Below are 142,323 nucleotides of genomic sequence, written 5' to 3' on the forward strand. Positions count from 1 at the left end.
AGTTTTTCGGGGAAAGGCGTCTGGGGAGAGCCCGGCCTGTCCGAGGGGTCTTCAACCCAGCTTGTATGGGGTGGAGGCCGTGCCAGGAGCCAGGAGAAGGTGAAGGGTCTTCTTCATGTGCTGGTGGGTCTAGAGGTCAGAGGAAGAAAACCACTGAGCCCCAGCCACTAAGAGAAAGCCAGGCTTCATCTCAAGCAAAGGGCTGTGTTTGTACATGTGTGGATATAGCAAATGATGGCTTAGAGGCACAGATAGGTGGCAAAGAAGCTCTCCCGCTAGCAAGGAGCAGTTGAGTGCCAGTGGGCTCCGCTTTAAGAGCTATTCATAGTCTAAAATGGTTTCAGTGATTTCCAGGAGGTCTGGGTGCATTAAATGCTCATTCCTCAAAACTGTAAGTCCTAATCAAAACAGGAGCACAAATTCTCTATGGTTTTGAGGTCAGAGGCAGTAGCCCTCAAGTTTAACTTGGTATTGCTTTCTGAAAAACAGAGAGTTTGAGCTGCAGCAAAGAGCGGTACCTGCAAACTGTCCCGGCTCCCACAGCCCTAATTCAGGGGCTGGAGAAGTTTTGCTTATAAAGAGAGGCAGAGCAGGAGGCAGGACAGCCCCGCTGCTCTCCTCTGCTTTGCTCTCCCTTTTGAGCTATGGAGGGAGCCCTTCGTGTGAGTGCCACTGAGCAGTGCCCGGTGCCATCAGCTGGGTGGGCAGGAGATGCGAGTCTCTGCGTGAAGGGCAAGGGGAAACCCCACCATGGGATGCAAACCAGAAGTAGGGGTGCTGTTAAATACTCCATGTCACCTGTGCAGCTCATGGCTGGGTTTATGGGAAGGGATTGCTGCAGTAGCTTGGCCAGGGACTGCTCCAGGCCAAAGGTCCTTTCCAGCCTGAGGTCTCCCTTTTTCAGCTGATAGAAACCCCCCTCCATGGTGTCAGTGGGAAGGACCGGCACGTAAATGAGGGCGGGATGTTTTCGATTGCAAGATGAACTGTGAGATTGAGTACGAGGACAATAACTTCCCCTTCCAGCCCTGGAGCCTGTGATCACCGCAGCTGAGCATGGCGCAGACTTTCCTGCAAGCCCTTCCTGCAAAAGCCTCATGCATGGGGCAGAGATTAAGGCCAAGGCCAGCAGCAGGAAGGACTCACAGTAAGATTTGTGCCAATGCTGTTTTGAGTCAGGCGATGATCACAGGATCAAAGAGTTGGCAGGAGAGCTCTCATTCCCATGCCTTTGCTCCAAGGTAGGATCACGCCGCCTAAACTCATCCTGGCAGGTATTTCTCTGGGCTACTTTAAAAAATGGATGGAGATTAAAGAATTTCCCTTCTTGAATGAGCCCTTTGGTAAGAAACCCTTTCCCAATCTCTAATCCTGCTGCAAGGGACTTGTCATTTCAACAGGACTTGCCTCCCAGGGAGATGCAAGAGGTCAAAGGGAAGCATGGAGAGGAACTGGCTCATCGACAGGGAGGAGGCGAGTTGCCTTCAACTCCAGAAAGTCTTGGGCACTCACTTCCCGGGCCACAGCATGGTGACAGGGGGTCTGCCTCGGAGAAAAGCTGGTGCTGGGATCAACCTGGGCACGGGTGTGGTGAGGACCGCTCTTGTCTGCAGCAGCACATCCTCCGTTCCCCTTGGCTTCATGGGGACTTCAGCACCAAGACCTGGCTCAGGCCCTTAAAACAACAACAGGCTCCAGCTGGAAACTGCATCTATTTATAGCGTATTTGCATAGTTTACGGCAGGGCCTGACCCACGCCTGTCCCTTGCACCCCTTGCACGGGGCAGGCTGAGCAAGGGGCAGGTCACCTTCCTCCCAGCACCGCCAAGGACCCACCCTGCCCCGGTCACATCCCCTCAGAGATCCCCCTCTCGCTGCTGGGAGGTCTCTCTGTCCCCGCCACACAGTCTGCCTTGCTGGAAGTGCCTACTTCAAGATACATATTAAACATATATTTAAGCACATTCCCTAGAAAATTGTCCCTTTTTTGGGAAACCTGGCATAATTAAAGAGTTGACTTAGTTTCAGCTGCGTGGGAAGGGCAGTACCGGAGCCAGTATAAAGCTGCAGGCAGGCTCAGAGCTGTACTCCTGCTCTGCACCCACTCACCCGTTTGGCTGTGGGCATAGGTTTGGCCAGGATGAGTCCCGCTGACCCAGACAACCCCTGTGCACGTGCATGTGGGGGTGGTGGACTAAAAAAAAAAAGGGCTTTTTGGAGGAAGGAGGATTTTCCAGAAGACACCACCAGGACTTGGATGGAGATGAAGAACCCTGCCTCTCTACATCGTGGGCATCATCCTGGAGTGAAAAGGCAAAGCTAAGGGATGGAGCGGGGTCACTGGGGCTTGCAGAGCCACGGGACTGAGCAGGGGCAAAGGGGATCATTCAGTCTACGGCAGAGATGGGACAGATGGGACACAAGGTGATGTACACGATCTAGATGCGATACTTGATGAGACCATCAGATAGACGCTGCCAGCGCTGATTTACATGTAGTTTCTCCTCCCACGGGGCTGGGAAATGATCTGAACAACCTCTCAAGGCCCTTTCCAGATCTATTCATCTGCATTTCCTAAGGGCCAAGCGGGCTTGCTAACCAAGAGACTGACCTTCCCTTTCACCCAGCGATGCAAAAACCCAGAGATGAGTGGATAAGAGAGCGAAGGGGGAGGTTTAAGTTCAGGGCACAGGTCATGGGAGCCTGTTATAAGTAAACAGGACTTGTTTAAAAGATGATATATGCTGCACTAATATTGTTCCCGGTCTCCCACTCATCATTGCAAGCTAATTACGCTTCCTGGAGCCATCAAACCTTCCTTTGCATCTTGTATGCCCTGCGCAAGGACATGGATATGATCTAGTAGCTTGTGGCTGGGGACTGGCCCTTCTGTTTAGGTTTTTTTTAGCTTTTCTGCTGTAATTGCTCATGCAATTACACACTAATGAACTGTGTCCTGTCCGCTGAAGGACAGGGTCCCTGCCACGTTTCCTTGAAACAACATGGGGTTAATATGAGGCGAAGTCCCATATAAATCTCATACAAGGCTTTGTGCAAATGGATGCAGACTGAAGTGGGTTTCATTAGCTGCATTTGTGCCAGCAAACAAGGTCCCCACATGCCGGGAGATGGACCCACTCGATGGACCATGACCATCTCCACTGGGTTGTCATACTTGCTCACACAGTTTTGGCCCACTGCTTACAAAATGAAGGATTTCTACCTCAAATCTGGAAGGGGTTGGTGGTAGGATGGTAGAGCAACTGAGAACAATAACTTCTTCCCCACTGGCTGTATGGTCTCTGAGAGGCGGAGGTCCTTCTGCCGGGGGTCTGGGTGCTGGCCAAGGCAGGACCTGATCTAGGACACATCTTCTCATGATGGAGAACAGCAATCTTTGCTCATCGCGTTCTTTCCCATTTAACTTGGTCAAAGTTCAGGGTTTCTTGGGACTACTTTTGCAGTGTGGCATCATGGTGGGCAAGGTGTGTCCCTGAGTAGCTAAGTGCGTGCTTCATGCCAGCCCCTACTTATGTCAGACTGGGCTCATTGGGCCAACCCCCCTCCTGAAATCAGTCCCATTGGAAGGGGGGGCCCTCTTCTGACCTTAACAGCGCCCCGTAGCTCCTGAGAGGGGGCTTTCAAACACATCCTTGAGGACTGCAGGTCCTCGAGGCCAGTTCAGAAGTCCCTTGGCTTTGGGTGGTGGGTGCTGTGAAGTGCCCTTTGGCCCTCACCCAGGGTTCAGGACAGCTGCTGGGATGTGGGCAGTCTTTAGGATGCTGCATGCATCTCTCAGCTTCAGAGACATCCTACAAAAAGCTGAGTGGATGCCCAGAAGAGCAGGGGATGGCTAAATTGGGGGTAAATCCTTCTCTGAGAGGAGTAGAAGGTGATGCCAACTAATTTACCAAAGGACGAGCCCCAGGCCATGGCTGGCCTCAAGGGTGCCCCTGCCCAGAGCAGGTTGCCTATGTGATGTTGGGGCTCAGCCCACCCTGCTGCTCTCCATCTCCTTGTGAAATGCCTGAGCGGCTCACGCTGCAAACCTCAAGGGTCTTTCTTCCTCCTCCTTCTCTGTCTTGCCTGCATAATTGATCAGCAATGCTAATTCTGTCACCCCAAAACCATCTCCAGGCAAAGTGAGCTGGGGGGGGGCAGGTAATAAATCTGCCATTGCTCCGATCCACGGCATCACTGATGTTTTGAAAACCGATTTGCCATGTAGTAAGTAGGATGCAGGAGCTGGGCACAGACGGCTTAATTTCCACTTAACCCCCCTGCACCCCTTCAATGCCAAAGACTCCTGAAAGCCCCTAGGAGACACTCCATGCAAGGAATTTGGGGTACCTGCATGTGAAAGGGATGCCAGGGGTTGCTTTGCCGGGCGCTGGCAGCTGAGCGGCAGCCCTGACCCACATCACTGACTTTGCTGCAAGGTCTGACTGGAGGAGAAGCAGTCTGCACCTACCTGAATGCAGAGAGCATCCTTATTAGTCACAGGGATTTACCCAGCAGTAGAGGACATTTCGGGCGTGTAAATATAATCCCAATCTCAGTCCAGCTCCAGTGCAAACATCGACTCAGAGCAGAATACAGACATATGGAAATCAGGTGTATGGAGGCATGGATGGGGATGGTTTCCTTCGTGGTGGACTACCAGGAGCTGACCTCACTGACCCCACCGCTCTCGTCTCTTCTCAGGAGAAAGCCGGAGCCAAGCACAGCTGCGGCTAATTCAGACCCCTTGTTTGGGGGAGAAATTACCCCTCTAAAACCAAACTGCAAGCCCTGTTAATAAGAACAGACCACACAAGGCACAAAGAGCTGGAGTCTAAATTGCATGAGTTCAGAGACTAAAGAGACAAACATCTTTGTTGGGTTGGGGCATACAAAACCAGCTGGGACAGACATGCAAAACTGTATTTTCAACATCAGGTTAGGTCTATCTCCCCAGCATCTCTGCTACAGTGCCCAGAAGCTGATGCCTAGGGAATGCTATAAGGATAAGGGAAACCTAAAATATCCTTCCCCCATGTACTCTTCCAGCCTCAGCTGTGCCTCAAGGTATTCCTGAATTTGTCTGTGGTTTCTGTCTGCTCATTTACCAACACCGAATTTCACCGTCACAAAATAATCTGGTCTCCCATCAACTTCATGTCAACTTTTAGCAGCAACGTCTTGCAGCAAGGAGTTCCACAGTTCTGGTAACCGAATCAATTTTTAAGCACTTTCCAAACTGAATTGAGCCTGGGTGGAAAACAGGGTAACAGTGAGTCTCTGAGAAATACAGACACCTTCCTCCAGCTTCTGGGCGCAGGCATTGGCTTCTGTCCCTTGAAAAAGCTGCTGCCTTTGAAGCAAAGATGGGGACAACAGATCCTTTCATACCTCAGTGGAGAAAGGAGCAGGGCCACAAAACAAAACACTCAGGTTTTCCCCTGCCAGGAAAGCAAAGAGGGAAACCCAAACACCTTAGGTGAAGTGTTTCATGGTGCTCTGGCCAAATTCTAAATTCTTCCCCCTGGCGGTTTTAAAATCACTCTTCCTGAGCCCTGAAGATTGATGGGTTCATTCCTTCCTTTCCCAAGTGTCATTTCTCTTATTCTAACCTTATTCTAACAGCTCCAAGTGTTTAATGTCTGGGATATTTTCCAGATAGTTTAAAGACCCGCTTCAAGGGCTGACTTGATGGTTTCCTGCTTCAGTATATGCTGCAGTTGCATATCATACTGGATGCAGGTGACTTCTATCCAGCTTTCTCTGTAGACCAGCAGCTTTCCATGGAACGATGTTGATTTGCCCCTCCTCAGAGTCTGGGTTACCCTTTCCACACGTAACACCTGCTTTGCTTTTTGAAAATTACTCCAATATGCTGAATCTGAACAGCCCCCGAGAGATCCCCATTCCCACCTTTGAAGAGCCTCCTGCAAGGCTCTGCCGTGACGTTTCTGGATGAGTGGTTCACGTCTATGTCAGGTATTGGTGTCACCGATGTTCAAAAACTATTTGGAAGAGTTCATTAAAAAAAAAACCCACCAGATGTAGCCCCCAGGGGTGAAACTTATTCCTGGCCTGGTGACTGGTAGTAGTTTATTAGTACAGACCACAGCAGCAATTTAAAATCATGGAATAATTCAGGTTGGAAGGGACTTCTGGAGCTCATCTCGTCCTACGTCCTGCTCAGTGCAGGTCTAATTAAACCAGGTCACTCAGGGCCGTGTCCAGTTGAGTCTTGAATACCTCCAAGGATGAAGATCCCACAGCCTCTCTGGGATACCACCAGGGAACTTGTTTCTACTCCTTTTCCAGAAGATACTGCCCTGCAGCAAAGCCAACCGCAGTTTCCTTTCACAGGCTGGCAGAGCAGCACAGACCTGCCTACCTGCCAGCCTGGGGCAGGGGTTGGCAGAGGCGTGCACTTGTGTCCTCTGCTTTGGGAGAGGTTTTGCTAGTGGTGTCCACACTGTGGCTGTTTCAGCTTAGCAACTTATCCTGGGTGGGTGGGCGTGATGTGAAATGATTGCCCCGGAGCTGTGAGTGTTACTTACACCATGCTCAGCCCCTTAGCTGGTCTGCAAAGGCCTCGAGAGACCTTCAAGGACCCACCCTGGGTGACTTCCCAGTCTTGCCAACACCAAACATGAAAACAACAACCTGTTGTAACATCTGCCTTCCCTTTTTGGTCTAGGCACAGTGTTTGTTGGCTTTAGCCGTAATCTTTGCATGGGGTACTAAGCAGGTAGCAATGTGCTGGGTATGAGTTATCAAAGTCCATGTGAGGTGCCGTGCTTTGGTGCTTGGAGGCCATGAAGGGCCTGGCCATGCCGTGTAAAGCTTTGAAGCAGGATGAGAGCCTTTTTCCCTTGTCTGACATAGTCTCCCTGGTCTAACATAGCTCTGGGGAGACAGGCAGGGGGAGGTGATGAATGCACGCAGCCCTGCAGCCATGCTACACTTAGATTTGCATGGGGAAACGTCGTTTGCCATGGCCTTCATAGGCTTGGGCTTTGGAGGCTTGTGCCTTCCTTCGTCCAAACCACATGGAGGGCTCATCTGGCACCGTGACAGGCTTCTGCAATCACTTTGTCTCCCAGAGATGAGCCTGAGCTGCGTCAGGCACCATGACCTGGTGTGAGACTGCCTCCAGGAACCGCCACGGCTGTGGCTGGTGGCCACAGGTGTTAAGAGTGCCTTGAAGCTTAGCTGGCTTTGGAAATGAGTTAAATGACTCACAAGTCTGCACAAGCACATCGGAAGAATAAAACAGAGCCTTGCGCTCACACCTGTCCTGGTTTTGCAGTAGCCACCCAAGGTGGTCCTGCACTGGCTGGAAACATGGCAGCAGAGCAGGACAGAGCCCTTCCAGTTTTTGGGACATCTCAGGTTGGAGTCAGACCCCAGGGTGCTTATATTCTCCATGAAAAGGGAAATATGCCCTAGTGTTTAGCCAGCCAGAGATCCTGGGACTAGTCAACCTGGCCCAGAGCTTCCTTCCAACAAGAGACATTTCCAAGGGCTATGGGAGAGGAAGGGGTGTGAGTTGCATGTGTTGGATGGGAGCCACCGACCTCCAGCCAAAGGACACTTTCTGCTCTACCGATCTGTTCCCTTTTCTTCCTCATTAATGCTACTTCCATGCTCGACAGTTGTGATTTGAATAATTTGGACTGATTAGTGTTTACATAGCAACATTTGGAGGAAATGAAACCACACTACAGCCAACAGCCAACTCAAGGCTCTGAAATGCTGTTTTGTTGGGTTTCCTAAAGAAAGGGGCTTACATGACCACGCAGACCTATGCCACTTGCTTATCTGCAAGGTTGGTCACCTTGAAATACATGACAAATCGTAGCCACGTCTGATCTAGGGGTGCGGGTCTCAAAGATACAGGGTTCTTGCAGGTTTTTAGTAAAACTAGTTGCTGGCTGGAGGACAGGAGATGCATTACTGTTGGCACTGAAGGAGGGGCAGGGGTGACAGTGCCTCAGACTGTTTCGTATCCACTAGAGCACAGGCACAGTGGCCGGGCAGTGTCTCTGCCCTCTTGCTCAGCACCTGTATAGCTCCAAACAAGGCCAAGACATGATGTATCCACAGCCTGAGAACTAAGGGTGGCCAAGGAGACAGGGGGACGGAGGAGAGGAGGAAGTATTGCACCTGGGAGATCAAGGGAACTTAGGAAGGATAAATGAGGGTTATGGGATTATCTGGGAATCCTGTGCGAGTGGGTGAAAGAAGCCTAGGAGTTGTGGGAGACAAACCTGAAAACTGTAAAGATTCATCCATTGCACGGAGCTTCTTTGCTTTTTTTCCTGATCAAAGACCATTTTTCAAAGGTTGCTGGGGATGCAGAAACCCTTTTAGTGAATCCTCTGCCTTTCTTCATCTCCGCAGGCAGAGAGGCCTTATCTGACCTTTTTCTGGGAATGGATGTCCTGCCCCCTTCTTCAAAGGTGCCGGCAGAAATTGTGATCATTGAAAACATTATGTGCAAAGCCAGGAAGGTTCCTCCTCCCCAGTCTACTTTTGGCACTGGCCATCTCTGCTTTTTATTTGTCTCCTTGGGGCTCAGCGGTTTGCTTGAGCTGGCTCAGACAACCCCAGGAGTGTCCTGGTCCCTCCAAATTCCGTTGCAAGGGGGATATCTGAATGCAGGGGGAGATCTGAATGACCTCAATGGAGCTTTTGAGCTCTCCCAGTCAGCAGTGGAGCTCTGAGTGCAGCAACACTGGTGAGACACGGGATTCCCCAGCACAGGGGGATGGGGATGGAACTAGCATGAAACTTCAGGGATCCTTTTGTGCTTTGGTCCCTGTAGTATTTGCTCCTCTCTTCCAAATCCAGCCTGTGACTTCCCCCACTGGCATTCACCTGACGGGGGCATTTCCCACCACCCTCCCTCTCCCGTAAGCCCCAAGCAACCAGGAAAAGAAAGAGAGGATTTAACATAAAATGAAATAATCAAATCCCAAAAACCTCCCCCAAAGCTGATCTTTTTTCTGAGGAAGGGAGCAGCTCCCGAGCCCCCTCGATGCCTGCCAGGAGTTTGAACTGAGTACCGATATTATTCAGGAGATGCTCTGATCTCCAGCAGCGAGCTGAGGGTAAAACCCTAGGAGAACTAAAGCAACCTTCCCGTATTTACTTATTTATTTGACATTGTGCGTGTGGGCACCTTTGTTTGTATGTATAGGGATTTCTAAATGAACACAGGCTTGGATTTCCTTACTGGTTGGTTTTTTTTTTTACCCTGAAAAGGCTAAAATGCACCCCTCTAATTTAGGTAGATCTGAGTATTGGCAGTGACCGCACACACCCCAGGTGCTTTCTCAGTGTCTCCGTGGATGGCTGGGAAGAGCCTGGGTCTGTCTGGGTGTCCGTGTGCTCTCTAAATGCGGGAAGAGTCGACATTTCTGCCTTTTCGTTTCCTACCAGCACGTGGTGCTGCCAAGGAAATGCGAATGCATCCCCTCCTGGCTGCAAGAATTAATAACCAGTTTGCTGAGACAAATGACCCCAGCCTCTCTGTGTTCACGGCTCAGCAAACACCGACGCTCGGCTCTTGGGTAGTCCCAGCTCTGCTCTGCACGTGATGCAGACGGGACGGAGATGGAGAGCTGCTCCCGGGGGAAAATTATCTCCCCCCCCAGACACCCATTTCCTCTGTTTTCCAAGGTCTCTGTCCTTGCAGGACTTCTGGGCGCTGCGACACATGTCTCTGCCTTCCCCCATCTGCCATCCTGCTTCCCAGCCGGACCACGGGCTCCCTCGGGATGTGTTTGCACAGCCCTTTGGGTGGTGGGGGCATCAGTCTCAAGAGGGATTGTGAGGATCCGGGTGGTACAAGCAGAAGTGGATGTAGGAAATGTCCCCGAGGATCAGAGCATGGTCCCTTGAGCCCACGCTGGCCAAAGAGATGCTTTTTAGGGAGAGCTCATGAATCCAGCACGTGTCAATGGACCAGTCCTCAAGTGCTTCCCCAGCATCCTTACCTCTGGGGTTAGGGACACTAGGGAGGACATCCCAGCCTAGTGTTTAACATCCATTTATGGCCCTGCTGCCCACGACTATTTCTCGCTCTTTTCCCAGCATCCTTATACTTCCTGATGCCCACTGTGCTGAGAGCTAATTTGTGTTACCTGTTTTAAACTGATTCCCTGAAGGTTTCATCACTTGCTCCCTAGGACTTGGTGAAAGGTGGGTCTGCAGTTGTCGTATCCACCTCCTTCATGGTCACTTGATATGGCCAGGGGTGCCTTGGAACAGAAGACAAGTCCAGGCACTGGTTAGTTCACTGGTATGGATGTAGTTGATCTCAAGCATGTCCTCTGCTGGATAAATACACTGATGGAAAAGCACCTGAGAAACTTTTGTGGGAATGTGACATCTCTGAGGTTCACTGCTCTGTCAAATCTGGCAGGGATCAGGAGGTTCAAAAGTTGTTTGGAGGGAAGAGGGGATGGATTACAAACAGAAGAATACACAATCGGCATCATTCATAAGAGTCGTAGGGGAAAAAACCACTCCAAAACCAGCTTGTGTATCAACGATCAGAACTGATACCAAGGGAAGGAAGATCAGGATAAATGGGCAAACTTTACAAGGCATAATTGATCTGATCCACCAAATAAATCACAGCTCTGGCTCTGAGGAAGCCAGAGAAGCAGAGAGGCAGAAAACGAGGCTGAGAGTCTCTCTCTTCCCACATCCAACATGCAAATCCATCCTGAGCAATTTCTATAGCAGCAGAAGGTCAGTAATTGATTTGGAGACCCGAGTTTCTGACTACATCATGATGCAGATGTGCTTCCCGGCCCGGCTGGCGGCCACGCAGCTCCCACTGCAGCAAATGAGCTCAGAATACGAATAGAGAGGGGAAGGAGAAGGAACACACTCTTCCCTTGACAAGCGAGCAACAAGGAGACAAAAAACCCTTCCATGCCAAATTAACCCAGTTTTGTCTCGAGTTGCAACCCCCTCCCTGCCTCCCTTTGCTCCCCAGAGCAAAAAGCCTGGTCGAGGTTGCCTTGCTGGGGTAAAAGGATGCTGGAGGAGGAGGAGGGGATCATCTGGGGTTGTTTTTTCCTTGAGCTGGAAGCTGCTTGCTTTGGAAATGATGTTGCAGCTTCAATAGCCAGAGCGGCTCTGGTCGTCCCCCCCATCTCACACCCCAGCTCAGGCACCTTTTGGGAAGGACTGAGAGTGAGATGAACCTCATCCCAGGGCTGAAACCATGATGGTGCAGTGGGGAACGTCTGCTCCTGGCTGTGGTGGCTGAGCACTGCCCCAAGCATGTGCAACAGAGACATCTCCCAGCCTGGACTCGAGCATAAGCCTTTGGGAGCCCTCAAAACTCTCCTGACTCCTGGGCTAATGCATTCCTCCCCTGCAGAGCCCAGGGAGTATGGAGATTCAAGGAAGGGATAAGAGAAATTCGTGGAGGGTTGGTCTATCCATAGCAATTGAACCTAGTCTTGCTCAGGAAAACCTGAGTGGGGGCCAGGATGAAGATGCACCCTCAAAATGAGATCCCAAGGAAGGTAGGTTGCCTTCATCCTTTCCCACTGAAATCCTGTGCCCACTTGGCCCTTGCCGTGATAAGGATAGCCACTGCCGTTGCCTGGACTGATGGGCCAGTAAAGGCTCTTGGGGTGACGACAGCCATCCTTCGGGACCTGGATGGAGAACCATGGCTTTGTGTAGGGGATCTTGCAGATCCAAACCAACTACACCTCTGGTTTATGGGCTTTGGTACCTGAACACCACAACCTCGGAGTATAAAGCAGGTGCCCAGAGAAGTGATTGCATTGGGAGCTTTTGCAGTCATTTTAAAAAGTTCAGAGGTCCTCTAAGCTCGGGTGTGTAGGTTTTAAGACCAGCCTGCATGCTTACCAGCTCTGGATTTTGCAGCAGTGGAGTTGGATGAGTATCTCAAGAGTCACGGTGAAAAACCCAGGAAAAAAAAGAAAAAAATGTTTTGTGGTGCCCAGAAGAGCTCTGGAAGTGGTACATGCGTGGGTGCAGCCCCAGCCTGGCAGAGCTCCTGTGGTAGATGGTCACAGTGAACCAGCTCCATCCAGAAAGGGACATACCACCAGAAGGGCAGCTGAGGCTCCCTCCCTCGTCATCCTTGAGGAGCAGTGCAAAGATCAGCTCCTGCCCACTGCGGACTTGAAGTTTGCGTTTATATAGTGCTCCAAACCCCACAGCAGCCAGGAGAAGGGATGTCCTTGGCTGCAGCCAGTGAGGGACAAGCACTAACAACTGAGCAGAGAAATATCTGGGAACACCACCAAGCAGTAAAGCAGGACCAGCACAGGTTTTATTTATTTCCTCTCTAATTATGCCCTCTCTTTTAATGAGATCTACAGTGATACAGAGGACAGATGGGCTGGGTGAACTGAGACCATTTTCTCCCCCCCCTTATTTCTACAAAAAAGACGCTACGAGGAAAGGCAAATATTTGACTGTTTGGGATGCGGAGGAAGGAGAAACCAAAAGGCGAGCCAGCGAGCGGCTCCTTACTCAAGCAGGGCTTTCTGCAGCACCGGCACTATCCTCTGTCTATCGGAGGGGCTGGAGTAGGAGTTTCTGGCAGCCAGCTGGAAGGCAAGACTGAATGAAGAACATCTGCTTCCTTTTCAAGCGCGTGCCCTTATCTCAGTCCCGCAGCCGAGAGCATTTCAGATAAAAAAGGGTGTCGGAGGGGATGCTGGGGAGGGGAGAGGAGCTGGAGAACAGCGATGCAAGGAGCAGGTTTGGGAGACTGGTGTAGAGGAGGAAAGGGGGATTTGGGAATGAAATGTGTCATGAGGATCCATCCTCTGACAATGGCTCTCATTTGAGGAGGTGCTACTTGGCTGCCAAAGGGATGCGCTTCATCTCCTGTCCCCAAGGACGGCCAGCACAGCTCTTCTGTGGGGTTGTCCCCTGTCCCTGTGCACCACGCAGGCAGGGACAACGTGGCTGGAGGTCACGGCACAGCGACAGGGCAGTAACTGTATGCTTGGCCCATCTGACAGCCCACAGGGTGACACGGCCCCAGGGCTGGTTTGCAACCCCGCCCCAGAGCATCGGCAGGTTCAGCTCTGGAGCCCGGCTCTGCCCCCCGGCGCTCTTCAAGGAAACATCCTGAAAATGAAGATAAAATTGAGCGTTGCAGTGAGCCACATGCACAGCGCCAGCCCTACACACCCACGCACGCTGTGCTCACACAAGTGCGCAAGGAGTGCTCACACCACGCACACGTTTGCACCCTGATGCGCGCACATACGCTCATGCACGTACACACACAGTGGTACACATGCACACGCATGCAAATGTTGTGCGCGTGCTTTGTGGTCTACACTTACCACATGTAAGCAGCTTTCACACGTGCGGCATTGTGTTCAACACACACACACACACACAGTGATACACGTATGTGCACAAGCACTGTGGTACACGCACATATGCTGTTTATTATCACTTTATTACGTTTTGAACATGTTACCTGCATACACACACGTGCAAAATCTGTGTTACACACATGCGCGTGTGCTCAGCATAGTCTATGGGCGGGCACACACCTGTAGTACACAGGTGCGTGCCAACACACACATGCACAGCAGCACACACGCAGCCGTCCACACCCCGCGAACACCATGGCACATGCAGACGCATGCACCGTGGTTCACGTTGTGGTACGCACACACACTCACACCCGGCAGATACATCACGCTCCTGGAAGCTGATCCCCAGCCAGAGATCTCTTTACGTGTCTGCGGCCAATTAATGGGTTTTGGCAGCCATGTTAATAAATTATAATCCCTTTATAACAGTCCATGGAGCCCTGAAAACCCCAAGCTCTTTGACGTGTGATTGCCTTTCTGAATGCTTGATGCCAGCTCCGACTCCTTGTACTTCACTGCGAGCATCCTCGCCTGGGTTGGCGAAGGCAGCAGTGCTCTCAGGGAGAGCCAGCAGCGCATTTGGCTTTACCAGGGTGGCTTTCCTGATGCTCTCAAAACCAGGGCTTAATAAAAAGCAATCACTCAGAGGAAGGGAGGTTTAGCACAGGCGTGGCCCCATCCTCCCTGATCCAGGTAGACAATGGCACCCTGAGCATGTCAAAGTGAGAAATGTGCTCACGAACACGTAAACCGGGGACTTGGAGACGGATGAAATCTGAGGAGGGACGTTTTCATGGAGTTAAGAGTGTTAAAGTCTGCATTGCAGGGGAACAGGAAAGCTTTTGAGGTTTGCCAGGGGTCTGGAGACATCCTGCAGCCCACGTGGGCACCCAAAAATCCCAGCCCTGCTGCCTGCTCCTGTGAATCTCCCCTTCCCGTCACCCGCACCTCAAATGCGGCACGATCCGGAGCACACGGGCAGCCCTGCGGGAGAGCATGGCCAGGTCCGAGCTGCAGCCAGGAGCACAGCAGCGTGCCGCGGAGCAGGCGTCCCTGGCGCAGAGACATTGTCTCTTTATTTCCCAAAATATCCTCCACCGGTGAGTTTTGGCCCTTCAGTCTGGCACAGCCACTGGACAGATGGTCGCAGGAGGCAGCTCAGGTATGAAGGCAGCTCCTCCATGCTCAAAACCCTCCCTTCTCCCTCTGCTTCCAGGCAAGGAAGGGGCCGATTAGCACAAAATCCATGGCAACCCGGCCGGCAGCCTCAGACCCAGCTCCTCGCTCCCTCCCCTCCTCGGCATGCCTTTGTCTGCCGCTGGCACATCCCTCAAGCCCTCACTTTTTGCTTTCCTCCTGGATTTCAGAGGGAGTGGCTTTGCTCTTCTCTTCCCCCCAGGCAGTGCTGGCTGGGGATAGAAGATGCAGGTTTTCCCCCTCCTGCAAGAGACTTACCTGTAAGAGACACCTTTGCTCCTTTTCCTACACTGCCAGCATTACAAAACCCACTGGCAATGTGCAGACGCTTGCTGGGAGCAAGCTGACACGGGCGAGCAAGAGCTGGTGTGCGTGCGAGCCTGCAAAAATGAGCCAGCAATACTCCAGGGAAAGCTCTCTGTAAGAAGCCAGGCAAGGGCTTACACTATCAGGATTCATGGCTTGTTCTGGAGGTGGGTAAACAACCTGGACTGCCACCCCCAAGCTGATGATTTCCACCTGCAAACAGCCCAGTGGAAAAAAATCAGGCTGTGACTGCAAAAATCTTCTCACCAGCAACCCAGTAATTAGAAATCAGGGTGTGCCCCTTAGAAAAGACCCTACAATAACACACAGATACAGTCACCTATGAGGTTAAGGGCAATCCCTATCAGTGAAGCAGCGTGCTTTCCCCTCTGGGACCCACAGAGGGGAACAGTAAGAGCTCATGCTCAGCGTGCTGTTTGCGAGCAAGCCTGCCAAAAGAAGCCTGGAGTCCGTAACTTGCACGCAAGGCTAGAGGTCTGCAAGTGCAGCCTGCAGAGGACAAACCAGTAGCGTTGTCCTGGTTTCGGCAGGGATAGAGTTAATTTCCTTCCTAGTGGCTGGTACAGTGCTGTGTTTTGGATTTAGGGTGAGAACAATGTTGACAACACACCGATGGTTTAGTTGTTGCTGAGCAGTGCTTACACTAAGTCAAGGACTTTTCAGCTGCCCATGCTCTACCGACTGAGAAGGCTGGAGGTGCACAAGAAGCTGGGAGGGGGCACAGCCAGGACAGCTGACCCCAACTGGCCAAAGGGACATTCCATACCATGGGACGTCATGCTCAGTACAGAAACTGGGGAAAGCCGGCCGGGGGGGCCGCTGCTCGGGGACTGGCTGGGCATCGGTCGGCAGGTGGTGAGCAATGGCACTGTGTATCACTTGCTTTGTATATTCTTTTATTATTCTTGTTATTATTATTATTACTATTTTATTTCAATTATTCAACTGTTCTTATCTCAACCCAGGAGTTTTCTCACTTTTACCCTTCCGATTCTCTCCCCCATCCCACCAGGCAGGGGAGAGTGAGCAAGCGGCTGCGTGGTGCTCAGTTGCCGGCTGAGGTTAAACCATGACAAGCATCAGGGGAATTTGCCACCTTTCCAAGCAAAACAGGCCAGAGGGAATCCCCCCAAAACCCCTCTCTGAATCCCCTCTTGCTGAGCCCACTCCAGACATAAAATCCATGTTGCCTCTTTTAAGAGCAGCCCTTGAATCCACCCACCTCCTGCACCTCTCAGACAGCTTCCCCCCAGGAAAACAACCTCTTCTGCAATGTATGAAAATCCTCCGGGTACCTGGACATGATGAATTGAATCTCTGCATCCCAGGAAAAGCGTTGGCACTGTGCTGTTGCCAGAGACTCTTGACTTTCCCCCTGTCCCCTTAGCAATCACCCTGGGAGACTGGGGTGAGCCCCCGAGGAATCCCGTGCTGGCAAGAGCCCCCCAAAGCCTGGCCAAGCAGCCCAACGTCCCTCAGGCTGGTGCCAGTAAGTGATGGCAGACAACCACGGCAGCAGGAGCACCATCCCCTCTGCATCACCTCGCCCGGAGGCTTCATGTTCACGACCCTGAGCGCAGCCCCGGGGGAAGGCATGGAAAAGGGGCGACTTTGCAGCGTGGGTTGGGGCAGGGCATTTCTCGAGCACCCGCAGGAGGAACTCAGACGCCTGGCACGACGCGCTCCTCGTCTCAGTATGCGAGCTGTCTTGCCGAAGCCAGTAACGCCGCTTCCGCTCGAAGATAAGCATGTGCTTGCAGCCCGGGCTGGCTGGAGCCCAGCGCCAGCACAAAGAGGGCTTTGTACGCGCGGGATGCACAAGGCGATGAGGCAGAGCTGCTCTCCGAGGAAACTGGAGGCCCGTAGACAAAACGGGTCCCCGGGGAGAAGCTAAAAGGGGACCTTTCTTTCTTTGCTTTTTGCAGAGACGGAGGAGAGCTCCACATCGTAATTAATAAGCCGCAGGTGATCAAACCCCTGCAGCCGCTGAGCAGTGAAAGGAAAACAAAGAGGCGCGGGGCGGGGGGGCGGGAAGGCAGCAGTAAACACTCTCCGCAGGACAGTGCTAGGAAAGAAAGGCGAGCTAAGCTCGGAGGGGTGGGAGGCTGAGCCACGATGGCATCTCTCAGATCTGCCGGGCTTGAACTCATGAAAAGCTTTATTTCTTCTGGGCTGCAATGCTGACAGCCAGGCTTGAGATAGACTCTCCCACCCGTTAGAGCAAGGGAAGAGGAAGGCGCTGTGATATCAGGGGAAAAGCTTGCCTCTGTGCTCTCTGCAGGACCTATGTCCTTGGGGAGGCTGGGCTGGATGTCTGGCCAAGCCGAGGAAACACAGGCTGGTCTGGTGCTTGGGGAGGGGGCATCTGCAAACCCCACTTGCCGCAAGCATCGGCTGAAGCATTGTGGCTGAACCTCTGGCAAATGCAAGACCTTGGATTCAGGCTCTGTAACCATGTCTATGCTAGTAAGTAAAACAGGTCAGGAACTACCCTCTGGTCCCAAGAACCAACTGGGATGATATAGATGGTGTTGTCCGTATGACGACATCCATACCTGTAGCTAAACACCCTCCCTCCCCAAGCAGGGCAGCTCTATCAGCCTGCTGCTGGAGACCAGCCCATGCTACCATCAGTTCCCAGATGTGGTTTGGGAAAGCGCTGCTGGTACGTGCCAGGGAGCACAGGGCTGGTCGTGGGGCTCGCCCTTGGCTGTGTTTTCCTTGCTAGTTAGACACAGCGTGTAGCCCCACTAGCAGCACAAGCTGGTGCTGAGGAGTTGAGGGCTCCTGTCCCTGTCCCCTCCTTCCTACCCCTCTCCTGTGCATTTGTGCACACACATTTGCGCAGCCATGTGGGGAGCTGGAGTGACGACCCCATCCAGGTTTTAACTAATGTGGCTAAACCATGCAGAAAACCCAAGGCATAAAGTCAATCCTGCCCTGCCGCGCTTGGGTCATCGAACGGGAGAGAAGGAAAAAAGGCTGGAGGGGGGTTAGCAAGCAGGTGGGTTGGCACCTGGAAGGGATCCAGGCCAGTTCCAGCGAGAGCAGGACTGGCCCTGTTTCTAACCCAGTTTTCTAGGAAAGAAAAACTTGCACCATCAGGGTCTGTGTGTGTGTGTGTGTGTGTGTGTGTCTATCTTTAACTACCACCCTTGCCTTCCCCTCGCTAACTTCCAAGCTCATTAGCTGTCCTTGATCAATGCCTGCCCTCATCCCCCTCAACGTGCTTGACCTGCTGCTCACCGATGTGGAGGACCAGAGGGCAATCGTGGTCAGGGGTGGCCGCTTGGTCTCTTGTAGCTGTGAGATGACTGGGCTTGCGTCTGGAGAGAAGCTTGAGAAGACAAGCTGTGGATTGAGGACTCCGGACATCAGGAGAGTTGACTTCAGCTTATTTGGGGAACTGGGAGGTTGCTACGAGGGAAGAAGGTGTCCAAGACAGCTGGCTGATTTTTTTTAAAGAAAACTTATTCAGAGCTTGGGAACAAACCCTGCCTTTGCACATGAAAATCAGGAATTTCAGCACAAAGCCTGCTTGGCTAATTAAGACGCTTCTTAGAGAACGGAGCTGCTAAAAAGGAGCATACAAGAAATGGAAATAAGGAGAGAAAATGAAAGAAGAGTGCAAATGCATTGCTTGGGCGCTTAGGGATAAAAGCAGAACGGCTAAAGACCAGCTGGAGCAAAGACTGGCCAGGGATGCTAAGAGTAACAAAAAGGAGGTTTGCAAGTATTTTAACAGCATACTTCAGGGAAAACGTAGGTTGATCGGTGGATGGGGGAGTAGCCTAGTGATGGATGATTATGGAAAAGGTTGAATGCCTTTTTTGCCTCAGTTTTTATAGGTCAGACTTGCTCCAAGCCTCTGCACGCAACAACAACATTTGAGAAGCAAAAGAACTGCCAGCAGTGGGGGAAGAAAAAGGTTAGGGACTATTTAGTGTAATTAGATGTATTTACACCCATGAAAATGGATGAGATTGATCCTAGTGCTCTGATAGAGCTCTCTGATGTGATTGTGAGGCTGCTGCCTGTCATCTTCAAAAAACCATGGTGTCTGGCCTCTGTCTACCCATCAGGTGTCTACAAGCAATTATACATATCTTAAGAAAGGGAAAAAGGAGGATGTGGAGAGCTATAGAGGTCAGCCTCACCTTGGGCGCTGGAAAGATCATGAAGCATGTCCTCCAGGAATTCATTTCTGGATATGTGAAGAGCAAGAATACAGGGACCCAGGGACCTCAAGCTACATGGCATGGTTCTACGGAGGCTGGTGTACAAGCTGCTCTGCAGAAACAGATGTGGGACTTCAGGGAGAGAGAGAGAGCATACAAAGGAATCTGCTTTTCTTCTTCCGTGGCAATGACTTTAAATTGGGGCCAGGAAGAAGGTTTGCATTTTGGGGGTATGAAGAAACCCCTTAGTGCTAAAGTCCTGATATTAAATCCTTTCCTTCTCTGCCAGAACACTGAAACAGGGAAGAAACCACAAATGATGGGGCAAATTTCACCTTGCACTGTGATACATGACAAATCTCGAGGCTTGCATGCACCAAGATTAGTCCCTGCCCTTGCTCATCCCAAAGGAATACCTGGACAACCATGAGGAAGACAAAGAGACCCTGCAGGAACCTGGGCTTGCTGGTTCAAGCTGAGTCAGCCCAGCTAGCTGGCTCCAGTCTCTCTGTATATTTTGCATTAAACAGTCACCGGTGAAGGCACAGAAGTGGAGAGAAATCCAGAGCTTCCACTCTCCCAGGGACTGCCCTGACCACTGAACCATCGCATGCCCCTTCTGGCCTGGTTACTCTCAAACAAGGCTCACCTCAGGGGAGCCTTCCTCCCTCTGGATAAGGAAATGGAAAAAAAAAAATGGATAGGAAAATGGTGAAAAACCCAAAGAAGGGCTGTTCCCAGGCAGCGTGGCTGCCTATAGATAGCCAGCCCCTTGCTTGAAGCTTTCCCTTTTGCCCAGGGCAGGGGCTTCAGCTTGGCTGTTGTGTGGCATCGTGACTGATCCCACCCAGGGCATACAGTGAGAGATCTTTCTTTCTTTTTGGTGGTTGTTTTTTGCCTGCAGGAGGGATTTCCAGGAACACGGCAATGCACCATCCTTCAGAGAAGTGCTGGAGGCTGCCGCTCCTCCCCGTAGGCCCCTGGAGCATCCTCCCTCCACTGTCCTCTCCTCCTACATGTCAAAGAACCATCTGATAAATAATTCCCTTTTTTTTTTGCTGATTGCACCTTGTTACCAAGATGTCTAGGGAACATCCTGGCATCCCTGGGACCGCCGCTGAGAGCAGACTGGCAGCTAATGAAGATAATTAAGATCTTATAGTCACCTTTCTTAACAAGCTGGCCAAGCTTTCCCATGGGGATCTGAGAGGACTGGTGTCCTCTGCCTGTGTTGGGTGGTCTTATAAGAGACTCAAGCAGGGAAGAACCACTTCTTTAGGACTTTGCTAGATTTTGTGCTGTGGCTATGTTTGTGCTAGCAAACCAAATGGCTGAGGAGCATTTCCAGGCACCGGAGTTCAACTGTTCAGTGGTCATCGCAGTCCTTGGCATGGTTTAGGCATGGGACAACAATCCCCAGGCAAGGTTTGGGAACTTTCCTGGCTCAGGGACCATTCCTAAGATGTAGTTTAGCTGTGGCTGCCCTGTTTTGTAGTTAATAATATGGACTAGGCCAGATTGGTCACTTGGCCTTAGGCTGGAGGTCCTGGTTGCTGGTGGAGACGTAGCTCTTGGTGTTCCCCTCCAAATGAGTGATCCTACTTCTGCGTGGTAGGTTTGTATGTCATGGACCAAGAAAACTTTGTCTCTACAGCCTTGCCTTAAAAGTATACTAGGGAACTGTCCCTTTGCAAGACTTATGAGTCATTAGTGACTGCTGCTTTATTAGAAAGGTTTGTTGCACACTGTCCTGACTGCGTTTCTTCATGCAGATATTGCATCTCTATTGGTGAACTGAACAGCACCAAGGTCCCTCCTCTGTCCATGAGACCAACTGGTATGGCCCAGACAGGTTCATATGGTTAAACCTTCATACCGCAAAGCAGGTGGCTGCACCCAGATTGCCTACTGGGGGTGGTCCCTGGCTTACACTAACTCCTGAGCCGTACCTGTCAGCTGTTTGAGTCCGTTCTAGCTGGACTGGACCAACACCATGCTCGCTGACAATCGAGCAGGCAGAGCTAACCCTTGGCAAGCCACGTGCCAAAGCCGCCAAAGCCACCAAAGCCGTGGCTGGAATTGGCAGCACGGGAAGGGGGACAGGGCAGTCTAACAAGCTGCTGGTTTCACAGGATGAGCTTAATAGCATTAAGAACTCGATCCCTCTGATTTGGTTAAAAGCCTTGCAACAGGCTTCCAATTTTAATTCACACGCAGGACAGGCTTTTGTCTAAAAGCCCAGTCCCAGCAGCTTCCATGCTGAGCATGCCAAGGTGGTCACATCTTAAAGGCCAGAAGGTCCTCGGCTATATCTCAGACTGAGCAGGCACAGCTTGGGGCATCCCACGTCTCGTTTTCCACCTTATAATCAAAGGATAATTGTTCTAACTACCTTTTTGGGGTGGTAGGAAGGAGCTGACATTTGCAGATCTCCGCAGAGCACTGTTAACAACCTTCCTGGTTCCTGTTGAGTTGCCTCCTTAGCTACACAGGCTGCAAGCTAAAGCGGTTGGGGGAAACTCCCTCTGCCTCCCCGAGCAATCCCCATCCTAAAGAAATCCCCTCACAGCACATGGCATTTTTGGAGCAGCTCCTTCCTAACCCCATTGTTCCAATGATCTAAGAATGCAAAGCTCTTGAAACCCCTCCAGAAAGCTGCAATTTATGAGCAGCCTGTTCCAACTGGCAGAGGTAAATTGTCAGTGGAACAAAAACATTGTGTAATAGCCCCCATCCTCCTCCTCCCCTTCTGAGAGCAGGTGGGGGAGGGGGCCGAGACGGCCACCAGGGAGAGGGGGTGTTGGGGAAGGGGCAGCGGTGAAGCACTGGGCATCTTCCACCAACGTCTCGGCGCTTGAGCATTGCAGACCTCTCACGGTGGCTGACCCAGAGCGTTTTGCAACACACTGAGATGCTGAAGGCAACGGTGACCATGACGGTTTGGCTGCCCCAAGGCTTGGACCACAGGGACTCTGCACCATCCACCTTTTGCAAGGATGGGGCAAGTCCAGGTCTTGGCTGCTCTGAATGATGGGTGTATGGAGCTGGTGTCTTGGTCCTTCTTCATAAAATAGATTGAAAAGATGAGAGATGAAAGCCTGAAACCAAGAGTTTGCCCCAAATCTGATTATCGCTTACCTTAAAATCCACATCCAACCATTGCAGCTCGGGGCCCAGATTCACACGAGTGAGCGTGGTCATCGAGGTTCAGGGGTGTCCCCTGGTCAGAGAGGGGAGGGAGGTGCTGGTGTTATTCAGCTTTCCAGATTTCCCGGATAGCATGGAGACCGGTGACGATTTCAGGAGCGGTTTGCACATCTTTCGGTGCCGCTCCTCCTTTGGGCTGCTGCATGACTCCTCTGGATGCCGGCTGGGCTATAAGCAATGCGCAAGGGGTGATTTCTCCCTGAGGTTTTGGGATGCCTCGCTGCCTTGTACGTATCTCCTCAGACACGGCACTTGGGTGTAAAATGTGCAGCGAGGGAAGCAAGTCTGACTCTGGTTTTGGTGTGTAGCCTGCCACCTCCTCCCTGCAATCCTTTTTTTTCTCCCCCCCCCCCTTCTGTCTTCCTTGCTCTAAAATAAAACCTACTCAGCAGACAGCGCCAGTCTGTGAAAAAAAAACCACAAGGTGCTGGGAATACTCCAGCTGGGTTTTTTTTCCACATATATATATATAAAAGAGGTTAGACTGTGACAGCTGAAATACTGTATAGCAAAGGAAATCTGAAAATTCAGTCTTTAAGTCCTTAAACATGTCATTCCCTGGCTTTCCCGGTGTAAGTGGGACCTATCGGGGCATTTCTGTGATGATCTCTCTATTGAATTTCATTAAGGGTTGTATGGAAGCAATTGTGGGAGACGTCAAAATACAAATCACTCACTGATTACACGTTAGCACTTCCCAGTGCCAAAAGAGTGAGGAACGAGACACCCTCCTAGGAACAATGACCCTGTTCATCATTGCTGCGCTGGGGCTGTGACAGACGAGCAAGGTCTTGTCCATCAGTACGTCGTGGCAGACCATGCCAAGGAGCGTGGCCAGTTGACCATAAGTTAAAATGTGTAAAATTGCTTTGTGCTTCCTCTTAATTGACCCAAAGGAAGCCAGAAATCAAGCTGGGCCAATTAATTTTTAACTGATTTCTTCATGCTGAAAAAAATATAGAGCTTTGGGATGACTAGAACTTCAAGGATTGGGTCTAGCTGGATGAATGGCTGATACCCACTGAAAGAGAGAGAGTGGAAAAGTTTCACTGAGGCTATTTCAGGGAAAATACTTTGACTGTTTGTTACAAAACAATGTTTGAATGAAAATGAGGTGTTAATGGTTTCAGTTTTAAATTAAGATTTTTAGAACTGTTTTAAGTAAAAGCAAAATGTAATCAATTAGAATGCTAGCCTGACTTCCCCCATCCAAAATTTGCATATACGTGAGCTTTTTGGGGCAAGAAAGAATAATCTGAAATTTGATCTTCTAGTTAGCCTGGGGAGATCCATGGTCTTCCAGTCTGGCCATCTAAATTAAAAATGCAGTTAATTATTCACGTGGACTAGTCTCAGACTTGCTCTTTAATTTCAGCGAGGAACATGTCTCACTGCTGGGTGGCTGTGGACAACCCTTGAATCAATGTCCAGTAGATCCCTGCTTCAAATAGATGGAGCAGCAGCCACCTCCGCGATGCCACTGGTGCTCCAGATGAAGGCACCACGGCCTTGATTCAGTGGTCCACACACATGGTCTCATTAAAGGGTGTTTTCAGGATGGACCCTGGAAGCGCCAACCTTGGTTGCCACCAGCCTTCCTCTGCAGGCATCGTAGGTCATCCAGGAAAGGGGACATGGCTCTAAGCACTTGTACGAGGAGAGGAAGAGGCACTCGAGGGCGTGGTGGTGTTGGGCTGACGGTTGGACTCGATGATCTTAGAGGTCTCTTCCAACCTTAATGATTCTATGATTCTATGATTCTATAAATCATCTCATTGCAGACAGCTGAGATCTGGTGGCTCCTTTCTTGGAATTTTGTGGGGAGCAGTGACCTGAACTCATGCTTCTCAAGGCCCACCCAACCTTTCGATACCCATTTTTTTTAAACAAAGTCCAGCAAAAATCAGACATACTTCTGTTTATTTTTCTTCCCTAGCCTGATATATTTTTAAGTGCCTGGACCCACTTTTGATTCAGCGGCTGACTAACAAAACAGCACCCAACGTAAAAGAGTGATTTTTTTTTTTTTTTGGCTTTCTGTCCCATACATTTTTGTCCAAATACGTAATAAGTGTTCCCACCTTAATTTCTTCCCATCTCCTCCAGACTGCAAGGCGGAGCAATTGCTGATGGAGCTGTAGGAATGTCCCAGTGCTGTGTATGGATAGAGAAACCTGACTGGAAACCTTGCACACCTGTAAATCCTGAACACGCCAGACTGGCGCTTCCCCAACCACGCTCCAGGCAGAGCTGGAGCCACTGAAGACAGTGAGAGACCACAGGCAGAAATGAATACAGACATAATTTTATAATTAAAAAATTGTGCATTTCAACGAACAGCTGGCAGTTATAACCATCCCTCATTCCACTTAATGCAGAAAATACATGTCTGGAACCCAGACGTCTGATATTTCTAATGCCACATATAATGAACTCCTAAGACTGTGCTTGTACTAACCTCCTGCATTCAGCTACCAGACAAGAGCCCAAAGGCAGGTCCACCCTATAGCTGATTCTAGCTGAGCCTAGAGAGAACCAGTCCCCCTCTTCCAAGGCATTATTTTCACTGGAAAGTCATCATTGCTGTCTTTTGATCGAATATGCCTCTGAAAATCAACATGTGGGACATGAATTGATTTTTTTTAATTAAAAAAGTAAACAAAGAAGAATTTTAATGAGGGTTTTTTTTTTTTTTTCTTTTTCAAGATGTCCATGGGGAAATAAGGCTATTTCTCTACTAGTAAACTAAACAGCATCGTGGCTGGTTGTCTTGTCCAGAGGCCAACTGACAGTCTGGCCACAACCCAATTAAACCTTCATCGCCTGGGCAGCACAAGATTCAGCACCCAGGCACGGCAATGATTAACTTACTGGTATAGATAGAGCACCAGTGCCGAAAATACCTCTTTCCTTAGCAGAAAGAAACGCTACCCAGTGATCTTTGAAGTGGAGGGGGAGGCATCACTGAGGGGTTACGTACTATAGGAGATAGGGGGCTGAACTCAGCTCCAGAGTCCCCTGCCAGTCCCCAGCCCCATGTGGCTGTGAACCCCTTTGTGATGTTTATTTCTTCTTCGCACGGAGACCCGTGGAGGCAGATGAGTTATTTGTCTTCTCTGCATCGACGTAAGCTCTCTGTGGAAACCCCAAGTCTTGAAGCCCTATTGCATTTTCCCAGGCACGGCAGAGTGTCATCGGCTTCTGGTTCACGTCACGTTTGGGAACAAAGACGTGGGTCCACTACTCAACCTCCCGAGAGAGGCATCCTGCGGGCTCACAATGTGCACACACACACAACAACTTATGCACACACACAGCTTACAGACACAGTCAGGTACAGGCACGTCGACACAGCCACACAGCTTTCAGCTCAGCACTGGCTTGCATCTCCCACTCGTCCCCGGGGCTTGGGCTAGTGCTGCGTGGACACAGTCACGTTCACTCAGCCGCAGAGCTCTCTGCTTGGGCACGCAGCGGAGAGCAAAGTTGGGCTGGGGTGATGGGTTGAGAGATTGCACTGCTCAGACATGGTCAGGAGAGGTGTTGGCACAGGAGGGAGAGCCTAGAGGCACCCATGCTCCCTCCAGACAGACTGTCTTGGGTGCCAGGTGTCCCAAGATTGCCATGGCTAGACCTCTTGAGTCCTTGCCCTTGCTGGGCTACACCACGGGTATATCTGCCCTCCGTGCCACGTACAGGCAGGTGTGCAGCTGTGTGCAGTGAAAGGCAAGAAAATATAGCATCCATCTTACATACTGCCAAGCAGGGAGGGAATCCCATGTGTTTGCTGGAGGTCCAAAGCTCATCGCAGCAATATTTCTCCCTTTAATTTTATAGTCACACTGTATGTTCATTACATGAAAGTCCCTTTTCTCCTCTTGAAGCTCCCTTCTTTAATGGATGTGTGTTGCTACAGAGGATCCAGGATTTGCTGGTGCTGCTGTTGGGGAATGTCAGCCTGGGGTGATTTCTCTGATATGAGATGTCTTGGGTGTAAGTTACCCTCTTTTGCCTTACTGCTTGTGGGGGTAACCACACGGTGTCTTGTGGCCACTGCTGACAACAAGATCAGGAACGTGTATTGCTCTGGGTATAACTTCTAGGGCACACAGGCGACTTCTGGCTGGCTGGAGTCTCTATAAAAATGTGTCCATGATCTGTCCACAACCTATACCACAGGCAAAATTAAGCTAGAGTACACTGGACTCAGCGGAGCAAGTCAACAAACACATCTTCTCACCACTTCTTGGAGCCGCATACCATTTAACCCACAGGCCCTCACCCGCTGGGAGGGCTCCTTTCCACTGGAAATCAGCTTCCTACCTGAAAATAGCCCCATGGACCCTGTGCTTGGGCCAGCAGAGGCTGAGGATCGAAGCCCACGGAGACATCCAGGGAGGAGAGTGACTCTGAAGAGATGGCTCTAGCCTGGGAGGAGGTAAAGGGGAAGGGAAAAAGGATTTTGCTTTGCTTTGTGGTTGATCGTTGACACACCCCCCCTTTGATTTCTGAGTACAAACAGCCACACTGGAGCTGCGTTCTCTTAGTTACTGTGGGGGGAAGAGAAGGAGAAGGGACTTTGCAAAGGAGCAGGCTAAATGCACATGCTGGGTTCAGATGCTCTCCATGCTTCCCCCGTGCAGGGCCTGTCTTCTCAATGAGCATCTCTGTGCCATCTCAGTGCCCCGCTCTGCTGCTCTGCCCTGCCACCCAGACCAGCTGTGGGTTCCCTGTTTGCTCCTGTTTCCTCTGCCCCTCTTTGGCCTCTTTTCGCCCAGCCGTCAGGCGGAGAGAGCCCTGGCGCTGCCCAGTCCTCTTTCTCTTTGTCCCCCATCCTTCCCTCTTTTTCCCCACTTCAGCACAGCGAGAACCGGCGGGAGTTGATGTTCATCTTGGTGACCCCGATGAGCTTGAGCGGCGTGGAGAGGCTGAAGGAGCTCACGAGGGGGAAGTCGCAGAAGAGGTCGGAGAGCTCATCCCTCTCCTCCAGCTCGTACGTGGCGTCGTTGAGCATGCGCTGGTGCAGGTGGCAGGTCTGCTCGATCTTCAGCTTGTTGATGTCGCTGCGAAGGCGCATGAGCTGCCTCGCCAGTTGCTGGTCCTGCAGGCGCATTTCTGCCTGGAACACAAGACGGAGTGTGGGGACGGAAGAGGGTATTGGCAAGGGCACAGCAAATTTGCTCATAGAATCATAGAATCATTATGGTTGGAAAAGACCTCTAAGATCATTGAGTCCAACCGTCAAGCCAACACCACCATGCCCACTAAACCATGCCCCTAAGCGCCGCATCTACACGTCTTTTAAATACCTCCAGGGATGGGGACTCCACCACTTCCCTGGGCAGCCTGCTCCAATGTTTAACCACTCTTTCTGTAAAGATGTTTTTCCTCACGTCCAATCTAAACCTCCCCTGGCGCAACTTGAGGCCGTTTCCTCTTGTCCTATCACTAGTTACTTGGGAGAAGATCATCATGCTGCTCCCTGCTAGAGGCTGCACCAAATCATTGGAATCGTAACTCATCTAGAGATGCTACCCCATTGCAAAGAACTGGGAGGGAGACGGGGGTCTTCCAAGCCAGCAATGCATCCCAGTCACATACCAGCTCAGGATGATGAATTTTTAGCCTTCAGGAAGTCTGTGCCTGCTCAGGTTTTCAGGAGCACCAGGAAACTGGAATTAAAGCCAGCCATGCCAAGGCTGTTGGCTTAGGTATCCATCAGTGCAGGCTTCGTAGCCTCCATCTCAACCTTAAGCAAAGCCCAAATTAATTTTGCTCATAAGGGAGCAGCCATAGTGAGAAGTAGCAATTAGGGGTGGAAAGGACCAATTAGAAGAACCCCAGAGAACCGATCCCCAAATACTCAGCCTGGGTTTCCAGCCTGCATAAATCAGAGGTGGTTCACGACAGCAGGGAACACGGCCCTCCACATCCCCCATGGCTTATCTCGATTTGAAGTGGCTCTCGGGATGGGACCTCCACGGTTTCCCACAGGAGAGAGAACAACTATCCCGCAGGCTAATGAGCTAATGAGCTAAGTGTTTTGGAGGGTTTTTTCCTCCGCTGGCACCTAACTTCGGAAGGTGGAAGATTCAGAAGTGATGAAAGAAAAGAGCTTTTTCTTTTCTTTTTTTTTTTTTAATTCCAACTTATAATTAAGCAGAAAATTTATTGCCACAGGATATTGGGGGTGGTGAAGGAAGGAGGTGAACACTTGGTGCAAAAATCAGCCTGTGTCTGGGGAACAGAAACAGGCAGAGCTAGAACAGCAGATGCCAAGAAGATAATCCCCACGTCTCACCCCACATCCCTCCTCACAGAAAAGCAACAAACCACAAGCCACAAAGAAAAGAGAGTGGTGGGAGAGAAGCCGAACAGCTCTTAGTAAACCTTGCAGCTTAAATCTCTCTCTAACTACTGGAGACAAGGAAGAAACAAAACTGGCTGGAAAACAGTCCTACATCTGCCCCGATGCGATGTCCTGCCTCTTTCCCTGGTGTTGCCTCCATTGCAGGACACGAACTGGCCCTGGAAGGAACCCCTTGGGACCAAGGCTTCTGGTTTTGATTGGTTTGTTTGTTTTCCCTCCCAATGTCTCCCCGGGTATGTGCTGTCCTCACCGACTTCTCAGTGCATGAGACGATGCCCTGAGCTCATCTCCAGCTGCACTGCGGAGCTGCCCTGACCCCAAATCCATCCTTTACCTTGCTCCTTTGATTTGCGTTACTGGTTTCTTGGCTCCCTGTGGTTTGAACGAGCTCGGAAACAGACGCAGACTACATCTATAGCAATACATGAAACAGTGCATTGCAACAAAGTCTCTCCACTCAATTATGAGCAAAGTCCTGGCATCCTTTGAGCTGCGGCCAGCTTTCACAATCCTAAGCAATTCCCGACAGACAGTCTTTAGGAGTTAACATGGAGGGATTCATCCTCAATAGGCATTTGGGATACAGCCACCTTGTCTGGATTTTAACAGCATGGACATGGCCAAACCATACCAGTTTGCCTCCAGGCCTGAAAAAGAGCTGTTTAGTTTACAAGTACAGATGTAGCTCTGGGGGTGGGGGGTAAATGTATTCCTGATCTGGTGGCTCGTACATGAAGCTGCAGAAGGGAAGGGAGAAGGGAAAATTCCCCTTGGGAGGCTCCGCAGGTGGCCCTGGTATCTCTACACGAGACATTTCTGATGCCTGATGCATGGGGCTGCTGCAACAAGGCTGTCAACCAGAGCAGCCTCGGGGTTGCTCTAGCTTGTGACACAATCCCTCCTCCTCCAGGCGATGCCTCCAAAGACGTTGGGATTGCCCCTTGCAGCATTTCCAGTCTCACAGCAAGGCGAAGCAGCCACCTTAGGAGGTTGAAGGGCTTGGAGGGAAGCCTGGCTTTGCTTCAGCTGTTTTCTGCAGCTGTCGGGAAGCCCTTTGCAATGTTGTGCTCAGAGCCTAAGCTGAGAGCTGACATGAGTATAATGAAAGTTAATCCAAGCCAAGCAAGGCTTTTCTCACTCCTGCACCATGGAGGCACCCTGGAAGACCTTGCCTGGTGCTCTCAGCCAGCAACTGGACTCCAGCTTGGTTGCCTGGAGAGGATTAAGTCACCTTTGTACAAATCTCAGAGTGAACTTCTCTCTCTCTCTCTCTCTCGTGAAATCTGGCAGGGTTGTGGCCATTTACCTTCTTCAAAAAAACAGTTTCCTTGCAGACCTCATAGCCTGTGCCCCCAGCAGAGTAATGCCACTCGGCAGGTTTTTCTTCTCCCACGTGAGTTGCAATGAAAAAAAATTCATTTTGTTGATATTTTTCCCTGTTTCACAATGCTGCAACTTGACATTTTACCAGGAAGGCAATCGTGGGCGTTGTTGAACTGACCCTTGGTCGTTCTTTCTTGCCAGTTTATCAAGCTATGTAAGAAATGTCAACAAATGCTTTCATTAAATGCTTTGAGGGATGTGGGATAAAAAAACCACACCACCACCAAAAAGGGTTTAAAAATTAATTATGATGCCATTGTATTGAGGTATGTCAGTTGGAAATTGCTATTTTTCCCTTGCAAGCCAACTTTCCACTTCTTGACCGGTTCTTGCTTTCCCTGTTTTTTGAGGAAGCTGTCTTGCTTTCATGCAAGCTGGAAGACAAAGCTCTCCAGGGCATGTCCTTCAGGTGCTCAATCTCCAGTCAGCCTTCCTTACCCCCATTGGACCTCCTGACCCTGACTTTTGCTGAACCAGCCTCTTCCACAGCCAAATGGCCTGTAGGGTGAGGGCAACGTGGCAACCCACCACCCTTCTAAGGTAGAAGGGAAGTGATCGTGCCCCTGTACTTGGCACTGGTGAGGCCGCACCTCGAACCCTGTGTTCAGTTTTGGGCCCCTCACTACAAGAAGGACGTTGAGGTGCTGGAGCGTGTCCAGAGAAGGGCAACGAGGCTGGTGAGGGGTCTGGAGAACAAGTCTGATAAGGAGCGGCTGAGGGAACTGGGGTTGTTTAGCCTGGAGAAAAGGAGGCTGAGGGGAGACCTCATCGCTCTCCACAACCACCTGAAAGGAGGTTGTAGCGAGGTGGGGGTCGGTCTCTTCTCCCAAGGAACAAGCGATAGGACGAGAGGAAACGGCCTCAAGTTGCGCCAGGGGAGGTTTAGATTGAATACCAGGAAAAATGTCTTTACTGAAAGAGTGGTTAAAGATTGGACCAGGCTGCCCAGGGAAGTGGTGGAGTCCCCATCCCTGGAGGTATTTAAAAGACGAGTAGATGAGGCGCTTATGGACATGGTTTAGTGGGCATGGTGGTGTTGGGTCGACGGTTGGACTCGATGATCTTAGAGGTCTTTTCCAACCTCAATGATTCTATGATCCTATGATTCTATGATACTACGTTGATCACCTAGGCTGTGACACCATCTTAGACACAGCCTTTGCCTGGCTGTGCTCTGGGGCTGAACAGGGAAGCAGGGGCGACCTGTCAGATGTGCACCATCAGCCAAGGCTTTCCCAGGGGGATAAAGCCCTCTTCTGCCCTCCAGAAAAGAAAGGCGGATGGGTGAGAAACAAAGCCTGGCAATGGTTGACTAAAGGATGACATGCACAATGAGGAGGTGGCACAGGAGATGAGGACAGTCACTGCTTGTGCTTGGGAGCCTGCCTTGGCTTCCTGAGGGCTTGGAAGCTCCTTGCATGGTGACAAGTCTTGTGGAGGTAGGTCCATGGGGTTACAACCGGGCAGGGGACAGGGCACGAAAGGTCCCACTGTGGGCAGGAAGGGTGGGCTGCTCTGCAGGGCATAGCCTCTCTCACTCTTCCCACTCATTATTGGGGCTTGGCTCGAGATGCAAACACCCTGTCCTCCCTCCATGGACTTGTCTCATTAAACCCTGCTTTGTTCAAAACCACCCAGAATATTAGCAGAATTTGGGTCAGAACCCAGAAATCCTCATTCTCCTTCCCTTTCCCAGAGGCTCCTCACGAGTACTAGAAGCATTCACTTCGTCCCACGCTGAGGACCAAACCATCACTAGAAATGATGAATGATCTCTTTTTAAAAGGAGTACTGTCAGGTCAGCAGAGCTCCCCAGAGCTTCCTGGAAAGAAATAATGGGATTACAGGGGCCACATCATGGGAAGCTGTGGGTTTTTGGTTTACACAGTTCACCCACAAGGCCGGTCACCACAAAGTAATTCGATGCACCAGTTCATCTGTGTGGGATGACAGCATGATCCCACACACGCTGTGCAATGTCCTGGAGAAACCCATGGGGAGCACCCAGCAGAAGCCACGCATTTTGCTTCCTTTGATTCTCACATGCCAAGTGCAGGAGGAGCCTTAGCTATGTCTTGCTCACACAAACCACTTTTTAACACACTCTGCCTCTTTCTGCATGCCCAGCTCCAGCAGGCAAAGAGCTGCTTTTCATCTGCATGGTTGGAGCATGCTGTTGGTTTGAACTTCCCCAGGTGGGAGGGGGAACCAAACCCAGGCCCTTGGAGGAGGAGCTACTGCAGCTGCCAGGCTGGACCACAGAGGCCCAAAGTCTTACGAACCCAGGAAGGATTTTCTGTTTGGATTGAGCCTCAGAGTCTCCCAGGGATGTTTAATATAAGGGAGGGAGAGAAAGTTTTGGATGCATCCTTGCCTGCTGTCCAGTCTAGGTAGCTTAGCCCAAATAGGTAGAAGTAGCTCAGGGCGTCACCCAGACTTGTCTTCAAGTTTGCCTTAACCATATGGTCACAGGGAGGAAGACCAATAATGTTCCCATTGCCAGTGGTCCATCTCCCTGCGTTGCTATGGGGGGACGTATCAGCACAGAGCACCTCATGGAGTGGAGGTGTGGAGCTCCTTGGGACCTCTTCCCAAAAGAGAAGTGCCCCATGGGCAGCATCCCAGTCTGTGGTCCGTGACGCTCAGGGTGATGGTCTGTGGAGAAGAGGCTGCTCCCATGGGACTAGTCCTTTTTATTTCCTAAAGATCAAAAGAAACTTGAATCTAAACTGGTGCTTTCCTCACTGAGTGCAGCCACTTGGATTCAAGCACGGAGAAGCACAAGGCAGTTATTTTACCCTCGCCAAACACTTCAGAGAAGTCAGTTAAATCTGTGTTTTGGTTTGAGGCTTCATCTTCAAAGGTGCTCAGATGCCACCCTGCCACGGCTAATTTTAGATGCTCACGCCCTTGTGGTGCAACCCACAGCCCCAAACGAGGTATCTCATCTCCTTCTGCAGTGCCTGGGAGTTACACACCACCAAAGCCCAGCATACCTCTGCCAGCTGACACCTGCAGAGCCTGACATGGGTCCCAGATCTCACCCTTCTTCAGTGTTGAGTTTAGCCTGCGTTGACTCCCTCAGAATTAATCTTCATATTACCTTTCCTGGGGGAGGTAGTTACCTCTGGGTTTTGTTAAATTAAGGGGTGCTAAAATGCATTCAGGAATGGGAATGATATAACTAGGACAAAGCCCACTGCCAGAGGAAAAGCCTGGCAGCTCAGCATCTGAACGAGGCAAACAGGGACTTCTCAGTGGGCTTACACGTGGGCTTACACAGGAGAAGAGCACAGCATTTCTCAGATGTTTCTGCAGTTACATCTCTGCTATGCACATAAATACACATCCACCCCATGAAACTCCCTCTCTCTCCAAAATGGGGTAGCTGCACCCAAACTTGCCCTTTGGGGATGGTCCTATTCTGTGGTAACTCCTAAACTGTGCCCCGGTTCTAGCCGTTTAACAGTAGAGATGACCCCCCTCCAGTGCCTGTGCCCATGTCCTTTCACAGCTTTAAATGCAAATACAGACAAATCCTTCCTGGACCTGCTATGTAGCAGAGAACTCCCAACACAGACCAGTCTCCAGCACCATATCCGTGCTCTAGACTCCTCCTCCTCCTCTCCACCTCCCAACAACCACAGAGCAATCTGCAACAAGGCTCATGTCAACACTGTTCTGGTGCTGCATTGTTGTTTAAATTCACTTAAGTACTTATTCAGCCAGCATCAGTATCCCAAACAGAGATAATAGCGGTTAATATTCAATCATAAATGTCTGACCAACAGGACATAGGTGTTTTACGATTTCCCAGGAGAAAGCATCAGACATTTGTGTCCCTTTTCAAGAGTCTTTTCGTGCATTCTGGCTCACACACGTCAGATTTCAGTGCCAAACATGGGTGAATTTGAGATGGAAGACGCATTTTCCTACTGGGACAAAGTCAGAACTGTCCTAAGATGTCCCAGTTCACAGCAGAGTTTTGTTCTTTAACCACATTTAGGAGGAAGAGGACTCTGAGGGCTTAATTTTAGAACGTGTAAACATTTGTTCTGACACATTTCATGAACGAAGAAAATACAGTCTGACCACTCTGATCCTTGGGTCTGTCACCATTCCGTGGCTGGTGATGGCTTTACTTTCAGCATTGATGAAGAGCAGCCACACTTGACAGCGCAAAGGCAAACACGAGGACAAAGAAGAGGCAGGAGGAATTGGGGGGGAAGTGCTGCAGCCCTGGGGCAGCTCAGCACATGCCGAGTGCTGCAATTTGCTCGTACACCTACACAGAGCCTCTCAGAGCAAAAACAAGAGCAGGAGTTTGCATGCCTGAATAAATCACCTTCTTGGGGCCAGATTCTCAGCAGGTCCCAGCTGACGTGGCTGGCTGGAGCTCAGTGGGCATATGTCAATCCTATAAACCTGGGCCAGGGCTTAACAGGCAGAATCAGGTCCTGGGACAGGTCAAGTGGGGTGAAGGACCGAGAACAGCAGATGCACAGTAAGACCTTGGGTTTGTCTTTCACTTCTGAACATGAGGAGCCTGAACCTAGCTGAGCCTGAACCAGAGCAGACTCTGGAGACACGGAGGCAGATTCCTTGCAGCGTTGGATGACCCCTTTTGTGTGGACTGGGAGTAATGCTTCAGATTTTACAGGTAACTTTAATTTTAAAGCTGGGCACTCCTGGACTGTCACTTGACCACGCAACTAACCCATGCCATGGCCAAGGAGACGTTTGGGCATACACATACTACTAAATTCACTTTGCTACCTCTACTGGTTTTGGCTGGGATAGAGTTAATTCCAAAATTGGGTGGTCCCGTACAAATTGCATGTTGTGAACAGTCCCCAGCATGTGCGAACTCCTGAAGCTCTAACTGTTTGGCAGGGTGCTAACTGGTACAAGCCAAGACCATGCTGGGGCCGTGCTATTGAAATAACCCAACCTAAACACGTTGTGTTTAGCCTGGGACGCTCACGCTTGCTTGGGGCAAGGCTGGGTTGCGTGGTGCTCCCAAGTCTGTGGTCTCCTACGTTAAACGAGACCAGAAGGATTGATTGGCCACTTAGGGTGACCTTACTCAAGGTGTGGGGTGCTGGACCCCTGCCTAAACACGTTGTGTTTAGGTAGCTGTGATGAGGGTTGCACAGTGTGGGTGATGGAGCTGCATGCCCTGCATCATTGCATTTCATTCAGTAAGGACATGCGCTGGTGTACTTCTTTCCTGGATAGAAATCTCCATCTATCCTTTCATTGGATAGATGAATCCTACATACTCTTAATTGACTTCTCATGAAGAACTGTGTAGAGTGGGGGAGAATTCACCCTGCAACAGAGGACAGCGTGGTGGAGGCAGATTTCACCCCAACTGTGACTACTGGATCATTTTTGGATGATCTTCAGAAAGCTGCCCAGGACACTCACGCTTGCTTGGGGCAAGGCTGGGTTGCGTGGTGCTCCCAGGTCTGTGGTCTCCTACGTTAAACGAGACCAGAAGGATTGATTGGCCACTTAGGGTGACCTTACTCAAGGTGTGGGGTGCTGGACCCCTGCCTGGCTGCCCCGAGCAGGGTGCTGTCTGAGGGATGCTGCCCTTTCTGGCTTTGGCTCCTGCCTTAAGTAAATGTAGAAACTTAAGACACAATCATATCCTGCTCTGAAGCCTTCCCGTTTGCTTTACTATCACAACATGGGGATAAACAAGGAAAAATCCTGGCTGTGTTGGGATATGTGGAATCTTGTTTCTTTATTTGAAAAGAACCTGGGTTTCACCCTTGAAATGTAATGTGAAATGCATCTTTTTGTTCCAGCATCCTGTGATGCGACGGCCTCGCTGTGTTCTCACTGTTTGCCGGCAGCTCTTACCCAACAGTAGTGCCTCCAACATAGCTATTTAGCTGTGTGGTCAGTCAAATACATGCTCTCTCTTTTGGGGAGGTTGTTCTAAATTACATGAGTCACGTCCAGATCCAGCAAAGACCAGTATAATTAAGAGGCAGGAAAATGGAAAGTGAGGAACAATTAGGGTTTGCTTTGCCCTTTTTCTTCTTTAATTTAAACTTTTACTTTTCGTCAGATGGTGGTTTATATACCACACCCCAGTCTAAAGGGTAAAATCAGACTCTGAGACAATTTATATGTGCATCATGGGCAGAAACTGAAGGAACAAACCAAATCTTTTAAAATCTGGGGCTCTGAGAAAGAAAATCTGCTTCTTACTGTCTTTTGGCATCTTGAGATTTGGGGTTTACATCAAGTGCACTGTGAATTTAAGATTGCATCACAGATGCAAGCACGGACCCAGATTTAGGTCTCAGTTCTGGAGCTGAGATTCTCCAGAGTGCTGAGTGATTTTAGGAGATCAGCTCAAAACTCTTCCTCATAGTCCTGGATTCCTGAAAGCACTGCACTCGCCTTGTGAAAGCTATGGTCCTCAGAAACGTCTCAACCACCAAAACTGTGACATCCAGAAGCACCACTGTAAATAACTTCTCTAGAGATCAGTCTAGGTGGGCGAATACAGCAAGAGCAACAAAAAGTTGACAAATAAATATTATCTGAAGTAAAAGTTGCAGAGAATTTTTAAAAGCTATTATTCATTGTTTTGCATGAGAAGTTTTCCTCAAAGACTTTCAGTGCTTATCAAAAGCAAAGCATTTGCACAGGAACGTTTTCACAAGCGCATCCGAACCGCAAGTGATGTCCCAGCTCCCTGGGACCCCGTTGCAAATATTTCTTCTGTCAACACAGTTGCAAATGCTGGTGGGACTCACAGGCAAACTTGCAATTAGGCAACAGACACAAAGCCACGTGATATGAGCTGTTTCCAGTCCTGTGGGCCAAATAATAAAGATTTTTCATTCCAATGAGGAGAAGGGAAGATCACTGGGAAGTGTGGTCTTGGTGTCTGCTTGCTCCTACACTTGTGAAGAGCACCGGGGCCCATTCTCCAGCCCTGAAAACAGCTTCCCTGATCTGGTCATGTCCATCCTATTGACCTCCTGTGGCCTCCAGAAAAGATGTGCCGCATCCACACTTCCTCCTGGGAATTATCCCCAGGCTGTGCTGACTCCTGAGCTAGGTTGGGAGCTGCTTGGGTCGGCGCTGTTTGGCCCAGGTCAAATTTGTGCCAAAGACCATGATAGCAACACAACATATAAAAGATGAGCTTCCAGCACCCATGCCTTGGCTCCGTGTATTTTCCTAGCATAGGTGTAGCATTTTTGTCTTGTCTTCCTCTCTGTGAAACTACCAGTTCATAACTACCAGAAATAAACGTATGTGTAAGATAGGGCCCAAGGTTGGGATGGGAGGATGGCAGAAATGCGGACCAGCTTCTAATGAAGCAGGAGCCAACAGACGATGAACCTGTAAGAGCTGGATGAGGAAAGGTCTGAGATAAGGTTCTGGCATACGGCGGAAAAAGGAATATTATTCATTAGATATGACATGGTTATAACAAGGGGTTTCCACAACAGTTTGAAATAAAAGGAAGCACTTGGTCTCACCGTGCAGAAATGACTTGGGGGAAGCAGGTTTCCACAAGACCTTACAGAGAGTCATGAGTTAAAAAAAAAAGAAGAAGGGAGAATTAGGCGAATACTTGGAGGTTAGATCCGCTAATGCATGTTAAATGCAGTGGTCAGCATACAACCTCCCGCTGGGGGAGTTGCTAAACCACTGACAGCCAGAAGCTGCAAGGGCAGATGCAGGGGATGGATCTAGTCACGCTTCTGATGAAGCATCCCTTCGTGATGCCCATCAGAGAAGGGCTATTGCACCAGCAGTGCCCACGTATTCATGGTGTACTCATACCTGCAGTATTCATCTGAGTGTTGAGATATAATTAGAGAAACAGGGGAGGGGGCAAACTGCTAAGAAGTCCTAACCAGGGCAAGCTACCGTATTTCCCCAGCCTGCTGGATGCCAGCAGGGATGCTGAGATGGACCCAGCTCCTTCTCTGAGGTTATGGGTGCTCTGACATTTGCCTTTTCCCTTCTCTGCTCCTGGCTGCTCCTGCTCCCACCAGCCACAGAAAATGCAACGGTTGATTGTTGCCTTTTCACCCGGGGCTGAAGGCAGGTAGGAACAAGGAGTCGTTTGTTTCCCCATTCCCTTTTTTTTTTCCCCTCTTGAAAAAGTGTGCTATCTAACAGGGACAGCAAACCACTCACCAGTTCCTTCCTGAGCCACGTCAAAGCTTCGTCAATGCTCTCAAAGCCACCTATTCTCCCTGAGGTAAGAGTCACCTTGTCCTGGGCAGGGCTCCCATTGAGATGCAGCTGCGCCTTCCTCAAAGGGACAGTCTCCCCCGTGGCCTTTTTGGCCTCGGTCGCCTCCTCCTCCTCCTCTTCTCCTGCTGGCTGGGGGCTCTTCCATGCCTGCTCCTCTAGCTTTGCCTTCCACTCCAAGTAGGACGGGCGCCTGGTCTCCAGTCTCAGCTTCTCCGTCAACGCCTTGAGGCTCCTCAGGTGGTCATCAGGAGGAGCAGCACCTCCAGAGCCAGCATCTGTGCTGTCCAGCACCTCTTCTATTTGGATTTTGGGTAGAGACATCCTCTTTGGGAGTCAAATGGCATAGGGGTGTGCTGCAAAGGGCCAGGGATGGAGGTGGGAAACCCTCAGGGCTGGACCATCTCCTGTGGGGTGCCAAACACAGCCCCTTGGAGGACAGCTGCGGTGGTGGTGGCTCCTGCTCATGCACCACGCTGGCCCTGGATGAACACCTGGAAGAAAAGCAGATGGTTGGTTTCCAGTTTGAGAAGGACAAGTGAGCAAGAAGGGAGAGACGGCTCCTGCTGCAGTGGAGGGAGCAAGGGCTTTGGGAGAGGCATGGTGCCAAGGTGCTCCTGGGGAGTGTTACCTCACCTCAGCTATCTGACTGCTTTTGGGGCAGGAACAGACAGGCTCTGGCTTTTAGGGAAGCTCTGATTACCTACATCTCCAGTCTTAACTCAGGGGGCCCTGAAAGGGTTTCCAAGGAGGCCAGGACACATTCACAGACCCCTCTGGATCTGTATCTACAACCCAACGTCCTCTGGAGACAGCAATGACTGTTGCTGGGGGTCAGGGTGTTTATACACGCTGCTTTGCTGATTTCCTGGCTGTCAAACCTACATCTTTCCACTTGGGCAAAACAGGACCAGGTGAAGTAGGACAACCCAAACTTCTCCCAAGAGTTTGAGCCAAAAGGAGAGCTGGGAAAAGTGAGGTTTTTTTTTTCCCTCAGTTTTACAGATTTGTGTTTAGGTCTAATTTTGCTAAAGTTGCCAATCTGCAGCCATAAGATTAATCTCCCTCCTGTCCAGCAGGCTCAGGGCAGGAGTATGGTCCCCAGCCAAGTGTGGGAGTAACTGTGGTGCTGGCACGTTTTGGGTTCAGATGCCTGAGCTCAAGGAGACTTGGACTTGTGGTTTCCATCACTGGACAAGTCCAGTCTGCCCACTAGGAATGGTCCCAGTGGTTGCCTTGAAAACACCCTGGTGGAAGAACTAGCACAGAGCCCTGGGAAAACTCCTAGCTCCTCCTGCCTTGGGCTGTGGACTTGGAGAAGCTATGCCCATGGCCAAAGCTGGCCTACCAAACCTGCCTCTGTGGGACCTGGTGGGACACAGGACTCTCAAAACTCCGCAAGAGTTAAGCTCAGGCAGCTTCTGCATTCATTTGACGGTAGGGTCAGATAAGAGACTTTCTCAAGGTTGTATGCTCGTCTATGGCTGAGCTAGGAATAGATCCAGAGCTCTCGTCTACACGTCAAACACAAAACAAAATACTTTTTTACCTGCCTGGTAACATGCCCAGAAAGACCGGCCAGGACGTATGCAGCTTTCTAGCTCGATGCACTAAACCACAACAATATGAGTTACTCAGCCATTCTTTTCCCTGCTATTTGCGCCCACAAAGATGTGTGTAACTCTGAAATCCAGACCATAATTATGCCTCTCGAACCTTTTCAGTAAGAAGATTCAATTGAAAATAAACACCAACAGAGAGCAAGATTTATCCCACAATTGTGTGCAGGCACATGAGCTGAACGAGGAGTTGATAATATACACACAGACAGTCTGGGGGTGGAGAATTAGTCATGTTGCGGTCTTGTTCCTGCTCCTATTTATGTTAATGAGAGTTTTACGGTGAGCAGGAGCAAACGCAGAGAGTATGTCAGGTTGAAGCCAACAGTTCTCATGCCTGGAGCAGCAACAATTTTCCTTCTTCTGTTGAAAAATAGATCATATGGAGGGGAAAGCAGAGGGCTGCCCCACTGGAGAGTCAGGTCCCGCACCAGCTCTTGCACGGATGCTCTGCAGAGCTGAGGGCGTGTCAATGAATTTCACTTGCCTCCAGCTCCAGCCTACCGAAATCAATAAAGGGAAACACCTAATGACTTTAAAGACCTCACCTCTGAGCTTTTTTTCTGTCCATTGAGATGGAGATTGCGAGGGGTGGCCAAAACCAGCAGCCCAATAGAGTCTGCTGCAGCTCCACACTGGGCTACTGGATTTGGTAACCCCTAGCAAAGATACTATTTTTATTGTAAGGCTGACTTTTCTGAATGCCACCGCTACAAAGCAGACCCCCCACAAACTCTGTTGTCTTGTGCCTTCAGCAGGTATAACATCCTCAGGGTGGAAAAGTCCCTTGCTACTTGAGCCCTGGGTACAGCTCAGTTAGCATTTACAGCATTGGGCCATGAAAACAGGACAGCAGTTTGGAGCATCCCCTTTGTCACGACCCCGCTGCCATCTCCCCCTCCCCGTCACCACCTCCCAGCAGCTTTGGAGGGATTTGATTTTTCTACCCTAAAAGTGGCATCAATCCAACCCATCCTTCACCTCCTCCACGGTGCAACACGAAACTTCTCATTCACTCTGTAGGGACATCCCCTAAATAGGCACGTCTCTTCCCCAACCTGTCCAAACTCAAAAATGACAGAAAGGAGCCACCTCCAATTTCCTATCAATATCTTGGACTTGGGTCAAAGACCTGCTGTAGAAAGAGAGATCTGAAAGTGGTAAACGTGTGAAAAATATCTGAGTGCGAGGCTGTAATACAAACCTGTTTGCTGCCTGAGAGCTACCTGATTCCCAGGAACAAACCTGACCTCTGGCTCAAATCAACAGACCCCCAGTCTCCCTGCCCCAGGCTCAGTTTCCCCCTAGGCTGGCCTGTGCAAGGGAATTTAAGTGATTAACCCTTGATTTGTCTTCATTATTACACTTGCCAGGCTCAGGGTGTTCATGCCATGCCTAATTAGGGGTAACAGGAGTTCGGCACTAAAATGGGGTGAGGGTCTGCTCCCACCTCACTAAGATCCTTTGCTCAGGGGTTTCCCCCTTCCCTTGCATTAATCCTATCAATCCTGAAGGCACAAGGACACATCAGGACACCGAGACAACAAAAAAACCTTTAATTTCTTTGTTGGGTTAGGTGTCCATCAGAGAAGTCAGCTTAACTGACCTACCCTGCAAGCTGTAATACAAAGGGATTAGCAGAAGCATACGTCCAGGATGGATAAATAACAGGACTGTCAAACTGGATTGGGTGTGAAGTCCTACCGCTCCAAGACTCACCAAGCTGGCATGCCCTGAGGCTTGGCTTTTGCACGGTTGTGGGTCAGCAACTGCAAATCCTGCTCTCTCCCATGCCAGACACACCTTGTGAAGCTCGTGGGGTGTCCTACGCTCTAAGAAACTGGGTCCAGTGGCACAATCTGCCACCATGACTTCCCACTGCAGCCATTCCTCCAACCCTAAAGCAGATGCAGTAGACCTGTCCCCATCACACCCCCCCAGACATCCCTGCCCATGCATTAGAGCAAGGGATCAGGAGACCCATGTGAACATCCCCTGACAAACCAGGTGTGATGGGGCAAGTACTAGGAGGCACAGGGACATGTACAGGGGGGTGAGAAAAGCTTTGCTTTGTTGTCACTGGTGATGGATAACAATAAATTCAGATGCTGTTCACGGTCAAAAGGGAGATTGCACAAAATGATGCTAGGCACAGCCTTTTACCCTGTGGGAGTTTTACATGCCTGAGAAGTTTTATACATCTGCACCTTCCCCATCAGCTCTCTGTGCCCTGGTCAGCTTTGAACATGAGGCATTCACGAAGCAGCATTAGTTGGTATGTGCTGGACCAGGGCAGCACAGGTACAGCCTGTTAAATTAAGGGCTGTAAATAAGGACACACGGTGCTTTGGAAGGTCACAGGCTGGGGAGCAAGATGTCTAAGAGAAGAAAGAAAAAAAAGAAGGGAGAAACACTCAGGATGGAAATGAGATGCAAAAAGCAGAATAAATACAACTATCAGCCCAGGCAGAGGTGTGGGGAGCAAATTATTCTGCTCCCTTCGCTGATCCTCGTGGACTTCAGCTTACTGTAATATCATTTTTTATTACAGAGGAGCAGCAGTGATTGTAAGAGTCTATATTACTCTGCTTATCTAGTCTCTGAGAAGAAAAAACAGTCTCAGAATGAGAAAAAGCCCAGGCCAAGGCAAGTCCTTTTGCAGGATGAAGGGGTGACCGCATGGCACTTCTGGCATGGGTTAAACAGGACAGAGGTAATGGTTCAGCCTGTTAATGACCTTCAAAAGGCACTTCAGCCCCTTTTATGCCTCAATTTCCCTCTCACTGAGTAGGCAGTTCATGCAACCAGCCTTCAGGAAAAAAGCTCTGAGGATCTTCAGAGATTCACCTCTGGTACACCTTCAGGTCTCTCCATCTCATCTGGGTCCCCATGCTCTGACTATAATCAGTGCAGGGACACCCTCTATGATCCAGGGAGTTTGGGACACGGATCCCCTGACTGTTTGCAAGGCATTTGCTCCAAGGATTTGCATAGGTGTCACCCTGTGGACCATGCAGACATCCCTTGATGTCCTACAGAAGAAAACCCCAGGGTAAATTGCACCTGCTAACATCATCATTGACCTCTGTAGGTCCTAGTGAGTAAGCAGGACCCTGAGCCTGAAACAGCAGGCTGAAGTAATACCGAGGTGGAGCAAGAGGTGGGGGGACGGTGCCCGGTGTGCATACTCCGTGCAGGGACAGCCGTGTTTGCTTTCCTTCTCAGCACAGAAAAAAGATGGGGATGGGGTGGGGACGGCTGACACACCCCCCCCCCCCCGGAGGTCTGCGGCAGGTTGGCAGCGGGGCAGCGAGGAGGAGATGCCTGTGCAAGGGGGTTGCCATAGCAATGGAGTAAGGGAGGACTCCGACTGCTGCACGGTGGTGGATGGAGGCTCCAGAGCATCCTCCAGGCAGCAGAGACACCGAGGCCCCGGGCAGCAGATGAAGGGAGGTGAGACCCATCTGGGACAACACCGCAGCTCCCTGGAGCTGGTGGTTCCCTTTCAGGGAGGCTGCACATGAATAACTCCTTTCCCCATGCCAAAATGACCTCGCTCAGGAGAGGAGCTGCTGTGCCATGTGAGCTCTGGTGAGCCTTGGGCTGTTCTTCACCCTGGGGTTCTCTGCCACAGCCCCCCCAAGCAGCACGGCTGTAGCACGCTGCTCTACACAAGGCTCCTACAGAGATGGAGAGCAAATCACTCCCCTGGCCATCCCACAGACTGAGAGGAGAGCCAGTCTCCCTGGGTTATATTATCCAGCATTTGGACACCCGATCCCTTTCTGTAGCACCTGAAATCTGCTCCTGCAGAAAACTGATCTGGTTCCCAAATGCCTTTCTTGCTTGTCCCAAAGTGACCTTCAGCCTCCCTCCCCCCAAAAAGAGAAGACTTCAGCAGCCTGAAGATCTGTCCGATTCTGAAGCCAGGTCTCCCTCCAGGGCAGAGGCTCCTGCTGAAATTGGTGCTGTCAGGATCAGATGCTCTCTGCCTGCTCAGAATGGTTGGGGCAGGACGGAAGGGGGTCTGTCCGCGCAAGGCTGGAGGAGTTATGGCAGAGCCCCCAGCCCTCAGTTAGTGCCCACTGGACCTAGTGTCCATGGAGACCTCCTGGCCACACTCATGTGGGCTGTGAGCTTGGCCTTTCTTCCAGGGGCAAGACGAAGACGCCAAAGTGACCAAGGTGGGCGTCATAAGCAGGAGCTCAGGTTCAGGTCTGGTGACTCTTCCTTCAGACCTCTTTGCAGGGCTGCCCATGCTGGCTGTGTCCCTTCACACACACAGAGATCTGACTTCCAGCCTAATACATGACAAAAGCCCAGGGAGGAGCCGCGTTTCTGGCCCTGGAATGATCCAGAATGCAATGCCCTTGCAGAAGTTTGGAGAGGTGGTCACAGAGCTGCCCCATGCAGTGGGCTGAGATACGGGTGCAGCACCTGGCCTGATGGGATCCTGAGTGCACCTGGATATTCCTGCCCATTAACTGCCACGAACAAACCCCTAGAAGACCTCCCAGACAACTCGGATGCTAAGGTCAGCAGCAGGGAAGCAGCCCGTCCTGCTGCTTCAGCCCTTCAGGTGTGGACCATGGGGCATCTCTGGGGACAGGTTAGGCGTGGCATTCACAGATACACAGGGGCAAGAGGGAAGAAATGGGGCTTTCCATTCATGTGTGACCTGGAGCAGGGTGAGGGTTCACCCTGGCACATCTTGCTGCCCAAATGACCCCCAGACAGACCCCCCAAACAGCACAGTGAAGGGAGGAGGGGAGAGCAGTGGGCGGCTGCAGCCAATCCGCCATCCTGACAAGAGGAGCGGAGCAGAAGTGCAGAGATAACAGTTTGCACTCCCTGCCCTAAGGTATTTCTCTCAGGCTGATCTCCAGCATCACTAGTAGAGTCAGAACCTGCTTCAATAAATACATCTGTCCCTTCCTGCCTAGCTGCATCTTGTCCCTCCCTGCCTCCCCTGCACAACATCAAGCAGGCTCCTTTTGAGGAAGCAGGACTGAAATTGCTGCCTGCTTTAGATGGACCCTGGCAGCTCCGTGTTCACACCAGCTCAGATCCCATCGATCTTTCCAGCGGTCAGGTGGAAATCCTGCATGAAGACGGGCATTGCCAGATATTTGGCATTCCCGCACACCAGTCTTCCAGTGAGTGGGAAGCATTTGTAAACTGGGAGGCTGGAGGGGGTCAATGCTCTCAGCCCATCAGCTGAAACCAGCTATAATTAATCTTAGAGGGAAAAGGATTAAGCAGCAGCAGCAAAGGCAAGTTTACACCCTCTTGGTGAAGACACCCTGTCCACCCTAGTCATCTTCTGGTAAGGTCTGTTGAGGTGAAGGGAGCCACGGATTTTGGGCAAGGGTTTTTTCTCCATGCGCTGCCCCAGGGTCCTAGCAGCTTTTTGGGACCTAATTCTGGAGGTGACACGCCTAACCTGTCCCCAGAGATGCCCCTGAAGGACCTGTGGTTTGGCAGAGCCACTTCCTTCCCTTATTTTCCCTGCTGCCACCCCAACCAGCGCCACGTTTCAGCAAGGAGAGAGCAGACGGAGCAGGCAGGGACCTCTGTGCCTGTGCAACCACGGTAATGCGAAGGGCTGGGACTCCTTGGGAATGAGCCAGATCAGGCTGAGAAACGCTCTCTTCCCAGGAGACTGGCACAGGGAGTTATTTTTCCCTAAATGCATCATGGAATGCAGAAGGGTATGTTTTCAGAAAAAAAACCCTCTTTCCGGCTTTGCTGGGCTTTATTCTGCCCAGCACTGAGCTGACACCCCGCAGAGACAAGCGCCAGGGCCAGCTCCCACTCGAGACCCCGAGGCTCCAGGTTAAAGTGATTGGGGGAGCGGGGTCAGCCCCCCGGCAATCCCCTAATCCCCTTTACATGCTCCCTGTCCCATCCAATTACCCGGCTTGGGGGCTGCCCGAGCAATGATCATACAACCTCCGTACTCGGACCTGCCTTCTCCCAGTGCTGAGCTGCACTTTGTTATTTAATATTATTTAAGGTGAGCTGGTTGCAAACAGACCCCCACTCCCTTCCCCCAGAAAGGCTACATTACTCTGAGGCTGCTTATTTTTTTTTTTTTTTTTTTTTTCTGCAGTGTCTCTGCTACATTTTGCAAACACCTAATGGCTGCGGAGCTATTGCAAGCCCAGAGCCCGGGAGAAGCCGAATCCCTCCCATTCTGCTTTATTTTTGTGTTGTACAGATCCCCCCCGTGAAGAGGTACCACTGCGATAGGCATCTGAAAGCGGAGGAGACCTGAGATGCAAATAACAGCAACCGCCCCAGTATGCTGAAATGATGGCTGGCAGAGAGAAAACCCGTAACAGCCAAAACAGGCTTGTTCCCACTGAAAAGTGGGGAGTCCATAGGATACGGGGGGTGAGCAGACAAAGCCGAGATAACACGGTACCAGCCGGACACAGCTCCTCACTGGAAACAAGGCACTTGGTTTTCATCCGCTTCCACCCCCCCACACACCCTCCACTGAGGTCCCTGATGTAGAAAAGCTGCGAAGGGCAGAGCAGTGCCGAATAATACAGGGAGCATCACAGGAAAATAGGGAGGGGTCTCCTTAGCCCTGCGCGGGTGCCTGTTGTGGGAGAGGTGTCAGCCTGTCAGCCTGCATGGACTAGAGAGGGTGCAGGCTGTACGGTTTGGGCGGTGTGGGTGCAGGGATGTGCATCGCACCGGGGCGCGCTGGCTGGGGTTGCACAAGCGCTTGTGCTGGGAGGGGTGTGGGCTGATGGTATTATTTTAGCAATTAGCCCCAAGCTGTTATAAAGGGCTGTGAAGAAGTTCTGGGTGATTTCCCCCCCCCCCCCCCAGTGTTAACATGAGCTGCAAGGGCCAGACCTGAGCAGGTGGAAACCTGCTCTGCTCAGCACACAGTGCCTGCTTCAAAAATCAAAGGTAGCTACGCCCTGCGAGGCCACCACGCTTTATCCCATTATGTCTGCGCTGCACAAGCTGACAAACCTTTCCAAGGCTCTTGCAAATCTCGGGAAGGGGGCAGAGGGAGCAACAGGTGATTGTCCCGAAACCTGGCCAGACTCTTCCCCGTTACACCTCATCCAGTGCAGAAAAATCCCCCTGAAGGTGGTGAGTACCCCCACACCGCTCCCAGCTGAGAGCAAAATCCACAAGCCTCATCGTAAAGGAGGACTCAAACCCTGCCCTGATTTCCAGTCCGTCCCAATCAACGGGGAGCCGCTGTGCCAGCCATCTCCAGGGGATTTCGGCAAGGCAGGAGATTGTGGTTTGGGGGGGGGGGACACAATGCAAGCCCCCAGCCCCACCACGTCGTAGCCGGCATGCCAGACCCCAGTGCTGAACTTCACGGTGCACGGGGTCCCCATCGCCCCCACCCCGATGCTCCCCAGGGACCTGGTCCTTGCTGCTGCCCCTTCCCACGGGGCTAGAAAAGCCGGGGGTCCCCTCTAGCACCGGGTGTCTCTCAGACAGATCCCATCCTGGGTGCAGCAGGGTGTCCCCAGGGTGGCTGTGATCCCCCCCAGCCCCAGCACGGCCAAGCCAACGCGAGCAACAAACTTACGGGGGACCGAGTCAGAGGGAAGATCGCACGGACATCTTGGCTCCCTCCTTCCGCCTCGGGTCTCCAACTTGGTATTTGCAGAGCAGTGTCACCAGTGCCTTCAGGAGACTGTCTCATCCTCCTCTCTGTCTCGCCTCAGAAATCTGTGTGTGTGTTTTTTTTTTATTTAAGGGACTTTTTTTTTCCCCCAGCGGTTGCGTCAGGCCTGTTGCCTGGAGACAGGCGAGCTATTCCAGTTTGAGCTTTTCAGTCCAGATTTCCTCTCTCTCTTTCATTCATACCACCAAGCCCTGAACCTACCTCCCACCAAGCAATAACCCTGAAGAGACCTGAAAGGGAGGAGCTGCACAGCCTGGGTCCTAAACATCCTCCGACTCCGACACCCAAACGAGGGAGGAGGGGTAGCAATGCCCTCGGTGTGGGTAACAGGGATGAAAGGGTGCTGTCGAGGGCAGGGACCCAAAAGGCTTGCAGGAGATGCCCGGAGAGCTGGTGTACTCCCAAAGGAGCCTGTGGCTCTTCCTGACACGAACGGGGCTGGTGTCCCCACGGCTATTCCCGTTGCACGCCACGGAGAGCTATGAGCCCTTCTCCAAGGAGCCTGGGGTCCTCTGGCACTCGGGAGAGCTTTGGGATAACGTTTACCAGATGCCACGGCTTGCCCAGGGGTCAGCGTGTGTGTGGAGGGGAGTTTTGCAAGGCTGCATCAGCATCTCCGGGAAGTCCTGGGGTGGGTATCTCCGGGCACCGTGGGTACTCACTTGCTGGCACCATCCATTGCTGGACAGAAACCAGCTCAGAAACCAGCCTTTGCCTGTCATTTGTACTGGGAAAGCGCCTGTGGCTCCCACGTCTCCCCCAGTGGGGCTGGAAACCATTTTAACTGCTTCCAAGGAGGGACTGATAGAGGCATGTGCCCCAGCTGCTGGCTGACTCAGGGCCAGAAGCAAAGGCAGGGGACAGAGAGGGTTTCGTTCCTTCACCAGGAGCTGAAGGTTAACCCCTCGAAGCCTGGGGACAGCTCTCAAAATCATCCCACACATCTGTCCCCACATGCAGCTATTGCACCTCTGGTGTCTCAGGACCACTGGCCGTGTTTGCGAACCTGGTGGTGCGAAGGGTTAAGTGTTGGCCATCGACACCTAACCGTCCAGGCCCCTTCCCACATTCAGCTTTTGTGAGAGAAACCCCCTCACAGCCTCCCTTTTTTTTTACCCTTCCCTTCTCCTGCCTAAACTGACCCTCCTCTCCCCCATGGGCATCAGGGAGAGATTTACAGCCCTTTCCCGAGTCCAACATCCCAACAAGGGCCTTACAAACCGCACCACAGGGCTGGAATTTCCCACCTCCCTTCAAATGCCAGCCAGACCGGGGGTGCCCCAGACCGCCCCAGTAATTTGGATGCTGTGTCTGTACAGCACCGAGCACAGGGCGAGCGGGCGCCCTGCGAGACGCAGCAATGCAGACTCCGAAGAGTGAAGAACAGCATTTTCACATTTCTGATGAAAATGCAATTTTTTAAACTTTTTTTTTTTGCTTTGCCAGCACCCTTTTTTGTCAGATTTCAGATGTGCATATGCAAACTCAGTCTGGTGATCAGCTCTCGTTGTGCTGCAGACGGTCACCCGGCAGCTTGCACCGCCCTTCCTGGGGCTGCTGACAATGGAGAGGGACCAGGGAGATGGAAAAGCTGTTGCCTTCACGCTAAAACCATCTGACACAGGCCTACAGCTGCACTTAAGCTCTTAGCAGCAAACGGGTGGTTCAACATTTCCTGCAACATCTCATCAAAACAAAAACTGGGTCTGGGCCGAGGAACCAAACGGTGTCAGGGAATGGGCATGGGCACAGGGGCCTGGTGAAACACAGTCCCTGGTCTGGTTTTGACGTGGGACGGGCAATCCTGGGACACGGCTCAGGAATGAGCAAGACCAGGGTCCCTTCCCCACAGACAAGTTGGATGCAGCCACCCAGATTTGATAGCCAAGAGCGTTTAATTGCATGGACGTGGCCAGACAGGGTCGGCTGGCCTCAGGGCCAGAGACCAGACCTAGCATCGGTTAGTTTACTAGCAGAGGTGTCGCTACCAAGGCTGGACATCTTATCTCATCACAGTAACAGACCACACACTGTCACCCGCTCCCTCTTCTGTAAATGTTTATTTTTAATTTAGTTGTGTAATGGATTTCAAATGAGCTGCCATAAGACACCAGTGAAAGGCTGAAGCCAGGTCCCTCTGAAGTCTCCTCATGGGTTTTGAATGTTTTTTGGCCTGAATTTATCTCGTTAGTTGTCTTCACCCAAACGACCTGTGGTGGGGAGCTGCTGAAGAGCAGTGACGCTCTGAGTGACGAGGCTCTAACCCCAATCACCTACAGTGGGCACCTGAGATGAGGTGTGATGAGTCAAAATAAACCTGTGCAACACTAACACTGTCCGTACCTACGGCTCGGATTTTTTTTCTTTTGCTCAGATACAGCGAGGTCTTTCTGTTGCGCTCAGAGATGCAGAAGCTACCAGTTCCCGGAGCTACGTCCCACAGCATCCCTGGGCACAGCACCTTTTCCAGCGGACTTCTGAATCCGTGGGAACACTTGGATCCAAGCCTGGGTCCTTGCTGGGATGTGGTTTTGCAAAGCCCAAGCTGGGAATTGCTTGCTGTAGTGGTAATTCCCTCCAGACTTTCTTGGGAATCCAAATCTCCTGTGCCAATCTGGGCACCATGAATGCTATGAGGTAGATGTGCCCTACAGCAAACTAAATCTCATCTGGACCTTCTGAGCTGCCTCTGTATCACCAGAAATGGGCAGAAATGGCCATTCCTCTTCCCTAACAGTAGTAGTTCAATGCAGCTTGGACTTGAACCATCTGCTTCTTGCCTTGGCTCTGGATTTGGGGAATTTCTCCTTGCTCCAACAGAGCATGGAGGAGCTGGACCTCCCAGCAAGGGAATGTGGCTATTCTGTGGGACCACATGCTGGGAGTATCTTGGAGGAGCATTGATGGTTGCTTCTCAGTTGGTCACCAAATAAATGCCTTTCCCCCAAAGCAAACTCCCTGGGACTCAGCCTGCCCAGGCTGGGATGGGGAGAGGAGGCTGTGGTGCTCTCAACCACCATCATCCTGTCCTAGCTAGGTGAAGCCTCCACTCCCTGCACAGGGACTTCTACCAGGAAAGTCCTCTGACATCGTTGGAGGGCCACCTGGGAGCCCGTCAACCTGGAAATGTGGCGGAGGCACCTACAGAGGGCAGCAGGTCTCCAGCTAATGCTGGACCCTGGTCACCCCAAGGGAACCAGTGCAAACACAGACGATGTGCAGAGGGTTGCGGTCACCTGCCTGCTCATCTCCATGGATCACTGAGGGACCTGGGACTGGCCTTTTTCAGTATCGCTCTGTTGTCTAGTCTGGGTCAGCTTCTTTAAGAGATGCCTTTTCCCAGCTGGGATGGCACAAGGTTTCTGAGCAACACAGGGGAAATAGCCCACTGCAAGGACAAGCCCCCTGCACCCATGCATTTGGCCCTGCTCTGCTTCTGGATGATGCTGAGCATCCACCCCTCACCCTGTCGAAATGATGTGCATGCTGGGACTGAGGAATTACCTCTCCCACGGAAAGGGTTGTCCACCCCTGCCTTCAGGGCCAGCCTGGAGTGCGATGCAGATTAATTGACAATTACTGGGACGTGGCACGGGGAGGAATTGGGCTCCTGGGAATCTGGAATAATGTGGCAGAAAGTGCTGGGGCTGTTTCAGCGTAAAACAGGTGTAAGCAAGAGGGAAGCTGTTTTTTGGACCATATATCCTGCATGTAGATGGAGGTAGAGTAGTAATGTAGGGATATAGGGGAAAGACGGTGGCATACGAAGTGCTTCAAGAAGGCAGCAGGGGTCTGTAAATATTTCACCACTATTTGGAACAGTTCTTAACCTTGACCCTCATTCAAATACCATCCCTGTGAGCCATTAAGTTTCTTTCACAATATTTTCAGAGGCTGGTATTATGTTTTTCTTTGAATTTCCAAACCAATGGTATTGTTGGTCCATCCATCAACCCCTCCCACCAAGTAACTTGTAAACTTTCTGGTGAATTTTAGCTGAGTTTGGTAAAGGAGAAGATGTTTCAAAGATGCAAAGAGGTGGCTGAGCAGAGGAGTGAGGAGACTAAGTCCACTAAAGGAAAAGCTTCGCAGTGAGCACCACCAGGATGTTAACCACCAAAGCATCGAGAGGAAATCAGATTTCATAAGTTTCACCGTCATGGAACACTGTGATGTTTTTTGCATTGTGTGTTGCTTCAGGGTGTCAGAGGTATTTTCTCCATGGGTTTCTCCCAGGTGAGTCAACATCAAAGACAAAAGCAAAAGACAATTGTGCCTGAAGTCCTACTGAAATCATGTTGGGAATTTTCAGCCCACCTGTCTACGTAAAAAGGTAAAAAGAAAGGTCATAGGTAAAAAGAAATCAATTTGGTGACTCCAGAACTAACTTTGCAAGTGTGTATGTTGAGTTAGCGAATTGTTCCTCCCTCCAACGCCAAAAATGTTCCCAAGCCCTGAAGAACTAGAAATCATTTCCAAAGAAAATCAAAACCGTTTCCAAATATTTGAAGTGGCTCATTTGTAACTGCTAGTGAACCCAAAATTCCCCTTCCAATCTTACCTGTAAGGCATCTTCACTGAAAAACACAAGAGTGGAGGCATCTTGGGTGGACACCATCTCTCCAAACTTCAGTTAAAAAATTCAGTGTTTACACTCAACTCATTTCCTTAGCTTCCTGAGCCAAGGAAGGGAAAGGTAAGGAAAGCCCACCTCAGATACCTGCTTTAGGTTGGGATGAATGAATGATGAAGAGACAAGCTGCAGCGTCCCTGTCCTTGTCACCCCCCTCGACGTCAGAGTCAGTTTCTGCTCGCTCCCATGACAAAAGCTGGGTGAAATTTCCTGGATTTGTAGCTGTTTGTCAGAAAACACAGTTTCATTTCAACCCTTGATGGCTTGACAAACTGAGTCCGGACAATAGCTTCAGCTCAGGGCAAAAAATGAAGGACAAATAATTGGTTTTGATTTTTTTTTCAGCCCAGCAGTTGGATTTTTCATGTTCCTGGATCAAACTGACCCCTTTTTGGGGCATTAAAATGAAAACAAAAAGTGAAGCGTTGTTGCTTGTTAGATCTTCTATTTTTTTTTTCATGTTCTTGGACCAAATTGACTTATTTTGGGGGCATTAAAATGAAAGCAAATGAAACGTCGTTGCTTGTTAGATTCCTCTGCTTTGCTGTTTTTTCAGCCTAGTGGATGAACCATAAAATCAAATGTTTGCAACACTCCTGACGACCACTATTCCAGAGAGATCCATAGTTGGGAGGTTGTCCCCATCCCCCAGACAGCCATCAGCAGGAGGCTGTTATCTCAGCCAACGATGCTACCTAAAACTGCAGGACCGAGACCCAAGATTCAACCTTCTCTTACATAAAGTTGTCATTCCTCATCTCAAAAAAGAGTTGATAAACATCGTTCAACCAGCCTCAGGCAAGATCCCTGTTGTCCTGTTTGATGAAGCTTTGGCCGACCTGCCTTTCTGCTTGGCTCGATGTGACAGAGGCTCTATCCGAAATCCAGCAGGATCAGTAGGTGACACACATCACCTTCTTGGCCTTCAGGTGGGTTGGTGGGTCTGAAACCCTGCTGATGAGGGTGGAAATGAGAACGATGGAGCTTCACAGTATTGCGTGGTGCCCAAAGACCCTTGGGGATAGCAGGCACCAAAACACCCCAGCGCAGTGAGATCTGAGGTGATCCCTGCCCACGACAGCTCCAGGTGGGCACTGGGTGCTCAGCACAGGCAAAGCTTTTTGCAATGCAGCAAGTAGCTAATTGCACTAAATAGAGGGAAGGCAGATCTTACAAGATCTTACATACAAGTGATAAAGAGATATCAGGATGTGCTGTCAGCTGTCTCCCGTGCCTCTCTTCCCCCCCTGCCCTAAATGACATCAGCTGTCTTGTACTCGTTACCAAAAGGCAGCCAGCTCTGAGGAGGAACACCACCACTCTCTTTAGATGAGATTTTAAGCAGAAACAGAACCTCAAATGGAAAGTGAGTAGGGTTACAGCACCGTAACCTAGATGATTGCAAAAGGGGAAACTGTTCAGACTAGAACCTGACTGGAGATAAACTCTCCCAAAGGTTAAGCACATACAATAAATAGCTCCACCCCTGCTATTGGCTCAGACTGCTCTTAGCTGTGAATGGGCCAATCTAGAAAACTCAAGGACCCATATTTGTCCTGCCATTTGCAGACCAGTTTTACGCCCTGTGGCTCCGGGGGATGATTTTCAACTCACACCAGCCTGAATGAGAGCGATTCAGGGCATCGTTTGTAGCGGGACAGTACTTTTTATAGCCCGCCGAGCCTTTGCGGGTAACGGTTCTTCTAAGGTAGACACCATGCTAACATTAGTGCTAAGTGAGCGGTGTGGTTATACTACCAGCCCTTAATTGCTATAAGTGTAACAAACCAGTTCTATTTGTCATTCAGCTGTTGTCGACAGGAAACCACTAACAGCAGTCAACTGACAACGCCAAGAAGAATTAGGGTTTCTCTTTCTATGTGCTCTAAGGATTAAAACTTATCAAGACGAGCTTATGTTCTTAAGTATGCCCCCTGCAAGGGATTTTTTAACTCTAGTGGACAACTAGGATCGAGCAGGATATGATTTAATCTGAACATAGGACTCACCAGGTAAGTGAAAACAATTTTCCAGCAACTTTGCTTCATTCCTGTTGCCTGTTTATTGCCCGGAGCTCCACTGGATGCATCCCCTTAGAGCATTTAAAGATTTGGCCCATCTCTGGTTATTGTCTATGGACTGGTGGTAATTAAGTCCTTAAAAATTCGGAGTGGGATGTTCAAGGGAATGGGCTGCTGCAGATCGGGGCAGGGTGCATCTCTTTCTTTCCTTCTGGCGGTGTATCAGTGCTGAAATCGAGGCACTCTCTGAGGTGGGACTGATGCTCTAAGTCAGATGCTGACCCGGCAGGTTGTCTCTTGAGCACAGATCATCCTCTTTCTCTTAAAAAAATAAAAGTAGATGAAAGCCCTTTAAATAGCAAGGGGTGAATGAGTTTCTTCCAGCTGAATTCCTTGGAGATGAGAGAGAATTTAAGGGGAGGTGGAAGTTTGGATGCTCAGGCTCCAGCTCAGCAACCCTTGCTGATTTGAACCTGTGGATGCTGCGTACGGCGCAGAGAAGGGTTGAGACATTAATTCCCCCCTCTGTCGAGAGGCACATTTGGGGCTGAGGATCTTTGCTTTCTTTTGCCCCACAGATGGGTTGGATGGTCTCTTTGGAGGTCCATTCAAGCTGGTAAAACCAGTGGCAGGTTAACGCTGGTTGTAGACAAAGCTTCTGGCAAGTTGGAGATCTCCAAGGGTGTTATAGGAAGGATGGACTGACTGCTTCTGCCGCTGGTCACTTCCCATCCCCACACATGCATAGTCTACACTAAGTCCATAACTTTCATTCTTGACTAAAATTTAGGCCAGACTCAAAATTCCACAGCACTCTAACTTGGAGCCTGGATATCTCAGAAGCCACCTTGTTTGCTGTGCCACTTCTGGGAGGGAAGAGCAGTCGCAGTGTTGGTTGGTATTTGCATTTCAGACCTCCTCAGGTGTTTGCTCGGGGCTTTGTGGCCAGCGGTGCCTGGCAAGCCAATGCTCTTCAAGGTGCTCCAGTTACCCTACTTGTCAAATGGGGGCATTTCTTGCCTTTCTTGCAGGGCTGTTGTGATATTTAATTGATTGTTGTGATATTTAATTGATTGTGGTTCTTTAAAAGAGTAAAATCAGGACAAGGTGCATACACTGTCAGCAGCGAGGGTTCCTGCTGCACGCAGAGCACGCACACGTGGTCCCTGCTCTGGTACGTGCTGGAGAAGAGAAGGCAGATGGAAATTAAGAAGAAAAAAGGACAGCTGCAGGGCAGCAAAGGCACCCTCATTAATATGCTCCGTTAGTCATTCTGTCAAGGTTTAAGTAATTTTTATCAGAAGATTTGAGGGCTGCAGAGCTTGTGATTTCTTGCCCACATTTTGTTTCTTCTCCCAGACCTCCTGCAGCATTATCATTATACTGATGCACAAAAATCTGTGAAAAAAAACTTCTGGCCCATTCTTGTTTTGTTCTGCCAAAATAGGGCTATTGCTGCACCTTGAGGGTTACAAAATCGAAGGCTGAATTTTCTGATGGAGGAGGAAAGACCCAAAACATATTTAAGTGAAAATTTTGCAAAGATGTTACTGATTTTTCTTTATCTGCTTTTCTCATGACTTTCTGTGTTCTGCTTCATCAGCATGGGGTGTTCTGGCATGCATTTATACCCTGGGCTCTCTGCTGAGATGCTGTGCTCCCCAGCCCCTGTTAAATAAGCCCACGATATCCCAGGCTGAGCATCCCACTTCTGCACAATTTGGGCTGTGTGTCCGTTTCAGACAAGGATATCAGCTCTTTTACTTCTTTGTGAAGCTTTGTGACTTTCCTCTTGACTGACCTTTCAGCCTTTAATTCTCAGTGGCACCTTTATGGGCACATCAGAATCCAAAAAGGTCTTGAGGCCGTATGTAGGTGCAGACAAGGCTTTTTGTCATCTCGGTCAGATGTGGAAACAGGTCACCATGGATTTCACGGGGGTCACGGCACTGTGTTGAGCAGAGTAGGAGCACTTGCACACATTATTACTTCATCATTATTTGTCTTCCTTCCTTCCCCTCATTCTTTCCATTCTCTCTATGTTAAAAAGGGAGTTTCCTCGCTGCTCTTCCACAGTTGACGGGACTCTGGAGGCAACCAAGCGTTGACTCCATGTGGGTGAGCTCCCCCGTAGTCAATCATTTCCTGCAGGCCTACGGGGTTCAATCAAGGGCAAGAATTTAGCAAGATACCTGGGGCTAAATCCTGCCGGAGCCCTCGGCAGCCCCAAAGTTTCCGTTCACGGCTTCATTTTATGTGGTGCAAGTCAGCTTTCTCGTTAGGTCAGCACCACATTGCAAGATTAGAAGTAGCTGAGGGGATTAAAAAAGGATGCAATTCCCCCTTGGCAGAGGTCTTGGCAACAGATTACAGCCTCAGGGTCCTGCTGCTCGTTGGGGAAGAAGCGGCTGCGCCGCTGGACATCACTGTGAAACTCAAAAGAAAGTACATCCCCGTACGAAACAGGATATACAGGGTCACAGTTATTGCTTAAAAATAAATGCTAAGGCGCAACATATGCAATACGAACGTAAACCAGACCTCTGCTATTTCATGCTGGACAAGCCACGTGTTTCTCATAGGTCAGCCTGTTTTCCATATCAGGGTTAAATCCACGTGAATTCATTTCACTGGCCAGCCAAAAATATCCCCCCCCAAAACAAAACTCAAAACACAGCAGCTCCTTGTGTTGAAATAAAGAATAGGTTTCTAATTATAATTTTTTCCAAAAAAGTGTTGCAACTGAGCGGGAGAACAATGTTTCCGCAGTTTTACGGAGCAATTTTGCCTTTGTTAATGTTGGTCAGTTTTAATTAGGAAAACATTGTGGGCTTGCCTATTCAAACTTCCAAACCCCATTATAAATGCCCAAAAGAGAGGGACACAGTTGAGCAAAGGTGTGGAAAGTGTGATCAGTGAGGAATTTTTACAGGAAGGAATGTTGCTTCATTTGCTGGAGCCACTGCGAAGAAGGAAGGAATAAACTTCTTGTCCACCATGGGCAGGACAAGCAGTTGTAGGTCTCTCAGTGAAGGAAATTAGTGCTGATCGTTAGGAAGTCATTTTAAGGCTATGGGAATTGGAGGGCTGGGATAGACTGATGGGGAGCAGTGGGAATTTCCATCGCTGAAAGCTTTGAAGCGCAAGCTAGGTAGTCTCTCAGATCCAATGTAGGTCCACCAGATTAATGACCTTCTAGGGGCCAGTCCTACATTTCATAGAATCATTGAGGTTGGAAAAGACCTCTAAGATCATCGAGTCCAACCGTCAACCCACCACCACCACCCACTAAACCATGTCCCTAAGCGCCTCATCTACACGTCTTTTAAATACCTCCAGGGATGGGGACTCCACCACTTCCCTGGGCAGCCTGGTCCAATGTTTAACCACTCTTTCAGTAAAGATGTTTTTCCTCACGTCCAATCTAAACCTCCCCTGGCACAACTTGAGGCCATTTCCCCTCGTCCTATCGCTTGTTACTTGGGAGAAGAGACCGACCCCCACCTCGCTACAACCTCCTTTCAGGTAGTTGTAGAGAGCGATGAGGTCTCCCCTCAGCCTCCTTTTCTCCAGGCTAAACAACCCCAGTTCCCTCAGCCGCTCCTCATCAGACTTGTTCTCCAGACCCCTCACCAGCCTCGTTGCCCTTCTCTGGACACGCTCCAGCACCTCGACGTCCTTCTTGGAGTGAGGGGCCCAAAACTGAACACAGTATTCGAGGTGCGGCCTCACCAGTGCCGAGTACAGGGGCACGATCACTTCCCTACTCCTGCTGGCCACACTATTGCTGATACAGGCCAGGATGCCATTGGCCTTCTTGGCCGCCTGGGCACACTGCCGGCTCATGTTCAGCCGGCTGTCGACCAGCACCCCCAGGTCCTTTTCCGCCAGGCAGCTTTCCAGCCCCTCTTCCCCAAGCCTGTAGCGCTGCATGGGGTTGTTGTGACCGAAGTGCAGGACCCGGCACTTGGCCTTGTTGAACCTCATACAATTGGTTCATACAATTTCTGCCATCCTGTGAAATATATGTGACTTCTGAAGTGAAATGTGCTTTTCAAAATCTCTCTCCTGCATTTCCCCCTCTTTATTTATCTACATATTTATGAAATTATTCTCCAAATTTGACCAAATCTCACTCTTCACTTCTGCTCCTCTGGAAACAGTGAAATGTGTTACTGATCAAAAAGCAGCGTGCAGGACCCCTCAGGTTCTGTGTGTCAGGCACGTAGGAGACAGAGCAGAAATAGAAAACACATGGTTTACAAATGAATCCTTTGCTACCTAATGAGGGGAGAAGAGTGAAAAATTATTCAGTTGTCCGGGATGTCTGGTCTGCCTTGCTGATGGTTGAATATGCAACACTTTTGGTGAATGAAGGTTGGTTGAAAAAACTCTTTGTGCCATCTGCTTAAGGGTCCTTATGGCCAACAGGCAAAAGAGGCGATTGGCCCTGTGCCCAGGTCCCCGGGGTCCCAATTTACTCCATTATGGTGTATCCTCGTACACAGAAGGTCACAGTCTCCCCTTTTCTCAGATCCCTGTGCTTCCCCGGCTTATGGTGGCTGGTGGTGAATGACCGTCAGGTCACACGAGGTGTCCTCGTAAGAAAGTACCCCTCTTCTCCATGAAAAACCTTGACAAAATGCCGCGGGCAGAGGAGCTGCAGGACTTCTTTCAGCCCGGCTGGTTGCCTGCCCAACACCTAAGCCACGATGGCATCCACGTTTATGTGAATAGCTGCTGATGGTGAATGGCTTGGAACCATGAAAATCTGGGGCAGAACATCTCAAAATATGTGTATGGGAGGATGATGCTTGAGAAGTGGGCTTTGAATGGAGGCCACATTTGTTCTATGGAAAAATCAAGGCGTCACTTGCAATACGTGATGGAAGGAGGGAGAGCTAAGGTCATACTAAGCAAATAGAGAAATTGATATAAAAGTTTTAACTTGACTTTTATCTCAAGCGTTTTTGCTGGCTGTCTCTTACATATTTGGCCTTCACCATTTCCGAAGCGCAGGAAGAAGACCGTAGCCACTTGAGACATTAATATAGCAAACTTGCATGGGAAATTATTCTTTTTCCAGTGAAAGATACCAATATGCGTGGTGTTTTAGTGACAGAACCTTTTCAAGGTTGGCGATTTCCCATGGGATGCTTTTTTTCCTGGAAATTTTGGTGGAAAAGTGGGAAAAAATGTTCTGTGTAAAAGTCACTGGGGGGGCTGCCAATGAATAACAACTGTGCGCAGAAGGGAATCGTGAATGTGGGACTGTGTACAAGAGAGGTCTTAGCCCGGTGGGAAGAAATCCTGGTTGTTTAAATGGTGTACTGCATGCACATCGGCCTGTCCTGCTGACGCTAGTGAGAGTATGGACATTGGCAAAGCAAGAATCTTGAGGAAATAAGATTTCTTCTGGCTCTGATGCAATAGAATAAGACCAGATCAAAGACGAGGTGAGCTGAGAGTGGATCAGCCCCACCACTTCTGTGCCGTAAATAATGATTTCTGCAATAGCCCTGGCTGCAAGGTTTGGCCTTGTTCTGCCGTGTTTCTATCTCCTTCGAGCACCATAGGGAAGTTTGAATATTCTTTTAATTCTGAAAGTCAAGCTCATCTTCTAATTTTGAATAAGGGATTAAAAAATGGTGGGCTGTTTTTTTTTTTATTTGCTAGCGTCAAAAGGGAAATAATATTGAGGCAGGGTCTTGGCTGCTGCGAGTAGCCAAGAATAGGCATGGTGTGAGCAGTGTAGAGGAAGCCTGGCAGGGAGGACTGGTGTGGATAGGAGAGAAGAATCAGCACCGTCATGTCCAGCACGGGCAGGCTCTTGGAAGCAAGGACGACACGCTCCTCCAGCGAGGTTTTGTGAGGGCTGATCCTGCCTTGGGGCAGAGGGTTGTGCTAGGTGCTTCTCCAGTGGCTATTTTCTGCAAGCGGTTGTACTGATTCTGGAGAGTGGAAATTCACACGTCACCAGAAAGGTGCCTGTTTTAAAACGTTTGCATTTCTCCTCATTAGTTCTCTTATTTATGTGTGAGAAGAAGAAAAAGAAAAAACGTCACTTTCTCCCTCCAAAAAGACTTTTCCTAACTGGGGCCAGACAAAATCTCCTTGTGGTCCCTACTAGCAGAATACCCTCCAGTTACCATCAGCCAAAGCCACTGCTGCATTTTCATCCCAGTCCCTCGAGACAGCCCTGCAATGCCCACAGGATTCAACAATAAACAACAATAGTGAAACAAGAGGGAGCCCATCACCACCCTGCACTCGGGGTGCAGGTCTGGTACCTGGGGCTGCACAAGGCGCCTGTGTCTGAGTGTCATCCCAAACACGGTGACGTGTTCAGGATAGTAAATCAGGGGAAAAGGGACAGCCTGTCTCATGGAAAGCAGAGACTACACAGGCAGACAGTGCAACCTGAGCAATCAGGCTAGACTTTCCTAAACACAGTCCAGGACCTAGCACGGGATGGGGACTACAGGGGGTTTGGATGCAGTCACCTAATTTTGAAGGGCGGGAGAACAAGCCCCCATGTTCCCTACTTTAGTAGTCAAGATGCTGCCTCAGAGAGCTCAGAAACTCTAAGCGCTCAAAATGGAGGCTGGTGGGTTGGTTATGGTACATCAGCATCTTCCAGGAGCAACAGTACTTTGCATTAAATAAGCTTTTAATCTGCTGAAAGAATGGTAACAGGGAGGTTCAGATGGTAAATTAGGCTACTCATTCTTAACAGGGAAGAGAAAAACATGGCCAGACCATGCAAAAAACATCTGGAGGGAATGAGCTGCCCAGCTCAGCAGCGGTATAGGGAAGCAGCCCTGGGAGCCAGTTGGAAGAGGAGAGGTGCCTTCATCCCTCTTGGTGGTTTCAGATCAAAGCCGGAGTCACCTCCGCAGCAGACACCTTAACAGGAACATTTTTGGTTCGGTGTGAACTGGATAAAATGCAGTGGGAGTGGGTGCTGCTGCAGAAGGAGGCTATGCAGTGGGCCACCGGTGTAGGTGTCTGGCTGTGGGGTCAGCCTGGTGGGCTGTGGGTCATCTGGAGGGAGGCTGCCACATTTTCTGGTCCCTCTCCGCGTTCTGTGGAGTGGTGGGTCCTAGAGGTCTTTCTTACGGGCAAGCCTAAGAGCCCATGAGCATTTACCGCATGGGCTGGATCTCTGGTCTCCATGCATGTCTTATAGGGAACTGTAAAAGGTAGCAAAGACAAGCCAGCCTCAGGTTTGCACACTCGTGTACAGGCCTCCAAAGATACTGGAGAACATCTGGGGACTGACATATGAAGACAGGGTGGAAAGCACTGCCAGACAGACCCTACTCGGCTGGATGAGATTACAGCCTGCGCTTTCAGGTCAGGGAAGCGGGGGCAGATGGAGCCCATCTGGAGTGACCCAGGAGCTGCGTATGAGAGACTTTCTCTCTTTTTCACATGCTTTCTCAGTGGTCTCCCTCCAGCTGCTTTCAAAGGACATCCCTGGGCTGTCGCTTCATGATTTCTGAGTAAGCAAATTGCAGAAGGGCACTCTCTGCCTGGGCTTCTTGACTCCGGGTCTCATCTCATGGCCATGAGATGCCCAGCCTGAAGGAAACAGAGGAGGAACAAAGATGAAGGGATGTGCCCCAGGTGACATGCAGGGGCACAGCTGGGATATCTTAGATACCAAAAAACCTCCCTGGGATGCAATAGGCAGACCACACCACCATATCTAATCCTTTTTATTTTTACTTCTTGCTTCTGAGCTGCTGGAACCACGGCCATCGCCGGAAGGGTCTTTGCTGCAGCCCGGCTGCAGCTGCTGGGTTTCCCCACTGTCAGCATCGGGAGCATGTCTCAAATCAGAAGCGGGTTTCTGTCTGGAGTCGCCACGCTATCACCCTGTTTCCCAAGATGACTTGGCAGCCACTAGCTTATTTGTAAGCCTTTGCTGCACCTCGTGGTAGCTCCTCCTTCCTACCTCAGCGGTGGATGACAAGCAGCTTTCTAAAAAAGCAACTTCCCTTTTCATAGGAATAGGAAGTGAAGCTGGCTTAGCAAAGAGAGGTCAGGTACCTCAGATGTGCTCTCCACCAAAGGACGAGCCCCTGCCCTAAAGCTCCAGCTAACACTGAAGCTGTCCTCTCCTTCCCCAGCCCCAACCCAACTGCTTCCATCTCTCTCCCCTCCCCTTAGCTGGAGGAGAATTGAACAGGCAAAATGCAAGCCGGCAAGGGCTAAGTTTGACAAATCTGCAAGGGCTTCCTCATTTCTGTATTTCCTTGGTGTGCAAACAGCAGGCCTGACTCTGCAGCACATCTGGCTGAGGGGCGATGGGGTGGGTGTCTGTCCTGGTTGTCTTCAGAGCACCCTGTGTTGACCCTCTAGGGTAAGGGGCGTGGTGTGACCCCCGAGCACTTGCAGACCCCGGCTTACGGCCCAGACAGCCTTGCAGCCCTCCACGGGGGTTTTGTTCCTTTGTCAGGAGCACCGAGCAGTTGCAGAGCCAAGGCTGATTTCCATGCCATGTATCCGGTGGGGGTTTACCAGGGAGGGTACTTCACAGCCCCATGAGCAGTGCTGGGGCATCAGGTACGTGCATCCTGGAGCAGCTGCACACAGCACCGTGTCCTCAGCCAGTCTCATCTTGTCCTTGGGTCTAATGGCTGGTAAAGGTCCTTCGCCTTGACCTCAGCTTAGATCTGCTCCGCGAAGCCTCTCCTCCTGTAAACAACATCACCAGCGTGTGGGTGACCTTTAGGTTGTGCATCACACTCAGCAGATGTCGGCTTGTGTTTGTCCTTCTCAGTGAGAGCAGCTCAAGTGCAAACTACATGAGGTCATTCAAGCCTCGAGGTGGCTGAGACCAAGAGTCCCTTCCCTCCTGCTTCCCCATATAACGCAAAAATGACATCATGCAGTTACCCACAGAGGTTTACACGGTGTTTTTTTGGGGACCTCATCTCCGCAACAGCTTAAACAAATACATTGAAAACACCTCGGAGAAGCCAGCTCTTTATGCACCCTACGGGAAGCCTCAGGAGTCTGTAGAAACGAATATTGCTTCTTATACAACGTTTAGCCCCTAAGACAGAGGTGTTTCAGTCTCCCTGTTGAACATGCTGAGGCAGAATGAGAAAGTCACTTCCTCAGAGTCACCCACAAGTCCCTGTCCAGGTCTTCATTCGTTAGACCACGCTGCCTCCTCAGCGCTACAGTTGAGTAGGTTCATAGAGGGTTGGGGCTCGCTGGAACAAAATGCATTTCATCTGAAAAGGTCTTTTTTTAATCACAGAAAGGAATGATCATTGCAAAGCCAGTTTGTTCAGCTGTTTCCTAAAATTTGATGGTTTGCATAATGGAAACACAACCCATTCACAGTCATTGTAACTGTTTTTAATGACAGCTGTTAATAGCCTGTGGGTTTTGCTGCGTTTTGTGTCTGGATTCTCTTTGGGTTTCTTGCTTTCCTCACTGCTATTTTCATTGGCCAGGTTGTCTGGGAAGTGCAACTCCTACCCCCTCCCAGATGATCATTTTTATATTCAAAATAGAGCAAGGAATCCTTGGGGGGAAGAAAAGAGTTAGTTCTGACACAAAGACCTGATTAAAAAAAGAAAGTCCATTAAAAGCATTTGCAAAATCAGGCTGCTCCTGCAGTCTGGGGGTGTAACATTCAAAGCGGTCAGTCCCATGGATGGTGTGGATGCGGTGGGAGCCAGAGGTCTCTAATAGAGAAATTCTGCAAGGGCCCTCAGCCCCATGGAGCATCTGTCATGGGTCGGTCCAGTGGTTCGTCCGTCCTCGGATCGTGTCTCCAGGAGCAGCTGCGTAGGAAGCAGGCAAGTAGGGAGCATCCCACCCCCATCCATATTCCTCCGAGGGTGGGGAGAAGCCCAGCAGGTTTTTCTCTGTCCTCTTCCTCTCTCCCATCCCTTCTTCACATGATGCCCCCCACCCCTTGCCCTGTTTCCCTTCCCCAAGATCAGTGGGGTAGAGAGATGATGGGGGCACTACCCAGCGGCTGCTAAGATCCAGCCCCGAGGGATGGTTTGCAGGGATGCTGTTTCCTTGGTTTACTGCAAAAGGAGAGGAGGACAAATAAGTGCCAGGCGTGCATGCCCTGGTACTCCCATCCTCTCCCGTCCCTCCAGGGTCTGGGGGGGGAATCATAGAATCATAGAATCATAGAATCATTGAGGTTGGAAAAGACCTCTAAGATCATCGAGTCCAACCGTTGACCCAACACCACCATGCCCACTAAACCATGTCCCTAAGCGCCTCATCTACACGTCTTTTAAATACCTCCAGGGATGGGGACTCCACCACTTCCCTGGGCAGCCTGGTCCAATGTTTAACCACTCTTTCAGTAAAGAAATTTTTCCTCACGTCCAATCTAAGATGATTGGATGGGGAAGATGGATTGGATGGGGAAGAGAGGGTATATGTGTGAGGAAGGCTGTCCGGAGCTGGACACAGCTGTGACGAGTAGGGGAAGGGCTCTGGCATCCAGTAGCTATTTCTGACATGGCTTTCCAAGCGGTTGGAGGTGTTCAGGTGGGGAACTGGAGCTGTACATCTTTCCCTACAGCCCTTTGCCTCATCTGAGCATAGTGGGAGAGAGCATCATTCCCAGTGAGACCTGACCCGAGGAGAAGATCTTTGACAGCATTGAGCGCCTGAGCACCAGCCTGCTGCCAGCTTCATTGCTCCTCTTGGGACATAGCTAGCAGGTCCTAATAAATGCTGTCCCCTTGCTAGGAAAAGGCGGCCGCCAGGATACAGGGCCTCCAGGAAGGGCCTTTCCCAGGGCAGAAACATGGGTGGCCACACATAGAGGTGTAGAGGGACACCTCATCCATCTCCTCATGTCCCCAGGGCTGTGAGGGCCAGGACCTCCCCACACCCCTACAGACCACCGTGATGTGCCCACAAAGCGCTGTAAAACAGAGCACCATGGGTTTTGGCCAAGCAAGCATGGACTGTGCCCACTTCCACGGGACTTAGACCTCAGTTAGGGGTGGCCTCCGGAGAGGATTTCTCCCTGCTGTGCTCCAACTTGTACATAGCCCATCCACAAGTCTGGCCCACACCCGCGTTGAGCAGCAGATTTGAGTTGAAATTTGGGTTGAAATTCCAGCCAGTGCAGAAATTGCCATTGAGCAATGAAGTTTTGTGATAAAACCTCTCACACCTGAAGAACGCCAGAGATGATCTAGGTACCCAAAGAGATCTGCCTGCTTCTCCTGGCCCCCTCTTCCTCCTTCCCCCCTCCAGTGCACCCCACCTCTCTGTGCTGCAGGACCTCAGGTCCCGCAGAGCCATCCCCAGCAGACGTCCCACCTGGCTGATGCAACGCCTGGGGTGAGCTCATGAGGAAAGCATGTTTAAGGGAGGTGGGATAAGCAATCTGCCCTCCTGCTCTTCCCCCCGCTCTGGGACCCTGAGCCCTGGCTCTGCTTCCTGGCCCGCAGCCTCTTGCAGCTCAGCCGAGCATCTGCCAGGTTCCAGCAGGGTGCAATGCTCAATGTAAGCAGCCATTTTTCCTCCAGACAGATGTTTTGATTAGCGAATGACCACTCTGGCAACAGGCGGCTGTTTTCTACTTCTGGAGAGAGCAAGAAGCTTTTATTATCTTTTTTTTTTTTTTTTTTTGCCCCTGTCAAGAAACTTTTTGCGTCTGCTTAAACTCAGGGTCCTGGAAATTTGTGCACTCCCACCCCTCAGCCTCACACACAGCCTTCTCCCATGGGGTGTCCCAGCTCTTCAGAAAGGCCTGAAACAGCCAGATTTTCTGCTTGGTTCATTTGCTTGGGCCAAGTTCATCTGCAAAGCGTGGCCTAAGACAGACGGTAGATTCAGGGCAGACTTAAGTTGCAGTGGAAATGGCAAGCTGGCTAGGATTGCAGCAAAAGATCCCAAAATAAGCCAACGGGCTTCAATCTCATTTCTGCAATGTGTACCCCTGACAGAGGGGGTAAATCACAGGAGCACAGAGCTCCTGGATTTGTCCTCTGCCCGCCCTGGGCTGGCAGGGGACAGACATCGCCACGACCAGTTTGGCCACACTGGCTCTGCTCGAGACTGGGACTTGCAGCAGCACAGCACCAACATTAGCACCTCACCAGCATTAGCTGGGGGGCCTGGCTGCTCCTGGGGGTTGCCCTTCATGCTCCCTCAAAGGCCTTTTTACCTGGGCCAGGGTGTTTGAAAGAGGCCTCAATGCAAGCACAAATACAACTTGGTATCTTTATCCAACAAGGACCAAGGTTGGGCGGGATCTGAACATTGCCAGTAGGATTATTCCCAGTTCCCCAGTAAGGATGCAACATGCAAGCCAGTCATCTGCTCCACTCCCCAGCAAAAACCATGATGCTTCTTGCTCCGGGCTCTCCAGCTCTTCATGGGGTCTTTCTGCACTGCTGTAGTTCCTCCACACACAGCCTGGTCCTACTGAGCAGCAGCTTTTGGCTATGAAAGTCCCCCTGACGTTAGCTGGAGACCGGGTGCTGTGTGTGTCATCACAGGAGGTCTCACTGCCCTCCCGCTTGCAAGGAGGGGTCTTCAGCAAGACGTCAGCCACCGTGTCCTTCTAAAGGATGGTGGCCATAGCCTCCACTTTCTGCCTCTGAGAAAGACCTTCTGCATGGTCAGTGCTGATTATAGCACAGCACACTTGTTTCTACCTGTCTTCTAACCACTTCCTAGCAACAAAGCCGCTAATAATTTAACAAAAAAAAAGATTAAAAGAACTGGACCAAAACCCAGCAAAAGTAGAAAACAGTCACAGTAGAAAATACTTTGGTAGCAAATCTTCATTCCTATTTAAGTAGCTGATCTCACCAAGATCTTCACTAATTCTCCGGTTTTGTGTCTTGCAAAGCAATCTGAGGGTGCCAGGTCAGGAAATGTGTTGAAGAGCTATTTTATTGAGGAAAAAGAGAATTTAATAGATCTGGGATGTGCCTAGAACTGGGGGATTTACTTTTTTTTTTTCCTACTGAACTTTTTTGCTCCTTGCTGCTGCAAAAATGCAAATGTGGAATAATTAAGTATTGTATGCGAAATAAGTTTATTTCAGCAATTCTTTATGGTAGGGGGAAGACACACAAAGAGAAATTCAGCATTTAAAACCCTTCATAATTCTCTATATCTGCATTTTCAAAGTAATTTTTTGGGTGGTTTTTAATGCCATTTCCTTTTAAAATGTGGTTTTTTTTAAAGGGACATTCTGAAGTTTTAAAATGAAGCGAAATATCTAATCTTGGTAAACTATAAAAACACTTTGTTGGACCCACCCTAGAATCTGAATGGAAAGGGGGGGTCATTTTGTGATTTCGCTGGGCTTGGGGGTTTTTTGGAGCTGCCCTCACGGTGAAACACTATTGGCTTGCTCGGGTCTTAACCTATTTTTCCATGGCACAGTTTCATGGGCGTGAGGCAAATGATGAGCCGAGACTTCTGCTTTTCTGCTAGATTCTGTCTTGTTTTTCTCCCGCGCCCACCCATGCAATCCCAAGGCCGTTCGTCCGTGTCATCCACATCCCTGTTGCAGAAGACACTGCTGCATTCACACCAGAAACAACTTTTGAGTTCTCTTGCTCTGGTAGCGGAAACCAGCCAACCGCAGTAGATGGTGTGCCTATGGTGCAGGGCTGCTTACCGCAGAGATGGGATGGGTAATAAGCCCATGCTTGCAGCGCCTGGCTTAGCCCGGGTACCTCCATCCTACCTTCTGATCTGCTGCAACAAAAGGAGTAAGTGCATCCAGCGGGTCCCATCCGACACTGTCCTGTTTGCTTTAGCCCACCCTGGGCGCTCAAAACAGGCCAAAGACAGGTGCAAGGCAGGTCTCCAAACCTGTGGTTAGCAAAGACTTGTGTCCATCTCGACTGGACCTTGGTCTCCTTGGAGTTCCAGGTTCGGCTTGATGGGTTGCTCCTGTAGGGTATGTTCTCCAATGCTCTTTGAAAATGGGGGAATGATAGGACATTTAGTCACATCCTCTCCTCTCCACCACGAAGATGTCATCCAAATGCTAGCAAAAGCATTCCTGGAGCAGGGCCTTGTGGTGGGATCTTCGGAAGACCTCCCCTTGGCCCATTGATGCAGGAGTATCTGTACTTGCATCCAGCTATCGCTAGCCGAAATGTCACCTCAACTGCCCCTCTGAAGGTTACTAAAACTACCTTCTGTTGTCCTACAACACAGGACACACAGCATGTTTTAGAGGTCTCATACAAGCATCCAGTGTTCCTGTGACCCGCATGTCTGTCCCGCACGCGTTCAGAGCTGGACGCTACACAGAGCTGGCTGTCCTGGTGTCTATTGACTTCATCAGCAAAGGCTTGCTTGACTCTCCCAGGAAGACTTCTGCGTCAGATATTTTTACTCAAAACTTATCAGCAGCTAAGCTGGACTATTTTTTGCTAAAGCTTTTCAAACATATGGAAAAAATTTGTATTGCCTTAACATTTTTTTGTTCCATTTTGATTTCTGGTTGCTTTAAAAAGGACTTGTTTTATAAATCTTCTTTTTTTGAACTTGAGTAAAGTTGAGGAAACAGTTTCCCCACTCTCAGTTATTAAAAATAGGCAAACATTTTTACATGTGAAAAACTGTAAATTCACAAAAGGAAGTTTTCTGAGTTAATGTTCTCTCCCCAGCTCTCTTTTCCACTGGGAAAAAAAAAAACCAACCAAAAAAATCCCAACAAAAAATGGCTGGGAGAACTACCAGTTGCTTTTCTCAAAACATTTTTGTGAAGCTAATTTTAAAAAAGATTAATCAGAAGCAGAAACATTGCAGAACAACGTACATTCAACTCAGCCACAGTTTTTTGGAAAAAAAAAAAACCCAAACCTTTTAAAAAAATGAAAACTCCACCAGCTGTGGGCTGGGAGCTCACCAGCAGCTCTCCGCATCTGACAACATTTGTCTGCGGCGCTATTTTGGGATTTTGTATGGCACCTGCCGGCATGAAGGATGGTCGCGTTGGCTGGCGAAGGCTGCAGAGGCAACCTGGAGAGCGTGAAGGGTGGATTTCACGGGGACTGTGAATACCCAGAGCTGTGCTAACGTCTTTTGTGCGTGGGTGGGAGCAAGTGACCTTTGTGGGAGACTTTTCGCCGGTTCCATTTCCCACCCGTGCTGGGACATGCTGTTCACTTCTCTGTGCTGCTTTGCACAGATGTGTCTTCGACACATGCGTGCGGGGAGAAAGCTTAGTTTGTGCAAGGATGCGGAGAGGTGTTTCCAGTCTCAGCGTGGTGTAGAAGGGGTTGCGGTGTCCCCCTGGACACAGGGGCACCGCAGGGAGACACACAGGTTAGACCACGGTCCGTGCTCCCCATAAACCCTGTTAGAGGAGTTGGGACAACCACAAGCCCCTGATGGGACTTGCCGAGGTTGACCTTCCTCCGTGCCCTTTCCCACTCTGCCCCACCAGTGCCGTCACTGAAAGCAACTCGAAATGTGCATCCACCATCCTGCAGACGGTCCATCAGTCCTCTCGTAAGATCATCCTGGTGACACGACTGGCAGTCGAAGCGTATTGCCAACTCGCGCTTTATCTCACATACCCTAACTCTGTTGAAAAGACGGCAATTGCCACGTCTGTATCTCTCATTCAGGAGCAGAGTATGTCAAAGACCCCGAGATGCTCCAGTGAGATAGTAACAAGGACTGTAGATAGATGTCCAACACATAGGTAGACCCTGTGCCTTTCATGGTTGGTAATGAGTGGTACCTAAAACTTGTCTATCATCCAGCCTTGACTTAAAATGATACCTTGCAGTTCCCTGGGTGAAAAGGGAACTCCAGCTACTCTCACTTACTATCCTGGCAAATAACACCATTCAGAATCAGAAATCCCGGCACAAAGTTGTCTGCCACCAATTTGCAAGAGGAAGAGCAGGAAAAGCTCACTTAATAAATCATGTGCCATTGCATGACAACCAGATCTTCTAAGCAAAGCAAACCCTGGTTGCAACCTGGAGGGGAGGCTGCCAAATTAAAATGAGCTTGCTGCAGGAAATGCTGCGGCTGATTCAGTGGGCGAAACTTCCCCTCCAACTGTGTTGTCAGTGCCCGGAGCGTTGCTGAGACCTGGTTACAGATGGATGGGCCATCTGTAAACTCAGGTCAAAGAAAAGCTCAGAGAAGATTGGATGCTGAAAAACTTTTGACTGGGGGGAAAAAATGTGTATTGGGCTATCCTGAAATATTTCACCAATTCCTTCCATTTTGCTCACTTTATCAGTGAAAATAAAAATGAGGCAGAAGGGAGAAGATATTTCAAAAAAATAACAGCTTAAAATATTGGGATGGCTCTGTTAGAAACCTCATTTCAGAGTCCCAGTTTTTGAAATATTAGAAACGTGCTAGAAAGAAAAGAAGTTGCTTTTACTGGAATATTTTTTTTCCCGCAAGTCTGGTCTGTTGGAAGCTTTTTTGGACACATCTGTTGGAGTCTGACTATCATGACCCAGCGCCAGACTGACATTTGGGGGAACTGACTAATCACATTGGTCCCTGCACCTCCAGTCCCCAACCCCCCGTGTTCATTGCAGACCTTGAGGTATTTTGGCAAGAACAGGAGCCAACGTGTCTTTGCTCAGCTACAAGTATTCAGGGGTTTGGGTTTTTTTGGGTTTTTTTTGGACCTGTAGCCCACACCTTTCAATGCTTTTGGTTCAAAGCAGGGGCTGGGGCAGACTTTGGTGCTGGATGGTGTAGGTACCTTATAGACCCATGGCAACAGTACTTCAGTAATGTTGGCTTCAACTGCTCCCCGCTTTTTCAGGGGGCTGAGGAGGCCGAGTTTGCCGTGGTTTGGCTATCTTGGTTACCCAGATCCAGTTTTATGCTAGAAGTATTGACCAGAGCTGAAATTACATTTCTTGGCTGCAGGTTAAACCAGCCTTCAAGCACAAGTGTGGAAACCCTAGTGTGAACCAGAGGTTAGCCCACGGAAAGGGTTTGATTCATTTGTGTCTAGTGCTCCTCGAGGTGTCCAGAATGTCTGAGACACATACATGGGGTTGGGAAACATAATCCACAATGTATGGGAGACCCACACCTTGTGAGACCCCAGGGCACATCAGAAGGTACTGCAGATGGACAACTGAGCCAAGCCCTAGGCCCACACTTTACAGGCAGGATGGATGCAAGCTACACTTCGTTTGACTCCTTAAGCTTCTTGCAGTCCTCCAAAGTGTCCCATCAGGACTCATGCCTTCCTGGGCAAGCTGAGTGTGTGTCTGTGCTGCTTAAGCACAAGGAAGGGTGGGACTGGTACCATGCAGACAGCTACCACATCTGTGTGCTGCTCTGGCTGCATGGGAGGGACATGACCTACAGAAGGCACTGAGCAGCACAGGTAGGGCTTGGTCTTGGTCCGGGGACTATGCGACACTCCTGAAGCTCTGGTACATCTAAACAGCTCAGCACAGTGATATTCCCCAGGATCTCCACCATCCCCTCTTCAACGGTCCGGCAGTGCATGCATGCGGCATCACCCAGCTCTGGAGCAAGTCTGCTCAATGCCAGCTGGGGATCCCTGCGTTGGAGAGGGGACATATCCAAAGCAGTCATTTGTGCTCATTTTTTTTCTGGTGACTTACAGTGTTTGTCTGAGCGTCATCTGCAAAATGTGAAACACCAGAGTTGTGTGGGAACAGAAACTATAGGGTTCACAAAGTCCAAGGTAGTAGGGGGGCTGTAGACGGAATGATTTTAGACTCTTCTCTCTGCTGTCCCATTGCCCTGCATTCTCATCTTCTCTCAACTTCTCCAAACAAACTGAGGTTTTGTCCCTCAGCACCTGCCTTTTTTCTCAAGAGCAGTCTCATTAAAAAGTAGTTTTGGGTCTTCCTTCCAGGATGGGGTTGCTCGGGAGCAAAAATCAGCTGATGTCCAATGAGAAACACACTTCTGGAAGCAACCCAAAAAACAAGAGTAAACCTCCTCCTGCCCCACCCAAGGTAAGCCTGCCGTTTTGTGTCCTTTTGGGGTCCTCCACAGCTCAGTTAGTGTCCGGAGTGATGCAGGCAATACTTGTACGTGCAAGCAGGAACTTGAGTACTTCGATTTCCTAAAATTGGGTCACCAATTGGGAAATGTTGTTCAAAGAGCAGAAAACAAATGTTTATGCCTAGCTTCCCCCCACGAGGTTCTTAATACAGGGTGAACTGTTCAATCAGCCCTTTCTTGCTCTAGTTTTTTTCTCTGTCAAAAAGGATGCCATTTTCTCTTTGGGGATATGTTATGGCCGTGAATTGTCTGAGTGGGCTAGGGATGGTGGTGCTCTGAAAGTCTATGTCGTGTTGAGCCTGGCACAATCATTTGCGTGGGCTGGACAGGAGAGCAGGGCAGGGGCCAGGGAGAGAAGGTGCAAGAGGCCACTGCCTGTGTGCCCTGCATTGCTTGGACACAAGTCCTCCGAGCCGATTCCCGTATCTCTTAGACAGGGCTGCTGCCCTCAGCACTCTGCAACCCAAGCTGATGTTGCTGACTTGCAAACGGCACAAAGATGGGTCAGATTCAGGCTAAGATTCAAAGCTGCAAACCGCAATGGAAACTTTACCATCAAGGAGGACAACAGGTTCACTAAAGAGGGTCTACAACTAATCTGTGTTGGGGTGGGCTGAGAATCAGGAATGCTGAGCATCTGCTGCTCCCTTTGAATTCGTACGGCCTCTGCTTGCATGGACACTGATCAGTAAGACACTGGGTCAGGATTTAGGAGACCTCAAATGACAAACTCCTTGTTTAAACTGTGGAAATCCCTTTATCTATCTTTCTGTTGCTGTACAGAGGACATGAAATTGTTTTCTCTTTTCTTGCACTTGTCAGCACTGCAACCAGCAGCCAGCACTGTCATGTGAAAACCATCTCTGGTCTTGAGCTCTGAGAGGGGGGAGGAATTGCCTATCATTGCTTTTGATGGCAGGTGGAGATATTTTTCGCTCCTTTGGTTTCATTTCTGAGTTCTCCCATGGTTGTGAAGTCCAGTTTTCATGACAGCAAATGTCAGATTGACCAAGAAGATGTTCTTTTCCTAAATTTCATTCTTTCCAGCTCACTGGAAAGGAGCTACTATCAGTGTAAATACAGTATCATCAATCACCCTCTGACACTCATTTTTTTTGCCACAGGCACTAAGCTCTCACATGTCAGGGGAAGTCCATATTTCTTTCAGTTAAATTAGAAAGAGCACTGGCTGAGCAGCTCTCCCACCCCAGGCTGCTGCTAAGTAGGAGTCAAAGGGTGGTGCGGACAGAAAGCACTAGCTGTTTTTAATTCAGCGTCTGCAGTTCACTCCTTTTGCACATGTATAAAAATACCTGGCAGTGGTCAAACACCCACTTTAGTCACCAGGTGCTGTACCTTGGACTGATCACAGGACTGGCGTTTGAAGTTGGATCAACAGAGCCCACCTGGCCATTTCCACGGTATTAAACTCTTAGCCCACAAGACAAGGTGGTTGCATCCCACCTGCGGATTAGGAGTGGTCTATGGTCAATTGGCCACTCTCAGGGTCTGGGTCAAACCAAACTAGGGGCCACGTCAACGTTTTAAAAGTGTGCCTAGATGAGTTGCAGTACCTTGCTGCTGCTTAATTTGCTAATATAGTCACTGCCTGCATTTTTTGAACATAACCCTGAGCAAAGGATATTCCATGAGCCTTGGGACAATTATGGCAAAGAGTATCCCGGGTTTTCTGCTTCAAATAATATTGCAGTTGTCATTTCTCAATGGGACCATTCACGTCTCATCCCCCATTGATCCTAAATCTGTCATCAGTGAACAAAACTTAGATAGACCAGGGTCTAAATGAGTGGGGAGCAGATTTATGCTTTTGTTCAGAGGGGAGTCAACGATTATTCAAGCTGACTGCCAAGAGAGCTATGAACACATCATGGCAAAATGTGCTAAAGCCATCATGACACATACGGAGCCAGACGCAGGGGCTGTTGACTGACTACAGTGGGCTCTGGATCAGACTCCCACTCATCTGTGAAGCAGAGAGCAGGTCTTCCTGCAAACACAGCAAAGTAGTAAATGTCGTCTTTTTTCTTTCTATTTCTACCAAAGGGCGGACAATTTATCAACATCCCTCATCTAAACCAAGCCTCTGTACAAGGTAAGATTCTTAGCTCAATTGCTGTTTTCTTTGCCTTCCCATGGGGTTTTGCAAGGTGATGGTCCCCCAACAGCAGTTCTTGAGAACAAGCCGTCATGTTGCAGGCATGCGGTTTCTGTATCTTCAGCATTGCCAGGTGGGGAGTTTATCGGTATGTTTCAGAAGATTCAGTTTATATCACCAACTGTTTGTAGCTGCCAGTTTCCCCTGCTCATCAAAGAAATTAAGAGGGAAAAGCACTCCTTCCTCATTGGTTGAGCAAAGTGAGATCTGAGACATCAACTGCATGAGATTTCTCTGTCTGCTGCCCTGTCTGCAGCGTGACAACTTGTGGATGCTATATCCAGCCAGCTGAAAATTTCAGAGGAAATAGCAGGCATCAGAGAGCCCAGGGAGACTACAAAGAGAACAAGAAGAAAGAAAAGAGTATAAAATAAAGATCCACAGAGCCCCTGCTTGGAGACTGTTGGCTTTATCCACCTCTGCAATTATCTGCAGGTCGCAGATGTCGTTTGGTAGATGATTGCCTTTTAGCAGGAAGCCCTCTGCTACCTCTGCCCAGCCTCCGACAGCAACTTGTATATATTTCTGTCAAAGACATTTTGCAGATTAAGGACAGAGAGATAGAAAGAATTACAAGGGGGCAAAAAATAGAGGAAGCTTGGAAGAAAGCGGTTAGCAACACACAAAAGTTCCTCATGTGGGCAAAAGTGTAGGATGAGGGGACACAGGGCATGAGGAAAGGAAAAAGGGGGGTGACAAATAAATAGGATGTGTGGAACAGCAGACCTTGGTCTTCTTATGTCTTATGGATGATGATGGAGGGTGTCTGCCATGGGCCAGACAGGGGAACTCCTGCAATGTCAAAATGTTCTTCAAAATAGACATTTCTTATGGAGATCAAATTTGTGGGAGGTGTAGCTCTTCGACCACGTGAATCGGGGTGTGTTTCCATGGAAGTGCCATTTTTCCAGAAACCATGCTTTCTTTTGCAAAACTGTTTTCATGGCACATTTCCAAGTGGCCGTGCTTTCCTACCTCCACAACCGAGCAGACGTTGCCAGTTTTTCACGGGGTTTGTGTCAACCTTCTCACTCTGGTGAGAAGCACAACAGAAGCTATCTTCAGGCAGGCGGCTTTTACTTCTGCTTCATGCCAGAAGGCAGAAGTGGAAAGATGCTAAAAAATGCAGGAAGTACCATGTTAGCCATTTTCAGCTCTCAAAAATATTTTGGTTTGTTAGGTTCAGTTCCAGTTTTGGAGGAATATTCACACTGACAGTCTGGGGAACTTCTTATTTTTCTCTACCGGTGCCTGAGTTTCCAGAAATGATGCTGTGCCTGACTCTGTCCTGTGTGGCAAAAAGGGCTGATAGGAACCATGCAAGATATTTGAGATATCTGACAGATTCTCATGAAGGAAGGTAATTCAACTGACTTTATAGAGGAAGCACAAAATCCAGACAATTCAATTGTATAAAAAAATCAAAGAGCTGAATTATGTCCTGTGGGAGCACTTCAAGCTCAGTCAGGCAAAATTATTGACTACGAAAGTGTGGCATGTAATGTAAAATCAAAACCTTTTTCTTTCAGTTTTTTTTTTTATTTTTTTTTTTTTCCACAATTTTCATTTTGATTTTCTTAGTTTTTTTCTGATCTCGGTGTTGTGCAACTTGTTTCACAGTTTCCAGCTTTCTCACTGCTGCCTCAGAAATAATTTATTTATTTTTTTATTGTTAACAAAAGCCTAATTCCTTCTGACATTATTTAGCTTAATGGAAGTAACACAAAGGCAGGCAGGGAGTGTATACCTCTGGATTCGATTGCGGTGTTGGCAGCATTGCCAATCCACTTTTCACTTGGCGTGGGTTCTTTCATCGGGTGAGACTCTCATTCACTTTACCGTGGTTCCCTAGGCACTCATGATGTCTTTAAGGTTGGCTCTATATCTCTACAGGGTCAAAACTTACCTTTAATTCTGCACCTCTAAAGCTCCCGGCACAGCAAAGTCTTGGCCCATGATGGTGGTTCCCAAACACAACAGCTCCATTGCTACAGCTGCTGCTATTCACTTGCATCGGATAGTTAAGATATAGCAGATAGGTAGAATAACCCCTGCCCTTGCCCTGCCAGCTGCTCACAGCTGGATTTAAGTACCACTGGTGGAGAGAGCTGGTTGTTTTGGGTGTTTGTCCTCAGGCTTTATAACAACCTGCGACTGCACAAAGAATTGGTCTCTCTGCGGGGCCATTTCTTCTGATTGAGGAACTGCAACTTCTCACTTGCTTTTGGCTAACCGTAGCATGAATAGGACTGATTTTCAGGGCGGGAGCTAAGCGTGCTCTGGAAATTGAGGTCTTTTGAGGCATCTCAAGATTAGCATCAAAGCCCTTAGCCATTTTTATTGTTGTTCCCTGAATATGAATGCTGTCAGAAACGTGCTTTTGAGCTTAGTTGAAAATAGGAGGGGTTGTTTCTACCGAAAAGGATGACTTTTCAATGCGAAATTAAAACTTCTTATCAAAAATGGGCATTGCCAATCAAAAGTAAGAGGGGGAAGGAAGATTAGAGGGAATTGCTCAAAGTATTCAGATTTCCTAATAAAAAGTTATGAGTCTAGGTCTGATATGATTTTATGAGGAAAGCAGAAATTATCTGCAAAAACGTTCACTGTGTCAAAACACAAGGCAGAAAGGTATTTGGCAGAAAGCACTCTCGCAGTGCAAGCCTGGATGTCCCAGGAGACATCTCCCGCGCTGTCACACCTGGGCTTGCTGACCAGCTGGGAGATGCAACAGTCCCAGCCCACAGCCTTCTGCATCTCCACCAGTGGGATCTAATGGTGTTCCTCTTGGTGATAGCAGCAATGAGGCCGGGGTGCCACCAGCAGCTGTGTGTTTTGAAGGCGTGCTTTTCTAGCACACGTTTCCCTTGGTGAACCAGCCCATGCCGTGTTGAAACGGAAAGCTGGACCCATTTTCAGCAGCAGTAACTGATAGTTCAGTGCACCCAGCCGGCTAACACATGTGCTGCGAGTTGTCGTTTACCCCATGACCATCCTAGCATGGCTCTAAACCAACTCATGGTCCTCTGGGGGACCCTGGCACGGCCTCAGCCTGGCTCCGTAGCCGTGAGGTGGTTGCAAATACCTTCCATTCATGACGGGGCAGCGGTGAGAAGACTGCTTGAATCATTTCTATTAAGCCATCAAACTGGCACTCAGCCTATGCAAACCGAGCTGGTATCTAACTTTCCTGACAGCAACTCTGAGCCAAGATGTATTTGGCTCGCAATCAAAGTCTGCAGGCTGCTAGCATTATCTGCAAAGCAGTCATTCCTAGCAGCCCCGACGGCTTCTCTGCTGTAGAGTCACTCATGACCTAACTTGATCAAATAGGCCAAGAAAGTATTATCGACGTCGTTTCTCAGTGGGGTGACAGACTCAGAGACGGGAAGAGTCACTTTCATCATGAGACAGCAAGTCTTGCTGGCTTGAGCAGAGAGAGCTTTTCTTCTGGCTCACTTAAGTGTGCAGTGTTTCTCAACACGTATGTTGAGAAGGGGATAAGAGGTGATCATAATATTTTTTCAGCATATAAAACCTTTTTGTCCCTGCTATATTCGCTCTTTTTCTTTCTCCCTCTCTCCTTTTCGTTTTCGGTTTCCTTTATTTGTACTTATGTCAGTTGCTTCAGGATCAAAACTGCATTTTTCTTTTTATTTTCTGGCATACACAGCTACTCTGTGCTTGAAGATGTTTACGCATTTGCTTCTATTTTTCAAAGCAAAAGTGCGCCCACTGCATTGTTTTACTTCCAAGAGGAGCAGGACGGTGCATGTGGACGAACACATTCGTTGTGGACACCTTGCAGGAGGCACATGCCCCAAAACCTTTCATGTCAGAGAAGCTGCGTGATAACAGCTTTTTCAAGGAGGCAACAAGAGTTTGGGTGCATTGCTAATGCCAAACGCTTTGAGATCCCTCAAGCAGAAGCCGCCAACCATGCAGGCTATTTTAAGGCTTCAAAGCCTTCTCCCTTGTGACCGATCATCCTTTTCCCCATACACAGGAGAGAGTGAGGCTCTGCTGAAACTTCTCATGGATTTCCAAGTTCCTCCTCGCAAGCCTGAAGGGAACTGCTCAGGGCTTCGGTTTACAAAGCTGCATTTCCTCCCACGCTGACCCTTTCTCCTCCCTCCTCTCCCATAAATCACCGGCGGAGCAGCAGCCAGGCCTTGCACAGACACAAAACTCAAGTTGCCCCAGAGACATGTTATCTTGCAATGACAAAGGGCCGGTCTGGCTCCTTTGCTGGTGGCATTATTTGAAAAGGTCACACAGAGACTGTGGCTTGACAGTCTGTTTTGAAAAATGCTAATAATAGACCGTCCATCGCTCTCAGTGCATTAATTAGGCTGTGTACAAGCAAAAACCTTTCTGCAGCAAATGGTCTCCTTTTTCTTTTTCTTTTTCTTTTTCTTTTTCTTTTTCTTTTTCTTTTTCTTTTTCTTTTTCTTTTTCTTTTTCTTTTTCTTTTTCTTTTTCTTTTTCTTTTTCTTTTTCTTTTTCTTTTTCTTTTTCTTTTTCTTTTTCTTTTTCTTTTTTCTTTTTCTTTTTCTTTTTCTTTTTCTTTTCCTTTTTTCTTTTCCTTTTTTTCTTTTCCTTTTTTTCTTTTCCTTTTCCTTTTCCTTTTCCTTTTCCTTTTTCTTTTTCTTTTTTTCATTTCCTTTTCCTTTTCTTTCTCCTTTTCCTTTTCCTTTTCCTTTTCCTTTTCCATAGAATCGTAGAATCATAGAATAGTTTGGGTGGGAAGGGACCTCTAAAGGTCATCTAGTCCAACCCCCCTGCCGTGGGCAGGGACATCTGCAACTGGAGCAGGTTGCTCAGAGCCCCGTCCAGCCTGACCTGGAATGTTTCCAGGGATGGGGCATCCACCACCTCTCTGGGCAACCTGGGCCAGTGTCTCACCACCCTCAGCGTAAAACATTTCTTCCTTACATCTAGTCTAAATCTCCCCCCCTTTAGTTTAAAGCCATTCCCCCTTGTCCTGTCGCAACAGGCCCCGCTAAAAAGTCTGTCGCCATCTTTTTTCTAAGCCACCTTTAAGCACTGACAGGCTGCAATAAGGTCTCCCCGGAGCCTTCTCTTCTCTAGGCTGAACAACCCCAACTCTCTCAGCCTTTCTTCATAGCAGAGGTGTTCCATCCCCCTGATCATTTTTGTGTCCCTCCTCTGGACCCGCTCCAACAGGTCCTTCTTCTTCTTCTTCTTCTTCTTCTTCTTCTTCTTCTTCTTCTTCTTCTTCTTCTTCTTCTTCTTCTTCTCCTCCTCCTCCTCCTTCTCCTTCTTCTCCTTATTTTCCTTTTTTTTCTCTTTTATTGCTCTTCTTCTTTCTCTTTTCCTTCTTCTTTTCCTTCTTCTTTTCCTTTTTCTTTTGCTTTTTCTTTTTCCTTTTCTTTTTCCTTTTCTTTTTCACCATTGTGTTTTGGTTTGATTTTTGGGTTTGTGTGCATGTGCTTATCCTCTTTATACAGTTTGATCTGCCCCAAAATAGCTGCTCATTTCTGCTTCAGTAGCTGCGAGCCTGCAGAGCACATGTGAACGGTTGCACAACCTCTCCAAGAGCAGCACCGGCACAACCCGGGCATGCAAACGTAGCGATTCAGCTCCAGCCCACAAAGATCTGCCCCGGGGTGGGTTAGCAGCCTCGCAGCACACGTACCAGGCGGCAGCTTTGCCATGCACAGCGCGGCTCGCATGCACCGGAGAGTGAAAGTTCATTTTGCCGTGCCAAAATTTAGGCTCGACCAACATGGCTGGAGTAAAAGCACCGTGTTAGGGTAGGAGATGGGGACTCAGACCCACTCACAGCCTTGGTCCAGGTGTGTTGGAAGCAAAATGGGAGACACAGAGCATCAGCTGTGTGGTTTAGAGCATCTAAAGTGCATCAGGGCCAGGAAGGGGGGAGCAAATCCTGGAGCCTCCACCGCTCCCCTGGGAATTTCAGCTGAGCGGAGCAGCCAGGCGCTATAAAGGTGCTGGTTCAAAAGCAGCAGTGTGACTTAAACGTGGTGGCACATCTGCAAGGAACAGTGTGTAAAAGGGATGGCAAGATACAGGCTGAGCCAAAGGCATCTGGAGGGAGAGTTAAATCCTAGCAATGGGCCTGAGTAACAGAAACTGAGATGACTTTATACCTTTTTCAATCAAGAAAGCCTCATCTTTTTGAGTCAAATCCCAGAGCCACCCTGGGAAATGTTGCTACAGCAGTTTTCATTTACCGCTGTGTAAAACTCAGGCCAAACACCGACAGGTTATTTATGACCCTTCTTCTTCCACACAAACCCTTTTTTCTTGTTGACACACTGGGTTTTGTGGATAGGGGGGACTGGTCTGCTTTAAAAACACATACACAGGAAACACTTTGGTGAATCAGTGTTAGTCCCCAAGCAGAGGCTGTGGTTGGCAGGAAAGCTGGGTTGGTAGAAAGCTTGGCTTTTGGGGGACGGGGGTGGTGACAGCCCCTGTGTGCGGGGGTGAAATGCCCCGCCATACACCCGGGTGTGCATCACCGCCCTGGCAGGAAACAGGCTGGATTCAGTGGTGCTGTTTCTTCTTTCAGATAACTTTGTCGTGATTGCACAGTATGATTTTGCTGCCTCAAGTGACCGTGACCTGCAGCTGGTCAAGGGGGAGAAACTCCAAGTCCTCTCCAAGTAAGTGACCTGCTGCCAGAGGGAGGTCCAAAGATGAGCATGGTGAGGCTGGGAAAGGGGGGACCTTGGGGTCGGACACCAATTTGCAGCTCACCAGAGCTGAGCCTGTGTCTTAGATTTGCTCCAGAGTGTGACTGTGGGTACTCTCTTCTCTCTGCAAGGTAGAGAAGGTGACACTTCCATGCTTTCCTTGGGTTACGGATACTTTGGGGTCAGGTAGTGTCCCTGCCTGGATACTACTGGGACCTCCTTCACTGCTGGTGTGCGTGGGTGCAGAAGTGGCCTAAATAACAAAATAATCTAGCTCCTGTTTCATATTTTGTGCTGATCGTGCTTTTGCAAAGGATGTGGGTTGGGTGTAGTCAGAGGAAAGGACAGAATCAAGCCAGAGAGGCATGTGGTTTCATTCCACCTTCTTCTCAAACTCACGAGAGAAGAGGCTGACAGTCCATCTGCCCAGTCCATAATAGGGCAGAGGTGGGCTTGGGTCCCCCCGCTCATTTGGCTTTGTAGGGCTGCTCCATCCTTGACCTCTCTGTGAGGTGGCCTCCAGAGGTGACATTTCTCACCCAGATGCCATGGGCTGGGACCCATGGGGCAGGGGAGACTGATGGGTGGGGATGGCTTTTGGTCACAGCTGGTGGCTGAGTCAGTGGTGGGAGAGCAAAGCAGGGGGGTGTCTGGCAGACAAAAGAAGGAGCAGAAAGGAGGAGCCCCGATGTCTCTATGCAAGAGACAAAATAAACCCACAGTGACCCAGATTTCCCTCCTCTCACCTGGGGCACGTATCAGAGGTCTGGGTCTGTGGTCACTGTGCTTCCTCTGCATTCATGGAAAGAGACTGTCACCTCCAGAAGTCCCTGAGATCAACAACCTTCAACCTGGTGGTGGTCCTAGGAAATCAAGAGGGACCTGTAGAGTGGATTAAGGAGCGCTGGTCTATTTGCAGTGCTCAAAATCCCAGAAACCATGCTGTCCCCATGGCCTTAGCCTGTCATGAAACCTCCTCCAGGCACTCACGCTTTTTCTGCTTGCTTTGCAGTGAGGGGGACTGGTGGCTGGCAAAATCCCTCAGCAGCGGGAGGAAAGGTTACATCCCCAGTAACTTCGTCACACAAGTAGACAGTCTGGAAGAGGAAAAGTAAGTGCGAAAGCTTATGATTGGTGAACACTGATGCAGGGCTTTCCTTTCTGAAAGAGCTCAGTCTCTCAACAAGCTACGGAAACAGCTTTACTTGACGGCAGGAAGATGTCACTGCTGGGCTGGATGGCAAGAGGTCTTTCACCATCCCCAACAACGCTGCCCAAGTGTTCAGGAGAAGTTTTAAGCACCATGTGGGTGCAGAGCAGGGAGGATGAGGTTGCTACAGGGGAAGCGGGCAAAGACTCCTGTCTCATTGATTGCACCCACCATGGAAAATAAGGATTTGGGGGAAAGAACATAAAGGTTATGTTTGCACTGGTAAATTAGCAGTGCCAGGGACCATCCTCTGGCCCCACTGGGCCAGTCCACCCACACGCATAGTGTTAAACTTCCTCAGCCTCCAAGATGGTGTCTGTATGCAAACTGGGACTGGGGATCACTTGGGAAGGGTGCGTTGATCCCGGCCTCGGATGTGCCAGGGACCACACCAACAATTTAATGGGGCAGACACTGAGTGCCAGTGCCCAGACCCGCAGCCTGGTGCTGTTTGTTTCATTAGCCCAGATGCAGCCTTCATGTTTGGCTCCCTGCAAAGAAGATGGTAAGAAAGACTGAGCCAAAAGGGTTTATTATGCCTATAATACAAGCAGAAGAAGGAATTGTTTCCGTGACTTATTCTTCTCTATGGCATGCAGCTATAAATGATCAGCCCCGCTTGCAATCTCCTCTTGGAGGGACCCAACCATCACTGAACTCGGCAAATATTTAACAGCACGCAGAAATGTGGTTGGGACATAAATGCTCTTTGTATCCAAAGGGTACATTTAAATGGCTATGGGCACCCTATGCTCAGCCTCCAGCCCACGTATCTGCTTTATACACAGCCTGTCTGGGCACTGCTCGGGGCTTACTCACTTGCCAGGTGAGCCGTGGGTCCCCGCGTGCCTCAGAGGCTGTGCTCTGGCTGAGCCTGCACCTCCCTCGTGTACGGGGTACTGCACGTACCATCTACTCTCTGCTCTGGCTGAATCGCTAGGCTGTGAAACAAGCCCAAAGTGACCGAAATCTGGTGTTAATCTACTGAAAACAGTCTATTACTGGCACTTTCCAGCAGATAAAAAACCATTTGCTATAAAAAAAAAAATGAGCTAACTGGAAAGAATTTGGGTTTTTTAGAGCTTTTCCTTTTCAAACAACTATTTTGCCTTTTCTGTCTCCCAGGTGGTATTTTAAAACTCTGAGCAGAAAAGATGCTGAACGGCTGCTGTTGTCTTCTGGTAACAAAGTTGGCTCTTTCCTTGTCCGAGAGAGTGAAACCAGCAAAGGTGAGACACAGAGCAAGGATAACTCCTCGTTACTGCCATGGCTTGGAAAACCTTTCAGACCTGAGCTGCAAAGTTCAGCCGTGTCAGTGTTTCTTGGACCCGGCTGTGCAAAATAGCACTTGCTAGGCTCAGCAGGGCTGTAGAAGTGAGCTGGGGTTTTGGACGGCAAAGATTTGCTCATGATGCTACTCATATATGTAGTTCAGGCTGCGGTAAGGCTGGCTCTTGTCACCATAGCTTGTGGCAGACATGCAGGAACACAGATAAGCAGAAAAGACTTTCCAAAACAATGTGTAGGGGGCTTCTTTTCCTTTTCTCCCCAAGGAAATGTTACTTTTTTGGCAAATGGAAATTCTCTTACACACTCTTGAAGAAGCATTTCTCCTGCTTGTAGCAGAAACTTGCAGAATTTTGGAAAAAGTGTTTTGTTGAAACATTTTCCCAGAGGAAACATGTTTTTCCTGATAGTCTGTAGCAGGGGGAATTGATGCAAACCAGGACTTTTGGAAGGGGACTGACTGGAGCAGGAAAGGTGGACTTCATCCACTTTCCTTCCCTATGAACATGGCTGGCTTTTGAAGATATGACCCAATGAGGATGGAAAGGGCAGAGCATTGCAGTCAGTTCTCTCGGGCAGTGGATATAGTTATTAACCATAATACTTAACCGTGTAACTGCAACTTCTTTGTTCTGTGCTGTTAATTTGCAGGCAGTCTGGAAGATAGTTTAGGCTGTCGCATGGGATTTTCATATTGTTTCTTTCCTACTTTTCTCTCCTTGCATCCTCTGGGCCAGCAGGTGTGTTTACAGCACGGAGGAAATGATGCTCACGGTGGTCCCACGGTTCTGCTCTGAACCAGCTCCTTACAGTAGTTCAGGAAAGTACTTCAGTCTTGCTATGCTTTGGTTTCTTTCCTGTGAAATGGATATAGGAGTCTTTGCTTGCCACATGGGAAAAGGTGGTTTGTGCCTTCCTAATAGATCAGCAGAGACTTGGAGCATCCATCTGAAGTAATACGGGACCTTCTTTTCCTTGATTTGCTTCCCAAATGCTTTTACAAGACCCTGGCCAAACAGTAAGAGTGGGAACAGATAGACTGGGTCCACACAGTCTCTGTGCAGGTTTTGTCCTGGTGTCAACGAGGCACCATTCCCAATAGTCAATTTGAGCGCAGTCACCCTGTTTCAGAGGCTGAGAGAGTTTCATGGTGTGGATGTGACCCCAGGGCTAGAAAGCACGCTCTGGCACGGTGTAGTTTACTCACAGATGTTGTCTGAGCCCTGGCTGTGTTGCAGACCTGGCCATTCCAGCGACCTCCAACAGCAGGATTTGACAAATAGAATCAAACTGGAGTGCTGGTCTTCAACTGGCATGATATGTAGTGTGCTAAGTGGGGCAACAAGATGCTCGTCTCCTTCTCCCTCCAGCCATCAGGCAGGGGTGCTGTGTTAGCATTATAGCAGCCTACTTTGACTTTCCCCCCTGCCCCATGCCTGGGCTCACTTCCACGTGTCCCTGCTGAGCTGATGCCAAGTAGGAGGGCTGCTTTCCACGCGGATTTGCAGTTTTCAGAAATTTTAGAGAACACTCAGGTCAGAAAACATTGAAGAAACTTGTTTCTAAGCATTTCCTTTTACAAGTAATTTGTTCCACTTGTATATTGGTTTCCCCACTGCCTTTGTGGTGCCTTTGAAATGATCAAGCTGAGACTAGTCACCACATGCTGCTCTTCTGTTTATCCCCTTCCCACTCTCCCCTTTGTTTGCTGGGATATTTGGGTAGCTGGCATGACTTTGCATTGCATCCAGGAAGGGTAGGGAGCAACACACGTGCTGTGCACAAGTCCAGCAGACACGTGTGCATTGTATCTGAAGGGCTAAGAAGGGGTGAGGCTCTCTGTCCACACACGATGCTAGTCTTTGTGGCATCTCCAGATGCCATACGTGGATGGGATCAGACCTTTCCCTATACTTGCTCAGGACAATTGTCCCCTGCTTCTGCTAGCCATGAGCTGCAAACACAGGTTGAAATCATTCCCTGCAATTCTCTGGAGCGTGGTTGGGTCTAAGTTGCACAAGGCTTGGACAGAGGTGGTGGAGTCCTGAGATTCAAGGAGAAATAACCATGCCAGACCCAGTCTTTAATGCCCTGTCTCTCATGGCTAGAAGCAGACTTAGCTGGAGGTGTGTGATATTCTGCATTAGCAGATGTGGCATGTTCCACTCCGTGAAAGTCCCATGTTAGTCCCAAATGGTCAGAGATCATCTTCGGCTCTGAAATGTGAGTCTCACCTGTGCTTTTTCTGATATTTAGTATTCTGTCTCAAAATACCGCTGTTATTCCTCCAAACACCTCATCCTTCTTTGAATCATCCTATGTGTTCAGCTTCTACCTGAATACCCTGTACCTTAGACAGCCTGAATGGGCCTGGTGACACCATTTGATCTGTTTTAAGCACAGCTTCCTCCTCTCTAAAGAGGAGGGGAAAAGAGAAAGCCCCGCATCTCCAAATGTGCTGTGAGGCTGAGTTCGCTAATATACCCTGTGACCCACCACAAGATGTCCAGAGCGATGCCATAAAATTAACCCTGCCCTTTGAACCCCACAGGTTCTTCCTACTTTCCTCCTCCGCAATGTATTTTTTCATTCACTTTGCACATCATCAGCAACATTTGACCTTCAGGGCCGAGCACTGAGTCAAGCTAGGGGCAGTAGCCCCCTTAGCTGCATGCGCTGGAGCATGGTTGTCTCATGTTGGGTTGTCTCGGCCACAGCGGGATGCATTCTGCACCCTGCCTGAGAACAGCACCTACTCACAGCCTATCCTAAGCAGCCTCTCGTTTTGCTCATGGTTAAAGATACTGAAGATCTGCAAACCTGGGGGCTTCACTTTCAGCCAACATTTTGCAGAGGCCATGAAAGGCACATTCAACATCCCGGGAAGATGGGTCCTTGTCAAGACAGTGTGGGAAGCAGACCAGCAGTGAAATCATCGGCAGAGAGCTAGCCTTGCTGAAGCTGCTGAAAATAAACAAATCTTCCCCCGAAGTAATAATCATTCTGAAACCTGCGGGAACGCAGTCACACAGCTGTGCCGAGTCACGGACTCCTGGCTCGCAGCAAGACTGCTGTGTCTGTGCTCCCGGCAGGAGGGACCTCGCAGAGCTCAGCCGCCGTATCCAGCTGAGCTCCTGGGCTTCCCATCGGGAAGGAGTTAAGAGCCTGATGAGACCTGTAGGAACAGGAGATGCCACATGTGCAATGTGAAAGTGGGACTCAGTCTGAGATGCAGGCATCAAAATGTAGATACCGCACGTGGTAGCTGCCTGAGCTCCCGCTGTAGCCAGCGGGGCTTGATTTGGTTGCCAAACCCTGAACGTCTTGGAGTCGTCTCCAGGTGTTCCACTAGAAGCTGTGGTTTTGCACCATATCTGCCAAGTCCATGTAGATGTCCCAGAGCATCTCAAGTGGTACCAGACACCCATGTTTAGGTGACTGAATCAGCCCTAGGTATGATGTGAAGTTGAATCCCACCTTTTACATCTTCTGTTGCTCTTTTCCGTACAAAACTTGCCACCCCTTGAGCAGAAAGGACCTGAGAGCCCTTGTGGGACGGTTTGGGGATCCCAGACCCAGAACAGGAGGGTCTGACACCCAGAGCTGCCCAGGGTAAAATTTGGTTGTGCTCATACTGCTCCGAGCTGGTGTCGAGTGCAGGCATGGACCTCTGTGCGTCAGTCCAGCTCTGTGCCGGGATGCGGTGCAGGACCGTAGGACGGGCGAATGTCCCTTGTGGCAGAGGAGCAGGAACTCCTTTCAGCCATCCTGGCTATCATCGGGGGAGATTAGGAGCCCTGTCATCTGTCCGGCTCCACTTAACATTTTTCATTTGCTGCTATCACTGGGAGAAGAGAGAATTGAAGCTTTTCAGCCTTAGTGCTTTGCCTTTACACTGCAGCTCCCGAGGGAACAATAATCGGCCACGGTGAATGACAGGGAAAACTACCACACTCACTCCAGCAAGCTAAACTCTGACTTGGGGTGAAATACAGTCATTAGCTGTAATGGCAGGATAAGTATTAACGCGGGTAGTAGGCAGCTGATAGATTGGCCTGGAGGGTGCCCAGAGCCCCTGTCACCTCTGCACGCTGCATGTCGCTGGTTTGAAAGATGCAGGAGGGTTTAAAGGGTCAGTGGGGTCTGGAGAGGAGGTCCTGCGGGAGAGCAGGCTTTTTAGGCGCAACCACACTAACAACCCGCTCAGGTCTCCTCTCCTCTGCTGACTCTCGGCCCCCAGGCCCCCACTTGCACACATGTTAGTCGTTAATTCCTGCGCTCCCTTCTGCAACGCTGTCTGTCATCAGTACAGCTGGGTTCACACCACGTTTGGCTCTTTTCCTCCAGCAGGCCTTGCGCTGCAGAAATCCCACGCGTACCCCAAGCCATGTCCCAGGCATGCAAGGCACCCTCTTGGACTTGTGCCATATAAGCCCAACCCTGAGGGGCTGCAGCCTGGCCTGCATATTATTTCAATCACTCTGGAATTAAAATAACATCATCATCAACATCAATAATAGAAGTTAATAATAATAATAATAATAATAATAATAATAATAATATAATTATAGATGTTTATAAACTTATAAATAACTTATCTAATAGTAAACTTATATAATTATACAATTATAATGTTCTTGTTGTTGTTATTATTATTACTACTTGCAACTTAGGGCCACAGAGGAGCCAGAGGAGGTCTGGGGCCAAGAGCTAGGGCATGTGAATGTGACTAATCCCCCCCCAGAAGGACTTGTGCTGAGCACTGCGAACACAAGCCATACCAACACCTCTCTACACCCACCAGGGACCAAAGATCGCTCCCTGGGAAAGACACCCTTAGCTGTGTAGTGACCTTTGGTCACTGAGACGCAGACTGCAAAAATGAGCCATTCCTTTGCCCTTCCCCGGGGTTTTTTGTTGCCCTGTTGAAGACGCTGCAGGGCTGCTTCTCAGAGGTTCAGCTGCAGGCGTGATAGAGCCAAAAGGGCTTCTCGGATCTGTCTTCTGCCCGACACTCATGGTGAAGCAGAGTTTCAGAAGAGCAACTTCTGTTGAGAAAGAGCCCACCACGCTGAGGCTGTGTGCTTCCAGTCCTGAGGTTCCCTGGCTCTGCGCTTAAACCAACGGGTCTTCCATGAGCATTATGCCACCACATCTCATAGTCTGGTCTCTGCAGAAAGGGAGTCCCCCCCGAAATGACTGCCAGCCCTAGGAAAAATTTTAGACTCTCCCAAATCCTGCCTGTAAAGATTTATAATCACTGCAACAGAGCAAATAACCACAGACGTGGTTTTCTTTTGTTACTTTTTAAAAATGCAAATAGTTTCCAGCTTCAGTGTAGGGAACTGCTGGTGCTGCGGTGGAGAAACACCAGCCAGTGAGCGTTATATGTTAGTAAACTTTCCCCTCGCATGCAGGACTAGGGTTTCAGAGTCACTGTGGAAGGCCCCACTTCTGCTTATCGTCCTACATGACAGATACATACTTTTTAACACATATAGCCTCACCTTTTCAAACATTAAAAAAGGCAGCCTATCAACCCGGCTGACGTATCAGACTTCTAACAGCCCAGCAGGCTTGTAACAACTTGCTCTGGAAATATGATCCAGACAAAGGGGAAAAAAAAGCATTGCTAAGCTGTATTGAAATTTACACTGACATAGGCTGGAAGTTGCTGCTCTGTAGCAACATCTAGTGATGTTTTTGCGCGCACTCCCCTCTCCCCCCCGCCATGGTTTAGATTATAAACCTATTATAAGGAGACAATAGCAGCTTGGAACAGCAGACCTCTGAGTAGCTCCCTTGAGGTCAAAAGGCACCTGAATGTAGATGTGAATCTAGATGTGGTTTAGCCACAGTCACAAGTTTATGGCTGAATAAGGCAATTCTCCTGCACCCCTCTTCTGTACCTCTTTCTGTACCTCCCAGCTGAACCACTGGCCTTGGCACAAGGGTTATAGGGGATAACAGGGACATGGGGACCTTGGATAATGCTGAGAAGGAACACATATCTCTTGACCATATCTCTCCCACTATCCGAAATTCTGGTCGTGCTGGTGGGGTGGTTCAGCTTCTTGTTAGTCCTGCGTTTGTACAAACTGGTGAGACTGCAGTCTTGTTTTGTCCAGATGAGATGGTGGGGTTGACAGAGCTCAGACAGGAGATGTGGATCTGTGGCAGGACCATCGTGACCTAAGGTGCGTCTGATTGCTCTGGTTGGAGATGCGCTATGGATTGCCATACTGTTTCCTTAGGTGGCCACGGCATAGGCAGGTCTTACTCAGCCAAGCCTCAACAGACCCAGTTAAGCTCTGATGAACCTTTATCCTCTCCACTTGCCTTGGAGAGAGGGAAGTTTGTAGATTTGCAGTCTGGTGGGACTTGTCCTGAGAAGGCATCAGCAAGGGCTGGGAGAGGTGTCTGCAGCTGCAGGCAGGCAAGGAAAGAGGATGTAGCTGGTCCCTGGGTCAGGTCCTACTTGTCCTCACAGTTCCCTCTTCTGCTCATTCTCCAGGTGCCTATTCCTTGTCCGTGAGAGATGGCAACTCTGCTCACGGAGACATCATCAAACACTACAGGATCCGCTCCTTAGATGGCGGGGGGTATTACATCTCCCCCAGGATGACTTTCTCCAGCCTGCCAGAGCTAATCCATCATTACAGCCGTAAGTTGTTTGCCTTCCCTGATGGGTTTGTCTCCTAGCAGAAGGTGGGCGTGTGGACAGAGGGAGGACAGGCTTACTAGCCACCACCATCACTCCATCCACTCTCATGGGCAAGGTGTGCTTCTCCAAGCAGAACTTGGGCACCCATGTCCTATCTTTCATCCTAGGGCATTGTGAGGGTGAGCTCTGCCCACAGCCCTATAACCAGGGAGTGTCTCCCATCAGGAAAGGAAAGAGGTGAATGCTGAAGGGACATACAGGAGAGATGCTTGGGAAGCAGGGCTTGGACTTTCTGGGCAGGAGAATTTGCTCCTCTATGGCTCCCTTTGAGCTTTTTCCTTTCATCGAGTCCATTCTGGGTGCCTTGATCCCTGTGGCTGAAACATTTGTGTGGTTGTGGGGGTTTCCCATGGGTTGACTTCTTCTTGACGTGTAGATGGAGGAGGAGGTTAGCTCTGCCATCCCATTGAACTGTCCTGTGCTTCATCTTCGTACAGAGAAAGGGGATGGCCTGTGCCAGCGACTCACAGCTCCCTGCATATCCCTGGTTCCCCAGAGACCCTGGGCACAGGACGAATGGGAGATCCCACGGGAGTCTCTGAAGCTTGTGAAGAAACTTGGCAGCGGGCAGTTTGGGGAAGTGTGGATGGGTAAGTATAATTCCCCCCATTCCAGGGAAAAAAAAATATAAAGAGAGGAGATGGAAAGCTCTCTTTCCTTAAGACAGCGCTAGTCTGGGCGGGGGGGTCCTAAAGCATAAACACATATTTACGGGTACACACGCAGCAGTAGACGCCATACTCCTGGGAAGGACCAGACAGGTTGTGTTTGCACAGATCAGTGGTTGAGCATGGGTTTCATAGGCTAGATGCATGCAAGAGGTGTTGAAGTAACTATATACTCATCTCCTGAGACATGCTCTCGTTCTTCCTGGGAATCCTGGGCATGGTTGCAGGATCCTAAGTTACACACGGCAGGGTACCTGGGTGACACTATCCCACTTTTTCTGCTCCCCTGTTCCACTTTATAACTCAGATCTGAATCCCTTACGCCTTCCTGCCCACTGCTAATCAGTGGGAGGGGAAATGGGGTGAGCTCAGCTTCCTTTGCTGTCCTCTTTGTGGTTGCCTGTTGCCTTGGCAATTGAGATTGTGGACAGGATCAGACTGAGTTGACGTCCTGGCTGCAGAGTCCTGGCTTTCTTGATGGTGTTTGGATTATTTGAGAACCCAGCTGGTGGGAGGCCCCAGGGGTTTCATCCAGAAAGAGTCTTGCCGGGCTGGGAGGGTGGGCTCATTGCATGGATGTCCACCACCCAGAGCAGAGATGATCTCTGATGAAGCCACATGGATTGACAGTGGTGCTGTGTCTCCCCTTCTCCTCTGACACCTGCTGGTTGCTCAGAGCCCACTGGCACTGAGATTAACCATTCGTTTCTCACTGGGAGATCGAAAGTTGTTACTGTGGTTTTCTGCTCCCTGACCCACAAGCTCTTCTGTTCCTTATTGCACGGCCTGATAGAGCCCACAGAGAGGCCAAAATTCCTCAACGCATCATTATCTCTCTGCAGGCTACTACAAGAACAACATCAAGGTGGCTGTGAAGACCATGAAGGAGGGCAGCATGGATCCTGATGCCTTCTTGGCAGAGGCAAACTTGATGAAGAGGCTCCAGCATAACAAACTGGTCCGGCTATATGCAGTAGTCACGAAGCAGCCAATCTATATTGTGACAGAGTACATGGCCAATGGTAAAAAGCCTCATGGAGCTTTTTTGTTGGGTTTCTGCAAAATCAGGTCAACGAGCCAGCTGGTACTCCCATCATAAGGGAGGTGGGGAAGAGGGCATTGTACCAAATCTGTAAGCAGAAGGACTAAGTGATCCACAAGTTTGTTTCTAGTACAGGAATGGACTTTCTGGGAGATGAAATCCTGCCTCTTGTGGTCTCATATTTCATAAGCTACTTCACAAGATGGTGATGCTCCATTTGAAGAGTATTTAAAGCTCTCATCTCCACTGTTCCTACTGGAATTTTGTTTCAGACTTTTACTCCCCTCATGGTGAAATTGTCCTTTCTCTTGCCCCTCTTGTCTATGAGGCTTCGAGTGAAGAATGTCCAGCAGTTTGCAAAAGGTCTGTGCAAAACAGGGGGGGGGAAATGGGCTGCGTTTGCGAACTTTACCAATGTAAGATGCTCCAGCGGACACCCACTGTGGTTCCTCAGATTTTCTCTAGGGTGCAGGCAGATTCGTTGCATATATTCAGAGAAACACCAGGGAAAGCAAATGCATAGGCTTATTCAGAAGAGTCACAGCAGTCTCTCCTCTTTTGCAGGGTGTTTGCTGGATTACTTGAAGACAGAAGAAGGAAGCCAACTGAATCTCCCAAAACTCATTGATATGTCTGCTCAGGTTAGTGAACAGCCTCTCGGAAACAGACTCAAGACCATGATTTGTTATTGCCTCAGTGAAATTCTTGCAAGTCTGAAGTCTGTCGGAGCGTCAGTTTCATGGAGAAAAACAGCACCTCCTGGTGTGCTCTCTTGGGGCTTCTCTCTCAGCCCTCTTGCGTTGATGTGCATGTCAGCTCAGCAATGCTCTGCTGTCCTTAGGACAGCCTCTGGGGAACTTAGTGCAGTGCTAGAGAACTGGGTTTTGTTTTTTGGGGTTTGGTTTGGTTTGGTTTGGTTTTTCTGGCTTGCTCGGCAGGAAATAAGTTTGTTTCTTTTTTTTCTACCAAAAGGAAGAAAAAGCTCAACAGAGAGGCTTCCAATGTAGAGACACGCTGGCTTTCAGTTGTTCTTCCCTTCTGATGATTAGGCATAAGGGATGTTCTGACCCTCAGATCTGGGAATATTGCTCCTTATGAGAACAAACATTTGCCTTTGTAGGGTTGTTCCTCTCTAAGCATCCCCAGGCTGTAAATACTAGTAGTTGCAGCTCTACTGTAACATTTTAGTCCAGAAGTGCATCTAAACTCAAACAGGTCAAAGTTAGGGAAACCGCAACCGGAGTGGCAGCATCTTGGCAGCGAGTTGTACATGAAGGATGATATTGGCAAAATCACTCCACTTTGGTCCTAGCCAGCTGTTGACAGAGTTTGGCTCACCCAGAGCAGAGCTAGGCTAATTTTGGAAATATAAGAAAAAAGCCGTGAAGCATCAGTGTGACAGCTGAATACAGTTATTTTGGTGTGAAGGTCTGGGATTTACCCACAAGATTACTCGGCCTGTCTGGGTCAAAGTGAGACTGAGCAAACAACATGTAAAGGCTGGCCACTTGGTTCCAGCCATCATACAGTTATTTTATAATGTATTAAAAACTGGAGAATCTTAATATTAGAGCAAATGTTATATGATAGCAAAAGATTTTCCTTCTTGCTTTAACCAGGACGAAAATATTTAAATACTTTAAAGCAGTGTGGGGGTAAGAAGGATCCAGCAGCACGTGGGGTAAGAAGGATTTTGCCCATCCCTCAAGACATGGGCGTCAATCAGAAGGACAGCTTTCATCGCTCCCCCTCCCACCTCAAAACCACCTCCCCAGGGCAGGGATTCAAACACTCACTGGGTAGCTCCGGGAGGAGGAGGAGGAAAAGGGCAGTCTCTCAAGTTATTTTGCAATCTGTTCATCTGCGGTGTCGGGATGACAACATGACAACAGGCACCCAACCTTCCCAAGCGCGATTTTGGATCCAATAGCATCCGTCGGAGTTAAAATTAGAAATCTCTGGGCTGATGCATTCAATCCTGTGGTCAGTCTCGAGGGTATACGCTCGAAAGCACGCTGGGCTGGAACGGGCCCATCGCCGGGTACTATCTCATTAACATCAGGACAGGAAATTACATCAATTCTTCCATTTTCCACTGCAGCAAACAGCACTTGCGCTGAAGGGGTGTTGACACAGGTTAGAAATGCAGCACTGGAAAGTATGTGTTAGTATCCTGTTTAAAACCACATGTAAGTGGAGATGCTGATGTGAATCTGCATGGAGTGGAAAATTGCTCTGCCCTCACCCACAAGCGCATAAAAGATTTAATAGGTACTAACCATTATTAGCAGGTGTTGCGTGCATCCACTCACCCTCCTGATAAATGCCTAACCCAAATCTGAGACTCGACTGATAGAGCAACTCTGCAATCTCTTTTTTTCTGTATGTCCCAGCACCCAGCAATAAAAGATTGCCATCATTTTATAGGGGCTAGTCACACAGCAGGCACCTCCCCAGGGCTGCTCCCTGCTCCAAGGAGCTAAACAATGAAAGATGATCTTGGGAGGAAGAACCTCCCAAAGTAAAGTTTGGAGGTGGTTGGAGAAGGCATCACGTGCCCAGGACAAGGGATTTGTCCAGGGCCATACTCTCTATCCCAGTCATATTTCTGTGGATATCTGGGATTTCTGCTCTATTGCATCCTGCAGGTATCAGAGGGGAACTGTATTGTGTCCTGGGTCCTAGTCTGGACCCAGCACAGGGAAAGAAAACACCAGTCTCAGTTTTATTGCAGAGGGATCTCCAGGGGTCTCCTCCACACCCCAAAGCAGACCAGTGAGGGAGAACAGAGGAGGTTGCTGAAGAACGTCTAGTTGTCCTAGATCTGGACTTTACTACTGTGACTGAGGGGTGGATGAGCTCTTTGAGGGTTTTTTCTTTTTTAATTCACATATTTGACCTGGAGGTTTTGTGATTAAAATCCCAGCTAGAGTCTTGTGGCAGAAACAGGGAATCCAGTGATGTGGCTTCAGGTTTGCTTCAACTTTCTGTATCTCACTACAGACACGACTCACAGCTGTAACTTCGGAGCAAAACAGAGAGTGGTGCTTCTGTTCTGCTTGACTTGGCAGCTTTTGGAGGCTGGGTGCATGCTGGTAGAGCTGCACATACGCAAATGTACATGGGCAATACCTATTTATCTGTGTATGTATATGTCTACCTGTTTATCAATCTGTCTGTGGATCTATCTGTCCATCCATCCATCCATGGAGCAACCCTATATGCATGCTGTGCCTTTGTAAAGGGGGGTAAGATGCAGGCAGGCTAGCTTGTTGTCATGGGGAGGTGACTCATGAACATGGACTTCTCCTCCTCTCCTAGGTGGCAGAGGGAATGGCGTACATCGAGCGAATGAACTCCATCCACCGTGACTTGAGAGCCGCCAACATCCTCGTCTCAGAGACACTCTGCTGCAAAATTGCTGATTTTGGCCTGGCCAGGATCGTTGAGAACGAATACTTGGCACAAGAAGGTGGGTGTCGTTCCCAGCATTGCCTCACCAACACATTTCCCTTATCTCTAATCCTCCTGCCATGCAGACGTGCCAAGATATGGGGTGTCCGAGGGCTTGGCTGGGACCAGGCGCGGGGCACCACTGCCAGTGGCATGAGACCAGAGCCCCCATTGCTGCCCTTGTCAGCACCCAGGCAGAGCAAGCAAGAGAGCCAAAAATGGGGTCCCAGGAGAGGGAGCAGTGCTTGGGGACAATAAAGAGTAAGTGAGGTTTGCGGAGGGAAACGGGAAAAAAGTATTTTGGCACTGTTTGGGGGAGTCCTGCTGAATCTCAGGTTGCATTACTGGAGAAATTTGACCTCTACTAATGAAACCTGCTGCCCGTGCCTACGTGTTCACAGTGAGTCAGTCCAAAGGGAAGGAAATAGCAGTGTAACTCAGTCACAGCGCACCGCAGGACTGCAGAGGGGAGCTGGAGCCACGAATCTGGACCTAACGGCAGATTCCAGATGTCCCAGGCAAACCGAGCCCAGATCAGATCAAGTCCCTTCCGTAACAGAGGGACAACTTACAAAACATGGGAGAGGGTTTGCAGATTGGCAGGTGTTTCTCATGGGAACAGAGTACCTCGAGCATCTAAAACAAACCAACCGAACAAAAAAGGCATGCAAAAACCAGTATTTCCCATGTTAACGGGAAATATCCTTATGACTCCACCTGCAAAGCCAAGCCCCTTGCTGGGACTGAGTATCTGGACTGGTGGTGGACAGCAGAGCATGGCCATGAGAGGTGACAACTGGTTTGGTTGGTGTGGAGGTCCGCCTACAGCCATTTGACAACAGGGTTGAGTCAAATTCCTCTGGCGGCAGCTTTTTCCCTGCACTTTCTCTGCACTGACCTCTGACTCTGAGATCGTGTCACCCAGGTTGCAAAGAAACTTTATAGAACGTCAGGGAAACAAGTGGAAATGATTGAAATAAAACAATTAAGTCTGGCATAAGTGGCACTTACCAGAAGATTTTCAAATTTTGGAAATCTGCCCGCCTCTAGAGTTAGGATGAAGCTAAAATTCCCCATAAAAATACTCTGGGGAAAAGAGATTGACTAGATTTTTTTTTTTTCTTATAAGAAAATTTTTTCTTTCAATTTGCTGTTCCCAAAATACTTTATGAAACAAATTATGCCCATTTCAACATGTAAAACTATTTCAAAGTAGTAAAAGCTCGCAAATGTAATTTGTGAAATGTCATGAAGGGGTACTGTGAGATTGCTGCCATTTCTTAAGGCAGTTTTTATCCTTAAGAGAAGTTTTGGTGAAACCAGTATAATTCTGTTGACATACCCAAAGGAGCTACATTTCCAGTGGAAAACAGTTCCTATCAGCATTTTTCCAGCTAGCTTTAATCTGAAATAACAACTGCCCCTCTATCTACTTTGAACAATTTTCACTTCATAAACTGCATTTCCGAGCCTCGTCAGTCTACTTGTCAGAAGTATGATATGCAAGAACAAAGGCACTTATTTCACACACTGCCTTTGGGTTTTCAGTCCTGAAAGGATATATACAAATAAAAATGTGGTTTCCTCTGCAGTCTTTAACACAGGCAGTTCCTACGTATCAAGGTGTTTTGGGGGTTTTTTTGGCCGTAGATAAACTGAAATTGCAATCTTATGGTCATTGCTGTCCGCAGCATGCAAAACAAAATCTTGGTGGACAAAATAGAATGGGACTTTTTTGTTTTTAATGTACATATGCAGCCTGAAGAACCAAAAAATTTATATTTGCTGTATCATTTATGGACTTTTGCTAAAAACAGCCCCCTTCCAGTGAGTGATTTTGTACAGAATAAAATCCTACTGTTGTTGTGCTCTAATAAAGCTGCTCTGGGCATTGGCTGCACATAGTTTGGGCTACAGAAACCCACTGGTTCCCCACGGCAGGTTGCTACCTGAAGAGCGATGGGTCTTTCGCCAGAGCTGCTTGATGCCCAAGGGCTGTGGCAGGCACCGCTCGCTCCCAGCATCGTGCCCTCGGCGTGCACGGCGCTGGTCCGTGCTACCGTTCTTGGATCCGTTCCTGAGATCCCATTGCTAAACACGCAAGAGACGCAAAGGTGGCGTAAGACTGCAGATTCCTCTAAATTCATCAGTAAAATAGTTCACCTAGATTTTTTTTAATAAGCGTATTATCACTTACCTAATGAATTAAGTTTTTTCATTATTTGGCCTCTATGTATCAGTATCTATGGATGTTTATAAGCATATACATATAAAAAAGTCTTTTAAGACAATATAGCCTTGATTGCACTGGAGAAAGAACCAAGAAAGGCAAAGAGATGCCAGGTAGAAATGACCTTTCAATGAAAGCAGGAGGCAGGCAGCAATCACCTTCCTCTGGCCTTATCTCCGTAACTCCACAGTACCACCACCAAGTCCCACCACAGCCCCCTGACGCGGTCAACAGCCCACAGGACCCAGGGCTCAGTTTTCGGGGAACTGCTTGCCAGTGCCTGTGGGAGCAGAGGGAGATGCTGTATCTCCACGTGCTATTTCCCTTGGCTTCCTCTGGACAGGTGCCAAATTCCCGATCAAATGGACGGCGCCGGAGGCCATTAACTTCGGAGTTTTCACCATCAAATCTGACGTGTGGTCTTTCGGGATCCTCCTGACAGAAATCATAACCTACGGCAGGATCCCTTACCCAGGTACAGCGCGCTGCGAATACGGGATGAGCGTGCATCAGCTTCAAAGCACCTAGCACCGCTTTACGCTTGGAGACACATACCCAAGTGTGTGCACGTGTGTGCCCAGACACACACCCCTGTTTCTTCATGCTGGGTTTCCTCTCCTAGGCTCCCACAAGCCTCAGTAGCACCCGTGCTAGGAAAAACCTATAGAGGGGAGTCAGGGAGGGGGCAGAGGGATGGAGGGGGGAGCGCAACCCTGAAGAAGGGATGATGCCTAGATATGGCCCAGTATCGCGGTCCCTCATGCCCCTCCAGCCTTGCCTGGATGTGGGCTATGGGGAGCACTGAGCTTCACCCCCAGGGTGCTGACTAACTCCTGCTGGGCTGCGTTTCCCTCCAGGGATGACCAACCCCGAGGTGATTCGCAACCTGGAGCGGGGCTACCGCATGCCCTGCCCGGACATGTGCCCTGGTGAACTCTACAACATCATCCTGAAATGCTGGCGAAACAAGCCCGAGGAGCGCCCGACCTTCGAGTACCTGCAGTCAGTCCTGGAGGACTTTTACACTGCCACGGAGAAGCAGTACGAGCCGGAGCCTCAGCAGTAAGCCACGGTCCCACCAGTGCCTGGGGACAGATCTGGAGGAAAGCCGCTGTCCCGCACAGCCCGGCGATGGCTCGTTTCAGGCCTTTCCCTTTCTCCTGTGTGCCACCACGATGCATTTGGAGACGGGGAATAAGGAGGGACACGAGGGAGGTGGATGCTGCCAGCTCTGTGGTTATCACGGAGACTAAAGAGGTGGCTGAGAGCTGACACAGCTCCTTCCCCATCCACCTTGGAGGTCTGTACCCACTTCACAGACATCACCTCTGCCACGAAGGACAGCAGACTCCTTCGTGACCCACCCGGAGACAGAAAAGGCCCTCAGCCCTGCAACTGCAGCCCCAAGAAGAGGGCACCATGGCCGGGGTGGTGGTATTGAGGGGTGCACAATCTCTCCCCCCCTTTCTGATGCCACTGCCGGCAATACTACAACCCCCCTTCATGCCACGGGCAGGGGTGGGAACGTGGCCTGTCTGCACCTCCTTGAGCCACGCCAGGCCCCCAAGTCCTGGAGCAATCTCTCCAGGTGGTGCCACCCCTCTGCCCCAAGTCAATAATAAAGAACTGGATGCGACCATTTCCCATTTCTTTATTCGGGTGTCAGGACGAGAACGGGCCCCTGTGCTTCCCGTGCCCACCCCCAGCCCATGGAGGAGAAGGAGAGAGGCCATGGAGGTCCCCGGCCAGCTCGGGGTGATGCTGGGGTGGTACCCGGGCGGGAAGGGGGGATGCCCAGGGTGCATCGGACCAACTGCTGGTACAGGCGGTCCTGGAGCCCGGAGGCAGGAGAGATGTTCGTGGTGCGGCCACGAGATGTCCCTCCTTCCCCGCAAATCTGGGTGGCTCCTGCCACCCAGCTGGTGGGGGGGAGAATTAAAAATATATATATTTAAAATACCTCAAAAATAAAAAAAATACCCTCCTTGCTTTGCCGAGCCCTTCACTGCACAAGCTCCTGATGCAGCATCGATGCATCATGCCAGCCCCACGGCGGGTCCTGCTCTGCACCCAGCACTGGGAGGGTTCAAACGCCATTTCCCTGGTTTCTGGTGCATCTCTGACCCACAGCTCCGGTGGGAATGCCCACGTCAGGCTGCAGGGTGGTCTCCAAGCAGCAGTTGCACTGGGTTGGGGAGTGGAGGATGAAGAAATAAGGCCCAGATGGCACACTGAAGGGATGTTAGGACCACAGGAGTGAGCACCAGGCTGGGACCCAAGTGGATTCTCCTTCAGGTCATGGCGCTGAGCAGCATCTCCCTAGGGTGCTTGCTCTGCTGTTTCCTACCCCATGAACCAGATTTTGAGTCCTTCTGTAGAGGGTGCTTTTCATAGCGTAACAAGGATGCTACAAGAAAGAAACAGCAGAGATGATCTGTGTGCCAGCAGCAGCATGTGACACAGAGTTACCTGTGCACACCGCTGCTGCAAGAGAGCCTGGAAGCAAAAAGGAGGGGGAAGATTCATAACAAATCTGTAGGGACAAGCGGGCTATCGGCAGCTACATTCAGTCCAAGGCCTTGATCTTCAGTGCCATAATGCCCCTGTCCGTCGCCTGTGATGGGACAAAATCCCCCACCGTGATGCCAGCATCACTTCCCAAGTGTTCCCGATGGGATAACGTGCTTGTGTCAGTGTGAACAGCACTTTGCCTGGCTTCAAGTGCTGTTTATCCCTCCTTTGCAGACCCACAACTGGGAGAAAGAGCGAGTAGGAACCGGTTTAGCATTCACAGGAGGCCAAAGTCTCTGGAGATGGCTGGTTTGCACAGCTTGGAAATGTCATTCCCTGCATCCTGAGGAGGGAAGGAGGCTTTAATAGCAGTAAACGAGTGTCCCAGACACAGGAGGAAGGGAACTGGGTGAGATGATCCAGCCTCAGAAATCCTAGATCTAGTGGAGACACCCTAGGGTGACCAGGATATTTTCACAGGGCTGGTGGATAGGGGTCTATGGGAGACCTGCACCCCTCTAGGACTACAGCTGGAGCTGGGTGGGAAACCTCGGGGTGTGGAAAAGAGCATCAGACACCTGTGTTTAGGAGGTGGGATTTCACCCCCGCAAAGTGTCCAAACCTGAAGGTGAATCAACCCCTGGTGTCTCAGAGCTCTTTCCTTATCTCACCCGTAACACGTCTGATCTGCAACTGCTTTCCACAGCAGACCCATGGGCAGCTTCGCTCCTCGTGGAAGAAGGTGAAGTTTCCACCCAAGCATTTCTGTGAGCCGTCAGAAGTCATCCCCCAATTCAGCATGAACAGCTGGGGAGCAGCCACGCGGCCAGGGCCTGGGCACGGTTACACAGACCTCTTCATCAAATCATCAGCAAACCTTGTCCACCCACCTCCATCTTCACAGCCTGGTTCCTGGGCCCCATGAACCCAGTGCTAGTAGGTCCTAGTGCTTATTTAAGATGAATCAGGCTTGGTCCACTTGTTTCATGGTTCCAAGAGACAAGTTATACGTGCTATAACTGTAAAAAGCCCATTTTAAACAAGAAGTCATTTATTCAATAATTTCACTGGAGTTGAAGAAACAGTCTTTCCCCCTGCTTGAACTCCAGCTTGGTCTTTCACATATACCAGGAACTCCACACAGGACTAGCAGATTTCTATTAATGAGGTGACACACTGCAAATAAATACAGATGAAAGATACTTGACTCCTTGGCTGCAAATATTTTATTGAACTGAAAACTGTGGATCATTTGTGCTGGAGCAAACCAGGAAGAAGAGTTACAGGGTGTCTGCTAAGCACTTGTGCATTGCATTATCACCCAAGGCCAAAGAGTCAGGTATTGTAACTCAATTTAGAAAGGAAATGGGTATTTTTATGGCCAATAGCAACACGTGGCCAAGCCCAGGGTGAACATAACAAAGAGGCTGTTAGCTGTGCTTCCTCTGCACTGGGCACCATAGCCTTTTTTGTTCATGCTGCACAAGCATTTGTTGAATTTTGTTCCCTGCCACGCTTGTGATGAATGGATGGGGCAGACACTCACCTGGCTCCATAGTCACTTGCGCTTCCACCATGAAGCCACTGCAGAAGCCACTGGCAACTCTTCATTTGCTTAGGGGAGTGGGGCTGGGGGCCGTGCCACCAACTTGAGCCTCTCCAGGGGGTAGAGGGAGACTGTGAGCTCCATGAGCAGCCATTGTTTTATGCAACAGCCACCAAAACCACTGGGAAATAGACCCCACAGCTCCTCCACAACAGAGATCAATCAGTTGGAGAGAAAAGGACCTGCGTTCCAGCCTGCATCCTGGACACGTACATCAGGGACCTCAGTCAAAAACCCAGGTGAGAAGTGGAATGCTGTCTCCTGTGACCTCCAGCCCAGGAGGCAACTGTACTCCAGGGGTCCAAGACATCTCCAATGGCCCCAGCAAGCTCTGCAAGAGCCCCTTCACCCCCATACCTACCTGGCAGCCTAAAAGGTGTCTCTTCACCATGGGTGAGCTCCAGCCAGAGGCTCACAGGTGAGTCTCAGGGCAGGAGAAAGGTGGTAAAAGTGATCCAGGTTCTCACACTCTGTTTGTGATTCTTAAGTGATCTGCAGCAGGGACCCTATCACTCGCACAAACAGCTCGGTCACAGGCACCCTGTGAAGCTACCCAAGAAGAGCATGTTGTTTATTTTGTGCAGGCATCAGGCTGTGCAAGGTGTTTTACAAGAGGCGATTCCTGCCGTAAACAGAGTATGAACTCTCCAAATGGCCAAGGCCAGGATTAGAAGGGGTACCTAGTGATATGTATCTTGCATAACAAGCAAGATAGTCCTTCAATTTCTTCCCCAGGTGCCAGGTGGTCTTTCCAAAGACCACTGGAATGGTCTTTCCAATTCACATATGGAAAGACCCGGATCTCCGTTACTGATCTTTGCTACTGCTTTCCCATGCAGCCTTGGTCCTGTAACTTCATCCTCATCCTCTGTCTGAAATTTCATCTGTGCAGGCGATGTCTGGTCTTCTGTCGGTGTTGAGTTCATCTGCGTTAATACCCTGTTTGCAAGTGGTCCGAGGTGCTGGAGGGAAGGTTTCTGTGGCATTTCTCAGTTCTCCACCTAGCAGACGGGGACATATCCCTGTGGCTGCAGTGTAAAACCTTCTCCAGGCAATACCTGTGCACTGTGACACCTTAGCAAAACAGAAGGTGCATCTGGAAACTTGGAGCCAGGGCCAGGGGGTGAGACAGGCATGGAAAAATCGACAGGTGCTCAGAGGAGAGAAGTGGGAGAGCGAGGGAGAGCAAAGGAAAACCAGGGAGAGGGCAGGGCTGCGGGGAGCAGCAGCACTGAGGAAATCAGGTGGCTTCTCTGATGTCTAGTAAGGTGTGAGCTCCAGCTGAGGCTTTTCCCATCACCCAGGCATTCATCGCAATGTGGATTTTCTCATGTCTAATAAAATATTAAGCATAGCATACACTATAGGCTTTCCTGAATGTCTTTAGGAAGCCGGGTTAAAATCAGAGCAGGACAAGAAGATTAGCTGAGATGGAAGAGCAGAGCAGGGAGAAGGAAGAGGGAGTGCATAGCCCTACCCAGGGTATAAAGTCCTAGGGCTTCTCAAGTAAGGCTCTTCCACCCTCTTCTTTCTCCCCATGCTATATTAACGCCCCGATCTGCCTGACCCTGGCTCCCGCTGCAACCCTGTGTGTGCAGGACTCAGCCAGGGCAGGGGTAAAGAAGAAAAGTCCATTACATTTCCAGATCTCCGGCTAATGGGGGAGCTGGTACCCTTTGTGGGAAGGAGGTTGCCCAGCAGAGAGAGGGCAACCATCTCCTTTGACAGGCTGCAGCTGGGCCCTGGAGCTGTGAGGTGGGTTTGGTCGGCTGGTGTAAAGCAAAAGCAAAGCAGCTATGTATCGAAGTCACATCCTGGGACATGAGCTTTTTTCAATGCATCCCGTGCTAGGAACTTGTTTGGTCCTGAGCAGAATAGCATTGGCAGGCACAGCCTCACCAACAGTGTGCGCTGGCATGTGCCAGGAGCTCAGGACCTCTCCCAGGGTGATAAAGAGCCCAGCACCCTGAGGATCCGAGTGTCCTCACCCACTCCGTGAAGGACAGGGTGCCTGGAGCTTGCCACGCTGCCACCGAAAAGCGAGGTAGGGTTGCCAGGGAAGGGAGGTGGTGAGAAGCCCTCACCTTGCTCTGGTTTACCTCTACCCACACACGGCAGAGCAAATATCCCCTGGCAAATACTGCAGAGCAAACAAGGGCATCAGTGTCCTGCCAGGCTGAGCTCTGATCTCCAAGCTGCTCCACCAAAGGGAACAATGACCACTTTTTTGCCAGGAGGTCCCCCTCCCTGGCCAGGCAGCTAGCTAGCCTAGTGCTTACAGATGAGGGAGACTTCACCTGGCTTGCCTCTCCAAGAAGAATTCTTGGTTCAGAGCATCCCCAAGGGAGGATGGGACCATGTGTCACAGCCAGGCTGCGTGGGTGGCAGAGAGCAGAGATGCGATACTGATGTGAAGCAGAGACAGAGTCCTCAGCAAATTTGCCCAAGGAAAGGCCTCTCCATCCCCACCAGCCACTCAGTGCAACATCCCGTCTCTGTCAGCAGCTAGAAAACCCCTCCATGGATAAGGAAGCTCAAGGGGAACATGTTCTTTATACACTCAGAGCCCACAGCTGCTCCAGAGAGGTTTGTAGGAGGTGTCAGACACTCCCTTCAGTCCTGCTGGGCTGCAGGCAGGAGGGCTGGAGCTGTTTCTGGATGATTGCCCATCCCTCAGTGATTTGAGTCAGGTGTTACGACACCATCCCTGGCTCAGAAAGTCTCCAAACTGCTGATTTCCTTGTTCTGCTTTCCCGGGACTCTTGTCGCACGCTTCTCCTGTTCTGCCCATGGTATCTGCAATTGCCCACCGCTGGAGACAGGCTTTGCTGTGACCCGCCATGGGTGCTCCTTTCCTAGGCTGCTTCCAGACCTCCTTTCTCCAGAGTTTCCTTCCGCACCAATCTGTTCAAGGTCACTCCTAGTTAAAATTAGCAGCTTATTCAGCGTTGGAGAGAAGGGACGGCCAACTTCCCTGGCCCGCTCGCAATCCTGGGAGCTGGCATCAGGAGATCCAGCTCTGTCTCCCCTTGGAGGTGAAGAGGCCTGCGCTTGCTGTCTTCGTGGTCATAAACAAAGGACTTGCAGCCAGCCCACCCTCTCCGCCTTAAATCTGAGCTCCAGACCTGTGCCAGCAAAGCAGGAGGAAGGAGCATCTCCCTGGAGCCTCCAGTTCCCACCACCATCCTCTGAATGCCAGATGTCACCCCCGTTGTACCCAAGCCAGACATTCTACTGATCATGTCTCTGTGATAGCAAGAGAGTTCCCCCAGGCTTTCAAATCTATATTTAACTCCTCCTCACCTGATCCCTCTTCCTGGCCTTCTTATCTTTCTTTCCTTTTTATCCAGGGCAGGCTGAAGCCACAGGGTGAAGATAGCAGAAAGGCAGCCACGGCAGGGTGATGGGAGTTTTGCTGTGGTAGGTCCCCTGCCCTGGGTTGGGGATGCTCAGGGGTGTGATATCTGGTCCACCAGGAAAGGGCACAGATGGTAAAGGGAATCAGGGCCTCAATCCCAGCTTGGTGCATAGCCCAGGAAAGCATCCCCTGCCCCATGCAGCAGTAACACTCACGTAGCCTGTCTCTTTGTAACACATGCACCAAAATTTGGTCCCAAGGAGAAAGAGCATCCTTGTTTCCCTGATGTACCAGTCAGGGCACCTCCTCTAGACCAAACTCAAGTCTAAACTCAAACAGTGGCGCATGAGGCACTGGTAGCCGATGTGGGCAACAGAATGGTGGCAGAAAAAAGGGAAATCACATGCACCTCACTAGGAGGAATGAATGAGCACGGCAGCCTTGCCTTTGCACTGGGCAGCTGCGAATGAAAATCCCTGTGGTGGGCACTGCTCAGGAGAGGATATTCTTAAAAAATAGAAGTGTTTCCAACATTAGAAAGAAGCCAAGAGAAACTGCTGTAACACCTAAGCTTGTCCTTATCGCTAAATGCCACCTGAAATATCCAGACAAAACCAAGTTTTTGACAGAGAAAATATGCTCACTTGAATTGAAGCTGTCAGGCAGACTCTTGGGGTCAACAAACAGCCACAAAAGAGGGGTAGGAGAGATTCATGCCACAGAAGCTAGGGGTTTGGTGCACTTCCTGGGGCAAAACCTGGATAGTTGGAACGCTAAACGCCCAGCCTAGTGGTTAGTGATTTGGAGAACAGCCGTTGGGGTGAAACTCCTGTGCTACAAATCTCCTGCACAAAGGGGAAGAGCTGGAAAGGATGAGGTTAAGAGAAGCTGTGCTGGACTAGCAGAGCATCATCATCTGGGTCTAGAGAGCAGGGCCTTGGGGACATGGTTCCTGTGAACCCTCGTCCCTCTGGCAGCACTGCTGAACCCCGTATCACCTGGCTTCTGGCCATGCAGTGAGGGAGGAAGGTGTCTCTTGCCGTAGCCCTGATTCCCTGGCCAGAAGGGTGAAGATCACAGAGGTATTATGTTCCTGTGAGCTTCAAGGAAATGGGCAGCTGAGGAGAAGAGAGAGCCCACGGATGTCTTTTCTGAGGGAAAGTCTCTAGCATGAACACAGTCGTTATTACAGGAGCTGAAAGAGATGTTATGAATGCCCCAGATGCAGAAGAAGCTTCAGATTGGAGGACGCGTCTTATTAGACAACAAATAACCCAGCTGCAAGGACTCCCCCCAATGAGAATACAGTTCATTCACCCACATTTCCCAAAACACCTCATTTGGATGGAAAACTTATTGGGTCGCAGGTGGACCATGAAAGCATTTCCAAAATCTCAAAAATACTGCAGCAGTGGGAAAAAAACACTTCTCCGAATCTGCTCTGTATCCTGACCCACCATGTGCCCCTGTGGACTACTTACGACAAGATCCCTTACAAAGCTTTGGAGAGCAACAGTTTTATTTCAGTCTCCGCACAGTATTTCTGGTCCTGTCTTGCAGCTTTCATTCTGGCTTTTCCTTCCCAAAGGTGCCACTCTTTTGAGGACATTCTTCATAGTGAGGTGCAAAACAGAGGTCCCTGGAAACAAGTCAAGGTGCTGAGTCCTTTTGGCAGCCAAGCCTGGACAATGTAGGCCCCAGGATACCTTGCTTAGCTCTCACGTTGGTACCCAACTCAGGTATTAACCATACATCTTTCTTCCGGCTTCATGAGGGCCTGAAACATTATTGCTTCTGGATTTAGACCTTGTGGTGGTTACCACCTCTGCATCAAGGGCCAGCAGGCGGTAACAGGGAGATGGGGTGCAATTACCAGCTCGTAGTGAAGTCTCTGAAGGACAAAACCAGTAAATGTGATAGGGAGGGTCATGCTCTGAGGAAGGTTCGGTGCACGTAGATGCGGGGCCGTTCATGTGGACCCACTTGCCCAGGAGTGGGAGCTACAGCCATATTGGTGTCTGGGAATGAGGACACCTAGTTCGGACCTATCTGCTACCTCTGGTATTTGATGCTCACATACCTGCAGCCCCTTGTGTGTGACATTAACAGGGACCGCAGTCGGTTTTCTGAGTTCTCCTGGAATTTGAGTGCCTGCCTGGGAGCTCTGAACAAATAGCAGAGGAACAGCTCCAGAGCAGGGATTTCATTGTATTTCCAAGTGGAGAGCAGCAATGTGGGAACCCAGCCCAGAGCTGGGCTCACGTGTTTTATTTGAGAAGAAACCCTTGCAAGAAAGATCTGGCCTGGCCTCCAGGTTCTCCTCTGCTAAGAACTAGCAATGTGATGTGAGCAACAACAGACCTGCTTCCCAGTGAGCCCTACATGCATGGCCTGCTGCTCTCCCCTGCCCCACAAGCTAGGGGTCCCAACCAGGCCCCCAGATCACCCATAGGGATATATTAGGAAGGGTAAAGACTGGAGCTATATGGGGCAGTGCCCATCACTAAGAGGATATCCCCCTTGCAAAGAAGAAAGGCAGAACATAGAGCACCTCCAAGCCATAGGGATAAGCCCTGACTGGGACATGTGCTCTTGCAAGCAGAGGGATGTTCAGCTGTTCTGAACCGGTAAATAAGAGAGCCTTTGCCCCATGTTTTCTTATCCAGACCAAACTTTCAGAACAACTGGCCTGGCCCGTCCAGGAGGTCAGTAATAAATATCACAACAAACCCTTCTGCACTTGAAATTGGACCCTGCCCTACAGCAAGGGTGTGCTCTGACCTTCCTTATTCACCAGCGCCTTGTCTTTACCATCTTCAACCACGGGCCTCAAGGGCCTTCCTTCTGCAGGACAAACATGGCTAGGGCTGTTCTGGGTGGTGTTGTCTCGCCAGTACCTTAAACTTTTGAGCCCACTCATTATGGCTGTGCTGGTAAACAAAAAAGTATATTGCCTGTCCTCTGACCCTGAGGTCAGCTGACCTGGTCTGGCCACATCCACACTATTAAGGTCTCTCAGCCTCCGGAACAGGCATCCAACATACATTTTGGGAATGGTCCCTGGCGTGTGCTGTCTCCAGTCTGATGCCCAGGGGTTGTTTGGGTCTATGCTGGTTGAGCTGGTCCAAGCTGATGCTGGGAGCATGTTAACAACTTAGCAGTGCAGATGATCAAATTACTGGCTGTGTTGAATTTACTACTACAGATATATCCACTAAGCCCAATTTTGCCTGAAATCACTGGCATTGGTTTTCATCTGGCGGACAGAGCCACCTTGCTCCATGGGCCAACACCACAGAGGAGGTTAATCAGCCCAACTGGATAGACTGGGAAAAAGCACCTCTGCCGTCTATGAGCTGGCAATTATTTATCCCAGTTGTTCAGATGCTCATATAGGTTCCCAGCCCTGGTTCTATATGGGCCAGGAGGCCCCTGTGTAGACTGTATCTCTAGATCTCCTCTCCTTGAGCTGTGCAGGATCGCCACACAGCTCACGTCGCACCGTAGGTGGTCCTCCAGCCCCACCGCATGGTCGCTTCCCTCTGATAACTCCGAGGTCTTAAAGGTCAACCCAAGGGCAGCTGGTGGACATGTATCAACCAGCTTCGACATGCTGCACTCCAGGAGTAGCTGTGTTTAGACCCAGCGACTCTCTGATCTTCAATAACCTGGCAGCAGCTTGTAAACAGTGGGCTTGACGTGATAGCATCCTCAGTGAGCAATTTACACCCTTCCCCCCGATCCCCCTACCCTCTTCTCGCTCCCACAGCATTGGGAGCCTGAGGGAGAGGCATGCTCGGAGCCAAAATTGCTAAGAGAGGCTCAGCTTGCAGCTGAGTGTCAGCTACGGTGGGTTGGGGAGTCGGGGAAGGCTGAAGGGGTGAGAGCACTAACGTGTGTGTGTGCTCTGCATGCACAGCTTTGTGTGCGTGGTGCTAGAGAAACACTTACAGGTGCTTCTAAACCATTGCCTTGGTTTCTCTCTTATGTGTTTGGTCTAAAAAGAGTGGGACGGTGGAAGACTGTAAAGCTTTCAGCATGTACCTATAACATCCTAGCCCCAAGGTGTGACCCGCAAATCTAAAGCTGTTTGTTGGGATAAAAGCAACACCCACCAGGCTGGTGGTCTGAACATGCCTCCTGTTTCCCAGCCTCAGCTCCTCGTACACAAGTAAGGAAGGTCTGAGCCCTGGGGACGGGCTGTATTTTACTCAGAGGATTTCTCACAGCCTTGTCCACCTTGGATGCGAAAGGACAGGCTATCAGGATGGTTCACCGCAGGGGAAATGCCCAACCAATGTCCTCTCTGAAGCAGGAGGAGCTCACAAAGACGGGCGGAGGGAAAGGGGACCGTCACGTTGTTCTGTCTTACACTGAAACATGGAAAAACCCCTTTGAACCTCCATCTCCAAATTGTCCATCCTGCTTAGTCTGGCACAGGTCTGGCTTGGTCTGGCTAGCACTGACCCAGATGAGTCCCAGGCATGGTTTGGGGGTCATCACGGGCCAGGGACCATTCCCAATAGTCATTTTGAATGTGGCCATCCTTTTCTGAAGGTGAAAAGAGCTTAATAGGATGGATCCAATCCATGCCGGTCTGCTTGCCTTCGGGACCAGAGAGTGAATGTACCCCCTGTGCTCCCGTTCACCTCCATCTGGGAAGAAACCGAAGTATGAAGGCAGGAGAAATCAAAGCGCTCCCCAGCCAAGTGCCCCCCTTTCCTTTTCCCCTAGCAAAACAGCGAGGTGAAGGCCACGGGACAGAGCCCAGCTGTGCCGGCTATTTCCAGTGCAGTCTCCCATGCAGTCCCTGCGGCGGCCCCGCTCCTCCTCCTCCTCCTCCTCCTCCTCCTCCTCCTCCTCCTCCTCCTCCTCCTCCTCCTCCCTTGCTTGGAGTAGGACTGCAAAACAAGCCGACCGTATCCCCATTCACTCTGGAGCCGTTCCCCAGCGCTCAAGGTAACAGGCAGCACACATCTGCGCCCTGGCCCCCCTGCCCACCCCTCGCCTCCCCACAGGAATGTTCTGTACCCGGGCACAGGAGCGTCACGGGGGGGAGCTGCCTGCGTCAGGCTCTCCTGCCGTGGAGACCTTGACTTCTGCCTGGGAACAGGAAGGACAGGCAAGGGCTGCGCTTGCAGACAAGCGTGCAATGACGGGGCTTGGGTGCAGGATGCTCTGGTCCAGAGTCCCCTCTCCGAGCTGCTGGCTCCAGGGTGATGATGCTTCACTGGGGAGTGGAGCAATTGCATCGAAGGAAGGTGCCAGATACCCTCAGCAGCAGGATGAGCAGCTCCCATGGGATATTTCTTCTAAACCCCATTTACGCCCCACCTCAGACATAAGAGTTTGTATCCCTAAGCCCTAGTGTATTATTTAAGGAGGTCTTGCTGTTATAAAATCGGCTTTTCTTTCTATCCATATAAACATCCACTCTGTTTTCACACGGACTGTAAACCCGCCGTGACCTGGGCCCCTTGTGACATCTTGTGGAAAGGATTTCCCCTGGTCCACAGGCCCAATCACCTGCTAGTGCTAATGGCCTGGACCTGAATCAGGACATTAAGGCCCTGCAATGCCTGGAGAGCAGATGCAGAAGTGCACTTGAACCTGCACACACCGTGCACAGGATAATTTCTTAGCCTTTGCTGCGGTCCAGCCACCCCACCCTTCACCAGTATTGATGGGGGAGGGGGCGGAAAGAGGCTTTTCCATCCTAAAGAGAAAGCTTGGTTCTCAGCCAGAGAAGGGCCTCTCCTTCCCTGGTCATCCACTGACCACAGCCAGCCCAGAGGAAGTCAGGTCACCTCCTCATGCTTCTTCTCCTTCAGCCTTTTCTCTGGGATGCAACATCTGCAAGGTCCTGAGCTCTCAGCAAGGCAGAGTCACCTCCTTCCTCCTCTCTACATGAACAGGAGCCTCAGAGCTGCTGGGAGCTCAGCCGTGCATGAGCAGGGCAGCCACTTTGACCCATGTCCTTGAGAAGAAAACTCAAGGCACCAGGAACCACCGCAATGTCTCAGAGATAAGGCAGGACCTTGGTGGTCACCAAGACACATCTGAGCCCCTAAAAATACCTCACTGCCCTGTGGCTTTCCAAACAGCGTTTTTTCCACCTAAGCTCTATGACCTCCACTCCTCACCACCGGTCTTCAGGTAGCTCCCACTTTACCAAGTCCCCCTCAGCCTTTCCTCAGAGACACCACGGAGAAGGCTAGATTTTAGGGTCCCCTATATCCATCTACCACAGCCCCAGCACAGTGAAGCTCCAAGCTCACCTACAGCCCCCAGGTACACTGCAACTAAGCAGTCAGTCCTCTAAGGTCCTTAACACAACACTCGTTCCACACTCAGCAAGGAAACAACAATGTTTTGGTGAAATGCAATGTCCGATCTGCCCAGCAATGCTTCTTATTATTCACTTGCACCTCCTCCTGTTGTTTCAGGGGATGTCTACATATCTGTCTGGCTTGTGAGCTGCCTTTTCTCAGCACAAGTCAAGAGCAAGAGAGGTTGGCCGCCGCACTGCTGAACGGATATGGGTAGGCAAGAAACTGTTTGGCAGGGAGAGTTGACATTAACTGCTCGGGCTATTTAAAAAGGGTGATTTAATCAGCCGAGGTATTTCTGCCCAGCTCCCTGCACGGTACATTTGGCAGTTTGCTGGAATCGGACCAGGGTCTTTTATCAAGAGGAGTGAGGAAGGGAAGGAAAGGGCAAAGCAGATGCGGGTGCAGATGAAAAAAAAAGAGGGCTTCCAAGGCTCTTCCATAAAGAAAAGCAGGGAAGAGAAAACAGAGTTAAAAATAATATCATGGCATGTTCTGGGCAGAGATACCAGCGTCCTAGGAAAAATATATGCGTTCATTTTTTGCCAAGAGGGAAATAAAAGGGAGGATGAGGGAGGATGCTGAGGCTGTTCTTTGATTTGAAAATGAAGCAAGGCCAAAGAGCAGAGCTGGTCACTGGGATTTTTCAGCATGCATTTTATAGCTAAAGCAAGCTGGGCTTGAAACGTGCCAAGCGCAGAAATTTGCTCCTAGGGTGAAGGGCCAGATCCGTTAACATCGGGTGGTGTGCTACCAAATGCTGCTCAAATAATACTGTAAAGAAATCCGTGCAAATCCTTGGACGGGGGTGAATGGAGCTAGTGTGAACTCTGCTTTTTGCTTTTGGTAGTCACTGGTTCAGTCCCTTCTGCTGTCGAAAACAGTCGTCACCATATAAGCATGAAGGGCCAATGTCATCCAAGAATTAAGTACTAACTCTCCGTCATTTGAGAGGGAGTTAGGTACACGCATTCCTTTAAGAAGCTAACCATAAAGGCTTGTCTGGGAAGACTTTTGTGCCATTTTAACTTTATCTCTTTGAAACAGCTCTGGGTTTTGTCTGAGCTGGCTGAAATTTTTCATAACAATCATTAATTCACTGAAAAATGCAGGTTTTGGCAGACCAAGTCTCTTTGCAAGTTCAGGCCAAATTTGGCAAGCTGTTTGAGCCAAAAAAAAAAAGGAGAAAACTTTGAAGCATTTTGCCCTGAGTTTCAAAATGAAATTTCTTGCCTTTTCTTTCTTGTGCAATGGTTTTGCCTTGAAATGAAGCTATGATCCCCTTATTCAACTTCTTGTGAGACGAAGCAATAAAACAAGAGAAAAATGAAATATTTGGTATCATTTCTTTCACCTGAAAAGAATGATCTGAATTCTTTGTGGGAGGAGGAAGGGAATTGCCCCCCAAACCAGAAGCCCATTCCCTCCTCGCCATTATACCGTCCAGTTTACCTGGATGGGGATGCCAGGACACAACACTGGGAAACAGGCACTGCAAAACAGCAAATATCAGCTACGCTGCACCTTAAACCTCTGAACAAAACAGGCTGAGTGAGAGAGAGTCCAGTTTTGCCAGTATAAATTGCAGCTAGTCTGGGACTTCTGCCAGCACAGTTTTTTCTAGGCAGGGACCGCGGCTTTTCACCTCCAGCTTTGGGAGATGTCATGTGGACACAGTCACCATTAAAGCAGAGAAATCTCCACCGGGACATATAGTTATGTCGAAGTGAAGGAGCTCACACTGCCATAGCTTGTTTCTTTGCATGCTCCTGTTATCCTTTCCTTCGGTCACCTGCCTGTCTGATACTCTGATACGCTAGGTCCCCTCTGCATCTGAGAGCTGCATGAGTAATATACGACATCCCTGAAGCCTGGTTTTCTGGTCTTTTCAACCCAAAGCAGAGCTGTTTTCATAAAAATGTTGGCCTTGAGGTGCAGGAGTGTGGTGTAATCCCATAGCATGTGGCCCACCAAGTTCTTGAGGGCACCAGGGATACTTTGAGGTCATTTGCTTCATGGAAGACCATGATATGGCCGTGAACAGGGGAAGGGACTGATCACAGCCCTCGGGGTAACCTGGTCTTTGTCAGCCAGAAAGACCCCACATCATTTTTGCCTCCAGCTGGGGACATGACCCCCATCATGCAAAAGGGCACTGCTGGCAGGTGGGACCACAGAGCCGAGACACCAAGTTCAGCAGGCTCCACGACACAGTACTTTGAGAAACTCACCCATACCATCCTAACCTGGCTCCATCTCTTGTCCCCACTGCCTCCATGGGGAGCCTATTTCCACCCCTGATGGTGAAAACACTTAATCCCATTTCTTTCCTACTGTAAAAATAAGAAGAATCATTGCAATCAGGACAGGTAAAGCTACAGCCCCATGCCCCACTGTCATATAGACAAAAGCGAATTCCTGTGCATTCCTCCCTCCAGTGGCTTCCCAGGTAGCTCTTTGGAAGAGTCACCCCTCTTTCTGGTGCCTTTCCTAGACTGAAGTTGTTCATCATGGCTTTGTAAACAAGAAGTGCATGCACAGACTGAGTAACACAGCTTGCAGAAGCTGAAGGTCTCCGAAAATTTGTGAGAAATGAGTAGAACAGGCCTGCAAAGTCATTTCTGGTTTGGCCCAAAATAGGAAGTAAAGAATGTGGTTGCACCACAATTAAAGGCAACCTTCTAACATCCCTTCCGTGGAAGCAGTAACTAGTATTTCTTTCCCTAGTGAAATTGATTATTCAGCCCAGTTCACTGATAAAACATCAGCTTCCGCTGTAAAATCTGAAGGTGGAAAGTGCTGAGCCATTGGTGTCTGCAGAAACTACTGGTTGTCTTTCAAGAAAACCTGCACACCCTGAGGTCCTAAATAGCTCCAGAGATTAGCAAAAGGGCAGTTGAGGGGCTCCCATAGGGACTTCTGGTTTGTTTTCAGCCTACGATAGCTGTACTGGAAACCTTTGCATCAGCTCTTTGGTACATAAATGTTGATTCTGGTCCATTCTCAAGCATCCCTTGATGCTGAGACACAAAAACTGCCACGCCAACTCGCTGTGCTACAGGCATTTTCAGAGTGCTCCTCCAAAAGACAGGCAGGCAGACAGGCTGGTTGCATGCACTGGCTTGAGGGACAGCACTTCATCAAATATCACTTCATATCTCCCCTTCCCAGATAAATGACACGACCAGGATGCGACTCTCAGCATTAGATCCAAAGGATCCCCCCAAATGCTAAACACCTGTGTTTAGGCATCTGAATTCAACCCAGCCAATACAGTCAGTGGAGCCTGGGGAGCAATTCAGCTGGATGCAGGTGCCGGCTTTAGCGTGAGCTGAATCCCTCCAGGGTTTGCTGACTGCCTGGACATCTGCAGTGGCTGCAATGGGAATGCACATTAAACAGCCATCGTGAGCAAAGGGGAGCTGAAAAACTGCTTTGCTGCGGTATTTTTCAATGCAAAGGCAATAAATGATTAAATCTTATCCTTAGTCTGGAGTCTCGTCCAGAGGAGGTGTTGAAATGTGTAGGAGGAGGCCCAGTGTCTTAAGATTCGGGAGGCTCCTTGTAGCACCGGGTTTCGCTTGGAGGAAGTGGAAAATCCCCCGCGGCTGCTGGAAGCTGCCGTGTTCATTACACCATTGGGGCACAGAGCAGCCAAGCGACTCGTGACAACGCAGGGACTAAAAACCAAGCTTCCCATAGTGGAAATTAATTCCTGAACCCCAGACCACTCTGCTCCCTTTTCTCCTTGTGTTCGGAGCAAAAGTAGAAAACACACCACCACGTATCTCCCAGCTCATTCCCCCAAGCACCGCCGTGAGCAGCTCCTCACAGCGCCTAACTTGCTTCAGCAGTTCCTAAACCCTGTGGTCTGAGAAGAAACTAAAACTATCTCATCACTTCCCCCCGTCACAGTTTCAGCTAAGTCATAATGATCATATTTTTTGTAACTGGACCACACAGCTTTTGGGGCATTTTAAGGAAGCCAGCAGCTCCTAGGGGATGCTGAAAGCACCATTTCTCCAGCACGGTCTCCAGCATGACCTCTCAGGTCCTTCTGCCTTCACCGTGCATGTGTCTATCACAAGAATAAGTTGTCCCATGACTCAGGATGCAGTTCAGTGACATTTTCTCTGATGAGAAAGCTGGGTTTGGAGGGTCAAGGAACAGTATACAGAAAGCAGAGGGGAAGTGAAAACTCTCATCCTATTGTTTTGAGAGCCGACTTTTTTTTTTATTATTTTTATTTATTTTATTTTATTTTATTTTTTATTTTATGTTAGTCTTAATCATTCCAATGACCTTGCACCAGAAATTTTGTCGTCAAGATAACTGCAGGTTTGGCAGCCTGGGGCACAGACGTGGGGGAGATCACTAGAGCCAGACACCCTTAAACTGACTTCACATCCACAAAGAGTAAAAACCCGGATCTAGACTCTTAGTGTCTGGATGGGTTTGCTCACAAGCATCTGTAAAATGCTGCTGACATTGACCGAAAGAACACCTCAAAGAGCATCTCCACTTCCATTTCTTTCTCTTCTCCAAATGCGATTGCTTAGGCGAGTGCACCCCTTTGGACTGGCAGCTCCAGGTGGCCATGGAGTAGTTCATGTTCAAGTCACCAGTGCAATCCAGGTGGCACGTCTGCAGTTCTTTCACAAATGAAATGCAAAGTCAGTTTGTCTCAGATGTCCTGAGACATCGTGGGCTTGAGCAGAGGCAACCTGAGAGCACACAGGCAAAGCCAGGCTTTGCGGCACCTTCCCATGTGCCATACCTCGAGTCCCTGAAGAAGCTATCAGATTAGCACGAAAACCATAAGGTTTTAAAAATGTTGCTGAGTTTCAAGTATCTTCCCCCATCCTGAAGAATTTCACTTTTTCTCCACAAAGGTGAGGACTAAAACAGCTTTTGAAGCTGAAAGTGTAGGCTCATCAGCTTGTGCTGCAATCAGGGGGCTTCCCAGAAAGGCTGAACCAACAGCGCATTTCCAGCAAATCTGTGATGGGCAACATCACTTCAGGGCAGCTCCTGAGGCTGCTGGGGAGAAAGAGCCCAAGCAATTGGGCCTGTGACCATGTCTCTAGCAGGAACCAGACCCTGATCTCTGTTATGGTCTCTTCACCTCTTGTTCCTTCCACCCGGCGAGCTCCGTTTCTAGTTGCCACAGGTGCTTTTGGAGTATTTCTTTGTTCGGATGGGTTTGTTTCCAGGAGGGTTAAAGGGACAATCAGCTCCTGTTTTGTTCTTGAGGAATAACGTTCATTGCAATCAACCCTCGGTCACAAGACACAGGAAGAGCAGTGAACGCTGGGGTAGATGAACAAAATTATGATGTTAAAAATGCAGAGGGATTGCCAGGAAACACTCGGAGGATATCTGAAACGCAGCAGGGGAAATGAGATGGAAACAAGGTCTAATTTAGGGATGAACTATCCAATTTGCATTTATTACCCTCACACACACCCCTTGCCTTCCCTTTGGCCATTTTTAGATCCAGAACCTTTTTTTAGGTTTTCAGATATTCAGGATAGTTTTCATATTTACTCCAGCCACCCACAGGAAAATGCTCCTGCATGATTTACTGTCTGGCCAGAAACCAGAGGTGAAAGAAATCTACACAACAGGGACGTACACAGCTTCATCCGGCAGTCCCCACCATCTGGCTTGCTCAAAAAGGTGGTAGCAGCCCCGTTGCTTCCAAATCCATGTCTAGGGGCTTCCTCCAGCTAGGGGAAAGTTGACTTTCTCCTCACATTTCAGATCTTCTCCGTGGACCTAATTTCCAAAGGCAGGGGAGCTGCAAAACACACAGTTGAGCACCAAAAACATTTTCCAAGATGTTCTTGCAGTTAGGTTTTGCTAGTCTGTATTTTATCAGCTTGCGCAAGAAGTGCAAATCACAGAAGACCATAGGGAGAGGGAGTCTGTGTCTATAGATCAGCGATTGCCAGGGCAGGGAGTCTCCAGCCTCCATCCCCACCATCTTATTGCATTGATGCAAATGCACAGACAGTAGCAGAGACCCCCCTGTGCAGGGGAGCACGCTAAAGATGAAACGCACAGCCAGCCTTCCCTCCCCTCGGTTACCTTCACGGTCTACGAGTCACTTATTTTTTGATATAGAGCTGGTCAACTTCAGCAAGAAGGCTGGAGAGGAGGTCATCGCTCCTTCCTGGGAAACAGATGATTTCAGTCTCAATTTCCTGAGCCTGAGACGGGCTATGAACTGAAATCTCTTCTTCTCTCCCAAACAGCCCAGCCACGGGGCTCTCCTGCCCCTTTCCTGCAGTGTCACAGAGAGGGTATCCACTCTGGTACAGTATTTGGGAACATGGTGGGGATGGGGACCCAAACCCCTCTCGCTAGGAAATCCCTGAGTAGCCTTTCAAGAGGGAATTTGTCCATTTGCAGCCAAAACATGAAGGCTTTACAGTTTTCAGCCACTCACTCTGGTGATAACAAAACAATTTCTACCACAAAAGAAGGCAAAAGAAGACCCCCAAAAAAGCATTAAGAAGAAAACTGAATTCTCAGTCCTGTATCCCCTTTTCCCTCCCAAAAACATTTCAAGTGAGTAATTTCTGACTGCTGCCACTGCAGTGCCAGGGGCAGAATGAATGGGAGCGTCTGAGACCGGACAACTCAGTGCACACAGGGCCAGGACTTGCAGCTGGGAGGAACCGCTGGGCACCGGGTCCCCTTCGCTTTGCTCTCAGATCCCCGCTCACTCATCAGCAGGCCCTGAAAAGAGATGCAAGTCACTGCAAAGAGTCTCACTGATTTGGGGGCAGGGGATGGGGTGAAATCAGTGTTTTCTCATAAATCCGGACAACGTGTATATCACTTTAATTGATGTCAAACTTTCAGCCTGACATGCTTTATAAACCCTGGGCAGCTTTGATCTCTTTGTCTTTGCCTATAAATGCAAGGATTACAAAAACATTCCAAAAAACGGCACCAAAAAATGTCTTTCACTGAGGTACTTTGCTCCAGCAGATAAGGCTAATAAGCAAAGAAACCCCAGGTATTAGGAAACGAGGCTTTTCAGGAACATACTCCAGGGTGGAGAGAGGGGGGTCGAAGCGTCTGAAGGATATTGGTGCTTATGCTCCCCCTGTCATTATTTCACTGTATTGTTTATATCCCTGGGATGTGGATAAAGGTAGCTGTCACTTCTGGCACCGCTCTCCCCCCAGGAGATTACAGCGAACTGTGGCTGACACTGCCCAACGTTGCGTTGACTGACAGCCCCCCGTGGTATGGTTACTGTCAGAGCCCTTGGAGGGCTGGGGGTGCCCGGGTCTGCGAGGCACGGGGAAGGGGAGGGGGGTTTCCAGAGAGCAGTGGGCTCCTCTTGGCCTCCAGCACATCCCCATGCGGGAGGAGGCAGCTCCTCTCCGTGCAGGGCTCAACGGTGCTAGTAGAGTTGAGGGAAGGTGTTTTACCATCCCTTTCATCTGTACGAGACTCAAGTCCCAAATGTTGGGGTCTCTGTCAGGTGTTTCAGTGCCCTGCTCCCAGGGGATGCTCAGGGATGTACACGGGATGGGGTCCTGCAATGCTTCCACCGAGCAGGGCAAGGGGAGTCTCTTTGCATGAGGAGAAGAGATGGAAATGGAGAAGGTAGACATGAAAACAGAGCAAGGGAGGCTGTAAGACTTGGCATGCCAAGTCAGGACTCAGTTATGGGTTAAGACTAATAAATTCTTCCAGGCCAGTGTCTCCCTGTGAGCTGGATGTCTAAATTCCCTTTATGTTCCCTTTATTCCCCACGGTACCCTTAAACATGATTCAGTTCTCAGAGGCACTGAGAATGTCTGAAAGTACCTGAGATGCCAACACAGGGTCAGAAGATACGGCACAAGACTCACACCCATCCGAATGGCAGCAGGATCTCTGGCAAAAATGACCTTAGACACCCAAGTGGCAACCAAATCCCTCCCCAGTATTGACTGGAGCCACCACAGCTACTGGCTCCACTCAGCAGCAGAGACTTAGGTTTGGCCAGCTGGATGACTGACCTGTGGACACCGAAATGTGGGTGTCTTATACCTGCAGACCAAGAGCCTTCCCCAGCCTCCTTTCATAATGGGAACCACTCTTCCCAATCCCTGGGAAGCTGGGAAGTGTCTGAGCCTTTGGGGAGCTCTGTGGAGTTATGGCATTACCTTTGAAGTTAGCTATGAAGTTATCTCCTTGGTGCTGGGAAGGTCTCAGCTGGAGCACTGGGCCCCCTCCTGGGCCCTGGGCTCCAAGTGAAAAAGGGGTCAGACTGGGGACAGCCCCCAAAAAATGCAAAGAGAATGACTAAAGGACGACAGATTAAGGAGGAAGCCCTGAAATGAGTTAGTCTGCAGAGGCACTTGAGGAGTGATATTCCTTCACGAAAGGTGAAAGAAGGGAGGGACGAAGGGCGGGACGGGACTTTTAATGGCAAGGACAAGGAAACCTAGGAAGGAGAAACTGCCTGGGAAACTCAGCATCCTTCAGAACAGCCTCTGGCAGGGATAAGTAGGCAGATACAGCTGACTCTGCCTTGAGGCAGGAGGACGGGCAAGATGCCCTCAAGGAGCCCCTTCCAATCCTGCAGTGCTTTGACCCTTCTCGGCTAGAGCTGTGGCAGCTGCCGTACGATGTGACTTGCCCCAGGCATCTCAGGACTTTTAGGGTGGAGCAGGGAACGAGACCCATCTCTGGGGGTGCCCACACCAGTGTCTGGCTGCAAGGCCACCCTCTGTATCTGCCTGCATCTGTCAAACAAGCTGATTAAGACAACTGAGAAAAGCAAAACCCAGGGGCTGGGACTGTCTTTTGATGGCATTACTTGGGTCACACTGGGTGAACTCTAACAGGCTTTGTCAATGAAAACGGGGGGGGGGGCAGGGATTTCCAACCCTGGCAAACACAGTCCTGGCTGTATTATTCCTGGCTTTGCCATATTTCTCCAGGACATTTTCCCCCTTCTCACTTTGTAGGCTTTTATTTACACGAACAAAATCCTTGCAAACTAGGTTTTGCACTCTCCTTTCCATAAGACAGAGGAGGGCAACTAAACTGCCCACATGATGGGTTTTGATAGGAACATGGGTTTCAAAAAAAAGGAATCAGACATTTATATGAATTAAATGACATTGTTAATTAACATGATTTAAGATGGCAGACCGTCTAGAAGGGACGTTAACTTTCCTGCTTTGGGGTTGAAAGCAAGCTCCAGTTTTTACAAGTCCAGATAAGTCGTCTTTGAGAAATGGGAATTTGGCTCCTAAATCAATTAGGCCTGCCAGCTCTACAAAGGGAAATTTATAACTGAGCACAGAATTAACCCTAGACCTTGCAAACTGTATGTCAGGCTGCTGAGCACTGCCTCTCGCCTCTTTGCCTACTAGAGTCGCATGGCCCGAAGAGAGAAATTACTTTGCAGTAATGCTGTCAGAGACGAAAGCAAATCTGATGCTCCCAGACATGTGGAGGGCACAGGCCTCGACCTGTGACTATAACCATCTGCAAACAAAGGATCCACCCATCTGAGCATGAGAGGAAACCAAAGCGTGCAGCATCACTGGTTTCCTGCTAACCGCCTCTTTGCTGGACCTGAGCTGGCTGTGTGAGGAGCCCTGGCAAAATCCAGTGTTGTTCTAAGACCCACCAGCACGGTCCTGAACTCCGCTCTAAACACATCATCTGTCCTCATGAAAGACAGAGTTGGGACCCTTCAAGGAAGCATGTTGGACCACTTTGTCTGCCAGACATCATGACCACAAAGACTGATGAAGGACGCACATGGTGCCGTTCATGCCTAAACGATCTTGTAAATATGCCTTCGAGTTTGTTCTAAAGCATTTGGTGATCTCTCTCTTCTAGAACAAATGAGTCGCTCAACAGCCACTTGCAGCATAGAAACACAGATCATGGATTGCCAGTCAATCTGGCCTCAAGCCTGACTTTGGAGCCACTTCTTCCCAGCCATGTACACAAAACTTGGTCAGCTAGGGCCAGACATCCAGAGCCCAAGTCATCTGCTTTGACTTTAGCAGCTTCATTCAGTTGCCCATGAGTAGGCATCAAGCAACATTTTAGAAGCCCTCAGCCTCCAGCTGCTCTTCAAGACCTGCACAGGTCTCCCACAGTTCTGTTTTCATACCTGTGTGACACCAGATAAATGTAAACATCTCAGAAAAAAAAATGTCTTGGGGTTGGAACTAGATGATCTTTAAGGTCCCTTTCAACCCAAACCATTCTATGATTCTATGATAAACCCTAGAGCGTCTCACAGGGCACTAGGTGCCTACATGTTTGCAGTTAAATGGATGCATCCATTCAAGCTAATGACCTCTAGGCTCCCTTTCCAGTCACTCCAGACCCTTGCAGACAAGCAGGCATGAATCATTTGACCTCTTTGAGATGCCTGCCTTAGGCTGAGATGAACTGTGCCTTAGAAGTGCCTGTCTCTCTTCGCTGACTACAAAGTGAGCTCGAGGCGATTAGCTCAGCTCTGGATGTTTACAACGCATACAGTAAAATTTGACCAGAAGACTCTCACCCTTGGGCCTTTGCTATTCTGCATGTCCCTGTGTCCCTTCCAAGGCTGGGTTTCTAATAGAAAGAGGGGAAAAAAAGAAAGATGAAGAGGCCCTCCCACTCTGTCTCTGCTTACATCGTCCTTACACTAAATGGAGAGGATCCTAATAGGATATTTAGAAGAGGTTAACTCTTCAGAAGCCTCCGTCTCTGCCCTACATCCTGGACGCCTGCCAGAGCAAAGCCAAGGATAACAAACCAGCTTTCGTTCAAGTATTCTGAGCCAATTAAAAAAGACAAATTAGTTTGGCCTTATCTCTCCCTCCTCCTCCCCCTTCCCACCCGAGAGACAAGAGGGGATTCGCGGAGGAATGTTTCTCCTCTGTGATGGCTCTGCCTCGCTGAACTCTTCAAGGTCTATGATGGATGAAAGCTCTCTCTTCCATTATGCTTCCGACAGCCCGCTGGGTCCTAATGGGACCGGGGGCAGGGACAGCGGTGCGGGGACTGGAGTGGCAAAGCAGGGAGAAAGCTTTACGCAGGGAATGAAGGCAACGGAGCTAATGGACATCTCTTCACCATCCAAGCTCAGCCTGAGGATCTCTGCAACCTTGCAAGCCCCAGTGCGAGATAAACAAGAACCACCCTGCGCTATCTGCCCTTTTCTTTTGTTGTTCTTTCTTCCCTTGCATTTTTTGACATGCAGTCGCTGCATTTTCCAGGTACTGCAAGCAGAAACTCTGGCATGGCCTGGGTATGCCAGGAAGGGGAAAAAAAAAATTGCCAGGAAAGGCTTTTGGGAAGAACTATCTGGTTCAGTTCTGGGCTTTTTAAAGATATCACGTGCTGGTTTGACCTCTGCCATGGTCTGAGCTCATCTGCATGAAAAGCAGGACAAAAACATCTGAGCAGCCGCAATGAGTCAGAGCAGAGCTCTATCTGCTTACGCGCTCTTTCCCAACCCTGGCCACTAGCAAATGTTTATGTAAAGGGTTTAAGAAGCAGGGCAAGAGGAGTGATACATCAACAGGCTCAGCTGTGCTGTGGCCACATGCTAGCTGCACCCAGAGGGGGTTCAGATGGGGCACGCCAAAAGACTGGGTGCTCCACCTGAACCTCATCCGGGTGAAGCAGCATCCCTGTGCTCGGAGCACAAAGACATTGCCCTGTGCAGAGTTAGGATGGCTTAGGTTGGCACCAGTTGGTTTGGGCCAAAACTGTGCTAAGCATCGTGCTAACGATACAATCAAGTTCCAGTATCTGTGCTTGGCACCGTTTAACTTATTAGTAGAGCTGTGTCCTGTGACGGAAAAGATCATCTCATTCCCAAGATTAGAAAGCCACTTGTTCTTGTTATTCATGATAACGCTGAGCTCCTTTCATCCCACTCTTGCACGGTCTTTATTTCACAGCTGGGGAGACGCATGCCTTACCTGACGAGACACTGCAAGGAGGGGGGTTGAAATCCCATCCCACTTCCCTAACTAACACTCTACCCAGTGGGTAACTAAATATGTCTTGCTTGGCTAACTGGTTTCCTGGGGAAGGCAGGGACAGGACCCAAAGCACACTGCAGATAACCCTAAGGTACTCTGTCCCCACTCCATGGGGCTGAAGAAAGCCAAAACATCCAAGCAATTCAAGAGAACTAGACTCCTTGGTTTCCATCCAGTCTCAGTCTCCTAAACCCTTTAGGGATTTTGCAATATCCTGCTTCTGTGAGTCTAAAAGAAACACTCCAGGATGTCTTCACAGTAAGACTGTGTCTTTACAGAAGGAGCAAGACTTTATAGAAAGGTTCTGGGGAAGTCTCCAGTCCCCTTTGTGAAACATCTATTGGGAAGGAGTTGCGTGCACTTGACTTTCTGCTAATGCTGTCCAATAGTTGGAAATGTGGAGAAACAGCAGCAGACCAGGAGGTGTGAGGACAGCAAGTGGATGGGCTCTCGGAGACAGAGAAAGGATGCAAATACAAAACAAGTCAGAGGTCCATGAAGAGAAGAAGATGCTCATTTGGATTTTGTTAGTTCCACCTGATTTGGGCTGAGAGTTGGGTTGAAAGGTTGGCGGGGAGTGGGAAGGTGTTCTCCCTTCTTCCTATTTAATCAGCATGACCAGACACCGCTGTTGACTACCAGGAGGCCCAGACTTCCCACAGCACAAGCATCTCTCAGACAACGGCAGTGCGAGACTCCTGCCTCATCCTCACCACTTGCCTCTTCCCCACCACCGCCACTGCTTTGGAAGGAGAACGTCACAGGGAGGTTAGTTCCTCATTGGCATCCTTACATCTGCCCTGCAGGGACCCTGCAGGCAAGAGTGGGTGGGGTGGTCTGGACACCCCTTGGGTAAAACCTAGACTAAGGAAAAAGGCCACAAATTATCTAGGAAGCGGCAGCCATGTAGAGCTCCTGGAGACAGGAGATGTGCACAACCGGGGGGGGGTCACACTAGATCCTCCGTAATGTCAATTTTTTAAGGACCTGGTCTCTGCGTAGCGTCTGCAGCAGCAGAGACTTTGCAGACACACGGGCCAACGCCTGGCACAGCCTTCCCGGGGCAGAGCTGTGACTATACCCCATGGGCAAGGCGCCAGGAGGGTTTTCTAGGAACCACTCAAAGGACCTGCGGGGCTCGAGGTCAACGCTGCAGCACTTTCATGTCAGTCCCAGGGACAGAGAGTGTAAAAGACTATCAGAGGCGCGGGAGCAGTCCCTCGGAGGGGATCCGGCCGGGCTATAAAAGGAGCTGGTCTCTGCTAAATTCCACAGGGAGGGAACATGCTGTAATTACGCCGGTGCTGTCTCAATCGACAGTGGCACAAACCAGAACCTTCCAGTTCTGCGGTGGAGAACAACAACAGCCAAAAAAATGCCTTGTGCCCTTGAAAGAGGGAGTGTGCAAATTAAAGTTTAGTCTGAAGCTCCACTCCTCTGCAAGCTCAGCCCTGGCCTTGGAAAGGGGGTGTGCATGTGGGCTGCTGTGAGAGAGAAACAGTGGGAGAAAATGCAGGAAAGGGAGAGGTGGAGGGGGAGATGCGAAAAGGAGAAAAGAAAGATTTAGGATAAACATATCCCAGCTGATAAGCAATCAGGGTCGAGACGGGAGGGGCTGGAAAACCTGCTCAGAAGGAATGAATGGAGGGGCTTTCTTTTCTTCAGCCATGCAATGAAAAGCGTTGTGGCCTCTCTATATGCAAAGGCCTACAGCCCCTCCCTGCCGTGCTGAAGACTGTGTACGCAGGGCATGAAATACTTGATGCTCCCCAGGGTTGGGAGCTCACCTCCATCTCCCATGGAGATGACCAGTCTGACTTCCAAAGGGTCTGGGTCACCACTGGTTCTGTGGGTGTCAGAGAAACTTAGCAAGAAGCGAGCACAGTATTTCCATTGGCATCTTGGTATAGAAACTCTGCCCTGGGAGCCGAGTATTTGTGAGAATACAGGGTAATCTCCATGGATCGAAGGGTCATAGGAAAAAGGAGGATTTAGTAAAGAGATCCTGCACGTAACAAGCTAAGATTGATGGAGGCCAACCACAAGGCAACGGATCAACAGGAGCAGAAAAGGATCTGCATTGCAGATCAGACGCTGAGCACGAGTCAGGTGGTGCAAAGGAGGTTAACTCCACACTGGGAAGTATAACTGGTGCATAACCTGGAGTACGGGAGGTCCAGGTTGCTCAGTGCTGGAGCACAGGGTCCAGCTTGGGGCATCACACGAGGGTACGGGAGCGAGTGGAGGGAATGCAGAAGACAGTAACGGAGATGAGCAGGGGAGTAGAAATCATAGACGATGCGGAGCAGTTGAAGGACGTGGAGTGTTCAGTTCAAAGATAAGACATAGGGTAAATGTGATATGTACCTCATTTGCCTGTCTAGGGAGAGAGTAGAGAGGAAGAACAGTGTCTCCATCATCAGTGGTTTACAAGAACAAGCTGCACAAGGAGGAAAGGTTATGGAGGTCTAATCCAGCTGAGGGAGGAGTGTTTGGACTGGCTGAGTTTTTCGAGGGCCCCTACCTGTTACAATATCCTTCAGTCCTGTTCTCTTTTTATTCCTCCGTTGCTGAAGATTTGCTCAAATTGCACTCCTGATGGTCACACCTTGCAGGCCATCGTCTAAATGGTGGTTTTAGACCCTATTTAGCTGCTGGCAGCTCTCCCCCGTGAAGATCTATCAAGAGCTTTGCTCAGAAAGGCAGGCAGAGCTCAGAAAAAGCATTTTTCAAGCAATGGATCTGGAGAAAGTCTGTCCTGCAAATCTTGCCCAGTGAGAACAGTGCACATTGATAATGAAGCAGCCGGGAGTGCAACGTGCCTCTAAAGAAAAAAAATAAAAATAAAAAATGAAGAAGAACAAAATGGGTAATAAAGAAAGGATGACTCTGTTTTGAGGAGGTGCAGTACTAAATCACACAGCCCTCCTCTTTGCTCATGACCTGCAAACCCAGCAGGACCAGGAGTGTAGTAACACTGGTATAAAAGCACAAAAAACCCCATTTCCTGGATTACTCCAAGTTTTCCTCGTGAAAATTCTCACTCTGGTTTCTCCATCACCTTGATCGGCTGAGCCGTTAACCTTACCGTGAGCAGAAGCTCCATGGCCATGAATAAGCTCTTCTAAGCTCTTACTGAACTGGCCAACGAGTAGGTGCCAGGTTTCCCTCAGCAGTCCTTCCGGTGAAGCAAATCCAGCTGGAACCTCCAACCATCATCTGGGTAACAAAAAAAGAATCTGCCCACATCCTTTTCCTAAATCCCCCTTCACTTTTCATGAATCACAGCATTTAAGACCCCCGCGGTCTCACCTCCCATATAGCTCAACCCATTATATTTCAGCACTGTAAGTATGATACTCAGACGTAGCTCCCGCCCGTAACTCACCAGCTTGCACTTGGCTAAAACATTGCTTCCAGAAAGGCATCTGCTCTTAATTTAAAGGTATCCAGGGATGAAGAACCTGGGTAGCCTATTGACTGATTACCCTCAGCGGTAACCACAAGCCTGGTTACCTGGTTACCTGGCTCTGCTTTGCAGCCATGGGAAGACCATTTTTTGCTAGATTAGAGACCTTTCGCATCAGGCATTTTTCTCCCCAAGCAATTCTTCTCCAGTCACCTCTCCATCTCCTTTTCTGATAAGCTGACCAGAACAAGCTTTCTGAGCTTGTCATGCTAAGGCTTTCTCTTCACTCTTCAGATAATTTCTGTAGCCTTTTTTTCCATGCCCTTTCTCATTTTTCCGTATCTTCTTTAAAGCAGCAATGTGGCTTTCCCAGTGTCTAGCAACAGCCTACCTCTGCATTCACAGAGAGAAGACCTCTTTGGTTTAAGCTATGTGGCCTGGTTAGAAATGACTGGAAAAGAGTCAGGAGGTCGGTAAAGAAATCAGGATGTTTTCATCTTTCCTTCTTGATATTTTCATTTGTTCCTTTCTGTTTCCAGTAAAAAACCATCATAAAAATTTGACTGCAGAATCTGTACTTGGGGAAACTCCTATATCTGTGGGGTTTCTGCTTTTCACCTTCGTTTTCTGAAAAGAGTGGGAAAGTTTCAGAAATGGGAACAGTTCCTGCAGATTTTTTTCTTTCCACCTAGCTATACCAGTCAAGGAAATTAGGCCAGGAACACCCGTTGGCACCAGCCCACAGTGACCCACACCACTGTTAGCAAAGTCTTTGCCGTGGACCTTTGCCCTTGACCAACCAGCAGTTGAGCATCTCAACAAGCAGCTGAGCTTCCCAAGACCTAAGTCCTACCTGGAACACGTCACCTGTGGGAGCAGGGATCGCCTGCCCACAGCAGCATTGACCCTGGACTGCAAGGACCTCCAGCCTCTGGTCCCCAAGAAAAGTTGGCTAATTAACAGAAGAGTCGCAGTGCGTTACTGCTGGGTAGTGGAGAGAGGTGAAAGAGAGGGGGATGTTGCTCAGATAGGGACTGGTGGATGTGTTAGGCGAGCCATAATGTCTCACAAGCATGGCTTTCTTTTCAGGTCCTCAAGAGAGCTACCGTGACCAGGTCCAGGGCGGACCAGGACCACCCTGGCTTTGAAGCAATGCACACCCCATCAAATATTGGAAGTGGGACACAAGATTGTTTTGGGGCACAGCAAACATGAAGGGTCACCGCAGGCCAAGGAGTGCTGGGTTTCACGGGCAGAGCTTTGCACCATCCTGTTCTGCGGCCGAAACAAAACCCATAGAGTGCATAAAAGTGGGTACCCCACCTCATCTCCAGCAACGCCAATGAAAGAATACAAAATCAAAGCAAGGACAGAGCAATGCTTCCCCAACAGCCTCTTCCAGCCTCTAGCAAGTTACTGCCATGTGACATCCTGAGCTGGATGAAGCTGCTTTCATGTTTAATGGCTCTCAATAGACTGTTTTTCCTCCACCCAACTGTCCAGTTGCTTTTCTGAACCCTCATGAACCTCTAGCTGGGCTGGAGTTCAGCTTGCCGGGTTTGATCCCGCGCCCTGGTGTCACGAGGCCAAGCTTCTTGTAGACGTTAGGTTTGAGGACGCGGTGGGGGCCAGAGGAGCCCTATCAGCCTTACCCGCCGCTGAACTCCCGCTGACACTGAAAGGAGCCGGCCAGACTCCCCGGGATGCTGAGCGCAGGGGAACTGCGCAGGCCACGTCCCAAACAAACAGGAGGGAAAAGGCAGAAATTGGTCCATGTAAAAAATGAGAGGGGGAAGTAAGGGGCAAAGTGAGAAGGGAAATGTCTGATTCATTATGCGCTTGTTTTGTTTTTGTCTTCTCCAAGTAGGAAGAGGATGGAGCGCCGTCGAAGACAGAGACAGAAGGATGTTTCCTGGCCCAGCCTGGGAGAGGATCAGATAATGGGCAGATAACAATAGAAATGATGACTGAGACGAAACCACAGCCACTCGCCCGGCAAAGAGAGCAGCCGGCCCCGCTGTGGGCAGCCAGAGGCTGAAGAGGAAGAGGCGAGAGCACAAATAGCTTCGCTGGCTGGTCCAGGTAGGACCTCTGCTAGCCGAGACCCTCTGGGGCTGCTGCAGCCCATTGCATGAGCACTTCCACATTTTTATTTGGGGTCTGAGGACACAACAGCAAATTCAAACCATAGATGTGGCTGGGCATGGGTAGTAAACATTTATCATGACTCTTTCTGCACACCATGGTTCATGTTTCTACTCTTGCTTTCCCTTCATCTGCAGTTCAGACGCTGCCACCTAAGCACTCTGTTTGAATCCAGGTCTGTCGAGTCCCCATCACAGTGGGATTTCCACTAATCTGATGTGTGCCATCCTGTACAAAGGAGCAATAAATCAAACTAACCCTGAAGGTCTTCTCAGAAAGATCTGTTTTGGTTTCTCCATTGCAAGCAAAACATGCTGTGGTCTTCACACGTTTCCAGGGGTCAACATGCATAGTCATCCGGGGTATGCAAACACAGATGCAAAAGTACAGGTAGGCAAATACAAAAGTGCCAGGCTGAAGCCTGTTCTGTGTGGATGAAAAGTGCTGTTGTTCATGTCTGAATTAGTGGTAGACAGGACACCCTACCATGTATGAGGTAATTTCCAGCACCAGACCTCAATGGAAACTGCTGCAAGATGCGTATGTACGTACCACTCACCTCCTCCTCTGGGGAAAGCATGTTGTGCGTGAGTACTCCTGCAGCTGGAGAGCCATGTCCATCACACCCTAGACAATGACCCAGAGGATGATGCTCACAGGTGTGCAGAGAGTTTGCCTAGTATTTGCAGTTCACTGTAAGTTCCTCTTGTCTCAGGGATAAATTCTGAAGGGGTGCAAATGGGTCCCAAGTAGCTTTTTGGAGCTCCACAGACTCTTCCTATGTATCACAGAAAAGCCTTGAGTCTGACTCTAGCTATTAAACGGGAGCTTAGGGGTCTGTAGCAAGACACGTGATTGCTTATCCTTCCACATCAAACAAGCCTGCTGAGCTGACACCAGAGCTGCTGAGCCACTGGGCTGATGGATGTGCAGCAGTCACCTATGTAAAGCCACACAAAACAGCCCCTCGCCTGGAGTGAGTCACCCAGTAGTTGAACCCAAAGTCCAAAATCAATGCTGTCCTCTGCTTGGTCACACTGTGAACCAGGCACTAGTGAAGCAGCCAAAGTACGAGTCACACCAGGTTCTTATTAGTAACACATTAATTATTGTACGGCTTCTACAAGTGGCTACTGGATATACGTACTTTATGAGGACATGTCCCAGCTGCAGCCTCTTTACCAGCCTACTGGGCTTGAGCAAAGTAAAATAGGAAATGAGCAAGTTCATTGTAAGCAGTGGAAACCCAGGCTGGCACATGTGTCTGCAAACATCTTCTGATCCTACCTCCGTGCACAGAGTCAGGCGGAAAGGATAAGCGTGAAATCCCATCAAGGAGGGAGCAGAGAGCGCCTGATGTGGTCCACCTACCTCACACCAGAGACCGCTCCAAGAGCGAGTTACAGTGGGCTTGAAAATACTGGTGCTGCTGACTTTGGCCAAAGGATGGTCGCGCAGCAGGGCTGCCATGTGAGCTGGGGTAGCCGAGTGAAACCAGGCCATAGTACTCAAGGACGATGCTCAGGTATAGCTCCAGATGGCCTGTGCCCTGGGTTGATAACCTCATTGCTGCTCTTACTACTGCTGGATAGGCTAAATCTAACACGCTTAATCCTGCCTGGCCATATACCTCATGTTGCTGTGTTAAAATAAATCCAGTGTGCTTCTCTCTTCCCATGTAGCAGCTGAAGTCACTCTGTCCCTGCATATTGCTGTAATGGAGACGGGTCCTGAGAGTTTAAACCTCAGGAAGAAAAGCCTATGAAGCCACCTTGCCATGTTATTACTTCGTGCAGGTAGCTTCGTTTGTCCTTCCCATCCAACCCCAGAAATTTTTTAAGCCATTGGCCACTTAAGGATGCTAAGTTGCTGGCTGTTTTTGGAAAATAGATGTCTAGGCACGTGAAAAAAAACTGGGGGAAAAGCCACAGCGGGAGCTCAACTAGTATATCAGCCAGTGAAAAGCTGCCCAGGAAAGTGCTCTTAGGGATGACCCGCACTGCAGGACAAGTCTGGGCTCACCCCGCCACCAGCAGCCGGGCCAGTCCAGCTGCAGAAAGCCAGGTCTGCACCTTCTGGGGCTTGCAGAAGGAACCAGAGGGGACAAGCGAAAACATCAGTTAAAAATACTGTCTGGAGGTGGGGAGCAGAAATTATGTTCATTAAATTGCTGCCTGCAAATAGTCTGCTCAGCTCGGGCTGGTAGCCCCCTCCGCCACCCAGCCAGCCCTCCCTCCCCGCTCCCTGCTGGAGAAGGGCTCCTATCTCCTGAGAATCCCGATAAACCCTCCTCTCGCGCCCTCCCCTTCCCCCCTGAAATAAAAGTGAGCTGTCTTAGTGCTAGGATGCAGAAACCACTTCCAAGCCAGCATTACATCAACATTGCAGCTGATAAAGGGATGCACAATGGAGTGTTAGACTAATAGAAAAACACAGCTCAGATAAGGCAGGCTCCTGATAGCCTGGGCTGATGTAAAATGCCATTGTCTCCCTTTCTGTCAGCTGAGTCACAGAGCGATAGGGAATTCCAGTGGCAACGGGCAAGTCAGGGGTCAGAAACCGCAAACCCTGGGCAATGCAAATCCCCCAGCGTTGGCAGCGGTGGGCAGACAGAGCTGGGGTGGGAGGACGCGGTTGGGGGAGCAGGTGGTGGCAAAACGCCCCATGGCTGCACGGATGGGGAGCAAGGACAAAGGATGGCAAGGGTCCAGGATGCAAGACTGCACCAGGCTCTGTGTGCAAGGATATACCCAGCGCCGATCCCTCAGCACCACCAGTCTTGGCATGGGACCCATTGATTTTAGCAGCTTTTCCCTGCTGTTTCACCTCCCTCCCACTATCTCACTCATCTCCTGTATTTTCCCTGGGTACTCTAAGTCAGGAAGGGTGAGAATTCAGATGGAGAAATGCAAGGGAGGGGATGCTGATGGCACTGCCCTGGGTAACTGCAGTCTCCCAGGTTCTTTTGGGTCATCAAGATCATCTGTTCCATGGGGCTTGAACAGCAGCAGGCACAAGAGGGGCCAGTTCTCATTTCAAGGTGCCATCTCACACTAGTCTGAATGATAAGGTGGGAGAGGCGTGGAGAAAGACGCCATGCCTGCACCCAACCCAGCCGGGTGCCCGGAGCCAGAGGAGGATGTCTGTCTCCATCCCTCCTGTGAACGGGAACTCCCAAAGCCCGCTGAGGGCTGTGATTAGTCCCCCGGCTGGCGAGTGAGGGTGTTTTTCCCTCTATGGGCTCCGCTCTCATTTTCCTGTGCTGCCCTTTGATCTCCTCTCACACGGCCCCGGGCCGCGAGGCTGCCCCAAAGGAGGAACTCCAGATTAAGTGACAGGGTTATGTCATTTTTCCAGCGGACGTGCTGGCCTGGCTTTAAGTTGAGAGGGCTTTTTTTAGTGCTGGCGCTGCCATCGTTGGCCGGACAGGTCCCAGAGAATCCCTGCGGTGGGTGTGCTGCAAAGACCTTGTGCCCAAGTGAAAATATGGGGCAGCCAGATGAGACCCAGGACAGGCTCAGGAACCAGCCCTGGTCCTTATGCTCCTGTTTGCTCACACCTCCATGGGAATACAAGGGGTTCAGAGCCTGCCACAGCCCAGCTGGTGCAAGACCAGCCCTGGCCAAAGCCCCGGTGTAAGGGCAGACCATGGGTTTTATGCTGTGAAATGGACGCTACCTTCCATCCAAGTACTTGGAGGTGGAGCAGAGCTACAAGGATGTTGCACATTAAAGGCGTAGAAAACATGAAACTCCAGTGATGGAGAATCAGATCTGGCTGAAAAACTTCATAGATTGCCCTTCTGTTTCACCAAAAGTGGAGGCTTTCAGTGAAAAGTAAACATTAAAAAAAATGTTTGTTTTCAACAAAGCTTTCTTACATGTTTTTCTTCTGAAAAATTTCTGACTAAAATCTTTCTCTTCTCCCCAAACTAGTGGGCTTTCTTACCAGTCTGGACACTTGGGGACCACTTCCTCATTATCCAAAGGTAGAAGCAAAACCCAAAAGGTTGAAGAGTGCAAAAAAAGGAGGATGGAGGCCCATCATCTACATGATTGTGAAGAAGCCAAGGTGGCCAGGCAAAGCTGCTGAAGGTGAAAGATAGTGGACGAGACCCTGTCACCTAAGGAGCTCTGACTCTTGCATCTTCATCCTACCTATAGTCTCTTTGTTTCCATAAACTGACGCTGAGCAACTGAAGGAGCGCCCCCATTTCAGTCCCACTGCAAACTCTTGTGAGTGTGGAAAGACCATCTTGAACCTGGCTTCTGATACCAGCTAGATGGATGGAGGGTACTTTCTTGTGATAGTGCTTGCCTTTAGTACTTAGGTGTACAAGGAAGGACAGAAGGTCCTCTCCATTTGGAAAAAGAGAGGGATGGAGGCTCAAGCCCCCCTTGCTCATCAGGACTGCTGGGGGGACAATTTGTGCCCTGGTTGCATTGGTTTGTAGAGGTGTGCTTGTGAAGGACCAAGACAATTTTCCAGAAAGTGCTGCCGAAGTGCTAAAGTGCTTCTTCTGAGTCAATCAAGATGAAGTGGTATTTCAGAGGTTGACCCATGCTCCCTCAAAACTTAATGTCCTCCTGGAGGTTCCCATCCCCTGGAGGTTCCTACCTCTTGTCTATCATTGACTGAGGCAAACATGGGCCACGGTCTGCATGCATTGGCGTGGATCAGGGCTTGCGGTCTGCCAGCACTGATGACCTCCAGGACAGAGCAGGAGAAGATGTCTGGCTTTGCATGGAAACTCCAGGGAGATGTTCACATGATAAATTCATTATCTGCTCTGGAACACCACCAGGGCAATGGACTAACACCTCTTTTCCCATGGGGAAAGCTTTAATGACCACAGATTTTGCAGGAAATTTTCCATGAAGAAAGGACCATTCCACACAATTGAAAGCATCACCCCTTCTGGAAAGAAAGGGTCCCTGGAACAGCCACTCTCTTCCAGAAGAAACCATGCCACCTTTAACTCAAGACTACTTGAAGAAGAGGGGCTCTGCAGTGTTGAACTGCAGCCCAGAAGAGGAAGGTGTTTCCTGTGACACGTTTCTTTGTTGAAACGATCAAAGCTGCCTGAGAGCTCAAACTACAGTTGAAATGACCTCAGTGCTGTGCTGTTTCCCTCCCCTGACCTCATCGGTTCTTAGATCTGGCTTTGAAAGGTAGGAGCTGTGTTGTGTTAGCTGCAGACGTGGTTGAGGACTGGGGAACAGGCTTCAGAGATGCAGGGACAGGGGATGCGGGGTAGATTCTGGATTTCAGGAAACAGAACAGCCTGGGTCTGGTCTCAAATTCTTGCAGATGCCGAGTGCTGTGTTTTGGAAATGCTTCAGTAGGAAAAGTTATGAAACACAAGAGTCTCCAGACAAGATCCTCAAAGAACTTTTGAGGTCAATGGGCTTTCCTTATCGATATGACTGGGGGGGTACTGTGCTCTCATGAAAAACCCTTTACCTTCCGCAGTACAAAACCCATGGGGAGATATTCTTTATCTGCAGAGAAATGCATAGTGTTTATCCTCCTGCAAAGATCCTGGATGGGATTCAACTGAAAGATTCAGGAACCTAAATTTGGAGCTTAAGATGGTTGTCCTCATGTAAGGGGCACTAGGGCAGCCAAGATGCCCACATGGGGCTGAAAGGCAAAGTAAACACAGGTAACTCATACCCTTCTGTCCAGCAACTGGGGATTAAGTGGGGATATCCAAAGGCTGACCTAAACCTGGTGCCTGGATTAGGGTGAGTTGATCTGCTCCTCTGCCTGCATGGACTGGGTCTCCAGCGACTATTATGGGAGCTCAGGCAATCGGAGCCTATGGAGACCCTTCCAATGTGTGTACCCAGTGCAGGTGTCTGATCCTGCAAGCTGAATGTCTCCCTCCATCCCCTTCTGCGAGCACAGGGAGGCCTCAAACTGAGCAGAAAGCAAGGCTGCTCTTGCCCATTTTAAGCATAGTATTGTAATCATGGATCTTCACTCAGCGAAGGCTTGGCTTTTTCCCTTTCCTCTTATCCCTCCAGTTATACTTGAGAATAGTCGTCTCCACACCAGCTCAAGGCTTGCAAGCCACCAAAAAGCTCAGACCATCACCTACAGCGGTGACCTGCTGGTCACCTACTCCCACTGTAGGTCTGTTTACATGGAAAAAAAAAAAAACAAACCACCGCTGGGTCTTAGTTTGAAGCCAGCTCCAAAACCATTTAAATCATGCATGTGTTGGGAGAGGAGCTATGAGGATAAACCCCGGAGAGTGCAGCTGGGCTGTTGCAGATGGTTTAGATCCTGAGAGCCGGGATCCCAGCCATCAGCTCACCCTTTTTCAAGAGAGACAGAGACTGCTGAGCTTCTGCTGGGGAAGAAAAATAGAGTCTGGCACTCAACCCTTGAAAGGTTTCTGGCCCCTGGATTAGATGACCTCAGTATGCCTTTTTCATATCTGCTACTACAGATACAGGCCTAACTTGAGCCTGCTGGGAATTTTTGGACAAAACTACTCTTTTTTTTTTTTTCTTTTTAATGGAGAAAACCAGTTTATTTAGCTTTTTTATTATTATTATCTTTCTTCCACTTTTCTGTGGAAATGTACTTCTTTCAGTGAATCCTGTAAAAATTCTCAGCGTTGGATGGAATTTCTGGTCAAAATTATCACTTTTCTTATCCTACAGATTTGAAGACCTTTACAGTCCAAATCAGGTGTTTAATTCTCAGTTTCTCAGTACAGGGATCAGCTTTTACTCTTTGGACATCTCATTCTAATGTTTCTTCATGACAATCCAGGACTAGGCACAAGGGCCTACTCCTTTGCGAATAAATGGCCAGAAAACGTCTTTCCCACCTGAAAACGGTCTCCGGATTTGAGAGTCCTGCACGAACCCTTTTTTTTGCCTGTCCTGAAATAAAATTAAAAGGAAACACGCACCCTGTGAAAAAGCAGCAGCTCGTATTAGGTCTCCTATCCCAACGCTCTGGACAATAATGTTGTCTTCTCATCTTTCTTGCTTGTTTCCATGTTAGCCGGGGGGGGCTGAGGAACCAACCGACTCCAGTCCTCCACCTGCCTGCAAGACAGGTTGTGGCTTGCCGCTTATGACCAAATGTTAAAGCATCTTGGCTCCCTCCCCCAAACCCCTGGTAGCTCGGTGGTCCTGGCGTCCTGTGCAATACCGCGTCCTCTGAAGGAGCCACGGAAAGGGAGGACAGCTGTGGCTTGGAGCAAACTGTGGTGTGATCCCAGCTTCTGTCCTCAAGGATTACAAACGTTTCAGACACGAACATTTAAGACACCCTCCAGCTATGCAGTGCTATCCTCAGCTTGCTACAAGGCAGCTTCTTTTCACCTGCATCCTTTTCGGTATTCTCAGGCAGCTGGTCCAGTCTCTATCAACGTCAATGGAAAGTCTTCTACAGAGCAAAGGGATTGTCGCTTGCAGGTGGTACCTTTCCGTGACCTCTGCCTGCGTATGTGTGAATACAGCGTCTGTTGTGATGCTGTGTAATGCTAAAAGGTTTCCATATTATTTATTATGAAATCTGGAATTGCCTTCTTTATGGGAAACGGGCTGACTTAAAAAGCTGACTTCATTTTGGAAGTGATCAGCTTGGCATGCCTTAAAAACATCTTGTCATACAGCACCAAACACATTCTCCTGCCCCGAGATGAAATTGTAAAGTGGCTGGAGTCAAATCTCCCCAAAGCCATTATTGGAAGTCTTGGCCCATCTCAAGAAATTGATTTTCCTGAAGGAGACACCTCCCGGTCTGAGCATCGCCACCACCAGCCTCCTGAGAGCAGCTGTGGGGTTAGGAGAGACACCACCAACCAGAAATCCACTTTTTGCCCTGGTACAGCAAATCACGGCTAGCAGAAATCCTCCATGCAGCAATCATCGCCGCTAAAAATACACCCTCTTGAAATCCGGTCTGCAAGCATGACGATGTCCTATCTGAAGGCAAGCAAGTTGAAAGGTCCAGGTTGTTTCGGTTTGTTTTGCTTTTCAGGGAGGGAAAGGAGTTTCATTTTCGGTCAATATCTTTATGTCAAAGTTTGGAGTCGAAAAGACAACTTGTGGCTCGAATCAATTTGAAACTGCCCTGAGGGAAAAGGAAATCTTGCAGCCAAAGAAATTTTAAATCAGGTGTGTTTGTTCTATAAATTTATTTTGAAGAAACGCAATGTCTCTCAGAGTGTGTCCTTTCACGGGTGCAGAAGGGCAGATACGCTCTTTGGAGATATTGCTGCTGAATTTCCATTTTTTAGTCTGACACGTTCCTTCCCTGCCGCGCCAACACCCATGGGGGTCACGGTGGGACGGGACAGCTACAACATCAGTTTGGGTGCTGAGGGTTGTTCCCATCACCCCAACAGGAATATCATCCTCTCCTTCCCGCGCTGCCAATGGGAAAGGGTCCCAAAGCTGGAGGTCCTGGCACAGAAGGAGACCGGGGTGAGCATATAAAAGGGGGAAATTAGGATGGAGAGAGCAAGGGGAGAGGTGAGCTGTATTGATTGGTGTGTGAAAGGCCCCCCGGGAGCCCCGTTGCTGAGAGACAGCTCTGGGAGATGCAAGGCTGGAATTAATAACTGCTCCACTGGGGCCCTGTTTGCTCTCCTTGCCCAGAGCCAGAGGACTTTGGTCGCAGCTTATCACCCAGCCGAAAGCCCCAGGAATGCAGTCACAGGCAAATGTGCATGTTCACACGACATCTATTAATCAAATGGCTCCCCCACCCTTTAACCCTTTGCAGGTCAGGGAGGGAGGAGGAGGTGAGCATAGCTCTGCTTTGTCTAAAATCAGGGTCCCAGGAGTCTTTTTAGAGCAACCAGAGGTAGGGGTAAGTCTCCTGTGAACTTCGGTTAAGATACCATCCCCCTGCTCTGCATCCAGGGCTTTTCTAAAATGATATCCCCCACCCCCTTCAAAATTCTTAGGGAATTGATTTTGGTACCTGCATCTGAAGACATCCCTTTTCAGTGGGAGCTAAGCGTCTAACCACCTTAAAACGCCTTGAAAATCCCAATCATTGGCCCTGAAAAATTACCACAAATTTTTCTTCCTCTTCACCCTGTTTCAAATTTCAGGTGCTGTTTGCACTCACACCATGATGGTTGTTCTACAGCTTCCCCAAGCAGCCCGTGGCTACGATTCCTCTGCTGCTGTACACCTCCATAACGGGATGACCTCCACTCTGAACAGCACAGAGCTAACCAGACACACTCCTTCACCTGGGAACACAAAACATCACAGGTGAACGGCTCTGTTGCAGCCTACAGCAAGCAGGATTTACCCCAGCTTGGTGTCTCCGTGGCAAAACCAGCCACCTTCTTGCCTGACTGTTGAGTGTTTTAGTCTCAGCAGTGTGTGGCAGAGTGTGTTCCTGCCTTGAAACATGAGGTTGAGGAAGGTTTTCAGGCTCTTGACTTCTTAGCAGCTATTTAGCCAGCTAAATTAGCCAGAGAGTCTCTGTAGGCCCTCCCTGGTGAAGGGAGAGACAGTGGCAGCTCCTGAGGGCAATTTAGCACACCGAAGTTAGGCTCCTGCTCTGTATCATCCCCTGGAAGACCCTGATGACAGAAAGACCCCAGGAAAACATCATCTGCCAAGTTAAATGTTGCAACCTGGCCAGGATGCACATTGCTTCATTGATTACCCCTAGATGTCACCTCACCCTTGCCAACACCCCGAAATCCGGAAGGGTTGTTGATCCACAGACTGGATCAACAAGTCAATCAAACACAGACAGACACCAAAGAGAGCCTTTCAGGAAGGCACCAGGGATGTTCCAGTGCTGCAAGGTGCATGTGAGCCTGGGAAATGTCAGCTGGGCATTAGAAGATGGCTCCTAACCTACAAAGGAGTGAGGTGCTGGCACGGCCTCCCAGGAGGAGCAGATGGGACAAGAAGCCCACCCAACGTAGAGGTGGACTCTGAGCAGGTTCTGGTGTTGTGACCTGGAGCGGAGGCTGATGCTGCTCCTCCCTGTCCTCTGTCCCCTATTCCTGGATAAACAGTGCCCAGCGATAAGGTGCCCATTTGTAAAAGGGGTGGGGACTGAGCAACCTCAAGAACTGTGGTCAGTTCCCCATCACCTGAAGTTTTCCACCCAGATTGGCATCTCCTCCCCCAACGCCACCACCAGCAGCCATGGGCTCATGTTGGGTGACAGGGTGAGGCTGTGGCTTTTGCCACAGGCCAGATCGGACTGGATGACGGGGTGGATGACTTTTAGCCTTCCCGCACCAGGAAGGAAGAAAGACAGATTTTTGTGCGTCATGTCTTGAGAAGTCTTTAGCCCTGGATCCTGTCCTGTTTACCTCGTGTCAAGAGGAGGAGCATGAGCTGAAAAAGGGTCTTGAACGAAGACAGAAGGCATCACCCCAGAGGTGGGATTTGGGGTATTTTTACCTGCATTTGGGTTCCTAGCCTAATTCAGGCAATCTCCCAGGCTTGGCTCCCAGGCTCTCACAAGCCAAAGATGCCAGGACAACAGTCCCCTCCTCATCAGGGTGGGTTTCACCTGCTAAGGACAGCGATGGAGACAAAGGACATTTTTATTAGCTGGCATTTTTAGGCATGCAAAATTTGGGGTTCTTCTAGCTGTCAAGGATTCAAGCATGTCTTTTGGGGTTGAATCAGTTAATTTCTGAAGCATCACCACACTCCAGTCTCTGTTTTGAGCCTCGAAAAATTCCCCCTCAGATCCGACTGTTCCTAAAAACCTGGATTCCTTTTGAATGAAACTAACCCAAAAGGTGCACTACAGTTGCTCATGGGTCTTTCTGTCTATGGGACCAGAGCAGGGCTGGCCCAGAGCAAACCCCTGCTGAAGTGTGTGCAGTGTGGACATCATGTGCTCAAGACCAACCGTTTGGCTACGTTGACCTTCTCCTACGTGGTCACCGCACTGGCTGATGTACTCTTTCTTCTTGGTCTTCCACAACCTGTTGCACAGGACTCGCCACGTGTCGGTGCAGCACCCAAAGCAAAGGGACCCAACGGGGCCCGAGAATGAAAGACAAACACTAATAAGGACTAACCATATTACAGGATCCCGTTCCTTATTCCTGATGAATTAATGCACAGAGAGAAAGAGATAAGAACAGAAAAAAATGCTGCAGTCCAACGAACCGCCAGCAAACCAGGTATTAAGAAAGGGAAGGGGAAAAAATACCCCATCAAGCAATTTGACACTTCTACCTGTAAATAATTATTCACCCAACCCCTAGTGATAAGCACATGACACTGTCCATGCAGATTAGGACCCCGCCAGAGAAGAAAACCCTCCTTGAGTTCCCTCTTCCCATCAAAGGCTGTATTGTTCCCAAAGAGTTAACAGCAAAGCAGGTCTGCAATTACCCGGGAATAATGGGGTGTGATTGGGGCACTAAAGAGCTGGAATTGATTTTTTTTCAGGCTTTCAGCCTTAGAAGCCCCTCCCTGACTTCCTGGTAACTCATGACCAGCAGGGTCAATAGAGCAGAAATCCTTCTAAAGGGCCAATCTGTATTTGAATTATTTAAACAATGTAGTACAGCCAAGTTAAATGGGGCTTATCAAACGTTACACCTCTTAAAGCGCAATTGGAGACAGAAGGATATTAACTGCTGAATGCTCCACCGCTGGCCCGAGAGAGGGGAGGCGAGAAAAAAGGGGGGAGAAAGAATTAAAAAAAAAAAGGGGGGCCAAGGCAGGCTGGTTTGTACAAGGGGAGGAGCAGGTGTCTACTGCGTGATCTGGCCAGAGATGGTGTCTTCTTCCTTTTGGAGACCCTCCATGCTTACCCAAACCAGGGCTGGCTTTACCATCCTGACCCAAGAGAATTAAAAACCGAGACTTGGGGTATTTGGGTGCTTAATCTGCATCATCTCCCCCCCAGGATGAGAGCAGCTGGGGATATGGCGCTAGAGGATACGGGTCTTTTCTTCGCCTTTCCCAAAGGAAATGCAGGCAGAGGTGGTTTCCACGCCGCGATAGGCTGCGGGTTATTACCCCTGTGCACAGCTCGGGATGTGTACTTTGCCCAGAAAGGGCTGAGACACGGAGCCGTCCGCAGGGCGCAGTGGAAAAAGGAACAGGAAGCTAAAAAACATAACAGCAGCAGGATTTTCCTCCAAATTTGGGAGCCAAACAAAAATCTCTCGTCTACTGAGAGGGGCTAAGGACAACTAGGGAAAGTCCAGCTTGCTGAGCAGCCCCAAAAGACAGCTGCGAGTATTTTTTTCCCATAAAAGCATTGAGCTTGCTTAGGTTTGGGAGCCGGGAATTTGTCCAGGAAAACAGCTCTTGATTTTCCTACAAAGGTGAAAGCAAACAAGAATCTGCCTGGATGTTTTTCTGGCCATTTATCCTGCTTTACCCCAAGCCTATTGTGGTGTTTCAGGTGACCGGTCGTGGATTGGGAAGCTCGGAGGGTCCCTGGTGAGGTGCGGGGGGGGTAAATAGTTAACAGGTAATTCATGCACTGACATTTTCACATGACTTATTTGACCCAGAGAGAAAACAAATATGTTTGCAAGTAAGAAAGCATGATCTGCCAACAAACTTCAAACAGGCCCCAAAAGAGCCTGAACTCACTAGATGATGTATGGACAGGTGAGAAATAATTCAGCCACATACAACCGTGCCGTAAGGGTATAGGGGAAAGGATATAGAGGGAAAGGGTTTGTAAACTATTCATGGACCAAAAATGTATAAAAATTGGTTAACTGACCTGCAAAGGTTTTACCAGAAAGCCTTGAGTCTAAAGCAAAGGAGAAAAGAGGGAAAAATGCAAATTACCAATGCAGTCTTAATGACCCACCTTCCTTCATTAGTACAGCTACTGTGCTGCCTCTGAGATAATTAACCCTGCTAATTAATGGGGATTTAGGCTGTTTTCTCTGTGCTGTGTGCACAGAGGTACCAGCTCCCCGAGAGCTGATTTTTGGGGGGGGTCTTTGCCCAACCCCTGAGCTGAGCTGCCGTGCCCAGGCTGAACCTCCAGCCCGATGGCAGCGGGTCGGGGACATGCCGTCGGCCAGAGCTGGCCAGGAAAACCCAGAGGGAAACATTTCCTGCTGTGAAAGGCTCTCCCATCCAAACTGGAACATTTCAGGAGACGTTGCTGATTTCACTGAGGTTGTGTATTTTTAAAAAAAAAAAAAAAATTAAAAAAAGAAAAATAATGAGGGGAAGGAGAGGAAAGTTTTCCTGACTCTGTTCCATCCTTTTTATCAGAAGT

At 49.7% G+C, this 142,323-nt stretch overlaps 2 protein-coding genes across 2 annotated transcripts; one reads left to right on the forward strand and one right to left on the reverse strand.

The window, feature by feature from the left end:
• Positions 1-24,592: 24,592 nt before the first annotated feature.
• FAM167A (family with sequence similarity 167 member A) lies at positions 24,593-47,621 on the reverse strand. Its single transcript, XM_076332584.1, has 3 exons — positions 47,484-47,621; positions 38,238-38,788; positions 24,593-27,422 (listed from the first exon to the last, which is right to left on the reverse strand). Exons 2-3 carry the CDS (start codon positions 38,616-38,618, stop codon positions 27,159-27,161), a joined length of 645 nt encoding a protein of 214 aa, XP_076188699.1. The 5' UTR covers positions 38,619-38,788; positions 47,484-47,621; the 3' UTR covers positions 24,593-27,158.
• Positions 47,622-63,977: 16,356 nt separating this feature from the next.
• BLK (BLK proto-oncogene, Src family tyrosine kinase) lies at positions 63,978-98,787 on the forward strand. The gene is made up of 13 exons (XM_076335398.1): positions 63,978-64,057; positions 72,097-72,199; positions 74,313-74,361; positions 80,984-81,077; positions 82,120-82,218; positions 83,443-83,546; positions 90,119-90,268; positions 90,766-90,918; positions 91,839-92,018; positions 92,603-92,679; positions 95,360-95,510; positions 98,065-98,196; positions 98,579-98,787. Exons 1-13 carry the CDS (start codon positions 63,978-63,980, stop codon positions 98,785-98,787), a joined length of 1,581 nt encoding a protein of 526 aa, XP_076191513.1.
• The last annotated feature ends 43,536 nt before the right edge of the window (positions 98,788-142,323 follow it).

The sequence above is a fragment of the Aptenodytes patagonicus genome, chromosome 3 (genome assembly GCF_965638725.1).
Source record: "Aptenodytes patagonicus chromosome 3, bAptPat1.pri.cur, whole genome shotgun sequence".
Taxonomy (NCBI): domain Eukaryota; kingdom Metazoa; phylum Chordata; class Aves; order Sphenisciformes; family Spheniscidae; genus Aptenodytes; species Aptenodytes patagonicus.

What these genes read in the sequence shown, in the direction of transcription:
- FAM167A (XM_076332584.1), bottom strand. Translation starts at nt 38,618, where the DNA reads ATGTCTCTACCCAAAATCCAAATAGAAGAGGTGCTGGACAGCACAGAT. An exon ending in CGTGGCTCAGGAAGGAACTG is followed by an intron (nt 27,423 to 38,237) that starts GTGAGTGGTTTG and finishes CTTGTGTTCCAG; the next exon opens with GCAGAAATGCGCCTGCAGGA.
- BLK (XM_076335398.1), top strand. Translation starts at nt 63,978, where the DNA reads ATGGAGCATCTGTCATGGGTCGGTCCAGTGGTTCGTCCGTCCTCGGAT. An exon ending in CGAATACTTGGCACAAGAAG is followed by an intron (nt 95,511 to 98,064) that starts GTGGGTGTCGTT and finishes TCCTCTGGACAG; the next exon opens with GTGCCAAATTCCCGATCAAA. An exon ending in CGGCAGGATCCCTTACCCAG is followed by an intron (nt 98,197 to 98,578) that starts GTACAGCGCGCT and finishes GTTTCCCTCCAG; the next exon opens with GGATGACCAACCCCGAGGTG.